The 121,896-nt window shown below is 49.9% G+C and overlaps 1 protein-coding gene across 1 annotated transcript; it reads right to left on the reverse strand.

Annotated features, from left to right (window-relative positions):
• Window positions 1-11,445: 11,445 nt before the first annotated feature.
• On the reverse strand, window positions 11,446-120,877 carry CUNH6orf118 (chromosome unknown C6orf118 homolog). The gene is made up of 12 exons (XM_036247791.1): window positions 120,841-120,877; window positions 106,301-106,968; window positions 105,402-105,524; window positions 104,338-104,397; window positions 102,237-102,361; window positions 98,269-98,327; window positions 93,860-94,038; window positions 93,111-93,164; window positions 92,540-92,601; window positions 12,387-12,560; window positions 11,833-12,076; window positions 11,446-11,655 (listed from the first exon to the last, which is right to left on the reverse strand). The coding sequence occupies exons 1-12, from the start codon at window positions 120,875-120,877 to the stop codon at window positions 11,446-11,448; spliced, it is 1,995 nt and encodes a 664-aa protein (XP_036103684.1).
• Between the last annotated feature and the right edge of the window lie 1,019 nt (window positions 120,878-121,896).

Raw genomic sequence — 121,896 nt, forward strand, 5'->3', positions numbered from 1 at the left:
AATGTGCGTCTCCTCCCCACCTCGTCACTGCACTGCCTGCGTGTCCCCACCCCACCCCCGCTCTCACACTTCCTTCCGTGTGACTGAGTGTGGCCAGAAAAATTACTCCGAAAGGCTCGTTTCTGTTCACCAGGTTTAGCTCAGGCTTGCGTTCTCTGTGCTCCTTCCTGCACTAGGAACCTTCAAGATTCCACTTACCACGAGGCATTTAAACTGCTCGTGTCCATCTCTGACTCAGTCACTGTACGTTTTCTAAGACCCGGGACTGGGTTTGGTGTACATTTTATCCCTGGCGACTGCCACTTTGCCAACCCATCGTGAACGTGAACTAGGAGGCCAATGCACAGGTGAACAAATGGGCGAAGGATTGCTTAGTGAAACTTGGAAGCGTTCTTTGATATTTTGGATGCAGTCCAGCCAGTGTGGATCCGTAGTTGAGCGGCGACCCATGCACCAATGCAGGTCAGGGCACATGCCCAGGTTGTGGGCCCGATCCCCAGTGGGGGGCATGCAGGAGGCGGCCAGTCGATGTTCTCTCTCATTGATGTTTCTGTCTCTCTCTCCTTACTTTCTCTCTCTCTAAAATCAATAAAGAAAAATAAATTTTTTTAATAAAAATAAAATAAAAATTTAGATGCCAGAACCATAGACCAGCAGGCATTCAGATAGCTTGACAAATGATCACCATGTCTCCGTAAGATCGATAACCCCCGAGCGCCCACAGCGTGGTCAGCCTCATGTAGGTTCTGTTTCGTAATAAAATTGTACACTTTCGTCTACTGAGCCCTGAGAAGTTGACTCTAAAATTAACTTTTTGGCTGACTCAACTCTGTGCAGGGAGGACAGCCTCTGGCATCAATTCCTTTAACACTAATTATCCACCCTGCTCCAGATTAAATTTAGAATAGAGTGGCCAGGTCAGGCAATCTCCTTAAACTTTAATAGAAGTTAATTGTTCATTTATCAAACTCATTTATACCTAATTAAAGTTTTCCTGCAGTAGGAAATACAAGGTAACACGGGTTATGGTCTTCTCCTCGGGGATGTATTTGATGTAAAAACAACTGAAAAAACAGTAACACTTATGTCTCATGAGTGCTCATCTGACAACTGACTTGTTGACTTCGGACATAATTCTTTCAGGTGAACTCAAATTTTGGTAATTGCTGTAGCAAGAAGAATAAATACACTGGCTGGAGGTCAGCAGTGTGAGTGTTCACTTGAACACAGTCACAGAGACTGAACTTTCTGTGGGTGATAGGACTGTTTGACAAGGTGTAACCAACGGTGTTTCACCATAAATACTTAGAACAAAAGTCACTAGACCTGAGGCTCGGTGTGGAGCTACTGTTTTACGACCAATGCCTATGCCAGCTCCCCAAAGCCTCTGAAATGGCAGGAGCATCAAAACTGGTGAGACCAACGCTTTGCCCTGGACAATAACGTGTGTTTAGACTAAAAGGAACCGTCTGCACGTTCCGTGGTCAACACACGCCAGTCCCCACGTGCTGCGGGAAAGGCTTGGCTTTCTCTTACAGCATGTCTTCTAAGGCTGAACGTATCTCAAAGTCGTACGTTTTTGCTAGGGGAATACTTTTTTCTCAAGGGGTCACTCTGGATGTGTTGCTCTGTTATCATGGCAGGATGGACGGTGTCACTTCCTGATACCACGCATCCTTAGCGAAAACCACTGTCTGACAACCGGCCATAAACAAGCCGTTATCAACAGATGTTGCACAAGGTCTGAGTTTCCGAGGCTAAATGTTCAATCTATTTCTAAATCTCTAAGGTGCTTGACAACTTGGTCATTCTTTTCACGTGTAGTAATAGTGGTGAACTATAATGCGAATCCAAGCCCTCGAGTCACAGCCGTCTTCACAATTGGGGCTCACGCCATGTCCCAAGCCCTAGATCTAAAAATACAGTAACTGAGACTGTCTTACAGGGATACTTCATTTTCCCCTGGGAGGACATAGTATCATCTCTATCTGTGTGTCTTTGGAAAGGCACGTTAAGGCCTACTCTTGTGCAAATAGAGTTGATTTGGGCACATCCCATAGTTTTCTAGAATTAAACTGCATTATAAGTGTTTGTTTCTGTGTTTGTCTCCCCAGTGAATTAAGACCAAGACACATGACTTCTTTCTCTTTGCATCCAGAAACTAACAAAAGTTATGTGCATAAAAGGCTTTCTTTTTCTGTTTGTTTGTACTTTTTTTTATTTTATATTTTGGTTTTGTTTTTTTTTGGTTTTTGGTTTTTTTTGGTTAATCCTTACCCAAAGATATTTTCCTACTGATCTTTAGAAAGAGTAGAAGGGAGGGAAGGAGAGAGAGAGAGAGAGAGAAACATCAATGTGGGAGAAACACAGCAATTCGTTGCCTCCTGCATGACCCCGTCCAGGGCCGGGGATCAAATGCAACCAGAATTGAACTCACAGTCCTTAGGTTGGGCCAATACTCTAACTGCAGAGCCAAACCAACCAGGGCCACAGAAATATTTCAATAAATACTTGTTGAATAGGTAAAATAACAGCTGAATTGATGGAAGGATGGAAGGATGGATGGATGGATGGATGGATGGATGGATGGATGGATGGATGGATGGAAGGATGGATGGATGGAAGGATGGATGGATGGAAGGATGGATGGATGGATGGATGGATGGATGGATGGATGGATGGATGGATGGAAGGATGGATGGATGGGTGGGTGGAAGGAAAAATGGATGAATGGAAGGATGGCTGGATGGATGGATGGATGGATGGATGGATGGATGGAAGGAAGGATGGATGGAAGGATGGATGGATGGATGGATGGATGGATGGATGGATGGATGGAAGGAAGGATGGATGGAAGGATGGATGGATGGATGGATGGATGGATGGATGGATGGATGATGGAAGGAAGGATGGATGGGTGGAAGGAAAAATGGATGAATGGAAGGATGGAAGAGGGGTGGATGAAATCACCACAATGTGCTGGCTGGTCAGTTGGAAGGTTGATTGTCACAGACACTGGGCAATCCAGCCCTATTTCTTCTTGGCTTAAAATAAACTTGTAAAACATGTGGTTTGATGTGCCGGTGAGATTTAAGAGATCCGTAGAAATCCTCTCTCCGTCATACAAACATGTTCACTGGAGAAGACAAAGGGTCATTGTTTCCCCTAAAAGAACTTTGATAATTTTGAAGATATTTAAATTTTAATATGAGCACAATTTTCAATGCCAGAGAGCCATCCGCCTTTTTTATATTGGTATCTAAATACTGGATTGGCTTGATGAGGTGAGCAAATACTTTAAGAAAATAGCATGTTGGAGTCTCTCAAAGGCGTATGACTCACACTAGAAATTTGCCCCCAGAAGCATTTGGAGAAAAACACACGTCAAATTAAACAGTTGCCGGGTCTGAAATAGCTCAGAGTACGGAGATGGACCGCATCGTCTTAATGCATTTCCTAGGCAATTCTTTTTTCTCCTCCGGCCTCCAGATAAAAAAGTTCCCAAATTGACATCAGTGAGTCACAACCTTGCCTTGTTGTATCCTCAGCTCCGTTTAAATCCCTTTTTATGAGGAAAATCAGAAAACAGCACAACTCGCGGCCCAGTCTTAGCTGCTTCCCTGGACAGGCGAGGCAGAAACGCGCGGTTCGTCTTCTCCTGAAAGACAACAAATGGTTTTGACATGGTTGCAACTTTCTGCAGACCGAGGTCGAGAACACATTTCATCCTCAGGCCTTTTCAAAATGATAATAGCATTAATTCTTATCTATCTGGTAAAGAAAAGGAACAGGACCTTCTTTCCCAGAGCAGGACGAGAGGGTTAGGTTTTAAGGAAAAGACACCGTTGGATAATGATGCTGAAGTACCACGCCACTTAGGGAACCTGCGGTCGGTGCCCAGTTTGGAGAGAAGGAAGGGGCACAATAAGTGGACGTAATTGCAGACGTTTTCCCTGCCAGCCAGCCTCTCCTATGCTCTTGTCCACGGCGCGGAGCCAGCTGCTGTGCGTCCTGGAACAGCTTGGTCGCACAGGGAGCACACTGACACTTGTGGAGGTTGCCCAGCGGAAAGAGGAGAGCCCACCCACAGGTAGGGAGTGGCATTCCCTTGTTACTGAAACCCACGGAGAGTTGCTCTCAGGAATTTCCACAGTTAAATATAAGCGGACATGTTCTAATACGAGGGTTGCTTCAAGCTGTGTGCAGGGGCGGGAGGTGGAGGGGTGAGCCTCCCGACCGCACGCTGCATCCAAGCAATGAATGAATGGGGGTTCCGCCACTGTCTCCCCACCGGTCTCCCACGTGTCTCTGAGGGCATTTCTGGCTCTTGCAGGACATCTGGTTACCCCTGAAACCATGAACCTCTGCAGCTCAGAGGGTGCAAGAGTTTAGATTGCATGTTCATTAATCCTGAAAACTTTTTCTGGGAATCTTTTTTTAATAAATCTTATTTAAAGCTTGTTTCCTGGTTTTGAATAAAAAGGTACTGTGTACATTCTCTGCGAAGTCCACACTCCCTGCAGTACTATCCCGACAGCAGAGCACCCTCTGAGAGACAGGTGCAGATCTTTGAAGCAGATCGTTGGGAGCACGATGTCACTGACCTGGTAGATCATGAGCGGAGGCCAATTGCCGGGTATTTTGCGGGCACAGGTGAGGGAGCCCCTTGAACAGCGGGACATCATCGCCCCTGGAAGGCTCTCCAGGTCCTCTCATTTCAGGTCAGCTCATGTCGTGAAGGGCAAGGAACCGAAGCAGAAAAGGGCCCCTTATGTCTATGACTGAACTGTCTCTTTAAAATGCAACATGGTTAGAAGCACCTACTTCATGGAAATGTCAGAAGTGTCATCGAGGAAATCATACCGTGGGTTCAACTGTCACTGCTGGTAAAGACCAAAAACAGTTTAAAATTGGTTCTCGCGCTATGCTCTCTCCTCCCATGCCACCCCACCCCCACCCCGCCCCGGCCATTGTCCCCTCGGTGACTCTCTCCTAAAGAGATGAATCCACCCCAACCCCCAACCCCCAGGTGCCAATCCCAACCCTTCAGTCCTTCAGGTCCCGTAACCAACAGGTTTTCTCTACAACATGCCCCACTGGGTCAGCTCTTCTCCCCCCGCCCAGCTCTGTTCCATGTCCTGGTCATCTGGCCTGGACTGTGGGTGGTCCCCACCCTCCTGACCGCCCTCGGTTTGGCGATGACTGAAGGCAGATCTGACATCATCCTCAGACGCCCATGGCTTCATCTGTATCGAAGTTATGAACGTTCTGGCCCCTGTCTCTCTCCTTCAGCTTCATTTCACGCCACGATCTGTGATGTTTTTAAGCCCTGACACGCTTGCCACAGCCTCTCCATCCACCTGCTTGTGAAATACCCTCCATCTCATGTCCAGCCGGCCAAGTTCTGCTCTTCCGTCACGTAGGAGCATCTGTGAAGGTGAGCTTGGCCCGGCCGGAGGGGACCGGCCCCCACTGCGCACTCGGGCGCCGCGTGCTTCCCTGCGAGCCCCCCGCCCCCTGGCACTGGCTGTACAATGACCAGCAGACTGCGAGCGACCGGGGTCACCTCCCCTCCTCCCCTCTCCCGCCCTCGTGCCCAGGCACACAACAGATCCTGAGATTCAGTGACTCGTGAGGGAATACGTGCACGTCTGGGGAGAGAACTGAGGAATAGCCAGGCCGCGGTGTCCGGTGTCCTCTCCGTGAGCAGAGGGTACGGCTGCAGTGCTCAGCACCAGCCCACGGGGACCGGAGCAGTACGAGCTGTGATGCTGTCACATGACCCACACTCGCATCCTTACTCCCAATAGAGCCTTGATGTCTTCCTGTGGAGGACACAGAAGCTAAAAGCCATGTGCTAGTTACTCTTGACATATATTTAAGGACTGTTCCTGCTATTTCTTCAGATATTGGGAAATAGACAAACTACCAGGTAAGGCTAATTACAAGGAAGAACTAACGGCTTCAGCTCTTACCTCTTTGTTTGCCTCTCATTCTGGACACACCGAGAAGGGCGAAAACTCTCCAAGATGAGGCCACCTGCAGGGAGCACTGTTGCCCTTTGGCGTGCATAGCTGAACCTTCATGTGTGTTAGTGATGAGGGAACAAATGAGGAAGGAAGACAGCACGATGCTGGGAACAGTCTCCCCTGGCTTAGGAATTCATGGGGCTAACCCTATTTAAGGGGGTTGGCGTCTTCCACCCAGGCGCAGTGGTAGACTGCGGCACCAAACCCCACGCAGCATGGCTCTTCACCCCAGGGATCGTCATTTGGGTCAACGCAGTAGACCAAGGAGCCTACCAGTGTGTCCGGAAGTGGGGACATGGACAGACCCTTCTGAGGTCAGCGTCGGTTGTACGAAGTGTGGATGGACCTCGACCGTCTGCAGATGACCCGGAATCCCATCAGCAAGGACTGCGTCAGCGTACGTACATCACTCCCCGCCTGCCCTCACAAACTAGTTCTTCAAACGAAAAGACTCCTCCCCTGGACTGACAGGTCCTGCTTTGATTCCCGGTCAGGGCACATGCCCGGGTTGTGGGTTCAATTCCCAGTAGGGGGCGTGCAGGAGGCAGCCGATGGATGTTTTTCACATCAATGTTTCTCTCTCTCTCCCCCTTCCTTTCTCTCTAAAAAAATCAATTAAAAAAAATTTTTTTTAAAAAAATGGAAGAAGAAAAAGCCTTTACACTATGGTTAATATTTTCAGTACCTGTTCAAACCCAGCTGGCTGCCGTCTGGGTCCGAGCGCATCTCTGCCATCCAGTGGCACAGCGTCGGTGACCACCATCAGTGACCGCTCCTTGACAGGTCCCGTAGACCACAGCTCTCAACGTATCAACGTCCTGGGCATGTGTAAGTGATCAGTCCATTCTTCTCCAAATTCTCTTCAAATTACATAAATTTCTGGCTCCATGTAACTGCTCGATTCTCAGTACATTTAAGAAACTCTCTTCTTGTGTTTTCCAAGGTCCGTCTGCTGTCCCTTGTCTTCCTCTCGGCACACCACCCAGACTGCCTTGGTGATTTCTGATGTTGAAACACCCCTACGAACGGAGATTTCAGAAAAGGATCCCTCTCGAGCCCACCTTCTGTCTTCCAGCCACATCGATAGGAGTGTCTATTACCTGCCAACATTTCTTCAGCTGAGGTTTCGTCTTTCTCCCCGAAGCCTCACTTCATTTGGTTCCCTATGCTAGGTAACGAAGCTACTGCACAGTGTGACCCCAGCTTTGCCTTGGGCAGCCTTTTTTATTATTATTATTATTATTGATTTTTTGGAGAAAGAGGAAGGGAAAGAGAGAGAGAAACATCAACCTGAGGGAGAACATTGCTTGGCTGCCTCCTGCACGCCCCCTACTGGGGATCGAGGCTGCAACTCAGGCCAGAGCTCTGACCAGGAATCGAACCCGGACCTCTCAGTCCATGGGACGATGCTCAATCTACTGAGCGACACCCTTCGGGCTGGGCAGCCTTCTTAAACCAGGGGTTCTTAACCAAGATTTACTTTAAATAAATTTGAAGATCGGGAAGAGTCTACTTGAGAGGAATGGAGATCATTAAAATAACCCTCAAACCTCTCGGCAAAACTTTGTGTTTGTATACTGATAACATTTTCCAAGTCAGCCTCTTATCTGATACTCAAAAGTCTGTGAACTCTAAAAATTCAAGAATGGTCCCCTCCCCTTCGACCTTCACTGACCATGTTACAAAGTTCTGTCCAGTGTGCTTCAGTGCCCACCTGAGCCATGCCTCCCCCTGCGGTCAGCGAGTCCTGTGTGACCGTCTTCCCGCCGTTGCTTCAGAAGAGTGTCTGTCTCCCATCTGACAGATTCTCCACGTGGCTGAACCACTCAGCTCTCCAAAGAACAGAAGTGATGACATGTCTTTCCTGCCCCTGGCCCTCCAAAGGCCCAGCATCACTTTCAGAACGACTCTTGGGTGTGGCGCACGAGGCCTTCATGACTGTTCCCCACCTGACTCCCTGACCAGCGCTCCCTGACCCTCAGCACCCTTCCGGACTGGTCACACGTCACTCCCTCCTTCTCTTTACAGTCCATGGACGACACTCTTCCCAGGCTGTCTCCCACCCCAGCCCACCCCAAGGTGCCTCCTATGGCCCACCCCTGCCAAGCCACCTGTAGTCAACCATCGATGTCCTTCCAAACCTCCAGGGTGATTGTGTCTGCGTGTTTGCACTGGGTTCACCTTCACCCTGTAGTCCCTGGCGAATGCCTTCTCTTCCCCAGGACTCCTTTCTGTGAACACCGTGTGACCATCAGCCTCTGGACCACAGACACCAGTGGGCCCTCCCTGCACACTGGACAGTCCTCTGGTGACTCCTGCCACACAGAGCTCTCAGTTCCTCGTCCAACAAATCGTGGTCGTGTTTCAGCTTCTGTGCCAGCACTCACGTTGCCTTGGACAGAGATTCAGTGGCCGAGAAGGTGCTCAGTAAGCACGCACAACCCGCCAGCAGACCGCTGGTGCTCAGGACGGGACCACGCGACAGGAGACGGTTTTACTCACATCGTCGTAAGCTGGTAGGGTCACAGACAGTAGACAGATAAGCACGCAAATAATTATTCAGTTGTTTTTGCGACAGGTACTAGGAAGGGAAAGAATTCATTTTGCGAGGGAAAATCATTTTTATCGGCAGCATTTTTTCCCTTTTCCTGGTATGAACAATAATGATGCGTCTGACCATTGACCTGGTATTAAACACAATGAAACGTTGCAAATGTCCAGACATTTTAAAGTATTATTACCCTGCTGCCCTGAATATTTCAGAACACTCTCTTATAAATAAGAATGTTCTCCCATGAAATTGGGGTATCGTTATCACACCTCAGAAAATTTAAAAAATACTCTTTAATGCCGTCTAAAATTCAACCCACATTCAGGCTTCTGATTATCTCAACAATGTCTCATGGAGTTGCTCCTTCCTTCACTAGAATTGAACCAAGGTCTGTGTGTTGCTTTTGGCTAAATGATGTTATTGTCAGCACTGTGTACTCAGTAGAAACAATATTTTTCTGATAAAACTCTGTTTTAGGAATTGTCTATTTTACTGTCATCTTATTTTTATTTGTGGTGCTTCTTTTTTTAACAACTTTATTGAAGTATATTTTACATATCATCAATTTCACCCATTTCAAATGTACAATTCAGTGATTTTTTAGTAACTTGCCTAAGTGATACAACCATCGCCATAAATCAGTTTCAGAACACGTTCATCCCCACAAGAAATATTTTCTTCTGTTTATGGTTAATCCCCATCCGCACCAGGCAGCCACTTTCTAGCTATCAAGTTGCCTTTTAAGGACATATCAGTGGAATCATGCAGTTGTGGTCACTCTTTTACTTAGCATAATATTTTTAGGGGGGTCTTGTTTTAAAACCTTCAAGGTACTGGCAACCCCACCATGTCTGTCCTATCCTCAGCATTGAAACCAGCTCACTGGGCTCCTGTGAACCCCCTAACTGCACCCCCATTGTCTGGCGTCAAAGCAGACAAAGCCCGGTTCCATTTTCTCTCTACCTTGACATCTTTTTCCTCCACCACATAGTGACATTTTGACCGTTCCTACAGCTTCTATTGTCATAATTTTGGAAGACTGTCTCTTCAACCCACTATCTACCTTCTGCTCCTCACCTGACATGAGAACATGCTGTATTCATTGGGGTTCTTTATTTTGGAAGGATCAAAATCCAACATAAAGTGGGGTCTAGATTTTTAGGGAGTCTAATACAGGTAGACTCCAGGTAGCAAGCCATATTATCAGGATTTGGTGGATAGATGATTGATAGATAGATGATAGATAGATAGATAGATAGATAGATAGATAGATAGATAGATGATTGATAGGTAGATGATCGATGATAGATAGATGATTGATAGGTAGATAGATGATAGATAGATAGATAGATAGATAGATAAATAGATATAGATAGATAGATAGATGATTGATAAGTAGATGATAGATAGATGATTGATAATAGGCAGATTGATAGGCAGGCATATAAAGATACAGATACAGTTCTATTGATGTCGTATCTCTTCCTTTTCAGTGTTTGACTCTGTTTTTCTTTGGTTAACTTTACTCTTAGATAGGTTTTCTTAAGATACCATTGCGTTATCTCCTAAAACTTAGCAAACCAAAAAGAAGAAAAGTTCTCTTGCCTAACAGAAAATACCTTTATCAAGGGTCCTAAATGGACCCAAGGTAGATAAGCCACCCACCCGGGAAATGATCGCCCTGATTTTGACTGCCCGAGGTTGGCCTGGAGCCCATTCCCGGAGCTGGGGCGGGATGCATCCCATCACAGAACATGGGTTGAGAGTGTCAGAATTTGGTTCCCAAAAGGAAAGCGTGAGCTGGTATCAGAAAGAGAGAAAATTGGGCACTAGACAGGAGTAAATAGCCTCTGTCTCCCAGTAGGCACACTTTCTGTACAGGGCCAGGGGGTAAAACTGTTGGCTGAGTGGGCCCTGCGTTATCTGCCGCAACCACTCAATCCCGCCGGTGCCAAAGGAGCCAGAGACGGCGTGTGCCCAGATGACCGTGACCATGGGCCAAGACAACTCTGCACAAAGTCAGCAGGAGGCTGGAGGTTGCTAGCCTGTGTTCTGCATCCAGCCCACGCCCAGGGACAACGGTTGTGCCCTGACCGGGAATCGAACCAGCGACCTCTTGGTGCATGGGTCGACGCTCAACCACTGAGCCACATCGGCCAGACAGAATGGCAAAAATATTAAAAGGTATTGAGGGAAATTAAAATTTTACCCCATATACTCATATGACCCTATTTCTAATTAAAATTTTAACCTTTGCTAAAATTTTCGAGCAGAATATTCCTTTACCTAGGGCAATTATATCCTTACTGCATGGCTATTTGAAAAACTAATAATCCTTAGAAAATAGGAACAATTTCATATCTCCAACCTAAAGTGTCAAAATATAGTAATAATTACTAATAATATTTCTAAGATTTTGACAATGAATTGTAAAAGTAGAAAAGGTGAGTTATTAGAGATTATAAAACTCTATATTCAAAATACCTATACTTACCATGATAAATACAAAATTTTTATAGTCTGTTACTTGCTTTTTACAGCCTAAATTCATTTATAAATATAATTCTTTATTACGAATTTGTGTACTGCCGCTACTTGATTATAATAATTACCATATTCATTTTGCCACCTCCTCCCATGGCCTGAATTTAATACTTATTGTATTTTTATTATCGTTTGTGAAATGCACATGAGTAGCCTCCCCGTCCACCGAGGTCACTTCATCCCCCTCCAACACCTGTGTCAGAATTGCCAGCATCTCTGACTTCTTTCCAGGACAGGAAAGGTGTTGCTTTTTGAGAATAGGGGTGCTCTTTATGTGGGTGCCTTGAAAAGGTGAAACATGGTGATTCTGGTAAACCGAGGTCACGCCAATGGGGACACAATGAACACCTTGATTTGCACACGGCTACTGGGTTCAGCCTGCTGCATGAAGGTCTCAGGTTTGGTAACATCACCCACGTCACACCTCACAGCTGGACAGGTCTGCTTGTCTGACTGCCCGCCACACCACCAGTCCTGTGGTGCCAGCCCTCTGCAGTCCCCGTGTTGGTGTCTCTGGGGCCTTCCTGGTCCCTGTGGGCAAGCACGGGCGGATCCTCCGCGGCTATGGAAAGTGTCCTGCGTGGGAAGCAGGCGAACTGGCATCCAGGGCCCCTTTGCGCCTGGTAAGCAAACAACGGCCACGTTGGCAAACCCTGCTGGAGCCCAGATTCCGCATCTGCTAAGTGGGGAGAAGAACATTAGTCCAACTTGACCAGAAGGTTGAAGAGCTCGGCTGAAACCCTTGATGTGCAGGTAGGGGGACACGGTGAAGGCCCTGTGTGGAAGGAGGGGGCGCCGCGGAGTCTTCCGCACGAGCGCGCACTGCGCCTGGCGGCTGGCACGGGCCCAGCTGCGGAAGGTCTCTGTGCGCTGTGAGCAGGGCACCTCGTGCGAGCGGACAGGGGACAGGGTGCTGCGCTTCCCCAGGCGCGAGGAACACCAGCAACGGTGCCTGAGAACAGGAAGGAGGCGCAGGAACAGCGGCGCGGACAGCGTGGTGGGTGAGCGCGCGGCCCTCTGCGTACTCGGGACACCGCCGTCCGGGCCGCGCTTTGCGGAGCACAGGCGCCACGTGTCGCCCGTGACGTGGGTCTGAACTCAGTGTGAATGTACAGCCTCACGCTGTGACCCAGGCTTCCAAACCACAGTAGGGCGTTCACGGCTCTGACAAGTCCTGTGATAAAGAAACCCAATTAACTTTGTTTACGTGAGAAACTCCCCAAGGTGTTTGACCAGGGATCCTGTGGAAATGGGGGAAATACCAACGTTCAAAGAAGTCAGTAGGGTTCTCCAGGCCGTGCTGAGGAGGCCGCTCCAGGTCCACGGTGAACAGGGCCTGAGAGGAGGAGCCGCCGAGGGCCACCCAGGCGGATGACGCACCGGTGACAGCCAGGGAAGGAGGGGAGAGGCCTGTCCAGGTCAGGGGCCGGTGAAGCCTGTGCGGACGGCAGAAGCAGCCACGGCCCATGTCGATCACATCCCCATCCTGGGTCCTCACTGGGGCAGACCTTCCATGAACCTTTGGAATTACCTTCCCAGAATCAGAAAACGGGTTGGGGTTTGGAGGGCAGTGGGGGGAACAGAGTGAGCGACACAGAGGAGGAGATGCTCAGGCGGGGCGGGTCCAGGGCGTCTCCCTCCTGGGGGAGTTGACACTCAAGGGAGAATCACCGGCGGGTGTTTCACACACTCGCACTTGCCGGAACCATGGTCCCGCGTGCACGCTGGAGAACCACGTACGTACCTGTACGTACGTAGGACGGAGTCCCGACCAGAGAGGAAAAAGCCCTGAGAAACGGAATCAAAGAAACGGGTGCAGGTGAGAAGGAACAGGGGTCACTGTGGGCGAAAGACCTCACCTCTCCAGGAAAGGACAGGGACCCTCTGCAAGAATCCTCACCCGCCTTTTGAAACCGGGGAATCTTATTTCTAATGGTGCCCAACCGACTCCGATTCCTGGGCTATTTTATCTCATTATTTTCTAAGAGGAAATGAACCGGAATGCAGCACTTAGGTAATTAGCTTGGCTATTGTCTCCTGTTAAGGATGTAACCTAGTGTCTGTTTCCAGATCTGCTGATACCTTCCCAGGTCTCTGTTTCTGTGCTCTGAAGATAATCTTTAGCAGTCAAATATGTTTCCTAGTTAATTCAGCTGTGGCCTCGCATGTAATGCCATCTGGAACCACTCGTTTTATTTTGTTTGAATTATCCAAGTGTGCTTTTTACCTGAATTTCGACAGCAGCTATTTTTACAAAGTCTTCATTATCTTCTCATTTTCTGGAACGTGTTTCTTCCTTTCTCCGGTATTTTTAAAGGAATGATTAAAGCGACTAAAAGAATTAAAGCTCTGTGAAATGTACTCCTTTGAAACGTCTCAATTTTTAACCACCAACGTCAATAAAATTTTGTGGAAACAATATTCACTTATTAATTCTCTTCCACATGCTTAATTATAAGCCTCTTCAAAGATTATTTTAAAAACCTTCATTTTCAAATCAGCAGGATATTGATTTAATGTGCTTTGAGTGATATTTAATAAAACCAAGTCACAAACAATTATTTCAATAACTCATACAAACAATTATTTCAATAACGCATGCGAACAATTATTTCAATAACTCATAAAGGCATAACTCATGCCTTCTTCCTTATGTCTAAATCCTCATGTAAGCCCACCTCCTGGGACACTCGGCCCTCTGGGGCTTTGAACATCTGCACCCACAGTTCTTCCCACATCTCCTGGTACCCACCTGTCCCTGCCCTGCCCTGCCTTGGAGCGCCAGTCCTTGAGGAATATCTTAATCGTCTGCCCATTGAACTTCTACCTGCCCCTCAGCTTTGTGCCCGCTGAGCACGCTGCCTGCAGTGGGCCCTCCGCCTCACCTGAGGCCACCACACTGGCTTTTGGCTGGATTTTCTCCAGTCACCTGTCAGATCCTTCTGTTGACAGGCTTTGGTTTTGGAGTGGATCTCCGCAGTCTCTCCAAGTGGTCATTGTAGAGAGCAAATTCCTTTTGGCCTTGATCTTTCTCAGTCTAGTTGGTCATAATAACAACCAGGCCAGGTTGGATGAAAGCTATGCTTCAGGTTTGTTTTTTTGTATCTGAATAAAATTCAACTATCAAACAGCAGCGCATTACAAGGAGTATATAATTAACCAGATTGCAATTGTGCTTTAAAAATTAATAGAAGGAGTAACAAGGTGTGTGCAGAGAAGTTTGTACACGGTGAGGGAGGTCTTCCGGGCCAAGGCAGTGGCAGATTCCAGGGCCTGGAGGCAGGAGGGTGCAGGGCGGTCTGAGGTCATGAGCAGCGTGGGTGGGATGGACTGGCCAGGCGCAGAACTTGGTCAAGGGCTCTCGCCATGGTAGGCAACCTGAATGTCCTCCTGGGAAACGTTCTCTATAAAAAATATTGAGGGCAGGAGTCACAGAATCAGATTATTCCATAAAAACCATCTTGCAGTCTTGTAGAAGAGATGAGACTGGAGGCAGGGAGACCAGTAAGGGGCTTTGGCTTTGTCAAAGGAAAACAAAAAGAAATACACGGGTTAGGAGTGTGGCTCAGACCAGAGGAATGGAAGTGAGAAATAATCCAGACAGGTCATGGCTAACAGGGAGTGGGGGCTTGTTTGGGGAAGACATGAAAGGGACAATGTCCAGGTTTCTGAGTTGGAAAGATTGGAAGAGACAATGAAGGCATGGCACAGAAATTCACAATTCATTCATTCATTCATTCATTCATTCATTCATTCATACTTCAGCAAACACACAGTCACTCCTAAGTGTCTACATTATGAAAGGAACACTTGGGACACTCGGTTCGATATATGACTCTGGAAGTCGGTCGGACAGTGGGCTGGGACTCATCCGCACGTGGGCAGGAAGTGAACGCCGTGGAAATGGACGGAAGGGGCGGGGACCGTTGGGGAGACTGGGAGAGAAGAGGGCCGGAGAAGGCAAACTGCAGGCCTCCTGAGAAAGCCTGGTTCAGGTTCCTCCAAAATGTTCTCAAAGAGTAAAACTTGGAAACAATATTGGGACAAGATTTAAAAGTTCAATCAGGTCCGTGAATTAGCAGGAGTATTGCGTCAATGTTAGGTACCCTGATATTAATACATGTACTACGAGTATTTAAGAGGATGACCTTCGTTTTCCTTGGGAGGTGCACTCCAAAGTGTTTAAGGGTAAAGAGGCATTATGTCTGCCACTTGCTGTCTAATGGTTTGGGAGAATATGATAGCGATCTATCCATACCCATATCTATATTTAGCCTAAAGTTATAATTTTTACAATTATATATAAAAATTACATACATATGTGTATGTGTGTGTGTGTGTGTGTGTGTGTGTGTGTGTATATATATAGAGAGAGAGAGAATGGGAAATGGAGTCAAATATAAACCATTAGTAAATGTGCATAAAGGATACACAGGTCTTAGTTATCTATTCTTACAATTTTTCTGTAGCTTTAAATTATTTAAAACTATGAGTGTATCTCAAAGTTAAAATTTTATATACATACTTGTGTAAATGGGGTCATTTTGGAAAGGTTAAATGGAAGAGTAGAAATTGTCATGAGAGAGAAAGTTTTAAGGAGACTGTGGAATATAAATAAAGTAAGAAAACATGCCTCGTACTAATAGGCATGTGGGATCTGACCCATTCTTTAATAACCACTCCTTGAGAAAAAAAAAAAAAGCAAAACTTACATAAGCAAAAGGATAGAGCTGGAATATTAACATTCTGGGCAAAGTCAGCAGGTGGAGAGGTTACCTAGGCGTCAGGGACTTCTGATCACTGAGAGTTCCATGTCTGTGATGAGTGTCGGCTCGGCCTGAAATATACTCACTGGCAGTTAGGGTCTCGGGGTCCCCGTCTGACAGGTGTGTTAGGGCTCCGTTTGCTCAGAGTCAGCCTTGATGAGCTCAGCAGAGACCTTTTCACCTTCACACTTGTTGGTGTATTGTACAGTCTGACCATTCTACCTTTGTGACATTCATGTGACTATACATACATATCATTCCAAGGACAGCAAGTACGTTAATTCGAGCATAGTCGTCTTGCTACCTTTTAATTTATTCTGGCTACAATAAAATTAATGATTGTCTTAAAGATTATACTCATTCGTTCTCTATAGAAGAAAATTCTATTAGTTGCAAGTTAAGCGGGAACTTACAAGTCCGAGGTATGACAAGGAGCTCTGTGCTGGGACACAGTACCACCTCCGGGGGACACGGCAAACAGAAATGGATGCGCCCCGAGCATTCTTAATCTCTTTTCACTGTGTGTGCGTGTTTGTTTTAATCTCCTCTCACAACAGAAAACTTCCTCTTCATGATTCATAATTACTCAGAGACCTAATTTTATAGAAAAGATAAATAAATCTCAGGCAGAACCTGGGTGTGTTAAAAATATACCATTACCCTGTTCATTAATGTCACATGGAATGTCGGGCCGATTCATGGAACAACTGCATTTTTACATCCAAAAGGATGAGGTTGGACCCCTTACCTCACACCATACACCATAATTAACACAAAATGTATCGGCAGCCTACGTGTATTAGCTGAAACCACGAAACTCCTGGAGAAAAGCACAGGAGGAAAGAAGTATGCCCCTGCGTTTGGCAGTGGATTTTTTAATATAAAACCAGAAGCATGAGCAACAAGAGAAAAAATAATTTGGACTTCATCAAAGTTGAAAACTTTTTATGCATCAAAAAACATTTTGAAGAAAATAAAAGACACTCTACAGAATGTGAGAAAATATTTGCAAAGCATATATTTGATAAGGGTCTATGTTCCAAAATACAACTAAAAAGACAGCTCAGCTGAAACATGAGCCAAGTACTTGACACCAAAGAAAACACACCAATGGCCAACATGCCAGGAGAAGATGCTCCACGTCGTAGTCGTGAAGGACACAGAAACCACAACCGCAGTGAAGTCCCACTTCACGTCCACGGGAATGGCAAGTGTTGGTGAGGACGTGCACAGTCGAACCCTGGTGTCTGACCGCTGGCAAGGTCAAACGCTTCGGCTAAATGGAAAATATTTGGGTGGATCCTCAAAAAGTTAAACATAGAATTGCCAGGAGCAATTCTACTCCTACGTTAATGTCCCTCAAAATTGAAAACAGGTACTTAAATAAATAGATATGATGCATGTGAGACATATATATATGTGTGTGTGTGTATATATATACACACATACATATGTATATGATTAAATAATAGCAATAAAAAGTAGGAAATTCTGATATATGCTACAATGTGGAAGAACGCTGATAACATTATGTTAAGTGATGAACGCTAGATGCAAAATGTCACCCATTTGAAATGTCTGGAATAGGTGACTCTCCAGACAGAAAGCAGAGGTGGTCAGCGGGGCTAGGGGGTGGAGGAACGGTCAGCAACTATTTGAATGGGCCCAAGGTCTCCTTCTGGGTTAATAAGTACGTTTGGGAACCAGATAGAGGTGGTGGGTGCGTGTCACTGTGGTTGTCCTGGATTTCACTGAACTGTTCACTTTAAAATGCCTATTTCACGTCAATAAAAAATATGCCATTTTCTTCCTTTCTATTACCGATCTGAGTCTTTATAGCCACTTGATAGAGAAAATATCAGGTACACTCAACAACCAGTTCTGGTTTAGAATTTAACACCTTTTTATTAGTCCTTTCAAGATTATCAAGTCAATTTTCATTTAAGCCATAATTTTTTCAACAGTTGACCGACTTCCACCTTCTTTGGGGTGACCCTCGCCCTATGCATGTGGCATGGCAGGGAGACGGGGTGACAGAGTTCTCATATTGGAAAACAGGGACATGGTTGCTTCTGCCCTGGTCTCTCCTGACACTGCTCACCGTTGGAATCATGAGCCTGTGTCCTGCCAGCGTGGACAATGTCTTGAGGTCACCCCGACGGGTAGTGAGGAGCCAGCTCTGTGTCCCCGTTGCCCACCTCTGTGGGCTTCCAGCAGCATCTCCATTCTCCACCACGGCTCTCGCTGGGAGGAGCCCCTACCTCACAGACTGGGTCCCAGTGGGCACAGGGACGGCGGGCTGTCGTACGTGCCTCTCTTGAGCCAGCAGAGAGAGTCAGAGGCTGGCTCCTCCCCATCCTGGAAGCACCAAGGCCTTTGCACCCTCTGCCCTCCCCTGCGGTCGAACAGGCGGTGTCAAGGCAGCAGGGTCCGGTGGTGGGTGAGCAAGTAGGAGATCGGCTCATGCAATCCTGGTGGCCGGCATGTCCAGCATTGGGGGTGCACGCCCGCAGTCTGGGGCGTCCACTGAGCGCTGATGCTGAGGTCTTCGGGCTGCAGAGGGGCGGAATTCCGATGCTGCTGTCTGGAAATAGAGTTGCCTCTTTACTGGCAAACCTCGGTTTTTGCTTTTAAAACCTTCATCATATCGGATGAGGCCCATGACATTATGGAGGTTCCTCTGCATAAAGTCAATTGATTGTAAATGTCCATTGTGTCTAAAAAACACCTTCACAGCCACATCTAGACTGGGGACCAAACAACCGGTCACTGTCGTCCGGCCACGTGGACACATGCAACTCATCATCACAGCGACACGGAGAAGCCGGGAGCCTGGCTCTGTGACCCGCCCTAACCAGCCGGGGCAGATCACCTCCAGATTTCTCGAGAAAACACACTTCTGCTCCACTGAACCCACGGTTTCTCCTATCACTTTTTGATCAACCTAATTCTGACTGATCTGTGTGCTGTCTTGTTCTTCTCACATCGATGGGCTGCTGTGTCCTGGGTCCCCTCCTCGGGGAAATACCTCGGGGGTGTGGCTAAGCGGAGCGAGTCCCATCCCCTCTCCTCTCTGAACCCGCCATCCAAGCTCCTTTCTCAGCTGGGAGTTTAGGCAAAGTTCAAGGCTCAGAATGAAAATCCTACTCCTCTGGTTGGTAAATGGTCCCCAAACTCCTAGTCTCGTATTGGTCAGGAATGTGACATGTCTCCTTGGTGACGTGAGAGCCGGTGGCTGAGGGGAGGGCGGATAACAGGCCAACACGGGTGTCCTGGGCCGTTTAATGCTCCATGCACCACTCGGCCACACTTAGAGACACAGCCGCTGTCCCTGGGTCATAGTTGTAAATCCCCCGAGAGGGAATGTGTGACCACGGAGCTGGTCTGCTCCCGGCCCACGCAGCCGAGACAAGGAAGGAGGGTCTGTGGGGCCCTCGCGCGGGGCGAGAAGGCGACCCTGGACCCCATACTCCGTGTGCAGTTACCTTAGCGTCTCTCCACGGCCGCCATCCTCGGATCAGGCAGGGGCGGGCGCGATGGGAAAGGTGAGCTGTGAGCAGATACGGGGCAGTGTCCAGAGGGCTTGGGGAACTTTCCGAGGATGAGGAAATTGGTGATGAAAACTGGTTGAAAATGAAACTAAAAAAGTGAACTGAGCCCAGCTGGTGTGGCTCAGGGGTTGAGCGTCGACCCTGCACCAAGAGGTCACTGGTTCGATTCCCGGTCAGGGCACAGGCCCAGGTTGTGGGCCCATCCCCAGTGGGGGGCGTGCAGGAGGCTGCCAGTCGATGTTCTTTCATCGATGTTTCTATCTCTCTCTCCCTCTCCCTCCTCTCTCTCTAAAATTAGTAAAGAAAAAAATATTTTTTAATTAAAATAAATAAATAAACCATCCTATCAAGAACAGTGAACTGCACACTCAGCTCATGGCAGCGACGTTCTGTACGGGGACCTTTGCACCCCTGTCCCCTGACTCTTAGCAGGTTCTTCCTGGACGACGGAAGTGTGGGCCGCGCTCCCTTCGTTCTGGGTGCTCTGTGTCCGGCTCCGCCACGTTGGCGCAGCGGCTCCTGCTTTGGGGATCGGCTGCCCGGCTGTCGCGCTCCCTGGGTCCACATGCCCAGCCAACAGCGGTTACGCAGGTGAGCAAAGACCAGACCACGGCCCGGTCCAGACACGCGGCGGCAGCGGCGGCGGCTCCCGTCCCTGGCCCCACACCAGCAGCTTCTGCCCAACCCCGTGGCTTTTCTCTCCGGCTCAGTCTTCTGCAGTCACGGTGACCAGGGAGCACTCAAAGCTCTTCTCTGTGGGAAGACTTGCTTCCGACTCTGGCCTGGCCCCCCATTGAATCCGTTCCACCATCCTTTCGGATTTCAGACTGGACATTTGAAGGCGCGTTCCGAGTTCCGCACTGACCGTGGGCGCTGGCCCTGCTCACGGTCCCGTGGCGCGATGCTAGCTCACCCCGGGCTCACTTGGCAGAGGGCCTCCAGCAAGCGCTCTCTTGAGTGGTGAGGACCCTACCACCATGAGTATTCTCCTCACTTTACAGTAGTGGATGATCAAGTAAACATCACCCTTTTCTAATGAACACAGAAATAAGACGGAGTGGTGCCCACATCCAGGCTCCCCCCAAGCCCCTGGAACCGCTAGAGGTCACAGAGGTCCCCTTGTGAGGCAGGCCGCATTTGGGGCTCTCCTCCTTCCTCTTCGGGTAGCTGCCGCATCGGGCGTGAGGGTCAGCGAAGGTCAGGAGGGACACAAAGGTGCCCTCCAACTGGACCACCTCATAGACTTCCAGAGTGAGCCACGTCTGACCTGTGTGTGGGGTCAGAGGGCATCAACAAGGGCCGGGGCATCCTGTATCTCACCCCATGGGGAGCCTTTGCCCCTGGGGAAGGATGAAATGGTCACCAAAGTCTAGAGCTGTAAGAGGTAGCTGTCCCCAGGCCGTGATGCCACCACCCCCCGTGACCCAGCAGGAGGGAGTCAGGGAAGTGAGCGCCGGGGCCTCGTGTTCCAGGCTCCTGCCGGACGCATCAGCCAGAGTGCCCACCGAGTGCCCACCGAGTGTCGCTGGCTCAGCTCTCGCAGGACCTGCTCAACAGGGTGGAGGAGGAGCAGAGAGCACCGCAGAGGAACAAACAACAGTCGTGGACATAGCCGGACAGCCATCGCTCGAAGGCCCGGGGTTCTCCTGCTCTGCCGAGCGGGAAGGTCCGCTGCTCATTGTGAGCTGCCCTGCCCGGTCCCGGCCTCCCCATCACAGTGGTCAAGCTCCCCTCCTCTTCAGGTGGAAGAACCTAGTGGAGACCAAAGGTCGAGGTCAGTGGGGTCTACTCATTCCTTTTCCTCTTTAAAGAGTCACTGTGAGCGCCTGAGTCAGGGACTGACTCTTGCTCAGGGCTCCGTCCCAACGTTCGTACTCGAGCGTTCGGTGACGGACGCACCGTCAGAAACAGCTGAGTCATTCCGTGAACGCATGAGCGCGTGCATGGTCTCTTCTGCAAATAGGCTTAGCCTCAGTGCCTGTGTTCCTAGAATTGCTAGAGCATTCCGACTTCCAGTACTCTCACTCAGCCCTTCTGAGCCCACGGACACGTGATGGACACGTGCCCGCATTAGCAGCTCTGAGCACCGCCGGCTCGGACACTGGGTTTGGCAGGCCCAGTGTGGGCACCGAGGAAAGGCCAGCAGAGAGCAGGCAGAGTTCACGTGCTTGCTTATGGACACCCTTGCTCCCTGGCACGGCATAGTACGCCGGCCCTGAAGCCAACTGTGTGGGCTCCGAGGACAGTACACAAATCAATCACCAAAGCAGGATCGTTGTTGTGTTGCAAGCTCTTGCCTTCCAGGGTAATTCAGAAACCATTGCGGACCAGCACACTCATGAAAACACACGCTTCCCCCTTCTCTGATAGATCTCCCCTTGCAGAAGAACATGACAGTCTGCTTATTGAGAGGTAAGAAATGTCTCTGTTTTACTGTTATTTCGGCGCAAACCTGCAGGGCTCGTCTATTTCAATCCTTACAAACTAAGTTGTCAAATTTAGTCCGTTTAAAAGACAAGTTAGGGAGAAGCCAGGACCCCCACGCGGCCTGTTAGAAAGCCATGTTTTTGTTTTATTGGTCACATTAGCATTTGTTTGCCCTTTAAATGCCACAAGTTCAAGAGCACAGCTGTGTGCATCCCAGAAATATTTCTTCTCGTTGTAATAAAACACGAGAATACAATTTCCCGAGACGTAGATAAGATGACAGAGAAACAACAAACAGGAAGGGAGACAAGTCGGGGAGCATTCCAGATAAGAGGCTGGGCTGTTTGTCACTCAGAGCCTCATCGTCGTTCTAGCTCTGAGCTAGGCAAGAAGTTTAATTTGTTTGCTGATATAAAGCTACTGGCGTTTTCTCTTTGATCATCTAAAGCATGGTTAGAAAAATGGAATTTGTTCGCTCCAGGATGTGCAGAAATACTAGAAGTGGCGTCTCTTACTGAAGGATGGAAAACCACCCCACGGTGTGGAGCACGCTCTTTCGAAAGCACGTGCCCCCCGCGGAGGAGCGGGGTGTCTTAGCTGTCCCGTGGCTGCTGTAACAGGTACGCGTGTGGTCACAGCCTTCCTGATCTCTCAGGACCTCTAGAGGTAAAGCAGTCATGGCTGCTGAATCAAAAATGAAAACAGTCCCCGGCCGGTTTGGTTCAGCAGTTAGAGCATGGGCCCTTGGACCAAAGAGTCATGGGTTCGATTATGGTCAAGGACATGTACCTCACTTGTGGTGTGGTCCTGGGCCCTGATGGGAGTCATGCAAGAGGCAGCCAATCGATGTGTCTTACATACATGTTTCTCTCTCTCTCTCTCTCTCTCTCTCTCTCTCTCTCTCTCTCTCTCTCTTTCTCTCCTTCCCTCCCACTCTATCTGAGGATAAATGGAAAAATTTATCATCAGGTGAGGATAAAAAAAAATGGGGAATAGGAAAAGAGCAAGGGATAAAGGAATTCTGATTTCCCAGATGTCTCAGTTCCACATACAGACCATGTAAGAATGAGGTGAAATGTGTTTTTCACCAATGTTTCCAGTCACTTATCCCCTAGAAAACACCACAGAGCCTTCCTTGACTCCACGCTCCTCATCACAACTCTTGGCAATTTTGTGAACATCTGAATTCTTCTTATTTCATTTTTCTTTTTCCTCTCTACTCAGGTCCTTTCAGCTCTCCTCCCAAAATATCTATTTAATAAGTGTTCTTCTATTTTTTTTCCTGTCTTGCACAACTGTCCGGGTGTTTTATTCATCTAATTGACCTTGAGCTTTTCAATTTCTCTCTCTGACTTCAGTTTCCTCCCTTTCTGTGTTATCCCCTGCAGCTGTGACCAAAATGAGCTTCTGAGACATCCAGGCACAAGTTTCTCTTAACAAACGCTGTGTTTCTCTCGCGCGCTCCTTCCGATGACTCACAGGCTGTGGGGAGAAGAGCAATGCAGGTGTAAATTTTCTAAATCAATATACGAACGCATCACAACAGCCACCATGTAGTCCACAGATCAAAGTCTCATTTCTTAGGACAAAAACATAAATATACCAACTAGTTTAAACGAGAAGGTGAACCTCCTGGTTTCATGCTACAGGAGCACGTGTCACGAGGGAAGAATAAGAAGCAGAGATTTTCACGACCGAAGGACTGTCCCTCGTGGTTTCTCTTCTCTGCACAACAAACTCATCTTTTCCTTTTCCAAGTCCCTTTTCCGCAGGGGAGGGGCCGGGGCCCTCTGGAGGCTCCTGACCTCCCACTTGTGAAGAGTTTCACAGGAGAGGAAAAGATTTTTCTCTCCAGCGACACATCTTCCAACCTAGGAAAGACTCTGATTGGCTGATGTGGGTCTGGAGGGCTATGATTGGCAGCTCCCCCTTAGTTCACAGGGTAGGAGTGGAAGTCCCAGGAGAGTCTGAAATATACATCGTCTCTACAAGGCAGAGAGACAGTGTGTTATTCTGTCCAAACACAGGAATCCACTCGAGGGGTTCTCGGGGTTAAAAGCAGTCATTATGTGAGGGTCTCAGTTTACAACAGGGAGCATCGGCTTGTTGCTATTCTTCTGAAGGAAAAGAAAAGATAAACTCTGGAAAAGTACAGAAAACAAGGCTTTCAAAAACTTTGTCGACTGACTGATACCGGCAAGAATTGAGAGGCTCTGGTCCTCAATGAAGGGGAGCCCAGTGGGGTTTGGGGTTGTCTCCACATTCCCCCCAGCACCGTTACTGAGAACATTTGCCATGGTTAACAGGGAAATAAAACATCAGAGGAAGGTTACCAAAAGGTGGAATTCAGGTCAAGGTCGACCAGTTTCAATAAGCACATCAGAAGGGTCGCCTCCTCAGCACAAAGGCAGAACTGAAGTAGACCTGCAAAACTGAAATAAACAAAACTTAAAAACAATCTTCAACAGAATTTGAGTGATTGCTTACACTCCATATTTGTTAACAAAAAGAAATTTTTAAGAAGGCAGTATAATTCAGAGACTCTAGTTTTAAAAAATTAAACATTTTTATTTAGATATTTCACAGATAAAAGTAACCTATTTAGCCCTGGCCAGTTTAGCTCAGCGGTTAGAGCTTTGGCCTGTGGTCCGGAGAGACCCGGGTTCGGTTCCCGCTAAGGGCACGTACCTTGGTTGCAGTTTGTCCCCAGCCCTGGTTGGGTCGTGTGGGTGGCAACCACTCGATGTGTCGCTCTCACGTCGATGTTTCTCTCTCTCTCTCTCCTTCTCACTCTATCTGAACAAAATATCGAAAAATGTCCTTGGGTGAGGATAAAAAAAAAAGAAAAAGTAACCTATTTAAAATGTACAGTCCAGTGGTTTTCAGTACATTCAGAGACTTGCACACCCACCAAACTATCTAAATTTCTAACATTTTTTTTTTCATTTCAGCCTCCAAAATACTGTCTGCCTTACCAGACACCCCTCCCCCACAAGTTCTCCGTCCTCAGTTCCTCAAAATCAAGAATCTACTATGTTTGCCCATGTATTTAACTTTACCAGTGTTATTTCTGCATGTGGATGTCAGTTATTGTCCAGTGTCCCTTAATTTCAGTTTAAATGACTCAGTTTAACATTTATTAGAGGACAGGTCTGCTAGTGACAAATTCTTTTAGTTTTTTTGTTTTGTTTTGTTTTGTTTTGTTTTAATCTGAGATTGGCTACATTTCTTATTTATTTTTGGGAAATAGTTTTATAGGCTATATAATTCTTGGTTGACAGTCTTTTTGGTTTAGCACTTTGAATATGTCATCCCACTGTTGTCTTCTAATACTTCTTATAAAAAGTGAGTTTTAACCTTATCAAAAATCCCTTGTTTATAATAAGTCATTTTTTCTCTTGCTGCTTTCAAGAATCTTTTGTTTTTATTTTTAACTTTTGTCAGCTTGACAATGATGTGTATATATCTGTCTCTTTGAGTTCGTTTTACTTAGAATTTGTTGAGGTTCCTAAATATGTAGATTAATATATTTTATCACATTTGAAAATTTTTGACATTATTTTTTCAAATATTCTTTCTGACACTTTTTCTCTCTCATCATTCTGGTATTCCTATTATTCGTATGTTGGTATCCTTGCTGGTGTCTCAAAGGTCTCTGAAGGTCTATTCATTTTTCTTACTATCCTTCAGACTGTATAATTCTACTGACAAATCTTCAAGTTCACTGGCCTTTCCTCTGCTAGCTCAAATTTGGTGTTGAGCCCATGTAGTACATTTTTTATTTTGCTTATTTACTTTTTGTACTCCAAAATTTCTATTTGATTCTTCATATATGAAATTTTGCTAAGGACTGAATGGTTGTTTCCCCTCAAATTTGTGTGTTGAAATATGAACCCTCAGTGTAACCTTTGGAATATAATCAGGTCATGAGTATAAATACTTCATAAGGGGGTTAGTGCCCTTGTAAGAAGAAACAGGAGAGCGCTCTCTCTCTCTCTCTCTCTCTCTCTCTCTCTCTCCTCCACCATGTGAGGATACAGTGAGAAGACAGCCATTTGTGAACCAGAAAAAGAGTCCTCACCAGAAACCTAATCTCCATCACCCTGATCTTGGACTTCTCAGCCTCCATGAGAATGAGGAACAAAATTGTGTTGTTTCAGCTCCCCTGTCAATAGGAATTTTGATAGAGCAGCCAAAACTGACTAAGTCAAATGTTTATCTTTTTATTGATATTTTTTATTGGTATGCCATTGTTACCATGTTTTCCTTTAATACTTTAAACATTCTTTGTTTACTAAGTACAAATATGAGTGCCCTTAGGGACATTTCCCATTGACTTTTTTTTTTTTTTTTTTTTTACCATGAATGTGGAGCACTTTTTTACTTCTTTGCATGCCTCATACTATTTGTTCAAACCTGACCTTTAAAAAAATAAATGTTCAATCCTCACCCAAGGATATGTTTATTGATTTTAGAGACAGAGAAAGGGAGAGGGACATATTGACTGGTTTTCTCTCATATGTGCCCTAACTGGGAACAGAACCTTCAGCCTAGGAATGTGCCCTGACTAGGAATAGAACCCATGACCTTACAGTGTGTGGGACAACACTCCAACTAACTGAGCCACACTGACCAGGGCAAACTCGACCATTTTGGATAATATATTTTAACCACTCCACTATAAAATTTCTTCACCCATTCCCCAACAAAGTTTGTTTACGTTGTTGGTTTTATTTTTTCTTGTCGCAGCTCATTTGTTTAGCTACTTTCCTGTACTAATTTGATAGATTCTATAGAGTGAAATTTGTGCCAGCTGACTTCAATTTAGTGGCCAACCAATGATCAGTTGGGAGATTTTTTATATGCATTTCCGGAAGTCCTTTGCCTGTAGTCAGATGGATCTGTGTGCGAACACTTGTCTTCATGCTGCAGGTGGCTTCTGAGATGGCCTTAATTTTTGCTTCCTGTGGTTCAGAGCCTCAGGGTCAGTCAGAGGTGAATGACTGGCACTTCTCCCTTCCCAGTGTCCTTCCTGTGGTTCAGAGCCTCAGGGTCAGTCAGAGGTGAATGACTGGCACTTCTCCCTTCCCAGTGTCCTTCCTGGCCCGCACACAGCTTTGCATGCAGTGTTTTAGATCCAAAGGCTGTGCCAGAGTTCTTCCAATTCCTTTCCATCATCTCGGTTTTCTTTAAAAGTCCACCCAGACTCGTGTTTGCCTCACGGAAACCGCAGCTTCAGGCAACTGAGACGGAGCCTGTAGTTCACTTTTATTTTAGTAGTGCCCAGCAAGTGTGAAAATTTAGACTCAATGAGCAAATGCCTAAGAAAGCAAAATTTTCAGCACCTACCCAATAAAAATCAAAAATCTGAATTGCACCATGTTGATGACAGTGTGTAAACTTGTAGGTAACTCTCCCAGAATGAAACCCCAGTCAGTCCCAGGCAACTTTATTACTAGATTCTTCCAATCATTAAGGCAGAAACCTTGACAATCCAATACAGACTCACCTAGAAAATAGTAAAACGAGCCAGAAACTTAATAGCAAAACATAATAACAACACAAGAAAGAAAGCCCCGGCCAATCCCTCAAACACATATGTACAAAAATCCTGAACCACCAGACAATTGAATCAAGCCGCAAATAAAAAGGATAATGTGCTGAGAAATACTGAATTGATTTCAAAAGCAAGGTGTTGGTAGTATCGAGAGGCATTGTAATTCTCAAAATCAATACAATAAGTTTAAAACCCCATATAATTAAATCAATAAATACAGAAAACATTTTTATAATATATCTATTAATAATAAAAATCTTTCAGCAAACTAGAAATAGAAGATAATAAATTAATCTGATAAAGTAGATCTATAAAATACATCAGCAAACACACTCGACAGTGAATGCGGACACGCTTCCCTCTGGAGTGGGGGGTGTAAAAGGACCCCTCAGTGTTACAGACAGGCCTACAATGAGGGAAGAATAAGAAGGAAGGTATCTGGATGGCAAGGAGGAATAAAATAAGAAATTATTTATGAGACACATAACTATGTACTAAAAATTTTAATAGAATCTATATATAATTTATTAGAATTAATAGGTGTGTTTAAATGCTCTATCCAGTAACCTTGCTACAAATACGTAGTAAAATAATAATAACGCCCAATTCAAACATTTTTTATATCCGCAGGAAACAGAAAACAAATGACAGGGAGGTAGCGGTTTCCTTTCCCTCCCTCTGTCCCCGGCTGGCGAGTCCCACAGCTCTGCGGGCCAGGCCCAGGTGTGCGCTTTGGGAAGCAGGGAAGTGGACAAAGGCAGCTTCGGGTGACCACAGCCTCCCAGTGCCTGTGACCCTAGCGGAGGGCAGGCCCGCTGTGCAGCGTCAGGAAACAAGCAGGTGAGGAGGTGTCCGAGAAGCGGGGTGACACAGCCAGGACCCAGAGCCTGAGCGAGGTGAGCAGGCCCCGCGGGAAACCAGGCAGGCGGGAGAGCTGACCTGCGGTGCATGAGCCAAATAGAGCAAGAGAGCGTCCGTGCAAAGGGACAGGGTGGTCGGGGACAAACAGGAGGTGAGGTGAATGAACGGACCGGTCCCAAAAGCGAATACATTTCAGAGAACGAGAGCAGGTATCTTAGGCCCGAAAATGGATTAGCAAGTTTGCAAAGGGAGAGAAATGCTAGAACGAGCCTGTGGGAGGGGTGATAATTAGCGCTGTCAGTGTGAGCCAACGTATTTCCCTGGATATAGACAGATGCAGGAGGAAGAGGGAGTGCACACACACACACACACACTCACGTACACGCACGTGTACATGTTTTATTCCCGCTGCAGCGCCGACGAGCCCACCCGTGATGCACGGAGTCTGCGCCCTGAGCACCGCCCTGCGTGAGAGGCGCCCGCGCTGCTGGGGACACGGCTGCTTCTCGGTCCGGAGCAGAGGACACAACACGTGTGTCTGAAACATCTTGTTATTCTTGAAAGTAAGAAACAGTGCTCAAGACATCGCAGACTTGTCAGAGGGACGTGGACATCATCTTGAAAGCACGCTCTCGTGACCAAGTTTGGCCCGTGGAGCGGCGAAGAAGGAATGGCATCTGCACAGAACCGCACTGGGTCGGCCGGATAGCACGTGGGGAAGCGTGAAATGACCTCTGTCGCCCACCACACTCGTGTTGCTGCTTCTGGACTGCAGTTCTCAATGCACCAGGTCCAACCACAGAGGCCGTGGACCCCACAGCGGTCTCTGCCGTGGAGGGAACCCTTCCTGTCTGCTGGGGGGGGAGGGAGGGCGGCCGCTTCCAGATCTGAGCACGTGAAATGTGACTCATGTAACAAAACTAGTTAATCCTTTATTTTTACTTTATTTTACTTCATTTAACTGTAAATGTCCTTGTGTGGTCTGTGGCTACTGTATCGGACATCACAATCCTAGACGGTGACATCAGAGGATGACTATTGACCTTGGGGTAGAGAGACGCTTCTGTAATAGAACACAAGCGTTCTCCATAAAGGAAAAGATGGATAAATGAGAATGAATATCAATTAAGAAAGTATAGTCATCACTGAGAGGGTAGAAGGTGAGCCCAGGGGTTGGAGAAGTTTGAACACATAGCTATGAAGTCCTCAGACCCGGAATCTGAAAACACCTCCCTTACATCAGTGAGAAAATGACAAGAAAAAGGAAAATAATAGACCAATGGCTTGAACAAATACTTCACAAAGAGAATATCCATAGAAATGGTTCTCTATGTCATGAGCCATCAAGGAACTTATGATAAAACCATAAGCTATCACTACACACCCACTGAAATGATTAAAATTAAAAAGACAAACAAACAGGATTAGGAGCAGGATTTGGAGCAGCCCAAGCATCCCCTCTCTGCAGGTGGAAGTGGAGACCACTTCAGAAAAGGAGCATTTCTTTTACATTTAAATAGATTCTTATATTAAAAACATTGATTTCTGCCCCGGTCGGTTTGGCTCAGCAGTTAGACCTCAGCCCACAGACCAGAGAATCCTGAGTTCGGTTCCTGCTAAGGGCATGTGCCTCAGTTGCAGTTTGTCCCCTGGTTGGAGTCGTGTGGATGGCAACCAGTTGATGTGTTTCTCTCACATCGATGTTTCTCTCTCTCTCTTCCCCCTCTCTCCCTCCCGCTCTATCTGAAGATAAATGCAAAAATGTCCTAGGGGGAGGATAAAAAAATAAAGAAACAAAAAACAACAACAACATTGATTCCACTCTGATGAATATACCAGACATAAATAGAGGTACTTGTGCACCAAAAGTCTTGGACAAGATGTCTAAAACATTCCTCAAGTTGGAATTACCTAATATTTTCTCATGATAAAAAAAAAAAAATGTGGTATTTGATAACAAATTGTAGAATAGAGTAGAATATTACAAAGTAGTGAAAATGAACAAACCCCCACTAAGTACAGCCTGGATGCAACTCACACAGTGAGAAAAGAGGACAAAAAATGTGTACATGGGGTGTCCCAAAACATGTTTGCACACTTTGATGATTATAAAGCGAGTGTTTATTAAAATATATTTTATTTTTAAAATGTAACAGAATCTGCAGACATTGTGTATACATATACATACACTCTGTATGTGATAACTTTTGTGTAAGACGCAAAACAAGCAGTACTGCTCCATCGCGTCAGACGTCGGCATCACGGTTCCCTATGGGGGTGGAGGAGGGGCAGCAGCCACTCCCAAAAACATACCAGGTTCTGAGGTGCACGTACCTGTCCCTTTCAGGCTCTGGATAATGAGTCATGGGCTTGTTCCCACGTGGTCAGGCATTCAGCCGTAAGCTTAGGATTTGTGACTTCATAAATATATTATATGACAGCACAAAATTATAACATCATTACTATGACTTTTGTATCCTAGAAATGTATAAAATCAGCTGTGTGTGTGATTTCTTCCCCTAGGCCTGTGATTCCAAGCCTGGTTCTATGACTTCGCTCCTCCTGCCAGTAGATGCAGGAGCATGCTTAGGTGTTTCGACATTAAATTCAGTTAATATCTTTGAAATTCAGGAAATAAATGATAGTATGGCTTTAAGAGACAATGAGGATATCACAAAATTCCACAGGAACAATGTGTTTCCCATCCCCCTGCACGGCTTGAAATGAATGGAGTCCTTGTTCCAACAATTTTTCTAGAGTCTAACATTCCAAGGTGAATTTTATCACGCTAACAACTTTTGTAAACGATTTCTGGGCTAAAATATTGAATTAGCATTATTACCCTTCAGTGTGTCATTAAAGGTTGTTTAATGAGTGTTTGTTGCATAGATAAGGAACATTGTTATCCTGGTAGACATATAAAAGAAACCATTATCTCACGCATTAATACCCTTCTTTGTTTAGTTCTCCTAAAATCCTTCCAGAAGAAAAATGCTTATACTTCTGTCCGTTCTTTATGCCTCTCCAGGGCTTACATTAGATGCTAATTGCACTATCCCATTTTATCTGCTTTGGTCCGCCGAGATCAAAGACCTTTTTGTGACTTCCTCTCCATAATACCAGACATAAATTGCTATTTATTATCAACATATACAACGTGGCAGCATTGTCAAGGGGACATTTCTCCTAGATGAGAAAATTTGCATAAAAATAGATGCTTGCATTTTAATTATGGGGGATATAGCTACTCTTACCTATTTCAGCCTTTAAAACAAATGAAACCAGCAAAGAAGAATGGTGGGGAAAGGCTAGCGCTCAGCTAGCACACTCACAGTAAACCCTCCGCGTCAGAAAGGAACGGTTCCGTGAAAATGCTTTTGTTCTGATATTGACAGGTCAGAGAGGGCTTCATGTGGAACCCAACAACTTGAGGGTGTTCTAAATTATAGAAAACTGCCTTAAATTTCATTTGGGGCATTTTGAGATATCTTTTGATTAAACCTGGGAAGACATATTTTCCACGTGTGTCTGTACCTTCCCAGTTGTCCTCACTCCCTCTCCCAGCACAAACCCCTTTTCATTGTGAGATGGAATATTCTCTTAAAAAAAAGAAAAAATTGGGGCCTCTTGTGTGTCAGGACAAGTGACAAAGAAACTGAAGGTATTCCCACCAAGCGGTGTATGACAAAGTGTCATCCCAAATGGGGTTATTTCTGTTGTACCTCAGTGACCCCACAGACGATCACCCATTCCTCTTAGAGAAACAAATTACACTCCTCTTCGTATCGTTTATTCCTGCAGAGAGTGACAAAACCCACCGTCACCAGCAGAGCTGTGCCCGTGTGTTCCACCTGATGCAGCCCTTTGATGCCATCCGAGACCTGTCCCAACCAGCACCATTGTGGCGACTTCTGTGGCACGTGTGTGTGTGTGTGCATGTATGTGTATTCACTTTTTAGAGCAGGAAAAGGAATCTCCCCTAATCTGGAAAATGCTTCGCTCTGTCACCGGAACCCGAATGAAGGAAGACATGCAGACGGTATCGAGTGGCGTTTTCCGAAGGGGCGGTGTCCCCCCTCCTGTGCCCACCGAGCTGTCGGGCACCACTTTCAACAGCAACTGTCCACTCCTGCTGCCCTCCTGCTGCCCGGTCTCTACCTGCGAACTTTCCAACATGGTACAAGTATGTTAGGAAAGGGGAATGGCCCCTGAAAACAGCTCACCTCTTCGCTGACTTTCTTTCGTTTTATTCCGCTGGTGTTTTGAGTGGGGATCCCCCACCATGTGAATGGCTCTCCATCTGCGTGAGCCCCGGGGCGTGAACAGTGGCGCCCTGCCCTTGATTTAATAGCGGAGCTTCGGTGTGGGGCTCGGATGGCTCGGTGCGTCCGAGGCCGTGACTAATGGGTTCTTTCTGTTTTCATTGTGGCTGTTTTGGAGCAACTGGACCCAAATAGAAAACGGGGCTCAGAAAGGAAAGGGCGAGTCAAAGGTGATTGAAGTTCGTTCTATGTGACGACGTATGTTTAAGCCTTTTCCCCAAGCTGGTGCTATTCTTCAGTGTTGGCCTGTCTGATAAAAGACGCTCAAATAGTCTGGCTGGTGTGGCTCAGCGGCTGAGCGTCGACCCATGGACCAAGAGGTCACCGGTTCGATTCCCGGGCAGGGCACATGCCCAGGTTGTGGGTCAAACCCCCAGTGGGGGGCGTGCAGGAGGCAGCCAGTCGATGTTCTCTCTCATTGATGTTTCTGTCTCTCTCTCCCTCTCCCTTCCTCTGTCTCGAAAATCAATAAAGGAAAAAATATTTTTAAAAGACACTCAATTGTTGAAATAACAAGAAGAAGATGGCATTGATTTACATTCTGGGCCCTTCAGCTGAAACTTCAGAAAGAGTCCCAAGACTATTTATTTACTAAAGATACAAAAAATCCAATATGTTGCCTATGAATACAAGTTATTTATGAATTAGTCTTTCTGGAAAATAACACTCCTTAGCCATGTCAGATTTTTAAGGCGACTACTAACTAAATAAAACAAGGAGCAGAACAGAGGAAGCAGAGAAACTGAAAATAATAAAACGCATCACCCCAAGGAATATACAAAAGCGGAGTGCCCGTTTTCCCGCTGGGACTTAGATCTGCGACGGGAATTTCAGCGGCCCACTCAGCAATCTCAGGCCAACCACGGAGATGCTCTGCGAGCAGAGGGAAACAAAGGCTGCAGGGGAGAACCCCGAACTCCAAAGTGACATCTGCAGCTATATCAAGACACCTTCTGCCTGGCCGTGTGGCTCACTGCTTGGTGTCGACCCTGCACCAAGAGGTCTTGGGTTCGATTCTCGCTCAGGGCACAGGCCCAGATTGTGGGCCAGATCCCCAGTGGAGGGCATGCAGGAGGTGGCCAGTGGATGTTCTCTCTCATCGATGTTTCTATCTCTCTCTCCCTCTCCCTTCCTCTCTCTCTAAAATTCAATAAAGAAAAAAATAATTTATTTTTAATTTAAAAAAAAGACACCTTCCATGCTGGGCTTGTTCTTTTGGGTCCAAGAAGGAGTCAAACAAGCAAGACCACACTTCTTCCCTGAAGTGGACGTGATCTCCAACACCAACTGCGGTCGGGGGTCACTGTGTGCCTTTTACTGGACGAGTGACAGTCACTGTCAGGAGGGAGGCTGTGTGTCATCTGGCTGGTGACTGGGATGAAAGTGTTGTTTCAGATTCAAAACCTGGAGCAATACGCCAACCCTCCAGTAGCTACACCTGCACCTGCTCCTTAGCTTCCAAGATCTGGGTCTGTGACCAGGCTTAAAGTAAGAGAGAGACAGAGAGAACAGAGACAGAAACAGAAAGAGACAGAGACAAGAGACCAGAAACTGGGAGAAAGAGACAGAGATAGAGAGATGATGAGAGACAGGGAGAGACCCAAGCTCTCACTGGCCGTTAGACCATAAGACAGTTAAGCTTTCAATGTTGCAGCATATGGAGTCACTGGGGAAGGCCCTTAAAAAGTACAGCTCTTGAGCAGGTATTACTTTCATCCATAAACGTTGCTTTTGAGCACTTCGGGATTGGCCGTTGATCAGTATGGTGATCACAGCTCTTTATAATAGAAATTTTTGAGAGTATTCAGAAAGAACAGTCCCTCACGGTGCCTCCTTCCTCTGCCTGTTAAATGTTGTGTGGCAGTTGTTATCTAGATCTTTCTCATCTCTTTACTGACACAAATGATACAATGTAAAAATTTACAAGTCAGAATGATTCAGAAAAATAATCCTGGGTAAAGTATCCACATTCATTGGGGTATATAAAACAATACATGCAAAAAAAAAATTTTTAATGTATGGCATTTAACAGGAACTAAAAAAGGATATAAACCTAACATTCTAACCTGTAGGCAATTCACATATTTATTGAGAATTTACTTTGGGCCGGACTCTGGGGGAAATGTAATAGATGTAACAAGAGCAAGAAAATGTATCCTCTGTCCTTAAGGAGCCCACAGTTTAGGAGGGAAGATGAAACAGACACATTAGTAACCTTAACCCATAATAGACTGCAGTAGCACAGGGTACGGTGAGCAGAGGTGAGTGGAAATCCATTCAGAACACCTTTCTTCTTGTTTCGTTAGCTATAGATTCCATCTCTCGACGTGCTTATGGGCCATGGGAAGTCAAGATAACTCTCAACTGACACGTGGAAGCTAAGAGACAGCAGCAACATGCGACGGTAGATGGAGTCCAGTAACATAGATCATGAAGAAACCTTGAGACACTAACTCCACTCAAAGTCTCACAAAAAACTCAATGTCTTAAAGTGAAAGAAATGATGCTGAATTTAAAGGCACAGTCTTAATTCACTGGGGAAAGTGGCTGTGTGTGTGTGTGTGTGTGTGTGTGTGTGGTCATAAGACCAAAATATCCTAAATGTACAAAAATACTTATATATACAACTAAATTTCTGTTACACAGAATGACCAAATGTTTTGTAGGAAAAACCTATTAAAGTGTGTTGTTGTTGTTGTTGTTTACTTTTATGATTAAGTTTATCGTTTTTGTGCTTACTTCAAGCTATGTTTCCTTAATGTTCATTTCCTAATCTGAGACACTGGGACATGCAAACAGCGTTTGAGTTTTACACATAGTATGACATGTAAAATATATAATGTATGTAGAAATCTATCATTTCTACTGATAGTTGCTCATGAGAGGAATCGGGACGACCTGTTGTTTGAGCAAATCATTTACATTAGGAAACGACCCTACTTGAATCAGATATTCTGAGTGAAAGACTGGAACAGAAACTGGAACGGTCACGTGGTCTTTATTACTTCTGGATTCATTGCTCTACTTTGAAATCTTAATGCTTCCTTTATTATAGCTTAAGCTCATTCATCAAAGGATGAGGACCTAGAATGTGCTTACCGTAGTAAGTGCTTTGGGGAAAACTCATATAAAAGCTGGGTCTCTTTCTTCAGGAAGATTTCTACAAAGTACTGTGATATCAGACACATGCACTATCGCTGTAGTGGAAACACCACAGCCACTAAGAGTGTAAATGCAGAGAGCTGTGTCTTAGCCATCCCGTGAGGACTGCTACAGGCAGAGTCTCCCTGGGGAAGGAACCTAGGAAGGCCTCCTGGAGGAGGTGACCTGTGAGTTAGGCCTCCAAGCTCAGGTAGGGTTGTAGAAAAGGACATTACACATCAAAAGTCAGAAAGAACAGAATCGTGGGTCACATGCAGAGGGATTGGCAGTGGTCCGGTGTGACAGGCGTGTTCTACTTTATCTAGTCTCTGTATGTTTTGTCATAAAACATTTTGCTTTCTGGAAGTGTTCAGAAACTAGGGTCTGTGAAAGAGGGCTTCTATAAGAAATTAAATGGCAAATACCAGATCATAAAAAAACAGTCAAGGAAACCCAGATAAGAGAATTGTATTATATCGTGTGAGAAGGTCGCATGGAAGGTTCTAGAAGACGGAGTACTAGGTCAAGTCTTCTCAGGCCTGAAGGAGAAGCTGGAGGGGGTACGAGGTTGAGATACCATCACGGGAGAGCCACTGGGCTGAAGCATGTGGAACCCTGAACCCGGCCAAGCACCCCCACCGGCCACCCTTCCGTCCTCGACAGTCCTCGGATGCCCTGATCTTCGTGTGAGAAAACAAACTCCGTGGAGGGTGCTGGGAGGCAGAGAGAGCTGCCGTGACCCTCACAGAGCGATAAGACGAGGATGCGCCACGGGTGCCCTCAAACGCCAAGCGATGGCTTCTGAGGGGACAGAATGGATGGCCCAGACGTATCCCTGGAGGGACGATCGACCCAAGGCCTTGACGTAGAATCTCGTGTTCCCGTCACCCCCACGTCCCGGTGTCCAGCAGCAGCTTCCCAACCTCCGGTGCGTCGTCGTTACAACGAAACAGATCTTGTCCCCTCGATACCGCTGTTCCCGCTCCGCACCTCCCAGGGGGAAGAGTCCTCGCCACGCCGCTGCCTGGGGGGCGGTCCCCCACACCCTGCCTGGGGCGCGGTCCTCCACCGCTGCTGCCTGGGGCGCAGTCCCCCACCCCGCTGCCTGGGGCGGGTCCTCCACACCACTGTCTGGGGCGCGGTCCCCCACACCCTGCCTGGGGCGCGGTCCCCCACACCGCTGTCTGGGGCGCGGTCCCCCACACCCTGCCTGGGGCGCGGTCCTCCACGCCGCTGCCTGGGGCGGGTCCCCCACACCACTGCCTGGGGCGCGGTCCCCGTCACACCACTGTCTGGGGCGGGTCCCCCACGCCGCTGTCTGGGGCGGGTCCCCCACGCCGCTGTCTGGGGCGGGTCCCCCACGCCGCTGTCTGGGGCGGGTCCCCCACGCCGCTGTCTGGGGCGGGTCCTCCACACCGCTGCCTGGGGCGGGTCCCCCACGCCGCTGTCTGGGCGCGGTCCCCCACACCACTGTCTGGGCGCGGTCCCCGTCACACCGCTGTCTGGGGCGCGGTCCCCGTCACACCGCTGCCTGGGGCGGGTCCCCCACGCCGCTGCCTGGGCGCGGTCCTCGTCTGCTGGTCTTCTTCCCCTGGCAGCCAGTGGCGGTGGCTGATCATGAGCCTCGATGCCGTCCAGCCATCACGCCACCGAGCTATTCACTCGGTACCAACGGAATGCTCCAAGCTGCACCTAAGTGTTTACAGAGAAAAATAGGTTGAGGCATAGTTAATAGTTTTGATCTGGTTAGAAAGATAAGAGTGATAGGCTCGTAAAATGAATGCAGGACGAGAGGCAAACGGACCTGAGTGTGCACCTTCATCCACATCTAAGTTTTACTGAGCTTCCGCCCCTCACCCCCCACATCCAGACGTCACTGGGGTGGGTGGCAGGCACACGTCTGCACTGGGAGTCCCCAGGTAGAAGACTGACCGTGGATAGAGCGGGTTCCAGGTAGCAGATTCCACCAAATCCTGGAGCCCAAATGCTGAGCGTGACGAGCCTGAGGCTGGCGGGCGGCAGATCCGAACTGTTTCCACAGGCGCTTGGACACGGAGTCATCCACCGGCTGCAGGAACCGAGAGGGGGTCCCACGCGTTCCTGACCCCGAAGAGGCGCTGAGAGCTGTCGTGGGCACTTTCCCTCCGCGAACCCGTCAGGATGCCCTGCTTGTTTTTAGCCAGCGAGTGTGAGCCTACACTGTAATCTCTCCCAACAGAGCTGCAAACATTTTGACTGAGGTTTAACGGCATTAAGGATGAGAACAAGTCTAAGCTTTGTATTTGTCTAACTAGCTTAATAACTCGAACCCCGGTCCCCCGGGGCAGGGCCGAACGACGGCTCCCACGGCGCAGGACACCCCAATCCTCACCCTCGGGGAAACAGAAATCTCGGGAAACTAACTGCCACGGCTGGATCTGTATTGGAAATGAAAACACTGTGGTCGTGGGATTGCAGTAGATTCCTAAGGTGATACCCAAGCAAACACAGAGCATAACAAACACTGAACACGGGAACTTAGTCACAACTTCAAATGCCGCTCCGTAGAGGCACTTGGACATGAACAAGGCAAAGCACTACTGGGAGCAAACGTTTTCAAAGGGCATCTCATTTAAAAGACTGGACCCAGAATGTATCGAGAACGCTAATGACTGAGTGATGAGAAGACCAAAAACAAAAAGCGAAAAACTCAACTGCAAACATGGGCGAGAGATTCAAATGGACATTTTCCCCAAGAAGAAATCCCCAAGGCTCCTAAGTACAGTAAAATACTATTTAAACGGTTAAGAACAAGAAGACCGGCTGTGTTACAACTGAGCAAAGATACAAAACAACGGAAGTCTCCCAGGTAACACACAGCCACTCTGGAAAAGCCCGGCAGACGCTTTCGCCACGGGACCCAGATACCTTGCTCCAATGTACTGAGAATAAATTTTGGAAATTATTTTCAAACTTTATGCATGATAGCAAAACAATACAAAGAATCCAAGTATCCGTCAACAGGCGACTGGACGAAGAACAGGTGGCGAGCCCCTGTGATGGGCTATCGCTCAGCAGTGAAGACAGCTCGCCACTGAGACACACAATGACGTGGGTGAGTCTCAGACGTGGTCCGGGCCGGTGTGGCTCAGCATTTAGAGCAGCGGCCCGCAGACCGAAGGGTCTCAGGTTCGACTCCCAGTCAAGGAGCACATACTGTGGTTGCAGGTTCAAACCCCAGCCCCAGTCAGGGTCATGAAGGAGGCAACCAACTGATGTGTCTCTTTCACATCAATGCTTCTCTCTCTCTCTCTCTCTCTCTCTCTCTCTCTCTCTCTCTTTCTCTCTCTCCCCCTCCCTCTCCTCCCCCAACCCCACCCTCGGATGATCATTAACAACAAATTTTTTTTTTTAAATCTCAGAAGTTCCACAGTGAGAAGCAATCGGTACCAAAAAGAAGAGTAAAGTCAGAACACAAGAAGATCGCTGGCTGTCTGGGCAGGGCTGAGGGACATGGATGACCATAAAGGTGTACAAGGAACCTCTCTAGAGTGATGGAAATGCTCTGTCACAACTGTGGTGGGGGCTACATGGCTGTAGACACTGATCAAAATGTAGTAAATTAAAACTGAAAATTGGTGTATTTATTATATGTAAATTAGCTCTCACTAAAGCTTAAACACACACACACAAACTCCATGATTTGAAAGCAGTTCACCTGGACATTTTTCCTAGAGCTCTTTATGTGAAGCTTAAAGAGAAGGGTCTATCCAAACATAAAATAGTGTTTTTCTCAGCATGCTAAGAAGAGTTCATGGGATTTGATCTACACACTGGGTTTACACGGAATCACACCGTCCAACCGAGCAGCCAACAAAACGTGGTTCTACATGGAAACTTAATTAACACGGAAAGTGTAGAAGTTCCCAGGGAGCACCGACCACCTGTCTGGCGTCCACGGCCACTGAGGAAAGTTCCACTGAACGGCATTGACCTAAAACCACAAGGAGAGCACCCGTTTTTCCGATTTAAATAGAAAAAACTATTAATTCTCCTTTCTGTCTAGACCTGTAGTGACTGCAATAGAACTACAGAGAAGTAGCATTTGTGGAGGCCAGGTGACGGAAACGAAATGCTTTGACCAGTTCCCCTCTTTAGTGAGAGAAGTCGTTTAGAAGGCTCTGGGTTAGAATACGAGGTAGGTGGTCATGCAAACAGGTGTGTCTGTCAGGTGCTCTGACTCACGCCGGCGGATGACGCTGAGGCTGTGAGCTGACGGCACGGGAGGGTGTCGTGTGAATGCAGATGCTGGGACAGGCTGGAGGGCAGTGTGCTCTGTCCTCGAACATCAGCCTACAGTCCCCACAGCCGAGAAATCAATTTCCACCGTCAACCTTTTCTTTTTTTTCCTCTTTTTTAAATTCTCTCACCAGTGGAAAAAAAAAAAGGGTGTCTTCACTGATTTTCAGTTTCAGTGAGTTGGTGGACAAGAATATTAATAACATGAAAATAACATATTTTATAAGGGCCTCCTTTGTATTAAACATAAAATTTAACTCTAATGAATTAGTCATTTCTGTCTGGGGAGCTTCTAATAGCTACTGCCGCATATAGCCCAAGTGAGCTTGCTGCGTAGTGATGGTTTACGTGCGGATGTCATCTCTTCACGAGATCTGTTTTCCACATTTCTCAGGATGGAAAGACGAGCCATTCCCATGTTTTCCATTTTTAAATGTTAGACCTTTTACAAATAAAAATAAATGTTAAGCACTTCTAAAGCGTTTGTTTTGCTTTAAAGAAACACGTGAGATGATGATTGTGGAGAAACCTATGAAGCAATAGTATGCAAGCGGGAAGCATTTACATGAAATCTTTTATGCATTTTACTTCCCATCAATTCAGACTGGTGGAGTGGCCCTTCTCATTAGGTCTCCCATCATTCATGAGATGAGGCTGTCCCTGGGAACACTGGCATTTCTCAAGAGGTATTTATCAAGCCACCGGATGAGTTTTTCATTTTTATTGCTGGTCATGCTCTGGTGTTTGGAGAAGAGATAGTGAAATTGAAATTGGACCGGTCCTATCTCTCCACACAGCTGAGAGCTGGCAGGCTGGAAAATTGTGGTGTGTGGTGCTCAGTCCTTTAAAGCAAATACCGAAGGTGTCTTTAAAGGAATCTTTCTTAACTTCTGGGAAAAGACAGGCTGCCCCACCTCTTCACATTTGTTAGAAGGGCTGAGCTCCTCCCCACACCACCCAAGGCCCTTTGACGTCTGACTTCAATGCAGCTTTGGCAGTTCAGCTGTCCCGTGCAGCCTGCCTTGCCCCGACACCCCCTTTTGCACCCCGCACTAGGCTGCCTCTTCTCCAGGCCCACGCTGCACCCCCGCACCCTCAACCCTTTTCCCCCTCCAGCTCAGCCCTGCCCACCGAGCTCCTCCAAGACTCTCCAAACAGCTTTATCTCCCATGAACCTATTCAACAAATTATCATAATGTGGATGACAATCAAAATGTGCTTTGAGATGCTCGGATACAGAGCAGTTGGTGGCCATCATTTCTACCTGCTTCCTGGTGCTCAGTAGACAGTCATCGGCTGGGCTGCTGGACTGTGAGGGACCTCCCAGTACTCCCAGGGGGTGAGGAGGAGACTGGCCGTGAACCCCGCATATCCCACTGCAGATCTGGCCTGGTGAACCCCCAGCCCGCCCGTGGCGGCAGCCACCAGGCTTCCCGCCAGCCGCTGCTCTATGTCTTACTCTTTCTGCAAAGGAGAGTTTTCAAAATAACCGACAGAGGTCAAACACGGGGAGTGGGAAGGGCGCTTCACCGTGTCAGCAACCAGCACACGAAAACGAGGGAACGGCCTACTGACATGTTGCCGACGCCGCTAATCTCGTGTCTCTGAGACCAGGGATATATGCAGGGGGCGGAGGTCGAGTAAGGCAGTTCATGAAAGAAATACAAATGTCTGACCAAAATATGGAGACATTTCTACCTTACTAGTCATTACAGAAATACAACTTGAAACTCACACATTGCATTCATCTCTAATCTTAGTAAAGTTTTTTATGCAGAGAAAAGATGTATTTTATAAATATGCATTATTTTTTTTTTATCCTCACCCGAGGACATTTTTCCATTTTTTGTTCAGATAGAATGGGGAGGGAGGGAGGGAGGGAGGGAGGGAGAGAGAGAGAGAGAGAGAGAGAATCATTGATGTGAAAGGGACACATTGACTGGCTGCCACCCTCACAACCAACCAGGGCCGGGGACAAACTGCAACCGAGGTACATGCCCTAAACAGGAACTGAACCCGGGTCTCTCCGGACCGCAGGCTGATGCTCTAACCGCTGAGCCAAACCGGCCAGGGCTAAATATGCATTATTGATGAGAGTATAAATCACTGCAGGTTTTTAAAAGATTTTGCACCCTTTAAATCAACAATTAGACTTCAAGACATTTATTTTAAAGAAGCTGTAATTATATATATATATATATACATATATATATAATTACAGCATTATTTATAACAGAAAACCAAAGTACCAATAATAAGAGAATGGTTAAGAATGCAAATATGTACTGAAAATTTATGCAATTCTCTTAGGTAATGTTTTTTCTTAAAATATTTAATAACATTTAAGGATGCCTATTATATCATGTTACTTACAAAAATGAATTGTAACTCTATCATACACAATAAATATGCCATGTACAGGGTTACTCCAGTTTTGTTCTCTATGTATGTATTTGTACAAACAATTTTTTCATTATATAAACATAAGTTTATGTGTATTTTCATAGGAACTACTAGAAATAAATACAAAAATGTATTAGTAATTCTTTTCATGTAATAATTTACCATCATTTTCTTAACTATTTTTAGTTATAATAGACTCTACCATGAGAGTAAGCTTTTAAAATTAAAATAGAAAATAGTAACAGCATAAAAGGTTTTTTTTTTGGTATGTACCCCTAGCAGGAACTGAACTCTGGACTCTCTGGTATGCAGGCTGATGCTCCAACACTGAGTCAAACCGACCAGGGCTAAAAGTATTTTTATTACTGAGAAAGAAACACGAGTTAATACCCTGACACAAATTGCTCTTTCGGCTCGCGTTTCGCTGTTGCTGAGACCTCAGAACGTGACTGAGCACATAACACAGAATTAGACATGTTACCACATTAACATAACAGCAGCCCAAATAATGACAGGAAACGGGGCACTCCAACAGCAAATGATACTTAGAAACTGCCCTAAGCCAACATACTCAGTATGACACAAATACACTTAACACAAGAGACCCAGGAACGGCTGACAGTACAGAAAGAAGTAATTTATCAAGCAGTCTCCAATGTGTGGATTAGAAATGCATATTGCTGCCCAACATTTGCTAAAATAAAAGCTAGGAGATAGATAGATAGATAGATAGATAGATAGATAGATAGATAGATAATAGAATATAAATATAAAAATAGCCCACCTAGAAAAGGAACAAAGCACAGTTCAAGGCAGAAGTCTTATTGTCTTATTTGCTCATCCAATTTGTTCACTTACCATCATTATTGTCTCTCCACTGGGAAGAGAACCCGGAATCAGAATATCTAGATATTCATTCTCCGTTAGTCTCTGTGGGCACATATCACAATAGACACCTCAGAAAAATGAACACATCATTGATTACTAGGAACCCAGCCTCGGATCCATGAACACAGCTGGTGTGGTAAAATGAGTCCGAACAAGAAGCCTGATTTTCCCTCCAGGTGACAACTCAGACAAAGGACGGCTTCAGCGGCCGTCCCCGCTGTCTCCCGGGCCCAGCAGGTCCACTCCCTGGCTTTATAATGGAGTTACTTGAAAAGGGGGATGGAGAAGCATTTTTCTCCCAGATTAGAGGAAATCCTAACCCACGTTTCATCACCACCCCTAATACAATAAAAGTAACAAAATCAAAAAGAGATGTGGAAAAGAACACTTCTAACCACTAGGGTTTTTTCCATCCAAAAGCTCTGCTTACTTTACATACAAAAGTATAAAGGATTTGCTTACATTAGGGCCAATTTCCCCCCCCCCCAAGTTTACTTACAGGGCTGCCCTTCGTGGGTGAAGGAGAGGGGGGACTTTGCTGTGGCTACCACTGTCCACTGCTCGGACCCCTCCTTACAAGTGAACGGAGTGGCCATGAGTGTGTACTTTGTTATATTCCCGGCTTACTGCTTTCCATTGTAACTAATCCTATCAAACTCTGTGCAAAATAAGTGCCATGGTCGCTACCCCTGTTTTAAGGATGGGAGGCTGAAATGCCAGGAGGGTCCCACTGCTGGAGAGAGCTGGAATCTACCCCAAATCTGTCTGAACTCCGAGGCATGGTTCACATCTCTACCACGCTGCCTGCTAAACTGATCAATTTCACTAAATACACTTGTTTTAAATCCAGAGTCAACACGGTTTGGGTGTGCGCACGCTTGACTTCATTCCACGTTTCAGTGCAGAAGTTAAGGTCAAAGATGCTCTGCGTAGGTGTAATTGGGTGTCATCTGCTCTCAAATTTACTGAGCAATCCCAATATTTAAACCCAACCTCTTTCTAAATGTACGTACACGCGCACACACACACATGCACACACTGACACATATACACGCACGTAATGTATGTAGTACATTTCTCTGAAGAGTTAAGTGGAGGGAGGAGAGATTTAAAGTACCAGAGGACAAACCCGACCCTGCATCCTTACAACTACCTCTGTCCTTGTTTAGTTCCATTTAGGATTTTTTGGTCTGCGAACTCTGTGGGTTCTCACCCCACTGTAATAGCTCCTTTACAATGTTGTTTTCGTTTTTCTGATAATTATTTCTTTAAAAAATGTTATTTCTGAATAATCAGTACATGTCAGAGACTGCTAGCTGACCATCAATCCTATTTTCTCATATTTTAAGCCACAGCCAGAAATGACTGGTATAGGTTCCAAGTCAGACCCGTAAAAGTACCCAATGCGGAACCCTCCACATTCTTCCCATCCCTGCTGGCTGAATCCTGGCAGCCACGTGAAGACAGAGACGCTTGGTCTCCTCAGCCTCTTAATAAAAGTAGGGACCGGAATCCCCTACATCCGCCCACTCGGAATGGGGCCCACGTGGCCTGGTTAGAGGTGCAGAAAGGCCCGTCTCCGGGGCTCCAGGCATTGGATTCAGACACGCACCAACCCGGTATGACCTCATTTTTGCTTGGTTACATCGTCAAACACCCTGTTTCCAAAAATGGCCCCATTTTCAGGTTCTAGCAGACAGAGACACACTTCAGCCCAGTAAGGACATGAACGCAAGAGCTAACTCCTCGGGGCCATCTGGGAGGCTCACTCCTGCAGGCACGGACTTTGGGGTTTTTTGGTTGTTGCTGACATTGTTGTTATAGCCACCCTCCCACCCCCTCTTGGTGTTGGCTCTCTCCTTCTCTCTGTCCACAGATGCTCCTTTGGCAACAGGTTCTAGTCTCGGGCTCCAGTAGCTCCAGAGATACGGCTGCAAACCCTGGCCTCTCCGGTCTGTCTGCGGAGCTTCGAACTCACACTCAGCTTTGCCTGGTTCAGTCTTGAGGAGAGATTTCCCAAACCCTGGAAAACAACATTTTCTAGAGAGTCGTTACCTAGAAGCCTGCAGACGCACAGCGCACACCCTACTCCGACGCACGCCGACGCCTGGCCGACTCTCCCTGCACAGCGCCTGGGTCCACGTCCTTGTCCCCGCTCACTGCTGCCCTGCCCGAGTGAAGACGGCGACGGGCCAGCCTCTCGCTCCCAAGTGTCTGCTGCTGGCGGCCCATGGGGTTGTGGACCTGAGCGCAGAGCCCAGCAGGGCGCTCCTTCGCCATGGACACGCAAGAGCTGCCCCTCTCAAACTTGCACCGGGTGTTGGGAAGCCCCACGATCAGAGGGCGTCCTCGTGCTTCGTCCCTTCGGGCTAGAGCTGGAGTCACCCTAGCGAGGCTCATCCTGCTCCGAAAGAGCACAGACACGCTTTTTATGTGCAGAAGGAACCTGACATTTATGTTGCCACGGAGACATCATCAGCCCGTTCTTCACCCTCTTTTTCCAGGACAGAACGTATAAAGCACAAATTCGCTCTAGGGAACAGGCCTCGAGAAATTCCAGGCGTTGGAAGAACGGCCGCCTCCGGAAACTTCCAGGGCTCCCCGGCCCGTCCACACAGCCCGGCCAGAGCTCGCCGAGGCTCGTTCCCACCTCGGTGCGGCCGCGCAGCCTGAGCACCGAGCGGCCGACCAGGCAGGAGGGCGGCTGTGCTCCTCTGACCTGGCCACCCGCCCCGGCGCCCGGACCCGCGCCCTGCCCCTCCTGTGACTCCACCACGTCCGCTTCTGCCGGCGGCTCCGTGCCCTGGACACTTCAGTCTCACGCAGCACTGCCCTTCCTCCACACGCACCCCGGCTTTGAGGGGTGTCGAGGCCGGAGGTGCTGTCCGACCACGTGACATCAGGTGTGATGCTAATGAGGGGAAGGGGCTCCCGTAATACACAGCGAGGGGGCGGGGTTCCCGTGATGCACAGCGAGGGGGCGGGGCTCCCGTGATGCACAGCAAAGGGGAGGGGCTCCCGTGATGCACAGCGAGGGGCGGGGTTCCCGTGATTTACAGTGAGGGGCGGGGTTCCCGTGATACACAGCTAGGGGGCGGGGTTCCCGTGATTTACAGTGAGGGGCGGGGCTCCCGTGACACACAGCAAGGGGCGGGGTTCCCGTGATACACAGCGAGGGGGCGGGGCTCCCGTGACTTACAGTGAGGGGCTGGGCTCCCGTGACACACAGCGAGAGGCGGGGTTCCCGTGATACACAGCGAGGGGTCGGGGCTCCCGTGATTTACAGCGAGGGGCGGGGTTCCTGTGACGCACAGCGAGGGGTGGGGTTCCCGTGATGCACAGCGAGGGGTGGGGTTCCTGTGACGCACATTGAGGGGTGGGGTTCCTGTGACGCACAGCGAGGGGGCGGGGCTCCCGTGACGCACAGCGAGGGGGCGGGGCTCCCGTGGCCGGGGTGACGCAGCAGCACCTCCACCGGCCTTAGTGCCCCGCCCACCTCAGCAGGTCCTGGCCCCGAGGGCGCCTGTGCAGAGACCCCGCCCCCGGCCTCTGCGGTGCTGGGGCGGCTGCAGACGTCCAAGGCCAGAGAGAAACAGAAGAAACCACTTCCCTCTGTGTGTTTCAGAAACAGAAAGATCTTTGATCCGACTGGTATGGAAACTGCTTTCGTATTTTTAAAGGACACCCACTAATTTCCACCAATAACGGGTCCAGAAGAGCTGCCGTCGGTGAATGGAAACCTGCTGTAAACTGCGAGGTCGCTTTTCCTCCTCCTCAGGGCGGTTCTGGGCGGCGGGGCGCGGCGGTCGTGCCCTTGTGACGGAGGAGGACCGTGCCTGCGGTGCTCTCCTCCTCCGGACACGTCACGAGAGGCCGGCTTCCCCCGGGCATTTTCCTCTTCCTCTTCAAGAAAAGATGAAGAAAATTTTACTTTTTAAAAAAATGTATGGAAAACAGTGTTGTGAGGACACCAGGGAGCGCTATTGTAAAGCTTGAATCCATCCGAAGATAGTTAATGAAATACATTGTCCACACTAAGTCAGCACTAGATAACCCAGGCCGTGGATTCTAAGGCAGCGCGGACACGCCGACCTCCCGGTGCGCGTGGTGAGACAGGGCCATGCCGACAAAACAGCATGGTGAGAAACTGTTTTTCTTTATCCACTTCTTGGCTGATGGAAACTTCCAGGGAAGAAGCTCGAGGAAAAAAATAATCGGGTCTCCGGTGTGCATGTGACCCCTGGCTGGACAGAAACCCTCCTGAATCCAAAGCAGCTCACACACCAGCTCAGCTGTCCGAGTCGCGCTGTGGGGTAAATCTCTGCAAACCATGCAGGCATTTTCTTTCTGTTCCTCCCCTCCCTCGCCTCCATCCTTTTGCTTCCTAATTTCAGAAGCACTGCTGCTGAAAACAATGTAAAGCTCTCCTCAGAAATCTTTTTCTTTATCTATCCGCATGTAAACTTAGCGCAGTGAACTGGAGTCGTCCGTCCAGGAAGACCGGCCCGGCAGCCTGTGCAGAACCACAGCGCATAGCTGTACACATTTGTCGCCTGCTCCGGACTGGCCCCCGGAGCCACAACTGTGTCCTTCGCTTTGCAATCTATTCTGTGCTCCTCGGGAACCCCCTTTGCTAAAATACAAGGGGAGACATCAAGGGACGATATGAGAAAACACTTGGAGCAGCAAGTCAATCAATCAGAGGGTAGGGAGTGTGTGACCCCCACAAAACGCCAAGCTGAGTACAACGTGGAAACACACAGACCATATGGCTCATCCACGGGGAAAAGGTATCTGTAAAGGAAACCAAAGAAAGATTGGAAAATGTAATTTACAATAAAGGACGTGGAGAAAACACCAGAAAAAAATGCAGAGAAGAAATAAAGGTACGTGCTGATGCTCTGTCCCTGGGTTGTCTTACCGGCTGCTGCGGTCCAGGCCAGGAGTGATGGACAGCCTCCAAGTCCATCCAAAGTGAGCGCCTCTGTGACCTCTGTCCACTCGGGCTTAATTACCAATGGGGACACCTTTGAGTAGTGTGCGTGGCTGGGACCTCCAGGGCAGGGCTCAGATTCCAGAAATGTTCCCTACCCTGGGGAAATCAGAGCAAGAGAATACGGAAGGTGTGGGTCCCCTGTTCACCCCGTATTGTAGGAGAGGGTCGCAGGTGATGTCTCTCTTTTCTTCGAGGGTTGAGGGGCGGCAGGTGGGAGCCGGTTACAAAGGATGTGTGTGATGTTAGCGATGGCTATAGTTTAGCTGCCAGAAACAGCACCTGACGCCATGGGAAATCAGCAACTGTTCGTTATTATCACCACATAAATGAAGTAGAGTTATTGTCGCAGTCACGCGAACCTTTCAGAGTGCTTGGCACACGTGTTTGTGTTTTTTGCTTGTAGAAAGAAGGTACCAGTGAACAGTCCCGCCAGCCTTCACGGAGAGTGAGCTCATGCAACCTGGCCAACGCTCAGTAGTGATACTGTTCACAGTCGTTTCCAGTTTGATAGTTGAAAATGCTGTTTTCATTTCTCACTTCTTTGAATACTAGCCAGGGTGACCTTTATTTTTACTGAAATGTACTAGTTCCTTGTACTTTTTGTTGTGAGTTATCTGTGCTTGTCCCTTGGCAATTCTTCCCTGGAGGTTTTCCTTTGAATTCCTTTCAACCCGGGGAACGCAAATTAGACTGATAAGCCAGAAAGGAATAGGAAATAAAAAAACAGCCCCTTCTGTAGAGAGTACTGGAAAGTTGGATTCCATGGCAGATAAGCTGAGGTCGTTGACAGTTACCGCTTATCCAGACCACTATGCCCTAGGTACCAGGCATCTTTTATTTGTTTTACAAAAGGAAAGCTGAGAACCTAAGTAACTCAAGTTATTTCAGGGTAACTGAAGGTCGCAGCTAATTAGCTAGGTCTTCCTTTCTGCCTTCAGAGCGAAAGCATGCAGACTCCCGGGCCAGATAGCCAGGATTTGATTTCTGGGTCTACTGCTTACTAGCTGTGTGCCCTTGGGCAAGTCACTTAACCACTCTGTGCTTCCAGTTTTCTCAACTGAAGATAAAAGTCCTATCCCATAAGATTATTGTAAGGGTTAAATGAGGATTTTGGTAAGAATTAGATGAGGCAGTGTGTGCAATGGGAAATGATCTTTCTGTCGGTTTATTAAAATCTCTGCTTTGAGAGGGAACGTGTCTGTGAGTTTTATAGTCCACCCTTTTTCTGTTGCTGTGAATAGTTTGAGGCCATGAGATTAAGTGAATAAGGGACATGATTTTCCTATCTTCTCGATGGATTTTTGCTTTTAAGAAATGTTCTTCTTTGTCTTTCTTAATGTTTTCCCCCTAACTTTTTTTTATAGCTAATCTGGCTTTTTTTGTAAAGACAATATATTTGTCATTCACCTTGTTTCTTTCTACAATTTGATGCTTCTGTGTGCTGGTGTTTTAGGTACATCGCTTCTGCACACGGCATAGAGATAGATCTTTCTAATCCACTTGGAGAATTTTTGTCTTTAGTAGATGAAGTTAATTCGCTTAAATTATAAATTTACTCCAAGTATGTTATCTTTCCTGTTAATGTTATAAATAGTGTTTTCTTCTCCATTATAGTCTAATTGGTTATTTTTTCTGTAATCGGAAAGCTATTGATTTTTGTATGTGAAGTGGGTATCCTATTACCCAGATGAATTATGGTTTGAGTTAGTTTTATTATTGCTTCGAGCTCCTGAGTTGGAGTTTGTCTCTTCCACATTTTCCCTGATTTCTGTTAACTCTGGTTAATGCACATACATGTGTTACACACAGAGATTATATGTGTTCAGTTTATATTTGTTTAAGTTATATACATCCAGATTTGATAGGTCTGTGTGTATATATTCAGATTTATTTATTTACATATTCAGACTATGTCTTTCTAATCAAGTCCTTTCTTTGCTCTCGCAGTTTTCCACCAACACACCCCAAGAGGCTCCACCCCTCACAGACGAGGCTCCACCCCTCACGGATGGTGCTCCACCCCTCACAGATGAGGCCCAACCCCTCACAAACGAGGCCCCACCCCTTACAGATGAGGCTCCACCCCTCACAGACGAGGCCCCACCCCTCACAGACGAGGTTCCACCCCTCACGGATGGTGCTCCACCCCTCACAGATGAGGCCCAACCCCTCACAGATGAGGCTCCACCCCTCACGGATGGTGCTCCACCCCTCACAGATGAGGCCCAACCCCTCACAGACGAGGCCCCACCCCTCGCACACGACGCCCCACCCCTCACAGACGACGCCCCACCCCTCACAGACGAGGCTCCACCCCTCACGGAAGGTGCTCCCAGGAAGCAGTGTGTCAGTGAAGCCAAGTCCAGCACTGCACACGCCGGCCCACCTGGATGCCAGACCCAGAGCGATGCCCAGCGGTTTGGACTCCTGGTGGGACTACTCTCTGAGAGCAAGTGCATCTATTCCAGCTTGTTTCCCACGCCCCTCTCCTGTGTCCCTCTGGTCTCTGGAGTCTCCTGCCTTCCACACCTCGTGGCTTTGCAATGGTGATGGAAGCGCTTTTGGATTTTGGTATTTACTCCTCCACTTGCAGGTCACTGCAAGCTTTGGAATGTCCTGTCTCCCAGTAATTAGAGTGGAGGGACTTCTGTGTGACTGTGATGCTCTTTTATGACTGTCTAGTTTTTCTGGGGAGGCGTGTGAAGAGACTGTGATTCAGGTCATCACCCCTACCCCTGAATGCAAAAGCTCCCTGACTCCATCATCTTATGACCTGCTCTCCTGAAGAGTGCATCTCCATGGCGTTGCTTTGTAGACATCCTGTCTTTTCTGTGTGGTAGATATGTGGGTATTCATCGTCCGATGCCATGGTCTGCAGTTTTCCGGTGACATGCCTCTGAGTACATGTTTATTTGTTATGGTGAGACCTATGCTTTTTTCATACAGATGTTTTGCATCTTTTTTCAGTTCCAGAAAATTTTCTCCCCATTCTTTTCTTTCTATAACCCTTATTTAATACATAGAGGCATAGCCCATGGACACAGACAACAGTGTGGTTAGGGCCAGAGGGAGGACGGGACAAAGGGGTAATGGGAGACATCTGTGATAATGTCAACAATAAAAATAGATAAATAAATTCAGTTTCTATCCCCAGGCCCACTTTCCTTTCTTGCTGGTAACAAAATCTGAATGTTTAGTTTTGTTCACTAGAGTTGTGGCCATGAGAGTAATTTCTGGCCACTGAGCAAGGAACTTGGAAAATCATTGACTTCTGTGACCAGTCACACCAGTTATTATGAGGCATTCACTGTGTGTGTGTGGGGGGGGTGCTAAATAATACTTATTTCCAACATGATCGTTCTGTATGAGGTCACCCCAAGTATCGCCAGTGGGCGTTCTGTCAGCATGTCTTCAAGCTGCACCCCACACTACGTCCATCTTAGGTGTGAAAGAACTCACGGTGATAACGTTAATTAACATTGTCACGATGTCGGTGACAATATCATGCAAAGCCCAAGAATTAGGGAAACAGCTTTGTCTCTGGAGACGGCAGATCTTCCATGGTACCCCAGCTCTGCCCTTCACTGCGTACTGACCCGAACAAGTGCAGCTAAATGCTCTCCCTCACTTTCTTCAGTTGTTAAATGAAGAGTTCGCGAAGAGACTAACTGCTGAAGGTACCCGCACACTTCCCGAAGAAGGCTGGTTTTTCTCCGAAGTAGTGCGAGGGGCGAAGACGAACAGTGATTCCTCTCCTCCGTTCATCAGATTTTCACATCCTGAAGGCTGGGGGTAGCTCCAGGCTCTGCCACACCAGGCAGCGTTAGAACCCGGAGAGTCTTGACATCCACGTACCTGATAACCCAATACGCGCGTTTCTCCCAGGAGGAAGATGGGGCTGTTGGTGGCAGGAAAAGCCACAGCGAGCCCAGGTCCCGGCTTCCTTTCCCGGTTTCTCCCGCTACCTGCACTCATGCTGGGCTCGCTGGCCGGCACAGGCCCTCGCCCTGAAGGCCTGGCACTTTGAACTAGTTTTTCTGTTTGCTATGGCTGAAATATCACACAGCTTTCGGTCTCCAGTAATTCTCCTTTGCTTCATGGAATTAATATAGGAAACTCCCCAATAATGAAATATGCATGAACAATCCTGCATATATACCATACATGTTCACACACCAAATTAAGGAGTTTCATTCACATTAGCAATAGATTCATATATAATTAGCTTCAAACAAAGAGGGAAGCCAACAGCTGTCCATTCACATTGACGATTGAATAATCTATTTTCTGTTTTATTATATTAAACTCAGGGCGCGGGGGGGGGGGGGGGAGCCTTGGAGCTAGACAGTGACTAGACAAGGGGCAAGTGGAAATAAACCAGAAGCCTCAGAAGGGTGACGCTGTTACATTGTTTCTCTTTCTATTTCAGAATCCCTTAGGCAGACCTCCCTGGCTGGTTCCAAAGTGGACACATTTCAAATGGAAAATGAGTGGGTAACTGATAAGTACGTGGTAATTATACCACCGCTAGGTGGTAAGATTCGGAACCTATAATTTCACACAATCACTGACGAAGTTTCTAATTCATGAAGGGCAGGAAAAGAGTGGATTTGTGCTGACAAACATCTTTCCAGTCCTCATTTGCTGTCATCCACAGACGATACTTTTTCTGTGGCAAATGTGCCTTGACTGTCAAAATATACACGCGTGGTCTTCGGCTGAGAATGAGTCATTAGTACAAAGCTAGAACACAGAGGGAAAAGCCAAACATTACCACGTCATACAATTATGACATCATCACCAAAGTTTCTGTGACTCTCAGATCTTTCCAACCAGGAGCGGTCCTGAAGGCTGTCTATCTCAACCTCCGTAGGCGCCGTGCCTGATTCTTTATGAAGCAGGGTTTGTGCCCTCTCCTGTGAGATGAGCCCTTTCTTCTCCATTTTAGAGGATAAAGGGCACTTAACAAAAGCTCCAGAAAACGAATTTAAACTAACGCAAACACAGAAGGCCAACATATTGGTCTATGGTGGTGAAAAAGTTGACAACATTCCAACAATAAGCATATAAATGCTCGGTCTCCAATGAGCCTCCTGCCCCAGAAGCAGGCTTGGCAGATAGAGCACCTTACTCCACGAACACAAAGGCTAATCAACAAATACTATTGAGATGAGAAATAAATTTGTATTTATATCTTATAGGGGATTTTTGAGCTTGCCTAGGAAAACCTTTCTGTATAAAAAGAAAAAAAAATACAAGAAAGACGGTGTTCAAGTAAATGATTAGACAAGTGTCTGGCTTGTATTTGAAAAGTATCTACTTAAAAACCAACTAAAAAGAAATCCCTTAGGTTTCATCGAGATCAAGTAAAAATGAAAATAAAACAAAAATATTGGGGTTTTCCTGGTTCGACTTCTCCATCATCTCCCCCACCGAAGCCATGTGGGATATTAGAGTTTTGAAAACTTGCCTGAGAGCTGCAATGACGTGTTCTCCCTTCAGTCGGTGTATCCTCAGCATCTCACTGCAGAATCACCACCAGAAGAGTCCCTGGGCCACCAAGATGTAAAAGTAAAGGTCACTTATGTCATAAAGCAGAAATGACTGCTGGAAAACAATCCTGCCTAGATCATTCCGAAGTATATTTTATTGAGTCGTTTACCCTTCTCTCGCTGATCTGCAGTAAAAATGTTAATGTGTAGTTCCTCCTCGGAGCTGGGCCTCGGCGGCCGACTGCTGAGAGTACTGTGCTTGATCGCCTTCTCGGGGGTGTGAGAGCGGGGTGATCTTGGGGCGGGGCGGGAAGTCCTGCGCATCCCTCTGGGGACACCTTAGGATAAGAGGGGTCGGCTCATGACTGATAACGTGCTGTTTTGGTTGGAACCTGCCCCGGAGACACGCGGTGTCACTTGCTGCCTGGCTCAGGGACATGTAGGCTGATGCTACGCACCTGGTTTAACTCGTTCACCCTAGCGCTCTAACTACATGGCTCACAGCACATAGAACATGCTGTCTGCATGCTTCTGCATGGTGCCCTCCCAGGCCGAGTTCCAACTCTCAGTGGTCGGCAAAACATATCCGGCGACAGTAACAAAGACCACAGCAGCGGCGGGTTTAACTACGCTGAGATCGTGATTATCGGACCTTTCCCCCGCTTTGTTCCTCCGTATCCTTACCTGTGTGGACACAGCGCAGAGAGCACGAGTCCTTTCAGTACCCACCGCAGTGAGCAATGCCATGTCCTACCCGGCAGAGCCCCTGCATTTATTTAAAAACCTTTATTCTCATGCACACCTACGTGCATAAACTTCAGAGAAAGTCTCATCCAGTTCCCAAAATATAAGCATTAAAATGGTTGAAATTTGGCTAAATAAGTAGTTTTTGCTACTCACTGAGTCAGAATCACAACTTGACACCATTTCCAACTCCTCTCGTCCCTTCAGTACAAGAGGGATGCGCACAGAGAAGATACGGATACAAGATAATAGGTACACGCACAGGTGAGCAGACAGGGAGGGAAACACTGGCCGTTGTAAAGGGGGTGATTCTGAGGGTGCCCCAAAATGACTTGGAAAGCCAACGTTTATTAAGCACTTACTATGTGCCAGGCTCTATTCTAGAACAGCATGCATACATGTCCTGTGTAATCCTCACAACAATCTATGTGGTATGATAGATGATAGATAGATAGATAGATAGATAGATAGATAGATAGATAGATAGATAGATAGATGATAGATAGATGGATGATAGATAGATAGATAGATAGATGATAGATAGATAGTAGATAGATGATAGATAGTAGATGGATGGATAGATAGAAGATAGATAGATAGATAGATAGATAGATAGATAGATAGATAGAGATAGATAGATAGATAGATAGATAGATGATAGATGGATGATAGATAGATAGATAGATAGATAGATAATAGACAGTAGATGGATGGATGGATGGATGGATGGATAGATAGATAGATAGATAGATAGATAGATAGATAGATAGACAATAGATAGATAGATGATAGATGGCCACTTTTCAGATGAAGAACCCACTCAAGGTGAAAACCTGAAGGAAGCAGCCTTCAGACACGGAGAGTGACCTGGAGCTGGAGATCTGACCACGGCTCTAGACTTCTAGGCGAAGGAGCTGGGAGCAGCCCAGGGCAGAACCACGTTAGCTGAAGCGCTAACCCTGTGTCTCCAGAGTGTGCCCAGCACACACACGTGCTTGCACTGGTTGGAGGGAAGAGGTGGATTTCTGGGCCCAAGTGTGTGATGTGGTCCCACAGGCAGTGTCACGGGGCTTTAAAGCAAGGGCGGATCTTCAGGACGCGGTCTCAGTGGGAATAACCTCTCCACACCTCGGCTAGCCCGGCAGAGGGGCCAGGGCAGCACTGAAGAAACTGTGCTCTGAGTCTGCGTGGAGCTGGCCTGGCAGCATGGCAGAGGGTGCACACCTGGACGCACAGGGCTCACCTGCACATGGAAGTGTGAGCATGAGCAAAGGCGGAGGATGCACACCTGGACAGCACAGGGCTCACCTGCACGTGGAAGTGTGAGTGTGAGCTTGAGCAAAGACGGAGGATGCACACCTGGACAGCACAGGGCTCACCTGCACATGGAAGTGTGAGCATGAGCATGAGCAAAGGCGGAGGATGCACACCTGGATAGCACAGGGCTCATCTGCACATGGAAGTGTGAGCATGAGCATGAGCAAAGGTAGAGGATGAACACCTGGACAGCACAGGGCTCACCTGCACGTGGAAGTGTGAGCATGAGCATGAGCAAAGGTAGAGGATGAACACCTGGACAGCACAGGGCTCACCCGCACGTGGAAGTGTGAGTGTGAGCCTGAGCAAAGGCGGAGGATGCACACCTGGACAGCACAGGGCTCACCTGCACGTGGAAGTGTGAGTGTGAGTGTGAGTGTGAGCTTGAGCAAAGGCGGAGGATGCACACCTGGACAGCACAGGGCTCACCTGCACGTGGAAGTGTGAGTGTGAGTGTGAGCTTGAGCAAAGGCGGAGGACGGGGTGAGTATGGGAGGCCCGCAAACACGCAGCCTTCGGAACTTGGGGGTAAAACCCAGATGGCAGGGTGACCTCCCGGAATCTGAGGGTGAGCGAACTGGACGAGGAGACGACTCCCTGATACTCGTCAGGCAGCAGCCTCAGGGCAGGTGGAAGCTGAAGACAAACAAGACGTTCACACCGTGGGTGCTCGGAGGCTTTCTCGTCCACCGAACAGCATCGTGCTCAGTCCACGTTCTCGTTCCGTGGGACTTCTCATCTGCAAGGGTCCTGGACCGGCGGACGCCTTCCAGCCGTTACAGTCTAATAGTCGAACCCTCGTGACCCCGTGGATGCGTCGGGTTTCCTGTAGACAGTGGCCGTGTGCCGGCCACTGACCATCCTCGGCTGACCCCTTCCTGCGTAGGGATTTGAACAAGCACCCGCCACGGCGAACGTAAGCTCTTTGTCATTCGGTAAACTGCTCCACGGGGTCTCGTGGCTGCTTCCGGAGTCCAGATTTCTCAGGTTCAGAGGGGCCCTAATTAGCTGCAGCTAATAACAGTTACGCAAATCTCCACCGCTGTGTAAGCCTCTTACCGCCCGAGGACGGAACATAATCTTACCTGGTCACTAATCTCATCCTACCATGGGTTATCCTCCGTCCCATGAGACCCAATCGCCCTGTGTGGGTGACACGGCAGAAGCCAGCATGGTGCCGATGTGCCAGCCAGCGCGGAAATTATTTAAGGTGGAGAAAAGGTGCTGGGGAAACCCACAGGGAAAAGGCTCCCATGATTTTCTCCCAGGCTCGCTCACGCAAGAAGTTGACTTACTGAGGGGCATGATTTGGGCACATTTTCTCCTTGACTCACTTATAAACCTTCTAGACGTTTCCACCCAAGATTCTTTCTGCTTGGCTTGGGCTCGGGCTCCCCCACCCTCGTTGGCGCCACCGTCTGCCTTGTCCAGGGCTTGAGGGCTCTCGACACATGGGAGTGCGGTCCGGCCATCAGCCGGATTCTGACTCCCGCACGGTCCCTGCACAGGAGCTCTGGCCCCAGCCTCCGGCTTATGGGAATAAAGCTGTGATCTTCCGAGCTTCAGCAGGTCATATTCTGTAGGCTATAAGACCATCGACAAAGAGGTCCGAATATATGAAAATGTTTGTTATCTCATATAAGTATTCCAAGGTATTGGAGGTGTCCACATTTATTACCAAAAAGAAGCGTATTAGAACCTTCTTACTTCCATTGAACGGGGCCGAAGAGGACAGCAGAATGAGCCTCATTTTCCAAACAAACATATACACCCGTCAGGACTGGCGCATCTCCAGTCCCGTTCAGTCCATTCGCAGTCATGCTGGCTCCGGAGTGGCCCAGGGACCCCACCCACACGGTGCTGCCGTTGGTCCAGGTGACCGGTAGAACGCGGTGACGGTGTGAATGACCCTTTGCTGCCATCTGGCCTCAGGGTTGTGTGTCTGCTCTTTGTGGCTGCTGCTGTGGACTGCGCCGGATGCATCCTGATGGCAGAACCCGCCAGGCCTGTACATGAGCCCCTCGCCCTCCAGGCTCACCGTCTTCACCTGTCACCAAAGAATGACCTGATGACCGTCTCAAGGTGTATTTCACAAAAGCTGCAAGACCTTTTCAGAGCCTTGTCCATTCCAAAGCGACGTTTGCGGACACAGTTCCACTTGTTTAGCACTGTGGATACGTGACATCGAGGACGACAAGAGGCGCGGCACGGACGGCGGCTCGGGCAGGGGCCGCCTGATCCCGGGCTTCTCGGTGTGAGCCTAGACTGGAAACAAGTCAGTACGGCATCGGAAGATGGGTTCTCGTCGGATGGGATGGCTTAGGGCACAGTCGTGTTCCTGAGCCGCATTTTGGCACGCAGGCGTGTGTTGTTTAGGGGAGCGATTGGGGGGGGGATAATCATCATTTTCCTAAGTTTGGAGCTGCCGAGTTTGAAAACCAACACTTTAAGAGGTGAATGCCCCCCCATGATGTGATGGAAGAAAATACATTTTTCTACATAGTCTGACCTTACCTAAATGTTTTGATACAGTGAGTGGAGAAAGACACGGGAGAGCAATGGTTTATGTTTTCAGACCAGCTGGCAAGGAACCGGGCCGTCTGCACCTGTTCACCTGGCCACTCCCCAGGCTCCTGGCAGCGCCCCCCACGCAGCCGCGTTCAAGGTCCCCGCCTCAGTGATTCCGTGAGCCCGTGACCTGGCCGGGGATGGAACCTTCTCCCTGCTCCAGTCCCACCCTCTCTGCCACTCTCGAGACCTTCACAACACTGCCTACACGGGCCAGCGGGAAGAGTCTCAGAAGAAACGGTGTTCTCCCTTAAACAATGTCCCAAAGGCCTTCCTCCCACCTGCCCCGGGGCGGTAACTTCCCTGCATCCCAGCTCATCTCTTAGGTGCACAATTGCTACTTGACCTGACACCACAACACAGAAACATCCCCTTCCCTCCGACTTATAATCAAGATCGACCCTGCATGGGAGACGGTGGCCAGCTTTACTCAGATTCCGCCCCAAGCCCAGAACCCCATTCCTTCTCCCATGAAGGGAAATCACAGGACGTGTGGGACAGACCCGGTAACAGGGTCTCTTTCACGGCAGCCTGTCCCGCCCGTTTAACCCCCTTGAGAGAAAACCAAACAAGAACGTGTGTTTTGGGCCCTCTGTGTTCTGTAGCGACTACTAATTGGGCCTCGAGAGGCTCCATCATTAATTATGAGTCTGTCTAACACGACGGAACCTCAGCATCCATCACGTGTTCTAACCCGGCTCGACCCTGTGCGGGCCGGTGGGCCAGGCCAGGGCCCGGTCGGTCTCAGGGTGCGTCTAGTCTGTTTCGGCTGACGCTCCCGACTTTGACCTGGACCACCCGGGATCCCTGCAGACATGCACATCTGAGTGACCCTGGGCAGTCTCTTCAGAAGACTCGTCTTGTCTTTGAATCCCTGGTGGTTCCACGTCAACCACATCCGCAGGCCGCATGTCTCCAGTCTTTGCTTCCGGAACCCACGGAGTCCGGGCATGAGTTTCGGATAAGCTGGTGGGAAACGGTGCCAGGAAGGGACTGCGACGCCTGCGTGAACAGGAAGCCATCGGGCGGTGCTGCTTGTGACAGCCGCCGGGAAGGACGCTCTCGCAGACGGCGGACGATCCCAAAGACGGTGTCCTCACCACGTAAACGATGCTCGAGCTTTGGATCTATGAAGAAGTGGCTGTGTTGTCCCGGAGAAACCACTCGCATCTCTGCACACCGTCCTGCTCATCTGTGCAGTGGGCGGATCTGACTAGATAAACTGCCCAGTCCACGTTCTCTCTCCACCGTGTGTGGTTTGAACACTACCGTGTGAACGGGTCTGAGAACGGACCACAATGACTGGTCATCGGGCTCATGTCCTTTTATAGACAGAAAACGAAGGCAGTGAGTCCCTGGGCTTGCCACTCAGTGCTTGTGCCCCGTGCCCGGCCAGGTCCCTGGCTCTGCCTCGAAGGCTCAGGGCCCAGCGTGGCCTCGGGGACATCATTCACACCGCAGGCCGACGCAGCACGCAGAGGGCCATGCCAAGGCGTCACAGCAACGATCCTCTGTATGCACATTTGCAAACTGCAGGCTGACACGTGCTTTGTCTCAGAGACTCCTCGTTTGCGTCCAGGAGCCGCCGACGGACAGGCGGCGGCGTCCGGGCTCCACGGCGGGGCCCCGTCTGCCCGGGGTGCTCGGCTTCCTTCACGAAGCGTCACGCACAGATGAGTGATGAGTGATCTGAGGAGGACCAAGTGGGCTCGTGTTCGCAGCCACCTGGATCTGTCAGCTCGCAGCTGAGACCACGGGAGGTGTGTCGTTCCCAGCACTGCGCGTGGACGGGGTCCTGGCCCTGCCCCATTGGCAGTCTTCAAATCACGGCTGATGCCACTCAGCTTGGAGAACCCTCGGCACAGAACAGACACGTGAAGAGGACGTGATCGGGGCGCAGTGGGCAGCCGCCAAGGGTGGGACCGAAACTGTCATCCGTCCATTGGGAAGTTCAGGGAGTCATGGACGCCCCGAGTGGAGAAGACCTTCGCTCCCCGAGCTGCTGATCAGGTTCAGATCCAGACAGTGCCCCCAAGACTCTCTGGCCCCGAATCTTTGGGGCACAGCCCAGGACGAGCAGCTGAGGAAGGGCGGGGATCTCGGGGGGGGGGGGGGGGACAGAGCCTTACAGAATTGAAGTGTGAGTTCCCAAATCTTATTTGAATTCCCTGATGTTACTCATCAAGACATAGAGGTAGAAGTGTAATGAAGGTCGTCCAGTCCCCACACACATGGCTCTTCCTAGTGCTTTGCAGCATCCAAGGCCATGCCGGTCACCCTCTGTCCTCGATGTTCTAAGACACACTTCTAGTCTGGACTGCCCAGCAAAATGCGATGGCAGCATGGAATCTCTGTGCTTCAGAATCACTCCAAACTACACTTTCTCTCCATGACATCAGCTTTCTTTGATTACCTTGGAAAGAAAAAAAACTCTGAAAATGATTGCGTTCTTGGAGGCCGGGAAGCACGCCCCTCTTCCCCGCTCCAGAGCTGAGGCGACCGAGAAATAAGCTTTAGACCCACAAACACGGTGAACGCGACCACGTTCACGTGGTGGAGCGCCGGCGTGGTCTCTCTGCATGTCAGACGGATGCTGCAGAATTTTCAGGCAGTGCTGCCGGTTTGGCTCAGCGGTTAGAGTGTCGGCCTGCGGTCCAGAGAGACCCGGGTTCGGTTCCCGCTGAGGGCACGTAACTCGGTTGCAGTTTGTCCCCGGTCCTGGTTGGTCGTGCAGGTGGCAGCCACTTGATGTGTCCCTTCACGTCGATGTTTCTCTCTCTCCCTCCCACTCTACCTGAACAAAAAATGGAAAAATGTCCTCGGGTGAGCATAAGAAGAAAAGAATTTTCGGGCAAAAGGGTTCCTTAGAGTAGTCCACGGAACCAGGAGGTAAGTCTCACAGGTGGGCCCTCACGGACTGGCATCCCGCCCACTTCCCTTATGGCACTGGAGGCTCCCACATCAGAGCGAGTCGTAGCCCAGGGAGCACAGAACAGGCCCCCGCAGGCCCCAGGCGGAGGGGCAGCAGCTGTCTCTCAGGCCAGGGTGTCCTTTCCGCCACCTCCTGCAGGAAACCGGAGGGGCCAGGACGAGTCTGTAACAAAGCACCCCCTCTTGGAAGGACACTTCAGGCGCGCGGGAAAAACGCATGTCCTCGGGGAAACTGACAGTAACGGTTGCTCCTGTGAGGTGATTATGGAGGCTCCATCTGGCGCCTCTCCCATGCAGAAAGTGACTCTTGTCAGCGTCTCTGAAGGAACTCACCTGATGTAGCCCCAGAGCAGACCCTGGTGTAGACCGTGTGCGACCCACGCGGGGCTGTGAGCGCACCTGGGCAGGTTCTCCGCAGCACGGTTCCCCCCCTCCGCTCCCCCTCCCCTCCCCCCCTCCTCCTCTGGCTCTGCCCTGCTTCACTCTCTCCTCCCTCCACCGCCGCCTCTTCTCCGCGGTCCGCTGCTGCCCTCGTCAGACCCCTGAACCACCCCACATCTTGTCCCCCCTTGAAAGCACCTGAAATGCCCTATAACAAGGTGAGACACCACATAAACATCAGGTCAGGGTCACCTCCTAAAGCAGATATTCCCCGAGCAGCAGCGTGTCAAGGCGCAGGTCCCACGGCCACAGTGCGTCTCGTCTGACGGCTCTGACCTCCGCTCACAATCAAAACGCAACACCCGGTTCCTCGGCACCGGAACCACCATCCGGCAGCACCCACCGCTCTTCTCCCGCCACGCCCAAGTGCACGAGTCAGGACGTGCCCAGCTCCGTGTCTCCTGGACAGTCCCCGGGCGTCCACAGGACTCTCAGAGGCAGCAGAGTTCAGCGCAGCAGGGCCTCCCTTCGGACCCTCCTGCCAGGGTTCCCTCCCCGGGAACACGTCCCTCCCCCCAGGAACACGTCCCTCCCCCGGGAACACGTCCCTCCCCCCAGGGAACACGTCCCTCCCCAGGGAACACATCCTTCCCAGGGAACACGTCCCTCCCCCCGGGAACACGTCCCTCCCCCGGGAACACGTCCCTCCCCAGGGAACACGTCCCTCCCCAGGGAACACGTCCCTCCCCCGGGAACAAAAGACAGAGGCACTGTCAGTCTGTCCAACACGACAAGATAGACACAGAAAAGAGTGCTTTCTGTTGTTTGTAAAGTTGAGGTTTAAAGTTATACGTGGAGCCCAGACCAGAGAGTCCTGGGTTTGGTTCCCGCCAAGGGCTTGTACCTCGGTTGCAGTTTGTCCCCAGGCCTGGTTGGGTTGTGTGGGTGGCAGCCAGGCGATGTGTCCCTTTCATGTCGATGTTTCTCTCTCTCTTCCCCCCTCTCTCCCTCCCACTCTATCTGAAGATAAATGAAAAAATGTCCTCAGGTGAGGATAAAAAATAAAGTTATACGCGGAGACCACCTCTGGGCAGTGATGTGAGCAGGGACCCATCCGCTCTCCAGCGAAAGAACTGGTGACAATCTCTTCCAATAAGTATTTCGTCTCTACACACTTAGTCACGAAAACCGATGAGCTCTCAGTAAGAACAAGAGTCTGGACCATGGGACATACAGGTTCCTTTCCTTCTCCCCTCTCGTCCTGCAGTGACGGAAGGTCTGCCTCAGGGGGTGCAGAAGAAAATGCACGGCTCCATCTCCCCTAGCCCCCCAGTGGCTGCAGCATCTCCCTAGGGGTGGAAAGTCCCCCCAAGGGCTGCAACATCTCTCCAGGGGTGGAAAGCCCCCCAGGGGCTGCAGCATCTCCCCAGGGGTGGAAAGCCATCAGAATTTCTCTCCAAAGGCCCAGGTCTATGACGTAGAGGCTCCGTTCCAGGTAAAGGCATCAGAGGTGTCTGGGCCCTTACCTCCTCCCCGTCCTCAGTCCTCGAGCAGAAGCTGACTCCTAAGCATGGCTAATGGAGAATATCTGGATGCCAATTCCCCTCTTTCCAGCCCAGCACCCTTCTTGTGAAGCGGGGTGTCCCAGAAAAGTGGTACTTTGGGCCCCAGCTCAAGAGCCGCGGTGCAGACACTTGGCCCAGTGGGAGGGCGAGGCCCTTGAAACAGGCGTTGCTAGGCGCCCGCGGGGCGCTAACTTGTTTGGAGGAGCATGGGAAGCTCAGTGCCACCGCCCTGACTGTGAACAGAAACCGGCGGTGGGCGAAGAAGAGGGGGCTGGGATTCCCTCAGAACCAGCCGAAGGCGCCGGCCGGAACCTGCTGCCAGACAGGAGAGAGAAGGCTAGGAAGGCTCTGGGTCAGAACAAGCCTCCAGGGCTGGGCCCAAGGAATGCACCGCACAGAGGCCGCGCTGCTGTGGGTCCGGTCACGGAACGACGTGCGCTGTGGAAAAGAGCAGGACGAATCGCACGGCCTCTAGCCCAGGCCAGCACGTGGACGTGGTGTGAGCAGAGGCGGGCAGACTGACAGACGGAGATCAGGGAGACGGTCAGAACTCTGCTCCGACCAGCATCCTCCGACTGCCCGAGGCCACACGCTCCGCACAGCAGCAGGCGAGGCCGCAGGGGAACCGACATCACAGACGCCATCCGGCCGAGTCCCTAAACAAGGACGCATGTGAGCAGCAACATTAACAGTTCTGGGGGAGAGACCCTCAGAATTCCAGCATCGGGCGCTACCGTGCAACAGGTAAAATGTCCAGTTTGCAACCAGCACGGAAGTTGTAAAATAAAGACTCTGGAAAGTGTGACCCATACTCAGGAACAAATAAATAGTAGGAAGCCCCCAAAACTGCTCTTGAAAGAGCACAGATGTCAGAGTTAGCAGACAAGTCTTCAGAGAAGCAATTAGAGTTTGTTCAAGGACCGAAGGAAATTACCCTTAGAGGGGTAGAGAACAGTGCAATTGAAAATGTCTAATCAAACAGAAAATAGACAAATTCGCGAGAAGGGCTAAACGGTAGATTTGACAGTAGAAATGAACACATAATCCTAGGCAGTAATTGAATTTCATTTTTTAAAGCACCTGTAAAGGTACTTATATAATTATCAAAGACAGTGTAATTGCATAGATTGTCTCCTTTTCCTCTCTTAACTGATTTAAAAAACAATCATACCATGAAAAGACAGGGAGGAACCTCTACACATGTAACTAAGTGAGAGAAGCCATTCCGAGAAGACTACAGACTCTATGACTCTAATTATATGACGTTTTATAAAAGGAAAAACTGTGCTGCCCGGCCGGTGTGGCTCAGTGGTTGAGTGTCATCCATGCACCAAGAGGTCACTGGTTCGATCCCCGGTCAGGGCACATGCCCAGGTTGTGGGCCTGATCCCCAGGGGGGGGCGTGCAGGAGGCGACCAACTGATGTTCCCTCTCATAGATGTTTCTATCTCTTTCTCCGTCTCTCTTTCTCTCTAAAATCAATAAAGAAAAAATATTTTAAAAAATAAAAGGCAAGCCCTGGCCAGTTTGGCTCAGCAGTTGTAGCATCGGCCTGCGGTCCTGAGAGACCCGGGTTCGGTTCCCGCTGGGGGCGCATACCTCGGTTGCAGTTTGTCCCCGGCCCTGATCGGTTGTGTGGGTGGCAGCCACTTGATGTGTCCCTTCACGTCGATGTTTCTCTCTCTGTTCCTCTCTCTCCCTCCCACTCTACCTGAACAAAAAATGGAAAAATGTCCTCAGGTGAGGATAAATAAATAAATAAATAAATATAAAAATAAAAGGCAAAACTGTGGAAACAATAGATCAGTGGTTGCCAGGGGCTGGGGGGAAGGTCAGGGGAATGCAGGTGGGGAAGATTTAGGAGCAGTACCGCGGTGATACGTACATGTCATGGCACATCTGTCCCTTGCACATCTGCAGAACACACAGCACCAGCAACAAACCATATGTAAATTCTGGACTTTTGGGTGACGGTGATGTGTTATTATAGGTTTATCACCTGTAACAAAGGTACCACTCTTGAGGGAGATGCTGGTAATGGGGGAGTCTACGCATGTGCGGGGGTAGGGGACATGTGGGAAATCTTTGTACCTTCCTTTTAATTCTGCTTTGAGCCAATACTGCTTTAAAATGTTTTTTTTTTTTTTAATAAGATACATTATATTCACAGTCGAGTGATTTTTGACCAGTTTTCCAACGCAGTTCAATAAGAAAAGAATGGTCTTTTCAAAAGTGGTGCCACGCTACCTGGATATGTACGTGCAAAAGCATGACCCTGGACCCCTTCCTCACGCCGAATAGATCACTGACCTAAAGGTAACCCTCACACACTGGGAGCAGAAAATGGTTTGGAGGTTCCCCAAAATGTTAAACATACAGTGACCACATCAGCCAGCAATGCACCCCTACATATACACCCAAGAGAAATAAACGTTTGTCCACACAAAGCAAAATTGTACATGAATATTCATAGCCGTACTATTCATACTCCCAAGAGTGGAGACAGTGTAGAAGTATATCCGTGGGTGACTAGGACAATCAGACACGGCACAGCCATACGCTGGGCTGGTAGTTGGCAGTTACAGCAATGAAGCACTGATGGAAGTCACCCCTGGATGAACCTTGGAAACTTCCCACCGGCCACAAGGAGGCTGTCACAACAGCCCACGTACGCGGTGAGTCCAAGTCCACGCCAGTCCACAAGGGAGAGCAGGTGATTGGTGGCTGCCGTGGCAACAGAGTGACTGCTAGTGCGACAGATTTGTGGGGAGGTGTGGAGACATTCTGAAACAAGATCGAGGTGAGAATCCCACAACTTTGAATATATTTTTTAATGTTGAGCTGTGTACTTTAAATGGGTAAATAGTGTGGTATGTGAATTATATCCCAATCAACTGTATTTGAAAAGTTCTCTGTCACTTATTTTTAAGCTTCTCCAAATTAAGATTATATGAAAATAAAAGAGGTGCCTTCTTTCTTCCCCTCAATACGATATGGTATTCCCAGCCTCCTTCCCAGGCAGGAACAGACACAGACAAAGAAATGGACACGGAGTTGCCGGCCTGTATTTGTACATATTTATATGCAGACATATATGGAAACAAACAATTTTGTGATTCTTCACTGTAAGCCGGCTGTCACCTGTCCCCAGAGCTGGGCATGGCTGCCCCATGAACGTGGTTCAGTTCCCCTGTTCCGACGTAGAACTCGGCGCAGCTTCTGATCCACCCACAAGCACGTACGTGGACCAAAGTGCGGGTGACACGAGCGTTTGGCCGCAGACGCTGGGAAAGAACGAAGGCCACGCTCACACGCACGGTGGCCACGCTCACACGCACGGGGGCCACGCTCACACGCACGGGGGCCACGCTCACGCACGGGGGCCACACTCACACACACGGGGGCCACGCTCACACACGAGGGCCACGCTCACACACACGGGGGCCATGCTCACACGCACGAGGGCCACGCTCACGCACGGGGGCCACGCTCACACACGGGGGCCACGCTGACACACGGGGGCCACTCTCACACACACGGGGGCCACGCTCACGTACGGGGGCCACGCTCATACCAGAACCACAGAACGCCTTAAACACGTCTTTGATCCAAAGTCTCTCTTTGTCCAGACTTCCGTGTGAGGAAAAGGGACGACATGAGGAAAAGGAGCAAAACTAGAGAAGTGATTTCTTTCTCAATCTTTCCTCGTGGAGGGCCCTCCAGCTTTCCCTTATTTTGGGGGTTTTGTCTTTTCTCAGAAACTTGCAGTGTATCACCCTTTCATCCTGCAATGCAGCTGCCCGCTCCTGCACCACCGAGAGGGCAGTGACGTCTCTGCCGCTGGTTCTCACCATGCGTGTCACGGTTGTTCTTCACGCGGCATCACTGATGCCCCCCCCGCCCCCGCAGGGTGGCCCGCCTTCTGAGTGACCAGGGAGGGGTCGGGGGAGGGGCCGAGGGAGGGGCCGAGGGAGGGGCCGCGTGGGCCTGGCCCCAACCGTCCTCCTCTCCAGCCTCCGTTAGCTTCGGACTCCAGGCTTCTAATCCTGTCGCCCTTCTCTGGAACCCTCCAGGACACTCTGCTTCCAAATGGTGGCGAACTTGCTGTTGGCGTGGAGGTGCCTTTGAGAAGGACGGTCGACCTGTCACACGTGTTCTGTGCTGACTCATTACGCAGCGGGGTCCCTCCAACCACACCCACGGCGGGAACAGTCTCAGGGGGCTCCAGTGTGGCCTCGGGCTGTCTGAGACCCCGCCGTCCTCTGCCCGTGGCTGGTGCAGGGGCAAAGGGGAAAGTCTGGAAATGAAAAGGGAGAAGGGCTCTGAGGCTGTCGGGGACAGTCTTCCTTAAGGCTCCATTTCTTCCTTTTCTTTAAGTCTCCCCCAAGGATAGTTTTCCATTTATTTCCAGAGTGGGAAGGAGAGAGGGAGGAAGGGAGGGAAAGAGAGAGACACATGGACTGGTTGCCTCCCGCACGACCCCAACCAGGGTTGGGGATGAACCACAACCAAATATGTGCCCTTGGCTGGAATTGAACCTGCTACTTATTGGTCCACGGACCGACGCTCTAACCGCTGAGCCAAACTGGCCAGGGCTAATGTTCTTTTGCTTTTTTTTTATCCTCATGGGAGGAAATATATATATATTGCATTTATCTTCAGATAGAACGAGAGGGAGAGAGGGAGAAAGAGAGAGAAACATTGACGCGAGAGAGACATATCAATTGGTTGCCACCCGCACGACCCCAACCGAGGCCGGGGACGAACTGCAACCGAGGTACGTGCCCTCAGCGGGAACCGAACCTAGGACTCCCCAGTTCACGGGCCGACGCTCCAACCGCTGAGCCCAATCAGTCAGGGCCAATGCTCTCTTTCAATGACAGTTGCCATTCAACACTGCTCTGTGTTAGTCTCAGGGGTCCACATAGTGGTTAGACAAGCGTGTTCTGGGACTGGTGATGCCCGCGGTACCCACCTGGCACCGCACAGAGCTATTACAGTCTCATTGAAGGGATTGAGCAGTACTGATGGGTAGCCACAGAATAGTCATGGGGACATAAACTACGGCCGAAGGAGCATAGTCAATGATATACTCTTCATTAATTCTTTTTACTCATTTATATTGTGCTAATCCTCACCCAAGGATATTATTCCATTGACTTTTAGAGTGGAAGGGAGAGAGAGACACCGCTGTGACAGACACACTGATTGGTTGCCTCCCGCACGACCCTGACAGGGGCCGGGGATCAAACCTGCAACCGAAGTACGTGCCCCCGACTGGGAATCGAACCTGGGACCCTTGGCCCGCTGGCTGGTGCTCTAACAGCTGAGCCACACCGGCCAGGGCCCTTCTTAGCCCTAGCAGCTGTCGGATTCTTGGCTGTTGTTGACAGTTGCTTCCTGGGGTGGTGGTTGTCGGAAACGTTTCACCACGGGTCTCGGACAATAGACAAAGAGAGGGAGTCAGAATTATTACTGCAGCGAACGGCTCGGGGCGCGGAGGCCGTGGGCGAGCCTGCAGCACGGGCCCGGGACGGACCGGCTCTGAGACCGAGGGACACTCTGTGCCACGCCGGGCGTCTCTTCCAGGGGCCGGGTCAGTCTGCCGTTCGAGTCATTACATTTTGTGGACCTAATGTTTGCGATGCATTTCGATTTCAGAATTTACCCTTGGCGTCTCCCCCTTGAGGAGAACTCAGAACGGACAGTGTCACCCCTCTGACACCAGCCGGCCCCTCTTCTCACCGGGACGTGGCGGAGCCCCGCCTCGGCCGCGGCCAACAGGAGCCGGCCAAGGTGCTTTTTCTGCACTTCGCAAAGTGGGAAACAGTCACTACTGCCCCTAAGAATTCAGTCCCGTCCTGTCCCCAGGCCAAGAGATCCCTGTGCCCTAATCGTCAGTGCGCGTCCGTGTGCGCAGTTGCGGCATCAGAGTGGATTAGACAGCAGCGGAGAAAACCCACGACTAATTGAGAGGGATTTCGACTTGGCTTCCGCTGAACCAAAATCCTAACTCACACAGACATTTCATTTTCCAAGCTGGACATTCAGCAGAGATAAATGGAGACAGATGGCAGTTATCTGGGGAAGGATCTCAGGGACTCGCAGCTGTGAGCAACGGTGACCTTTGACATCGGCTTTGGGGAGAGAGGGGGGCCACGTGTGGCGCAGCTGCCCCTCTGGTCGGAACGCTGACGGAGCGGCCGGAGCCATTGTTCCGTTCAGTTCTGCCTCCCGTTAGCCCTGAGCGCAGCTGGTCGTGCGACTGATGCGTCCACGTCCCTCTCACCGGGAAGAGCCCACACCGCTCCGTCCGAATGATCTACAGCCGAATCCCTTATCGCACCACGGTGCATGTTTTAAATGTGCCGTGTCAAGTGCATGTGATCAGCACGCAGTGGAAGTAATGAAAATGAGTGTATCTTAAAAAATAAGAGCGCGTGGGCGATGTGTCTGCCAGGCTCGTGTGCGCAGAGACGGACCGCCTGGGGTTGTTTCCTGACACGGGACCAACGTGCCAATGGGCAGTGATAAATTGGAAGGTATAAAAGAGTCTCTTATCGCTATGGAGACGGAAAGGTACCTCGCAGCCCTTAGGTTCCCCGTGTGGTTCAGAGAAGGGGCGCGTGGCCAGGTTCCCCCGGAATCTTACCCGGGGCGTTTTGCCTCCTTCTGAATGAAGAGGGGTGCAGGGTCCAGACCCCGGGGACTTACACTAAGAACACGTACAGAAGGGATGGGGGTGTCAACAAGGGTGAGGTCAGAGAAGGGTCTGAGAGGATCGGGAGGAAAATGTAGATGTTCTCTTGAACTACTATTGTTAATGGTCTAGTTGGTTTAAAAGAAAAAAAAAAGTGGTTAGATCAGAATGAAAATTAACTGGAGTGGTCAATTCCCATCAATACTGGGAAAAAAAAATGCATTCATCACATAGTGGATGAGATTTTAATATGAAATAAACCATGAAAACTAAAGCCACACGTGAGATGTTAAAGCTGGTCATCGTTCTACTCGTTAGAGTGGAGATAATGAAGACAGCAATGAAGTTAAAATTGTTTATCAAGCCGAATGCGGAAAATAAAAGACATTCGCTGGGTGGCATTTTCATCAATGTGCCCCATCAAAATGTTTGTTCCCTTTTGCCTAGGAAACAGAAAACGTAAACTTCTGCTCCTCCATCTGTAAATGAGGATCATGGTTGTGAAAGTCATACTGATTCTACCTACCCTGGGCACGTGCGAGGTGCCCGGGGGCCGGCTCGCTTTACCTAACCTCTGCCAGCGACACCGTCCTCCTCCGACCCCGAGAACCCAGGCTGGAACCCCTCCTCACCCTGGCAGGGTCAGGCCATTCTCTCAACCCCTCTTAACACCGGTTTGCTCAGAGATCAGATCGAAGCCACCTTTTAAGAAACTAAGTTGGTAAGCGTATCAAGTTAGGCTGTTCCCTCCAGAACTTGTGCTGAGCGCTATAGGTTATAAGCACCCCATGTCTAAGGAGGGATTCTGAGCCATACAAGCAGGTCACATGTAAGACTAGGAGGCTCTGTGGAAGGACAGTGGGCGGGAAGGAATGAGAGGAGGGTTTCTTGGGGAGAGTTTTCAAGAGTGCCGTGTCTCCTGCCCCCATCTAGGGAACAGCAGGCACACCCCCCCCAGATGATAGGTACAACCAACCGGTATTGCTGGCCAGAGGAACAGAAAGAAGCTGCTGTTGCTGTCCATCAAAACACCCCAACACCTTCATGTGTTAAGACAGCAACCTCTAGTCTGGCCCCCTTGCTGCGAGTCGGAGATTTGGTCTCAGCTGAACTCACTCCGGGTTGGAGGTCAGCAGCCGGGTCTGCTGGGGTCTTCTTGCTACTGGACGGCCTCTCTACCTTCTGGCTCCCCCTCCACCGGCCAGATCTCACGGCAGCTGGGCAACGACCCGGGAGGCCAGCAGGGCACTGGCCTCGGGACAGAGAGCTTCACCTCTGCTGCATTTCTCCAGACGGGCTGGTCGCAGGGCCCACCCAGATCCATGGCGCAGAGACATCAACATCTTTGATGGAGAAAATGCAAAGTCATATTGCACAGGGTCGTGGATCCACGAGAGGTGACCTTTGGGGCTGTTCTTGCCATTGATACCACCTTGGTGCAGGCGCTGCCGTGCGAGACTGGGCAGGGCCCGATGACTCGGGGAATGGGAGTCACGGTGAAGAGATGGGGTCTTTCCCTAAGCACAGTCCGCATCCCCGGAAGCGAGTGTGATGGGTGGTTTCTGAAATGTCGCTTAGGGAGCTGGTATAGGTGACAGGTTGCTTAGGGAAGGAGCAGAAGCAGAGGGACCACTTAGAAGTAACTGCAGTGATACAGGCAACCTTTGATGGTGTCTCAGATGAGCAGCTGGGGAGCTGGAGAAAACGCCATTAAATCAGGAAATATGAATAGAGCTGATAGGACTTGCTGATGTGTAAACTCGGGGGGCTCTGTGGAACGCGAGGGATCCAGCATGATACCCAGCACTTCAGTGTGACTAACTAGTGGTGCTCTGTCCTGAGGCAGAAAAGCAGAAAGAAACAAGTGTGGGGGAGCAATCCAAACGCTGTGTGGTACATACGTCGTTTGTGATGTCCGGAGTCCATTCGAACATCAATGTCAACGCGCAATTAGACATGTGGGTCCAGAGGCCATCGGGTGACCAGGGCTCCAGTCATCAGCATACTCATGGTTACTTTAAAACTTGGAGACATATTTGACCCCCCGTGGAGAGACTATAAATGGAGAGTGAGGTCCAGGACCAAATCTTGCCAACACCAAGTCTTCAGAGGTTATGTAGAAGATGAGGAGAGAGCAAATAGACAAGGGTACCCTGTAAAATGATCAAGTCATTACGAATGAAAGATAACCTCCACCTGGACACATTGGCATATCACAGCGACAGGTCAGGCTGCATAATCGTTGTTGCGGGGGGCTCGCTGGCCTCTATTCCCTGGATGTCTGTAAGACTCCTCCATTTGTGACAATAAAAAATGTCTCTAGACATTACCAAGTTACACCTGAGGAGCAAAAATGATCCCCAGTTGAGAAGCACTGTTCTAGAAGAGTAAAGGTGTCAACTGCATCAGAAAATGCTCAACAGCCCAAACACACTGTGAAAAGAGAGAGGCCACCGGGCTTGTCGATATTGAGGTCCCACTAATCCCCTTGGCATTGGTCTAGTCCAGAGACTGGCAGGCTTGAGTCCCAGAAGAACCAATGATTCCAGATGATAGTTGTAACATGAACAATGTCTCAAAGATACAAACATCTAGCCTGGCCAGTGTGGCTCAGTGGTTGAGCATCGACCCTGCACCAAGAGGTCACCGGTTCGACGCCTGGTCAGGGCACATGGCCAGGTTGTGGGCCAATCCTCAGTAAGAGGTATGCAGGGGGCAGCCAATCAAAGCTCTCTCTCACCAATGTTTCTATCTCTCTCCCTTCCTCTCTCTCTAAAATCAATAAAGAAGAAAAAAAATGTTTTAAAGATACAAACATCTAAAAGTACACCATCCAGGATACATCCGAGCAGGCAATAGAGGTCAACTCTACCTGTAGCTTCTATAATTAATTGTAGGGTCACAATCTGAGCATACACCTGCCTGGCCATCGCTCCCTGGTTCTGGGGTTGACCAGATTTCCCGTCTGTCCTCTGTTTCTCTTGCTGTCGTCACACCTGTGAGAGTCCTTGGCCCTCAATGTCCCATGGATCAAGCTCAGACTCACATTGCTTGACAATCTGTTTAGAAATCGTCCCCAAGTGTCTAATGTCAGCCCACAATAAGCTTAACTCAAAGTCAATGTCCCTCTGGGTCACAGATATAAGTCTGAGAGTCAAAGACATTCTTCCTACCCACGCAGGTCCGCTGAGACCTGTAACCACCCGATCAGCCCTGTAAGTCTTCCCGCTGGGCTGGGGAGGGGGACACAGAAAATCAATAATATACTTGTTTCCAGCTGAAGACAGTTTTCGCTTCTTCATCCACTCATTTTGCTCACTATCTTTTGTAATCAACCCATAGTTTCATTGGACGGATTTAGGCTACAGACTTTCTTCTCTCTGAGAGACGAACTGGCCCACGTTAGGCAGAGACTGCCCGTCAGGGTCATGTTAGTCCACGTTCTATCCCAAGGTAGTTGACACCCTGAGAAGGAAAAACAACGAGGAAAATGTATGAACTTCACCTGCACATTTTACTGAAATGTTCACAACAAAAACCTAGTCACGTGACTCTTCTCTTTTCCCCACACTCTGTTCTAATTTTTATGTATTTTTTATCTTAGTCCTCATCATCTTATAACTAATTACAACTCAAATACATCATGTTTTTATTACTTTCTGCCTTCGAACCTACACCAACTCCATTTGAACATAAGCTCCAGAGTGCAAGGACGTTGGTCTGTTTTGTTCCCCGATGAATCACACGGTACCCCATCACATGGTACCCCATCACAAGGCACCCCATTACACGGTACCCCATTACACAATACCCCTTCACAAGGTACCCTATCACAAGGTACCCCATCACAAGGTACCCAATCACACAGTACCCTATCACACGGTACCCCATCACATGTTTGTTGAGTGAATGAGTTGGATCCCTCCCAACAGGCAAACATTTTGGAGGAGAGCAAGGAAACAGACCAATTCAGATTGAATTCAAACCAACTCGGGGGGAAGGCTTGGCTCTGCCTTTTCCCTTCTTCTGACTCAACTTTCGCTTCCTACTCCAGTTTGATTACCTGGCTTCAACTCAACTTTGTCTCCCAAGAATCTGTGTGCTATTTATTCACACTTGAGTCACAATAGGTGCTGTTGCTTTTTTTGAAAATTATGGTGTGTATTCTTAGGCCTCAACTCCGAACTCATCGCAAGTGTGTCTCCAGACTGCCTTTCGATCCAGTTTGTGGCACTGGCTTCGATACCCTGCTCCAGGATGCTTCGGTTAGAAGAAACCCCACAGCCTTCTGAGCTCCATGTGGTGACAAGTGTTTGTATCCCTCTACCCTGTTGAATCACAGCCAAACCACAAAGTTGTTTTGATCCATTTCAGAACATTTTTCTCCAACAGTGGGCAGCACCGAACGGATTCTGAGCCTGCCTTGGCCGTGACCCCATCGTTGTATGACTGCAACATCATGAACTCACTTTTCACAGCTATCTCCACACAATCAAGCACCCCCCCATGTGTAGACTAGGCTATACTTTGCTGTAAGAATACTCATTGGAGAACATCTTATTTTTAATCCTCCCTGAGGACAATTTTTAATGTTTTGTTCAGATAGAGTGGGAGGGAGAGAGAGAAACATCGATGTGAAAGGGACACATCAAGTGGCTGCCTTCCGCACAACCCATCCAGGGCCAGGGACAACCGAGGTACGTGCCCTTAGCGGGAACTGAACCTGGGTCTGTCCGGACCGCAGGCCGATGCTCTAACCACTGAGCCAAACAGGCCAGGGCGGAGAACGTCTTTTGATCAAAAACGAACAATAGTCTGGTTCCCTACCTGACTCTGTCATTGGTGTTCTCCGGTAAGTAGCTTCCAACACTACCTGAGTGACGAAAAGAAAGGGGAGAACTTCTCCTCCAAAGGTGGAGGACTCAGGACTCATGACACTACGTCCTTATCTACCAAGTCCCCCGCAGCCGCCGTACCCACTGACGGGCATTGCCTATCATTTACTATTTTAAAATATTTTATTTTATTCATCACCAGTGCAAGTATATACAGGTTAGAAAAATCACAGATACTCTTATGTGACTTATTTTATCTCAACAGAAGTTTAGCGTGAAGTCTCTTTCAAAATCTTTCTTTTCGAAATCTATCCATCAGTCATCATAGTGCCAAAGAGCTACAGGAAGTTGAAAAGACATTAGACATAGTTTTTGTCGTCAGGGCCCACAATCCGATCAAGAGAATAATGCATGTTTTGTAAAGAGTTACCTTTTATGCCCTGGCCGGTTTGGCTCAGCGGTTGGAGCGTCGACCTGTGGTACAGAGAGACCCGGGTTCGGTTCCCGCTGAGGGCACGTACCTCGGTTGCAGTTTGTCCCCGGCCCTGGTTGGTCGTGTGGGTGGCAGCCACTCGATGTGTCCCTTTCACGTCGATGTTTCTCTCTCTCTTTCTTCCTCTCTCTCCCTCCCGCTCTATCTGAACAAAAAATGGAAAAATGTCCTCGGGTGAGGATTAAAAAAAAAAAAAAAAGTTACCTTTTATAAACAGTGCAAGGCCAGACACCGTAACTCAGATGAAAGGGGGAGACGAACTTAGTCCAAACGGATTAGCACTCAGGTCATTTGAATAGACGAGAAGGTGTCATCAGCCCCAGTAGGATCGATGGCGAGGGGTTGCGGGGGGCGGCACATAGAATAACAACAGAAGTAGCAGGGCTCCCTGGACATGCGTCCACACAGCAAATGACTCATTGAGGTCATAGGATTAATTAATCTACCCATTTATTTATTAATCCACTAGTTCAACTTACTGAATGTATTTAATACTCTAGACACCTAGTTGAGCGGGTGGAGGAAGTACTAGTGTGACGCAAACAGAGATGATCCCTGCCCTCATGGAGCTGACGTTTTACTGGAGACAGAAGAGAAACAAGTTTCCTAATGACTAGGCTACATGTTGTGCTACATGCCGGGAAGGAAAGGAGCCGGGTTCTGCATGGCCGATGGTGGGGACCAGCCTTCCAGGAGAGGGAGCAACGATGCAGAGGCTCTGCGGTGCCAAGAACTCAGTGGGACCTGATTAGAACAGCAGGTGGCCCTGGCCGGTTTGGCTCAGCGGTTAGAGCGTCGGCCTGCGGTCCGAAGAGACCCGGGTTTGGTTCCCGCTAAGGGCACGTACCTCGGTTGCAGTTTGTCCCCGGCCCTGGTAGGTCGTGCAGGTGGCAGCCAGTCGATGTGTCCCTTTCACGTCGATGTTTCTCTCTCTCTCTCTTCCACAGGTGGACAAGCACCCACTGGGATTGGATAATAACAGCAGGTGAGGTGACCACAGGAGGACAAGCACCCACTGGGATTGGATAACAGCAGGTGGGGGACCACAGGTGGACAAGCACCCACTGGGATTGGATAATAACATCAGGTGAGGTGACCACAGGAGGACAAGCACCCACTGGGATTGGATAACAGCAGGTGGGGGACCACAGGTGGACAAGCACCCACTGGGATTGGATAATAACAGCAGGTGAGGTGACCACAGGAGGACAAGCACCCACTGGGATTGGATAATAACAGCAGGTGAGGTGGACAAGCACCCGCCGGGATTGGATAATACAGCAGGTGGGGACCACGGGTGGACAAGCACCCGCCGGGATTGGATAATAACAGCAGGTGGGGGACCACGGGTGACAAGCACCCGCCGGGATTGGATAATAACAGCAGGTGGGGGACCACGGGTGGACAAGCACCCGCCGGGATTGGATAATAACAGCAGGTGGGGGGACCACGGGTGGACAAGCACCCGCCGGGATTGGATAATAACAGCAGGTGGGGGACCAAGGTGACAAGCACCCGCCGGGATTGGATAATAACAGCAGGTGGGGGACCACGGGTGGGACAGCACCCGCCGGATTGGATAATAACAGCAGGTGGGGGACCACGGGTGGACAAGCACCCGCCGGGATTGGATAATAACAGCAGGTGGGGGACCACGGGTGGACAAGCACCCGCCGGGATTGGATAATAACAGCAGGTGGGGGACCACGGGTGGACAAGCACCCGCCGGGATTGGATAATAACAGCAGGTGGGGGACCACTGGTGGACAAGCCCCGCCGGATTGGATAATAACAGCAGGTGGGGGACCACGGGTGGACAAGCACCCGCCGGGATTGGATAATAACAGCAGGTGGGGACCACGGGTGGACAAGCACCCGCCGGGATTGGATAATAACAGCAGGTGGGGGACCACGGGTGGACAAGCACCGCCGGATTGGATAATAACAGCAGGTGGGGACCACGGGTGGACAAGCACCCGCCGGATTGGATAATAACAGCAGGTGGGGACCACGGGTGGACAAGCACCCGCCGGGATTGGATAATAACAGCAGGTGGGGGACCACGGGTGGACAAGCACCCGCCGGGATTGGATAATAACAGCAGGTGGGGGACCACGGGTGGACAAGCACCCGCCGGGATTGGATAATAACAGCAGGTGGGGGACCACGGGTGGACAAGCACCCGCCGGGATTGGATAATAACAGCAGGTGGGGGACCACGGGTGGACAAGCACCCGCCGGGATTGGATAATAACAGCAGGGGGGGACCACGGTGGACAAGCACCCGCCGGGATTGGATAATAACAGCAGGTGGGGGACCACGGGTGGACAAGCACCCCGCGGATTGGATAATAACAGCAGGTGGGGGACACGGGTGGACAAGCACCCGCCGGATTGGATAATAACAGCAGGTGGGGGACCACGGGTGGACAAGCACCCGCCGGGATTGGATAATAACAGCAGGTGGGGGACCACGGGTGGACAAGCACCCGCCGGGATGGGATAATAACAGCAGGTGGGGGACCACGGGTGGACAAGCACCCGCCGGGATTGGATAATAACAGTAGGTGGGGGACCACAGGTGGACAAGCACCCGCCGGGATTGGATAATAACAGCAGGTGGGGGACCACAGGAGGACAGACAAGGATTAAAGGGGCACAAAGTGAGGTCTGCTCAGCAGACCCCCAACCATCTATGGGGGTGGATTTTGCACAACATGGTAAGGAGCTTGGTGTTTATTCTAAGAGTAATTTGAACCTATTGGAGTATTTTAAGCCAGAACTTGACATATGAATTCATGTCTAAAGGAGATTATTCGTGCTCACGCGTGAGGGGTCGAATGGAGGGACCGTACATGGGAGTCAAGAAACCAATTATGTGACTTCTGCCAAATTCCAGAGCAAAGCAACCGTCATTTTAAGGGGCTTTCCAGAGGAAAGGCCATTATTTTGGTGTCAGAAGGGAACCTTGACAACATTTCAGGGCAACGCTGAGCTGTTTACATTCTCACGGGAAGCGTCTGTGTCCACTGGCCCTCAGAGGAGCGTGGGAGGAAGGATGTCACGTGCAAGGGGGACAAAAGGAAAAATTCACAGAAGAAAACCTTGAGGGACATCAAGGGGCAGGTGGAAGGCTTGGCCTTGGAAATACGGGTGGGAGAGCAAGTTGTCTGAGGGGAGGAGGCATGAGCGGAGGCACATCCAGGAGCAAATGGCGTGACTGTCACGTTCCAGGACCCCCATGCCTGTTTCGTGCACGCCCAGCTGGCCCTGGGCGAGGCGGAGAGGTTCGCTGCTGCCCCCAACGGCGAGGGTGCCCAAACATGCTCCAGGTCTGTGGGCCAGGACCCTCGAAATCTGAAGAGGACAACACAACGAGATGGTGAGGGCTGAACGGATTTGTCGAGGAATCATGGTGGGGTACCTTCTAGAAGCCCAAGGCGAGCAGAGAACCTGACCATTCCTCTCCTCTCCCAGCGCATCCGAACATAGGGAGGCGCCCCGAGGGAGACGTCAGAAAGCGAAGGCAGCTGGCCTGGCCGGGCGGGCAGGGGGAGGGGCCCAGAACAGCCCTTGACAGCCCGAGATGACGTCAGAGCCTCTCACTCCACGTCGACGTTTTCCAGAAGGAGAAAGTCGGGGTATGGGTTCAAGTCCGGGGCAGCTGCATTCCCTGGGGCTGAGCGGATCAGAGATTTGCAGTGTCCGCGGGAGGGGTCCTCTGCCCAACGGGAGAATTTAGCTGCAGCAGGTGGGGAAATGGACCGGCCCTAGAGCCTGCGGGGACATTGCCCTGGTGGCCTCCGGGGGCCTCCACTGGGCTGCCGGGGGGCCCTCTGGCAGGGAAACGGAGCCAGACAGGAGGGGCTCCCCAGCCGCGCTCCCAGGCTGAGCTGTTCATCTTCCCCACTCAGGGGTGCTCCTGCACACACCTCTCCGCTATTCCCACGCCCGTTTCTCACCTTCCTGTGCCCACGCTCACTTTTCCCAACAAATGAGAACTCACACGTCCCTCCGGAGAGAAGCCAGATGCCCACGTTCTCATCGCTGGACCCTGTGCCAGACAAACGGCCCCTTTGGGACTTGACTACGCCTCACTGCCCTGAGACTCCCCGGAGCTGGGCAGAGGGGCTCACCGCAGCCGGAGCGGGTGAGCACCCTCAGCGAGGGGCCAGGAAATCGGCTCAGCGAAGATTTTTGAGCAAAAAACCTGGCAGGGACATTAAGGTGATAGCCGCTTAGTCCTGGCTGGGTGGCTCCCTTGATTGGAGTATCGTCCTCTGAACCGAACGGTTGTGGGTTCAGTTCCCGGTCAGGGCACATGCTTAGGTGGAGGGTTTGACCCCCAGTCGGGGTACAGCCAGAGGCAACCCACCGATGTTCTCGATGTTTCTCTCTCACGTCCATGTTTCTCCCTCTCTGACTCCCTCCCTCCCTCCCTCCTTCGATCTCTAAAATCAGTAAAAATATATCCTCGAGTGAGGGTTCAAGAAAAAATCACAGCTCCGGCCCAGAAGCCGCCGCTCAGACAGCCCGTCACTTCCTCCGGCACAGGCCTCACAGGGTCAGGGCGTCATCTAGTCGAGTTTACACGACACCGCGTGAACCTCCTGCGGTCTCTTTGGAATGTAGTCATTCTTCTGAGATTGCTGTTTAATCTTCATTCAGTCTGAAGATGGGCCTTTTCTGAAACGTTACGAGGGAGGAACAAGTCAGAATGCTGTGCAGGCCGGGGTAGGGCAAGGACTGCATCAGAGGCGTGTGGGCAGGAACCAAGCCCTCGGGCCCGGACCCACAGACGCCCTGACCTGAGCTGTCCTGCTCCAGGCCCTGCTGTTCGAGGGGGCGGGGAGGGGCCCGGTGGAGACTCGCAAGGTCTAAAACATGCATTATTCAGACTCTCTCATTCTTCGCGAAGATCAGCTATATAAAACCTGTGTTTGAATGGCTCTCTCTTTGTCAATGAGGCTCCAGTCGCCTACTCAACGTGACCACTTTATGGCCGCGATGAACAGACAAGATCTGCGTGTCTCTTTTCTCCCATGACATCAGGGTTATTCCCGTGAGGACACTGGGCAGCACCGTCCTCGAGACCTCGGGCCTGAGCTCTCTCGGAAGCGTCCGTCTTGGTTGCTGCTGACACGCAGCAATTTCAAAGCCTCCAAGTGTTCTTCATGACAACCCTGGGCTTCACCTTCTGTGCCAGCAGGACGTTCCCGAGGCTCTGGTCTCCCTCCCGGAGCTGCCCGACAGCCCGCCACACGGTCTGGCGCTGCCATCTGCTGGCCGCGTGTACCGGGCCCACTTCTCCTGTTATTTTCTCCTGTTCCAAAGCGTTTTCCCTAACCATGAAGAGTCAGCTTTCCTTAAAACCACAACACATGGGCTCTCAGTCCAGTGAAATGACCCCTCATCTCTGCTGGAGGAACTTGGGAGATTGTGCCACGCGGGCGAGACCCCGACGCAGAGTCTGAGCCTGTTTCCTGTCACGGGCTTGACTGTGGCCCCACCCGGGTGTGCGCAGGCCCGGCCCTGCCCAGACCCCCGGCAGCCAGACGTCCCCCTGCCCCGTGTCCTGGGCTTGCACCCCCCCAGCCGGAACGACACCGGCACTAAGCCTTTAATTCTCGAAGGGCCGCCGCACTCACAGGCAACCACATAAATAGATGGAAAACGACACTGTCGCTAAATATAACAAGTGTCCATGTACATTTCACTGGAGCCACAGGCTCAAATTAGCCTGTCAGAATGTCACTATCCCTGATGCCGGGTGTCAAGTGACATGATTAGCTCACGAGGATGAGGAAAGCTTGTCAGAGCCCACGCTCGTCTGCGGTCCCCTCTGCAGTCCCATCCCTTCGCAAGGTGCCTGACTGCATTCAGTTCTGTTCACGCCTGAGGAGTGTGCATGTGCGTGTGTGCACATGTGTGCGCATGTGTGTGCATGTGCATGTGCGCATGTGTGTGCATGCACGTGTGCGTTCATGTGTGTGCGCGTGCATGTGCATGGGTGTGTGTGCATGTGAGTTTTACCTTTCAAACTCCAAAATGATCACACAAGGAAGAGTTAGGGTAATATCAGTATTTTTTTTAAGGTCCAAATGTTTTTTCCCCCCCCTTTTACTTCCCTTCTGCAAAGGAGAATGTATCAAAGGCTGAATCCCGGCCCCTGGTAGGACAAACAAAATACATCGAAGAAAGGAATACAGACTTCACGTCGAACTGGAAAGATCAGAGGTCAAGGGGTACTGACCTGTGGGACGAACACCCAGCCGCCCGAGGGCTCCAGGACTCCCCAGAGTCGGCTCTTCTCTGCCACCAGGAAACAGAAGGAAGCTGCTGTTTCACACTGACCCAGCAGAAGGTCCCTTCGCTGCCCGGTCCTGCCTCCAGCAGGTTGAGTGTGGGGTTGATTCACTGGAGAAACATGGGCTCCAAAAGCATCTGCGAACAGACTAGCAGCGGGGTAGGGGCTGCTCCCAGAGATGCTGGCCCACCTACCACATGCATAGGTAGCAGCCCACTATTCTTATTCATTTCAAAGTCTCTCAAGGCTCATTTTATCAGAGTGTAAGAAAAATAAATAACCAAATTTCATTGGCTGAATATTTGACTATGTATATCCTATGTATACATGTGCTTGGGTGTGTAAGAGAAATGAAAAAAACAACAACAACAAGGTATTTTCTTTTAAAAAACATCATTATAAATATGTAAATCCAGTAGATGAGACTTTACACATTTGGAATTGACGACTGGTCCACTGTCCCCCCAAAAAACAAAAATCTCCAGCCATGTGGAAGGACAAGTAAACATTCATGTCTGCAGAACAGCTTAGTAACGCCGACAAGCCAGCAGCAATCAGTACATTTCTGTACATTTCTGGATACGCTTTTCGACTGCTCATTAATCTGTTCCAAATGCTCTGATTTAATCGTGTTGTTTATTTTATTTATTTATTTTTTCATCCTCCCCTGAGGACATTATTTTTGCATTTATCTTCAGATAGAGCAGAAGGGAGAGAGAAACATCAAAGTGAGAGAGACACATAGAGTGGCTGTCACCCACACAACCCCAACCAGGGCCGGGGACAAACTGCAACAGAGGTGCATGCCCTTAGTGGGAACCGAACCCAGGTCTCTCCGGTCTGCAGGCCGTCACTCTAACCACTGAGCCAAACTGGCCAGGGCAATCGTGTTGTTCAAAAGTATGTCTATTGAGAAGTGTTTAAGGTGTTCATTTACTGTGGCAAAATAGTTCATCGTAGTAATGCAACCTTTTCTGGCAAAGTGGAGACACGAACTTTCACAAAGAAATGAATCTTCACAGGAGACCATGCAGGTCAGGGCCAGCCCAAAAAGGAGAATCAGAGAGCATGCTGGGAAGCGACCCAGGGGTCGGAGACTGAAGACAGAGTTTAGGTGAAAATGAATCTGTGGGAAGAGAAACATGAGATGAAAAGTGTCCAAATATATTTTGAAGATTAAAGAGAATTCCCATCACCCCATTCCTAAGTTAGAGGACCCGCCGGCCCAGGACCCTCTCAGCATCATTGCACAGGGGTCTACCAGCAGTCAGTTGTCATGTGTGGTTTGTCTTCAAGGCCCCCTGGGGTCCTTGGAGGAGGGGGAGCAACCTGTGAACCAGTGTTTTCTGTAGAAATGACCAAAGGTATGTGATGACACGTCAGTTCCCCCAAACCTAAGAAAATAAAATGCACAAAGAATGCGTCATCAACCAAATACCAACGACAAGTAAATGAAACGCGGAAGTACTCAGTAAGGGCTTGAGGCTCTGTGAGTACGCACCGTCAGACGTGCAGATGGCTCCGTGGGCCGTTACGCCCTGTCTCTCTGAAGACATAAAATGCTTTTTTGCCATCAGGTTAAACAGTTCAAAGACATAATTAATGTTTTGATAGAACAAATTTAAAAATCCTTCAAAACAAAGAATCTATGACGCTCATCAAAGAAGGAAACCTATTGTTTTTAAACTCTTATCTTTGAATACTTCCATCTGATTTTATGGGCCATGTTATTTCATCACGTTTTATCTTTTGGCCTCAACTCAGAAATGCAAAATGCTCAAGTCCTGATTTCTTGACCTTGTAAGAGAAAAGATCAAACTTTGTCGCACTCTGGTTGAGATGTTTGCCAAAGTCCTGTGTTAAAATGGCAGCCAATTTGCAAAATTAAAAAAAAAAAAATTGTAAGCTCGCCTATGAGCCATCACTCAGACATGAGCCTTACATTTCCAATTATTACATATTCTTCTAAAACATGATTTAAATTGCTGATTTAAACTACTGAGCCACACTGACTGGACAACCTTTGTGTTATTTTAATATCCTCCTATGTAGTCTGGCTGGTGTGGCTCAGTGGTTGAGCATCGACCCTGCACCAAGAGGTTGCTGGTTCAATTCCTGGTCAGGGCACATACCCAGGTTGTGGGCCCGATCCCCAGTGGGGGGCATGCAGGAGGCGGCCAGTCGATGTTCTCTCTCATCCATGTTTCTGTCTCTCTCTCCCTCTCCCTTCCTCTCTCTCTAAAATCAATAAAGGAAAATAATATATATACACACACATATCTCCTCCTATGTAGACTTGCGCACCCTTTTTTGCAGACGTGACCTGGCAGAGCTGAACCCGCACACTGCGGAAGCTCTGAGTGTGTGCGGATGTCTCTGCAGAACACTTGCACTAATTGACATGCTTCCCAGCGGCATCTGGGCATGCTCTTTCTAAGCACCTTGCTAGTGTGCTTAATATAGTACCTTTTATACTTGTATCTGCTATAGCTCCGAGCTAAATATATTTATATCCCTGCTTGGAACGGCAAATTCGTCCTGCGTGCATGCCGGTCTCCATCACACTCCCGAAGGACGGAAGGCCTTTCTGATCCAGCACAAGTGAAATACTCGGCAGCTGAGGCAGGACTGGCCTGCAGACCCCTTCTCAAGTCACTTCTGCAGCGGACACGCCCAGCGAGGCCGAGCGGGGGCTCCGGACCCAGCACCTGGGCTGGTCCTTCCCCAGCACTTCATGCGCCGTCACCATTCCTGACCGACGGAGCTGGGCAGTGTCTGCAGCACGAACTTCCTGCCATTCACCTTGCCTCTGAGCACACCTTCCCCTCCGCTCCCCATTCCTGCAGCCGAAAACGTACACCCCTGTGATTTCAGGGGTTTCATTAGGGTGCCCACCACAGACCTGACCTCCTCGGCAGGCATCCCAGGCTTCGGAGATGTCTGTTTAGCTGAAATAATTTCCCCTGATTAGATTACAATCTCCAGAGGTACTGTGCTTTCTCGTGGCAATTACTCCTCCTCGTTCACATTAGATAGTACCCGGGACTCAGAGCCTGATGCATTTATGTTTTAACAGAGGATCCGAGAAGTCCTAGAATCCTAGCAATTGCCAGTCCTCGAATATTTAGCCCCTTCATGTGTGGACGCACATTGGGCCAGGCCAGGAGATAGGAGCGCAGACCCTGGGCGTCCATCTGTCTGACCGAAGGCCTGTCCTCCACAGGCCTGCTGTCCACCTGGTCTGTCCTCTGCGCCCCTTGACCAGAAGAGCCGTCTGTGTTTCCTGTTGCAGGTACGTCGCCTGGTTGAGAGACGCCGACGACAGACAGACGACGGGTGAGCAGACCGCACTGCCTGCCTGTAAGTGTGCACAGGTCGCTGCATCTCTGCTTGTGCTGGGAAGTGTGCACGCCGAGGTGTGCAGAGGTTCTGTTGTGAGGCACCGTCCTCCCTAACTGCGTGGAGTGTGTAGGGGCCACGTCAGCCCCAGCTCTCTGACTTGCCCCGGAACCCCGAAATCTCAGGCCAGTGGGGTTGCGGAGAAGGGCCGGGGGACAGAGGGTACGGGGTCTTCCTGCACAGGGAGGGCTTGGACCAGTCCCTGCAGATCCCGCCGCTTCCTGCTGCTCCGGCCAGACCAGGCCCACAGCGCTCGGGGTCCATGGTGCCCCTGCTCCGCCGAGTGCTTTCTCGGGGGTGAAGGCCCATCCTTTGAGACTCCTACCCTCAGACCTTGCCAGCTGAACCCAAGATCACGGCTCTGGCATAGATGCTTCTGGTTACGTTCCAGGAATTTCTCAGCGAAGCCAGCCCTGGGGAACAGGTGCAGCGATGTCCGTCACCTCACAGGGTCCAACAGCCTCCTGTTCTCTCTCCAGACTGTCCTCCAGGGGGCAGAATCTTCTCCTTTGAACCCTCGAGAAACAAAGTAGCTGGATGCGCGCCTCCCCCCGGACACGAGGCCGCTTGCCTCCCTCTCCCCTTCCCAGCAAATGCTGCCCTAATTCACAGCGGGGTCACGGGCTGCACCTCCAGGACCTGCTGTCTCAGTAAAGAGGAGAAACGTAAAGTTAAATTCTAGAAAGACACCCTGAGTCAGGCCCCCACTCCACTGGCATCCTTGAAGCTTAGTCTTTCAGATACAAATGCAATTGTTTTTCCATTTCTGTCGTTTTAGTTGACTCACTTGTCATTTGTTGCTCCAAAGGTGTCACCTCGGGTACTTGATGAGGTCGGCAAAGATTTCCGGAGGGAACACTGCAGAATTGCTCTGCAAATCGCTGAGGTGCTGTTCCGAGAAGTCTCGTCGCTGTTGCTGTTGTTTCAGCCTCTGTGACGGAGGTGACATGACTAGACGAGTTGTTCTTCCTGTTTCTCAGTGCCCACTGCCAAGCATCCCCCTCTGGCAGCAGCAGCTCGGCTGGTCTGGGCTCTCGGTCTCGGTCATGTCTTGTTGCTGTTGTTTTCTGTTTGAACAATTCACTCCCTCTTCCACACGGGCTGGGGATGACTGACCACGCAAAACAGTGTCTGGGGTGGGACAGAAGAGCCGGCAGAGAGGAGACAGAGCCTGGCCGGGGTCTGATGAGCGATGAGGCTGCCGGAGCCGGGAGCCCCTCGGCTGCCCCCTCCCCACGGTGGCCGGGAGGCAGAGCGCCCACGCATCTGGGACAGGTTCCCCTGCAACACAGTTCCTTGGCCAGGCTGCTGAAGACCTGGGGGGACAGAGCTCAGTGTGAATGGCGTCTAATTGTTACTGCACCTCCACAACGTTGACGCTCTACTCAAGCCAAGTCCCCGTAAGCGCGGCCTGTCTCTCCACTGGCGCCCCGAGTCGGCTGCTTAGGCTCTGAGCTGAGTGAGCACGTCAGTGCACCCGGTCCCTGGGCACAGGTGCTCACTCGGCCAAGGCGTGGCTGCGAGGCCCTGGTGGCGCGGACAGCCCGCTCCGCAGCCTGGGCCTCACGGTCAAGTCTGCCTCCCAGCTCCACAAAGTCACTGTCCGAAACAACAATGCTCTAAATGCATCCAAATCTAGGGTTTAGCGTTTCCTAGTATGTGTCAGGCTGCCCTGCCACCGTGTGGCTGTGACGATGAACAACACCCTGTTCAAGGGGACACCCAGCACCTGCTGGAGGTGGGGGCCCGTCCACGTTTCAAGTGGAACATTCCAGGAAACCAGATATGGGAGAGAAGGTGGTGAGCCCTTTCCCTTGGCCCGACGTTGACCACCCCGTGGTGCTCACTGAACACGTATTTGAAACTCGACACAAATGCATGAGGAGCATTTTGCTGATCAAAATTATTGATTCACATATTTTGAGTTTACAGTTCCATGAGTTTTGACAAATGTGAACAAAATGTTGCTATCGCCACCACATATAGAATGTCCACCAGGCCCAAAATGTCCCTCGTGGCTTTTTGCCAAATCACTGTACCCTACCAGCCCCAAGCACCGATCTGTTTTCTTTCAGGTTATGTCTGCTCTCGAATTTTCAATAAATTGAATCATAGTGTTTTTTCTTTGCTTCCTGACTTCTTTGACTGTAGGTAATAATTTTGAGATTCATTCATGTCACATGTACAAATTATCTAATCCTCTTTATCGCTGAGTTGTATCCCATTGTGTAGCTATACCCCTTGTGGATGCCTGGTGGTTTCAGCTTGGGGCAATTATAGATAGCTCAGTCTGAACGTTCGCATATGAGTCTTTGTGTAGACACCTTTTTCATTCTGCTGATGAAAGTCTAGGAGAAAATCTGTGTGGTCATGTTGTAAGTGTGTGATAACGTGATAAGAAGCTGCCATATCTTTTTCCAGAGATTAGATCACTTATATTCCAACCACGATGTAGGTACTGTGGCCCTGCCAACAATGAGGATGTCTGTCAGTCGCATTTTAGCTGATCTAAGGTGAACTGCGAGGTCGCATTGTGGTTTCGATACTCAGGGGTCAGGTTGCTCATGATAAGCATACTTTCTTTTGTGTATTGGATATATGTGTGTGCTGTGTGTGTATAAAATATGTATATAGACAGTCTTATTAAAATCCGTTGACCATTATTTAACTTGGTAAATTTCTTATAACTATTCGGTGGTTGTTGGAGTTTGTTATAGTTATACATTCTGGACATTAGTCCTTTGTTGGATACATGTTGAAAGTATGCAGTATTTTTATTCCACTCTACAGATTGATGTTTTGTTTTAAAGATTTAGGAATGTTATGTCCTCTTGATGAATTAACTCCTGCATTATTATGAAATGCTCGTCATTACCTAGTAATAACCTTTGTTTGAATAACTCTCGTTTTCTTTTAAAATTGACTTTGATATTAATATGACCATGCCAAGTTTCTTCTGATAGTGTGTTCATGGAATACTTTCTTTTGTGTATTGGATATATGTATGTTCATATATTTAAAAAGGGCTTCTGATAGACTCGAATTGCATCTTATCTCTATAAATGTCTCTTTTATTTGAAATGTCTTGGTCATTTGTTTTTATTACTATTTATTTCTCTACTCGGTGTACATTTACAATCTTGCCATTTGTTCTATAATTGTTTCATATGTCACTTGTCCCTGTTTTACCCTTTTGCATGCTTTCTCTTGGATTCATACTTTTACCTTTGTGTTTTACATTTTTAGTGGTTGCTCTAGAGTTTATAATATACATCTTTATATAATCGTGGTCTACCCTCAAAACGCTATCATACGATTCACTCTCCGTGTGAAAACACTGAAATAAATACTTCCATTTCCCCCCAATGCTTTCTGCTTTTGTTTTACTGAACTTTGCATATGCTATAAACTCCACAGTATAATTACTTACACTTTAAAGATCAATAATCTTTAAATAAACAAAAATTTAAAAAGCAAAGCTCTTTCTACTTCCACAAACTTTTGCCATTTCCATCGTTCTTAATTCTTCTGTATAGATCCAACTTTTAATTTAGTGGCTGTCTCTGTTTTTGGCCCAAAAAATTTCCTTCAAAATTTCTTGTAGTTCAGCTCATCAGAGAACTAGTATTCTCCACTGTTTTTGTATTAAGAAGGATTTTTCTGAAAATATTCTTAATTTATATAGATACTAGATTGGCAAGGTTTTTATTTTTCCCTAACATCTTGAGACTCCCCATTGTCTTCTGGATTGCATGGTTTCTACTGATAAGTCTGTAATAATACTTGGTTTGGTGGCTATACATGTCTTTTTTTCCCTCCAACTTCTTATTAGATTTTCTTTTCATAACTTAGGTTAAATAATTTGATTATTAGGTGCGTTTTTAAATCCTTCTTGAGACTTTTTTTACCTTCTTAAATATGTATATTTGTAGTTTCATCAAATTTGATCATTTTCAACCATTACATCCTCAATAAATATCTTTTCTTCCCTTATCTCTTCTGGTCCTCCAATACCATGTAAGTTAGAAATTACTTGAATGTTCTCATGTCACTGAGGTTCTATTACATCTTTCAACCTTTTTCTTTCTGTGCTGTAGTTTGGATATTTCTATTTCTATGTCTTCAAGTTTACTAGTAAAGCTTCTTTTTTTAAACCTCACCCAAGGATACTTCTCCATTAATCTTCAAATAGAGTGGGAGGGAGAAAGAGAAAGAAAGATTCATGTGAGAGAGACACATTGTTTGGCTGCCTCCTGCATAACCCCAACCAGGTCCAGGGACTGAACTGCGAGCCAAACCAGCCAGGGCTACTAGTGCTTTCTTTTTTGTGCTATGCTGTCATTCCATCCAGCAAGATGGCATTTTTAAAATTTAGAAGTAACAGCGGGTCCTTTATGTGTTTTATTTCTTTCCTCAATGTTTTTGTGTTCTCTTCAATTCTGTGAGCATATTTACAATATTGATTGTAGCTGAACTGCAAGAAATTCTGAAGGAAATTTTTTGGGCCAAAGACAATAATGTTAAATTTTAAAAAGTTGGATCTACACATTATAATTAAGAACACTGGAAATGGCAAATATTTGTGTAAATAGAAAAAGCTTGATTTTTTAACAAATCTTTATTGTCGTTTCTGGATCTATTTGTAAGATCGAATTCATGCTGCGATGGATACCCTTCTTCTCGTAAGTGTGACCTCTAGCAAGCTGCCAACATAGAAGGTACTGGCCAGGCTTGAGGGGGTTTTGCACCTATAAATTCACCTGGGAATGAGAAAATCCTAGAATACAAGTTCTCTAGGACTCTTCTAGTGCAAATTCCCACCTTTAGGCTAATTTATTTTTTTCTAAAAGTCAACACATTCCTCATTCTTTACTGAGGACAAGTATAATATTACCCCCAAAATATATTCTGACCAGGGAGTTCACAACAAACATTTTCAGATATTCTAATGGCTTTAAAGATGGAACACAGATGAAATGCACAATGTACTTAATTTAATAACTTCTTTTTAAATTTATTTTATTATTTCATGAATCAATAAGAAATAGAGAAAAAAAATTACTATATTGGAAGAGTTTACAGTGGGAGAAAACAGAAAGGAACCAAGTGGATTTGAGACTTCTGTACTCTCGGGCACATCTCATTGAAGGTCATTTTTTTGTGTGTTTGTTTTTGTTTTTGTTTTTTTGGTACGTGCCCCTAGTGGGAACCAAACCTGGGACTCTCTGGTCCACAGGCCAACGCTCCAACCACTGAGCCAAATTGGCAAGGCGAAGGTCATGTTTTTTACAGAAACAGGACACCAATGGACTTGGGGTCACCTCCTCCAAGGACCCAGTGTTCTCTTGTCCATGTTGTCACAATGTCATCAGGAAGATCTCAGTCAGCTTAGACATGTGCTGTGCCATCTGCGTGCTGGTGGGATCACATTTGTGGAGCACCGCATCACTTACAATCAGCAAAGAGTATTTAACTAAATGGATATTAATTAGATGACTTGTTTATTAAATGCCTGTAGAGAAGCTTGCACTGGCAAATAGGGAACCAGTCTGATCTATATTGCAGCTGTCTAAATGTCTTATTCCCCCCAAATAACTGAAAGTATTTTTCCCTGAAGAAAGTGATTAAATGAATGCAAAAAAAAAAAAATTATCTAAGAATTATTGCTATAAATATGCATACAAAAGCAAAACTAATCACATGCATACATGTATTTATTTCAATATCTTGTGTAAGATACATATACCACATCGATTTTGTTGGAAATTAAAGTGACAAAGTGAGATGCATCTCCACTCATTTATACCTCTGCAGACATTCTTACTATGTACATGATGCTTCTGAATTTTCATTGGTCATTTTTCCAGCCACTTGAGAATTATTATCTGGTTCTTTTAGTGTTACATATTCTTTAATAAAGTCCCAAAGGTTCCTTAAATACATAAGAAATAAGTATAATAGATTAGAAAAAGGACAATTAGCATAAAAGAAATTTCAACATAAATATCTATTTTAGGACACATTTACTCAAAAACACAAGTAAGTCTTTGCAATCGTCCACTCTCATCTTAGAGGATACTTTCAGCAGAGCTTTGGCCTTGGATGGAGCAGAGATTCTCTCTATTGATGGGAAAATCCCTGCAGCATCTTCCAGACCAAGGATAGTGTGGTGGCCGAAGTAGATGCACCTTGAACATGACATTGATTTACTTTTTTCCTATTGAATTTATTGGGGTGACACTGGTTAACACAATTATACAGGTTTCAGGTGCACACTTCTACAGCACATCATCTGTACACTGTACTATATGTTCACCACCCAAGTCAAGTCTCTGTCTTCACCGTTTATCCCCCGCACTCTCTTCCACATACCCTTGCCCTTCCCCCGGCAATCACCGTACTGTCGTCTGTGTTCATATGCTTTTCTCTTATATTTAAATTTTAGATCCATTTGTTCTCTTCGTCAAGGCTATGGAAGGACCTTTCCCAACTTCGTATTTATAAGTCTATGCTTTTTCCATTGAGGACACCTAACATGATATAAGGCAACATGGGTCCACCTGAATGGCTCACCCAGCACCGTCCTAACACCTTCCCCCATGACGTTCTCTACCACGTCTGCTGGAGTGAAATGTTCTGTTTTCTGGACTCATTTTCAGCCAACAATGTCCTTGGGACATGGTGCTGGCCAATGAGACACGAGTGGAAGTCCCTGGGAAGGGCTTTTCTCCCTAAAAACAGAAAAGCCCCATAATCAGAAGCTTTTGGCCATGTCTTTCTCTTTCCGCTTTGTTCCTCCACGGGACACGGACCCGATGCCCGAGGATAACCATACTGAGGGTCTGAGGAAAACTGGACTCAAGAAAACCGGAGAAGAAAGACAGAGGGGCTCTGGTTGTTCGATGAGATCGTTGAACCTATACCACCTACAACTAGATGTCTTTTTACTGTTGGTACAAATACGCCTTTTCCATATTTAGGTCATCAGCGGTTTTCTGTTGCTCCCAGCCTCCCCAGAGTGTAAGACTGGAACTGTAGTACAAACTCTAAGAAACTTAACATATAAAGTCTCAACATATGTAATAGATCATATAAACCCGCCATTGTGTTTTTAAATTAAAAGTTTTACAGTAAGACATGTATAGGGTTTTTCAAAGATTTGATATCAGTGAACGCCACATGATCTGAGAAAGTCACCCACAGACACAAGCCTCCCCACCTCCCCGACCCTTGCCCATGAGAATTAACCCTTGACTTTTCAGCTTTTTCCAAAGAATTTACTTCTATGTTGCTAATATACATACACGGATTGAGGTTTAAATCTTGGGCTCAGCATTTTTAAGCACAGGAAGGGGTGCAACATGTATACTTAAAGTTAAGTCTCATGGATGTAAACACTTCAGATGCACTGTCCAGTCTGATCTAATTTCAAATGCGTGGTGTTGAGAACAGCGTGAGATGACGCCAGTTCTTTTCACAGCGTCAACACTTACCGCCGCTCCTCCCCGCTCATCTTACTCTTCCCCATGAACTGCTTCACCTGCTTTTCAATATTCTACCAAGAATTAAAAACCATCTGGTCACATGTAATGGCAATAATATGAAGTCCAAATAGATTACCACTTCTAGAATCAGGCATGACATTCTAATTCATACTATGTATAATATAGAGAGATATACACACGAGAGAAACATTATTATCATCTATTAAGCAGCAGACTGTTAGCAGGTATTTTGGAGGGGTATCCTGACAGTTGTTAGAGGGGCCAGTCTATTACATCCCTTGCAACCAAATCAACTCACTAAAATTGTTATGTGTGGAAGGCTTAAAGAAATAGCTAATTCTGCTAAGCACATTCAACTATTTAGAGAGATTTTTTTTAATACATTAGCTTACATCTCTCCAATTCTGAGCTAATATCTGCATAACCAGCTATTTTCAGCATTACGAAAAGTGATCGTTTAGAAAGTCAATTCATATATTCTTATTTGATTTATAACACAGTACAAGAAGGCACTGGAGAAAATATTTCTATTGAAAGGCATTGATTCTCAAAAACTTACATTTATTTTTCTCTTTAAAATAGTATTATCTCTTTCCAATTTTAAAGCTTCAGTCTGAAGGAAAAATAATTTTCAGAGAAAGACACTTGGTTAAGAATATTTATCAAAGAGTTTCTCTATTTATAGAACAAAATATATTATGTGAATGATGTTATTCTGATTTCAAAAGTACCCAGTTGCACCCCATTTAGCACAGATGAATGAACAAAGAATGACTCAAAGAACACGAAGTAAAACAGACAGACCCTGGTCCTCTGGGTCAAAACCTACAGGAGGTGGGGCTTGATGTTGTAAAAATCTAGAGAATTTTAAGAAAATTCTCAAGTACAAGATTTCCTCACTTTTCAGAATTAATAGAATTTGTTGAGGTGACTGGATATAATATAAAAATACAAATATCATCAAGTCCTGTATAGAACAGTAATAACTTATTATAAACTATAATGTGAAGTATTTTAAGTAATCATTCACAATAGTAACAGATGCCATCTAGTCCCAGAATAAACATGACAAAAAATTTAAAAGCAATGCATAAAAATAAATATAAAATGATCCTTGATGAGAATGTTAATATTGTAAAGCTGTTACTTCTTCCCAAAGGAATCTGTAAGCTCATTGTGAGCACAATCAAAATGCCAAATTTTATATAATTTTTTTACCCTATTGCAAAATCAACTTGCTTCATGTGTTTGCCAAGGTCATCAAGTGAAAAAAAACAAGGTAAACATTCAAATAAATAAATTGCATACCTCTATACTTGTAATGCTGTTCTCAGTGATACGTAAAATTCCAGTATGAACCAAAGCTGTTTTAATTTCTCTTTCAAGAGCTTGAATTTCATCCAATTTTATCAGTATTTCACACCTCTTCCTTTCAATATTGTCAGTAAGAGTAAGGTTCTCCTCCTTTACACATTTCTCAGATGATTCTGGAATATTTTTAAAAGCAAAGGATTACTGTGCTTAATATCATAGCCCTTAGTAATAATATTACGTATTATTAACATTGTGTTATATATAACTATATATTTTATATAGCTATAAAATGTAATATAACACAAACTCCAAGCACATCTATAAAAATTATGTGATTGAATAATGGGGCTTATTCTTCCTTTAATTCATTCATGTAATCACTAAGTGTTTACTGAATGACTAATCTGAGCAGCTGACACCAGGAGGGGAAGACTCAAGGGTGACTTAGCCAGAGAGCTGCGACTACACCGAGACTTGACAGATAAATAGGAGTTAAACAAGTAACAGGGGTGGGGAAGGTGGAGGAGCAGAATTTGGCACATTCACTAAAAAATGGTTATCCAGGAGTGTGGGGGCACTGGGCACCAGATGGGCAACATCAAGAGATGATGCTAGAAAAGAAACCGGGGCACGGGGGCGGGGGCAGGGGGACGATCTGTAAAAGTCTTATAACCTGTGCTAAGAAATCAATCTACGTTGTTGAAGGATTTTCGGCTGGGGAGAAACAGACAATGATCCCTCTGTGCTCAGCAAGACCGAAATCAGGAAGGCCGGCCAGAAAGCAATGCATCGTTCAAACAGGATCGGATCAGGATCGCACCCGCGGCGTGCAGGGAAGCGGAGAGATACGAGAGGGATTCGGCAAATAGAAAACAAGCAGGACTTGGTCATTGACCAGATGCGGATGCGATGAAGAGGCAGATATCCAGGTGACCTCTAGGTTGCAGCTTGGTGGCAGCTAGGAACAGATTTAGTGGGAGGGAAATGAGTTCAACGCAGCAGAGAGGTAAGAAAGACCTGGGTTGGCCACGTACTGAGAGCTGTGCTCACGTGGTTCAGGGGAGAAAAGTGGAGGGTGCCTGCCACGGGCTTTCTGACTCGAGGCCTATGTGCTTGGTGATGCCATTCATGGTAGTAGCCAGTGACAGAGGGGGAGAGAGAGAGACAGGAGACCCGAGAGGAACAGAGAGAGAGAGGAGGAGACCGGAGGAGAGAGAGGAGATGTGAGCGAGGAGAAGACACAGAGAGGAGAAGAGAGAGGAGACGGGAGAGAGACGAGAGGAGCAGGAGAGACAGAGGAGGAGGAGAAGGAGAGGAGGAGAGAGACAGAGAGAGCAGAGACAGAGAGACAGGAGCAGAGCGAGAGAGAAGACAAGAGAGACAGTAGAGAGAGAGACAGAGAAGAACAGATGAGATGAAGAGAGAGAGAGAGAGAGAGGAGATTGATCTTGGACATGTTGAATTGACACTCAAATGACTGTGTCCACTAGCAGTTGGATGTACTGACCTCAAGCCTAAAAAACAGATTCTAGAAAGAAAGAGATTCTAAGCCAAAGGCATGTGGATTGAATGAAAGGCATGCTGGGCTCCATGAATCTCAATATTTACGGAGTCGAGAAAGCAGATGGAGACGTTGAGAGCAACTCCATGCTCAGGGTATTTTGTGATCAAACAGCTCAGATAGATTCTTGTCAGATTGATAAGATTTAATTTTTTGAGAAAGAACAACTATTTCTTTTTGATGGAAAAAGGCAATTGGAAAGATCTCACTCTTACCTGTACATAGTACAGAAGGCCGAAGTGATGGCTGTCATTCAACTCGGCCAAATTTGAAGGAAGGGAAAACGCTGGAGTTCAGTTTTGAAATTTGGGGAAGTTCGTTAAGCAGGGGGGACGTGATGAACTAACTGTCTTCCCAACAATTCGTGAGGAAATGACGAAGGCAAGTCTTTGCTCTCGTCCCTGAGCTTAGCTGAAGGTCTCAACCTGAAACTATTAACAGGTAGCAGAGAAGCCAAAAGGAGGTAAGGCCATTGTCCTGACCACTGCCACACCTCTGCCACCTGCTGAGGAAGACGGAGGCACCAAGGGGGGAGGCACCGGTGCCGGAAACAGTCAGCCAGGAGCCAGCGTTGAGGCGTTGACTAGAGTTCTAGAAAATTAGCGACTTCCTGTTGAGTCCCCGCCGTGGTCCTCTGGTAGCAGTCACCAATAAAGCTCTTAACGTAAGACAAATGTTTAAACATGGCCCTGGTCATGCAGCTCGGTCGGGTACAGCGTCGTGTCGTCCTGACATGCTGGCTCCATCCCTGGGCAGGGCACGTACAGGACTCAGCCAATGATCGCATCAACAGTGGGACAGCAGGTGGATATGTCCCTCTCTCCTCTCTCTACAAATCAATCGAACAATGGAATTGTTTTCAACGGTGACCTGTTTCAAGTGACAGCCAGGCAGCCTTCCAAGACCCATCTCTGAGAGGAGGGCTGACCAAGGCTGAGCTCCAAGGGTGCAAGAGGAGCAGGGACCCCACAACTTCAGAGCCCGGAGGTGAGATTGGAAGGCAAGCCCAGAGCCAGCCCAGAGAAGGGGCTCGGGGGACAAGAAGCCCCTGGAAGACAGACAGCAGATGAAGAGCACATTTCTCCCGGGAAGGAGAGAACCACCTGCAAGAGAGAAACAAACGGCTGACAAGCCCCGTGGAGGCCCGTTCTGCCGGCGTCTCATCCGGTGTCTGCCAGCGTCTCATCCCGGTAGCCCGGTGCGTGCTCCCCGGCGCAGGCCAGAGACACCCAGCGACACCCGCTGAGCTCTCCAGCAGCAGGTTACAGACTCGGAGGGAAGACAACGTTTGACTGAATCATGTAAATAGTAAAGATTAACGAGCAAGGTATTTAATTGAACGTGTTTTGATTATTTAATTGTATTTTAAATTGTGCATCTAATTTTATGGTGATTTTTAATAACCATCGAGTGCATAAATATTTACAAAATGAGCCTCATTTGCCATGAGCCGTGTGTGCCCTCACAGGAAGCCATGACACGGAGAAGAACCAATGGGCAGAGTGGTCGCACAGTGCCACTCTGTTCGCTCTCCCGTGGACTGTCACGTGGAATCCTCACGATAAACCTGAGAGGGGAGCATGACCGTCATCCCGACGTGGCTGGGCAGCGCAGACTCCTGAGGTTGAGATCCCAAAGCCCAGAACCTGGGTGACCCACCGGCCACGGCGCCAGCCACGCCTCCACGGGCCAGCACCTCAGAGGGCGTCGAGAACGTGGACAGCCTTAGAAAGCCGTGGCCGCCTGCAAACGCTGACTGCTTCGAGCTAGAAATTACGATGAAAAGGTTCCGGAAGCCAGGATGGACTGTCTTCATGGCCATGGCCCCGAAAACCCCAGGAGACCACGGCCCCACGGCCAGTTCGCCCCCTGCAGAGGCTCCGACAGGAGCCCCCGGGCTGACCTAACGTGTCGCAGACTTTCAGACTCTCTCTGGGATAGACGACGTGGCTCCTTCAGCTCCTGCTCGTGGGGTCTGATCCCATGTTTATGTCACTGGTCAATCTCTAGGACCAAATGTCTTGGGCAAAACCTGACCTAACTCCCTGTGCACAGGTCCTGACGTAGTTCAGTGGCCCCCTGGCACCCCCAGACCTGAGATGAACCAGCGAAGCTGCCCGAGCACGGGAACCAGGACGGCCACCCTCACCCCGACGGGAGCGCTCAGGTCAACCTTCCTGTGTCTAAAACACTTCAGCTAAAGTCTTCATGTTATATAAAACTGTGTTTCTAAAGAACATGATCAGAAAAACGAATAAACTGTAATCACTTCTCTGAAAAAAAGACCCTTTGAAATAACTAACGGCAGGAGGCCATGGACAGCGGACGGTGTTGGACCATCTCTCGCCCAAAGCGCTCAGCATGGGCGTCAGCGGGAGAACATCAGGCCTGGACGGCCTGGCTCAGGTCGCTGGGGACCGTCCAGGGCCCTGAGTTCATGGATAAGGTTGGGGCACGAGCCTGGCTCCATCCCCAGGAGGGTGCAGGAGGCTGCGATCGATGTTTCTCTCCCTTTCCCTTTCATTCTCTCTAAAATATCAATAAAATACTTTTTTTTATCCTCACCCAAGGACATTTTTGCATTTATTTTCAGAAAGAGCAGGAGGGAGAGAGGGAGGAAAAGAGAGAGAGAAACATTAATGTGAGAGAGACACATCGACTGGCCGCCACCCACACTACCCCAACCAGGGCCGGGGACAAACCACAACCGAGGTACGTGCCCCCTTAGCAGGAACCGAACCCGGGACTCTCTGGTCTGTGGGCCGACGCTCCAACCGCTGAGCCAAACCGGCCGGGGCCAATAAAATGCCTTTTAAAAGGAGAACATCACGTGTGGACTTGCCTGACTTCTCCTGCGCACACCGCAGCAGCTCCTGCTCCTCCTCCAAGTCACCTCTGAGTCTGTGGTTCGATAACACAAACGGAGAGATTAGAGCCCCATTCACACCTTGTCCTGCTGTTTATTTTATGTGTTTTTTTAAACTGAGAAATAAAGCCCGGCCAGTGTGGCTGGGTGGCTGAGCGTCCCCATGCACAAAGAGGTCGCCGGTTCGATTCCCAGTCAGGGCACGTGCCCAGGCTGTGGGCCTGATCCCCAGTGGCTGGTCAATCGATGTTCTCTCTCATCGATGTTTCTCTCTCTCCCTCTCCCTCTCTCTCTAAAATAAATTTAAAAGTGTAAAAAAATAGAGAAATAAAAACGAATCTTCCTGGTGTGTAACCAAAAAGCTAATAAGAAAATGTATATAAAGTGAGAGTTAGTCAGTCAAGTGGAACAAAGCAAAGGAAACTTCCTCTCTGAGACCGCATAAGCCGCTGGTTCAAGGAGCTGGTTACTCTAAAATAAATGATCTCGCCCTGGCCGGTTTGGCTCAGCAGTTAGAGCGTTGGCCTGAGGCCCAGAGAGACCCGGGTTCGGTTCCCGCTAAGGGCACATACTTCGGTTGCAGTTTGTCCCCAGCCCTGGTTGGTCGTGCGGGTGGCAGCCACTCGATGTGTCCCTTTCACGCTGATGTTTCTCTCTCTCTCTCCCCCTCCCACTCTATCTGAACAAAAAATGGAAAAAAAAAAAAAAATGTCCTCGGGTGAGGATAAAAAAAATAAAATAAATGATCTCCCACAGTGTTGATTGATACTACTTTGCGACTTGAGTCCCTAGAAAACAAGGAGGTAAAACCTAGCACTTATACCCTGGGGTAGACACGAAGCATGACCAATGGACTCAGTGAAGTGGACTAAGGTTCCGTCTTCCCTCTGCCTCATGTTCCTCCCACAGAGACAACCGACAAATTCCACTACTTTAAAACTAAAAATAAAATGCAAAAAAAAACAAATGTTTTACATAAAAAATTAAAAATTGTTGTAATCTCTTTGTATCCTCTTCCTGGTTCAAAATAAACTAAATTGAGTATCTCATTTCCAAGCGGTTTAGAGAGAGAGGAAAAGGAATCTAATAAGCGTCGCACATCTGAGGCAAACCCTGTGAAATGCTTCAGCATCAACGCCACGCGTGTCCTAATTCCACGTGTCCACGAGGGGCCCAGGAGTCTAAGGAGACTTTCACATGTGTTAGCTCATTTTAATTGTAAGCAATTGAGGTTAAATGGATTGATACTAATGGTAAGAGCCTTCTCAGTATATACATTCAGAGAGTTTCATTTCTATCCATTTTTTAACTTACCTTTATTGTTGAATATATTACAGATGTCCCTCCTTTTTCCCCCCTTGACCCCCTCCTTCCTAATCCCACCCCCTCCTGCTTCCCCCACACTATTGTCTGTGTCTGTTGGTTATGCACATATGTATATACGTCCTTGGGTTTATCTCTTCCCGCCCCACCTCCCCCCTTCCCTTTGAGGTTCATCGGTCTAACAACCAATTTGAACTTTCTAATCCTTTCATCTTTTCACCCAACTCTCCTCCCATCTGGCGACCGACAAAAAGTTGTCTGTATCTATGAGTCTGTTTCTGTTCTGCTTGCTCATTGTGTTTGTGGATTTAATTGTTGATAGATACGTATTTATTGCCATTTTAGTGTTGATATTTTTTTATCTTCTTCAAGAAGACTCGTTAACATTTCATATAATACTGGTTTGTTAGTGATGAACGCCTTTAGCTTTTTCTTGTCTGGGAAACTCTTTCTATGTCCATCGATTCTAAGTGACAGCTTTGCAGGATAGAGTAATCTTGGTTGTAGGTCCTTGCTTTTCATCACCTTGAATATCTTTTGCCACTCCCTCCTGGCCTGCAAAGTTTCTTTTGAGAAATCAACTGACCACCTTATGGGAGCTCCATTGTAGGTAACTAACTGCTTTTCTCTTCCTGCTTTTAAGATTCTCTCTTTATCTTTAACCTTTTGCATTTTGATGATGATGTGTCATGGTGTAGACCTCTTTGGGTTCATCTTGTTTTCTATCCATTTTTAATGTGGTTTTAAATATTATGTATGTTTCTTTTCATTGCTTTTCCTCCCTCGGGAACTTTAATGACATGTAATGGATTTTCTGTGCCTGTCTTCCATGTCAACCACTTTTTCTCTTTCTTTCTTTCTTTATCTCATTTCCATTCTCTATTTTCCTGCTTCTCTCTAATGCCCCAAATTACATTTTTGTTCAACACTCTTCCTCACTGGGTCTGTCATAATTTAGTCCCAATCTATATAGCCTTGGCTTTTTTTTTGTTCTTTATCCTCATTCGAGGACATTTTTCCATTTTTTGTACAGACAGAGTGGGAGGGAGAGAGAGGAAGAGAGAGAGAGGGAAACATCGATGTGAAAGGGACACATCGAGTGGCTGCCACCCACACGACCAACCAGGGCCGGGGACAAACCGCAACCGAGGTACATGCCCTTAGCGGGAACCGAACCCGGGTCTCTCCAGACCGCAGGCGGACGCTCTAACCGCTGAGCCAAACCGGCCAGGGCTAGCCTTGGCTTTTTTAACGTCTCTCTCCTCAGTCATCAAACTGTGTTTGTTCTGTGTCTTCTTTATTTGTTGTCGATATCTGTGCTTGGGTTGAAATTTCTGACTCCAGGTGGTTTTCATGTCCTGAAACGCTCACAGGTGGCGTCGTGTGGACTCCACGGCTGCTTCCTTCCACCTCTTACTTGCTGTCCCGTGGCCGGGATCTCCATCAACTGAATCGGCTGGTTTTCTCTTGACAGCAAACTTTGTAGACAACATCCTTTACGCCTCTGCCTGTTGTGGGCAGGGCTAGTGGTTTGAGGTCGTGTGTAGGGTTCCTAACTCAAAAGGACCTCATCTCTCAGAGCAGCAAATATCCATGTGCTGTCGTTTGGGGTTTTATTTTGTTTCAGTCTTCGCCAGGATAGCATTGTTTTGGACGGAAAGACATCTAGGTGGTGGGAGGGGTTGGGTGCCCTTGGATTCTCTTCTCCTGTGGGATTCTGAATTCCCCTTCCCTGCTGCTTCCTTCTGCCATGCAGTTTGAAAGGATGCTGATTGCCCCTTCAACCCTCTTTCCACCTGCATTATCATCATTTCGGAATTGTTTCTGGCTTCCACACTCGCCTCTCCAGCCTTTCCTTCTTCGTTGGTGCTCTGAAGGTCTACCAGGAGCCTCTGTCCCTGCTCATGTAGGCACGTCCCCTCTCTCCCTGGTCCTGGTTTGAGAACATTTTCGGGCTTCTACGGCTCCGTTCTCCTCTCTACCCCAGAAGGACCTTGCTCTCAAAAAGGTGCAGAGAAGGCGACGACATCTCAGAACTAGATGCTCATTTTGCATTTTCGGGTATTTTGAATGGTCAAGGCTCTCTGTCTTCTGGTCACTGAAGTCGCGGGTTCAATTGAGTTCGTTTTTACTTTGTTTGCTTTTGTTTCTCGGTTTTGTTTTCTTGAAGATATTTTGGGTGTGTTGGGTTTGCTGCCATCTTTTTTAATCCTTTGCAAATCATTTCATCCCGAAAGACTAGTCTACAGAGAAGTTAAATGGATTTTAGGTGAAAAACAAACCAATCAAATCATTTCATCCTGAAAGACTAGTCTACAGAGAAGTTAAATGGATTTTAGGTGAAAAACAAACCAATCAGGGCATTCATAAAAGGTGTCTTTGCGGCTCTCTCGCCTATCAAATTAAGTCCTCAGGGGCCACCAGAGAAATGACCCCTCCCCTGCCCACCCATAGAAGGACCAGGCTTCTGGAAGAGGACAGAAGGTGACGGGCATGGTGTGGGGACAGCCGCACCTCACTCGGTGGTGCAGAAAGAATGCAAACTACGCTTGGCCCCGGGTTTTAAAATATCGTCGAACAGTATAAGCCCAAGGTGCATACATCAGATCCTAGCCCCTCACCTGTCATTGTGCTCCAGGGCTGCTCGGGTGGCCTTCACGAGCGCCCTCAGCTCCTCCCGGGCCTGCTGGACGTCGGCTGTCTTCACGGAGCTCCTCTCCAGCCCAGTGACGTGAGCCAGCAAAGTCTAGGAGGACACGGCCGCACGGGCCAGACACACAACGACGGTGAGACTTTTCCTTTCATTGCTTAGCACGTGTTCCCAAGCCACCCTGAGTCAAAATATAAATTCAAGGAAAAACAGGCAAATAGGGAGGGCTGGGGGTGGGGACAAATATTGGAGGAGGTGACCGGCAGTCACCTAAAGATCTGGGTCACATATTTTTCAACCGTTTAAGGTTTTACTTTCCTAAGACATTTAAAAATGGTGGGGTTACTGTTGGTGTGTGTGTTGGAAGGACGTGAGGGTCACGTGTGTCCAGCACGTAGTCATGGGCACCACAGTTACTCCTTCGAAATTACGGTGCAACAGCTCAATGCGGTCGCTGTGCGTGGACCCAAAGCAACGCCACACTCGGATGAGGGGGACAGAGCTCTCTGCCTCCCCAGGGGAGGGGCTGCCAAGCTGGCAGAACAGAGAGTAGGCACCCTGAGGCCTGGGGATCCTTTCATTCTGGTGGCTGGCTGAGATGTGGGCATGTTGGTGCCCTCTGGACACCAGGTAGACCCCCGCTGGAGCCTCCGATTGATCCTGAACAACATAAGCTTACTTCTCTGCAGCATAAGATCCTAAAGCGAAGAGCACAATGCACTCATGTCATTTTGGGCACGTCCATCCGTCGATGGACCCTCCCATCTCTACTTCCAACTTCTAGGTGTCCACACATCCCTCTTCTTAAAAAGACACCAGTCATAGTTAGGACCTACCCTGATGACCTCGTCTCGATTTGGCCACATCGGCACAGACGGGTTGCCCCACAATGTCCCACTCACAGCGTCCAGGCAGACACAAACTTTGGAAGACACTAGTAAGCTCAGCAGAGGTGCCTGGTTGGGGCATGCAGAAAATAGCGTATGAAGGAAGCTCTGTAAGGTGTCAGTGGGACAGTGGCCACCCTCACACTCAACCACACTCCGTGGCAGCTGACAGTCACTAGAAGACAGCTTAAAAGTAGCTTGGGAAACTTTGTTTTGAGATATTTGTGGAACGTTTTCTTATTCTCATATTGGTGGCACAACAAATTACTGAAAACTCAGTGGCTTCACACAAATGTGTCACCTCAGTTCTGCAGGGCAGATGCCCCAGTGAGCTCCGTGGGCCCTGCCAGGGTCTCACTGGGCTGAAATGAAGGTGCTGAGGGCTGCCTTCCGGAGGCTCTGGGGGAGGCTCCTTCAGATATTCAGGCTGTGGGCAGAACAGGTCCTTGCGGTTGTAGGACTGAGGTTCTCTGCCTTGCCGGCCGTCAGCCCCTGGCCCCTCTGTGGTCCCTGCACTTGGCCCTCGTCTCAGAGCCCCCAGGAGGTAGGCCTCCTCCTCAGGCTCCTAACCGCTGACGGCTCGTCCTCTGCTTCCTTCTGACTCCAGCCAGGAGAGAGTCTCTGTTGTTGGGGCTCTTGTGATTAGATTGGGCGCACCCAGATAACCCAGGACAATCTCCCTTTATTAAGGTCTGTGACCTGCCTACGCCAGACACCGCAGTATCAGCCTCTGCCGGGACGCTGGACAGTTATGGTGTGGACCCCCGAGAGAGAGCTGGTGACATATGTGTCAGGGAAGCTACGCAGACGGCTCTCGGCAGCCAGCGAGGGCGAGAGGGAGAGGGGCCAGTTCTGAGCAAACCGAGATAGGCAGGGTGCGCCCAGTAACATGCGGGGTCTGTGTTCCAAAAGGACAAGCCCGCAGGAGAGGTCACTAGAAATCGGTGGCCAGAGATACTGGCAAACACTGCAAGTGGGTGAGCCCACCCCCACCCCGACCCTCACCATGAGCGGAAGGTAAAAGGTACCGTAATGTCCTAACTAGCACACAGTACGGCCCTTTAATAACAACCTCGACTATTCTAGGTACAGGGCGGAAATGGGGCTCCCCAGATTCCAGGCGCCTCCTGCGGTCATGAGTTGGAAGGGGACGGGCTCCGGCCAGGTGCTGCACGCGGCGGTTACCTTGTACTGCTCCGTGGGCTGGGAGTTCAGGAGGATGGCCATGTAGAACTCGTATTCATCCTACACAAAGAGAGGGGCCGCTGGACGTGTGTTCCGAGCTCACACTACAATGGCAGGGCTTTTGCACGTATCAATCCCATGAAAGTTAAGGGTGCCAGTTCCGATCATTTAAAAAAATACAAAATATTTTAGCAGTGTATTGACCAATATACCCACTGAAATGCGATCTTACCGTCTCTGAAGCACACTTGAGTACTAACTCTTGATCACCTCAGGACAGTGACATACAATGCCGGGACACACGCACGCGACCTCCTGCTACGGGGAAGCTCCGTGGATTTGGGTCTGCTGCCCTGCAGGGACCAGCTCCTCGGGGCTGGGGACATTCTCTGCACATCAGGTCCCTGTATGGCTGCTGCTGGGTATTCCTTGTCATTCAGAACTTGGAGACTAGCAGACTGTGTAAGCGACCTACTTCCAACTCAGCTTCCGCACAAAGATCACCCTCATGAAACCACAACAAATGTGTAATTGCATAAGGATTCGTAAAAATTACATATGCATAATTATGTACTATGTATGTACAGTTGTCTAAATTCATATGGAAACTAGGGGGCTTTGATGGGAATGATGGTTTCAGGAGCGCACTAGCTGGGTGCTTCTTCCACGTGACCCGTTTACGGCGGAGGTGAGTCCCTCCGAGGCCGCGGGTGAGTTTCCTCGTCTGAGGAACGGAGACCATGACCCGTGGCAGAATCTCGGTGAGCCCGGCCGGTGTGGCTCTGCGGTTGAGCGTCCACCCTGCACTAAGAGGTCGCTGGTCCGATTCCTGATCAGGGCACATGCCCAGGTTGTGGGCCCGATCTCCAGTGGGGGGCGTGCAGGAGGCGGCCAGTCGATGTTCTCTCTCATCGATGTTCTATCCCACTCTCCCTCTCCCTTCCTCTCTCTCTAAGATCAATAAAGGAAAAAATAAAATAAAGGAACCCTGGTGAGGCTTGAGATCCTATGTGCAGACATCAGGCCTGGCTCTCAGCTGTTAGGTGGGAAAGTATGTTTCTTACCTTAATTTCTTTCAGGATATCGCCAAATATCAAAGAGCTGTTGCAAATGTCTCCGAAGATCTGGCTGAAGACCTGCAGCCTGCTGAGCTCGCGGGGGTCGCACACACACACTTTCTGGAGCTCCTGGGGGGAACACAGCCAGCCCATCTCGGGGTGTCTGCTTTTCCTTCCGAATCAGTTCTCAGGCTGACGAACCAGAACCCCAGGGGGTGTCATCAGAGGGTGCAGGCCCCCGCCGCCCAAGGCTCAGCCAGGAGACAAGCCCAGGTGTGCCGGGTGCCCTCTGACCAGTGCTGAGAACCTTCGATCACCCGCTCACCCCACGTCTGCTTTGTGGGCTTTTTGTTTCTTCATTCCCTCCCTTGCACCCTGTCTCCAAGGATTCACTCCTGCCTGCGCATTGTCCCCAAGGTCTTTCTCTCCCCTCCTTTTCGCTCCTGCACCCCAACCCTTCAGACCCAGCCCCCCTCACTGCACGCGGCTGCAGCCCTGGGCAGCTCTCGGGGCCCCTCCCTGACACTGTCCGCCTTCTGCAGACACGGGGGCTCCTGGGCCGACGTCAGCAACTTGAGGTGACTCCATCCCTCTGCTCACTCTCCTCGGGTTCGGCAGTGAGTCGGGGCATCTTTCCCGGGTGCTCCTGCTGGCCGGGGACGCCCCCTTTCTGGGAGCCCTGCGCTGTGGAGCCGTAGCCCCCACACTGCCTCCAGCTCCCCGCGCCAGGCCCAGCCCAGTGTTGGCCCCTGACTGTCACCCTCGGCATCTGCGCGGTTGTCAGGAGCACAGCCGTCACCTACCTGGCCATGCCAGCGAGGCCCCTGCGTCTCCGCCCACGACACTGAGGACACTTGCGCCCCAGCAGCTACAGCAGTGACCCCCGCGGCGCCCCGCGCCCTCACCTGCTCCAGCTTCCGCTGGTGGCGTGCGGCGGCCTTGGCCCCCGTGAAGTCATTCTCCAGGAGGTCCTGCGTCCCAAGCACTTCTCTCTGGAAACACAGGAACGTCCTGTACTTGTCGGCTTTGGTGACGCCGCCCAGGTGGGAGCGGACGCGGCGGTACTGGTCGGGGCCCGGGGGCCACCGCGCGCACTGGCGGCTGGAGTGCACGGGCCTGCGTTTCAGCACCGTCAGCTCCGGCCACCGGAGCTCTTCCCTCCTGGGCAGAGGGCCCTCGGGCCCCCGTCTCAGCTGGGGAAGGACGTCCTCCTCCGACGTGCGGGAAGCGCTGGCCGCCGGGTTCAGGTACCGGAACAGCTGGGTGCTCCCGGAGTCCCGGGGACGCAGCGCCGTGCCGATGGTGAAGTCGGCCAGGGCGTCCTTCATCTTGGCGACCCTCTGACCAGCCGGGTCCCCCACTCGCGGGGCTCTCTCCGGCTTCGGCCTGCTGGCGTTGCGCCAGTGGTGCAAGATCGTCTCGGGGGGCCTGTAGAGCTTGCTGGGGTTCAGGTGTCCGGAGGTGTAGAGGAAGACATCCTGCCGATGGCTTTCCTGGAGTTTGTCCAGGAGGTCCGAGAGGTTGCCCAGCCCCCGCACGCCCGGGGTCCGGCAATGTCTCCTCCTGAGGGGCCCTGGACGGAGAGACAGCGGCTGTTACACGTCCCCCGGTCCGCGCAGGACAAGGAGGCCCGTGCACGTCCGCTGAGCTGCGGAAGCCGTTCGGGGAGCGGACAGGGACGGTCAGGAAACAGACCCTGCGGTCAGGTGGTTCTGCCAGCCGCCAGTATCAGGACCCTGTTTCTCCTAAGAACAGGAGCGGGGCCCAGGGCAGCGAGGCGGTAAGGGCACCTATGCTGTCTGAGCACGTGCCCCACACCCCAGCCTCACACCCCCATCCGCCCGCGGTTCTGTGGGTGGAACCAGCCTGGGGGCTGAGCTCCACTCCGCAGAGTCTCAGATGGGAAGGTGGGGCCCTGGCTGGGTCCCAGGAAGCATCGGGGGACTTCGCTCCCAGGCTCACTCCTGTTGTCGACATAACCCCGCCCCCTTGTGGGGTGACTGATCCCTCAGAGCCACCTGGACGCATGGCCCCCCATCTCTGAGCCAGGAAGGGCACCTCACAGACTCCCCTGCCCTGACCCCTGCCTCATGGATTAGGTCCCCGTCCCTGTCTGAGGTCACCAGTGCCATGGGACACAGCACAATCACGGACATTCGCTCGTGTCCACAGGCCTGGGGGCTGTGCCAGGCGCACCCACCGTGGGGCAGGGAAACCCCAGAGCGGGGTCCCCTCAGGGACGTCACCAAGCCCAGAGCCCAGGCCCCCTGACACTGTCCCACATGGAGGCGAGTCTTCCCTCCCTCCCGCGCGGCCAAGAATTAGGGGAAATGCTTCTGGGACTGTGATTCCTTGAGAATCCCCCCTACTGGTTAGCACATTACATCAAAGAAGCCACTTATGAAATGTCGGAATAGTCATAGAATGATTCTTTAAGACAGATAATCATTATACCTGAGCAAAGGCATCAGCACTTACAGAACACCCTAAAATCACATTGCTTTTGCCGGCTTCCCCAGAAGACAGACAGACAGACAGACAGATGGACAGATTTATTATAAGGAATGGGCGCATACGAGTATGCGGTCCGGGAAGCCCAAGACCTGAAGGTAGGCCAGCAGGTGGAGACCCAGGTCGCTCTGAGGCCTTTTGCTGAACCTGAACCCCCTCCTCGGGCGGCCCGTCTTTGCTCTGCTAAAGCCTTCCACGAGCCAGCGGATGGGGCCCCGCCAGGTCGCTTTCCTCAGAGTCTCCTGACTTAAATGTTAATCTCATCCGACAAACATCCTCCATGGAAACACCCAGAATGACATGTGACCAAACACCTGGGCGCGGTGGCCCAGCTTAGTGTCCTGGGAACTTCGCCGTCACACACAGCGGCCCAGCCCTTCGGGGACACGGGAGAAAGGCAACTCCATGGACGTGTGGTCCGTTGTTAGTGTTATTGCCAACCAGCAATTCCGCGAAATGGGTTCCTCCTTTGCCCTTGACCTCGGTGGACCTGAGAGGCGCGGATTCCGCTTTGCTCTCCCAAGTCCTCATGCTCCCGGCCCTGGGTCCCGCCTGAAAACCAACACCTACGTTCCCAGCCGAAAACACCGGGACTTGCATATTTTGTGATCTCAATCTGATGGCAAAAAAAAAAAAAAGAAAAGATTGACATAATTTATTGGAAAATATGGTTCTTTATCAAATGATCGGGAAACATTTGTTTTAAGTAAAACCACACCTATTTTGAATCGTATCGATAAGACACAGTAACAAATATGCTGGACTAGGTTTGAATTAAATAGTTCAAACGCTGTTTGTATTTGACATTTGTAAAACACGAGGTGTTGTTTTTGAGTAATTTATCCTTTTCAGGTTAGAAGCTACAGGTCCTTTCATGTCAAAATTGTTACGAATCCTTCCCCGTGTACTCTCGTCTCTGGGAACCCGGTGTCCCACGGGAACCTCACCGGTCTGTCTCCCCACCTGCACGGTGAAGTCAGCAAGCCCCTGGGGAATGTGCTAGTGACAATTCAGAGCAAAGAGCCGGCAGGTGCCTGGCCCACGGACCTGCTCTGTGCACCGGGCAGACACGGCCACGGAGAGCCGAGAGCCTCCACGAACAGGCTGGCGGGCGGGGTACAGCAGAGGGCAACCATGCCCCCCAGAACAGAATCTCCACAGGGTGCCCCTCCCTCTGTGCAGACCCCTTCCCTCTGGCTGTTTTCCTTCCCCACCTGAACCCTGCGGAGAACATTTACAGCTCTTCCCAAGGTTATAATCACCCCTCCTGAACCCCGCGGTGGCGTTGGGACCTCTCCCTGCCACGCGTCACCATCATCGTCACCTAGAAGACTCTCTGCCCGGGTCTTACATTTCCTCAGGGAAGGAACTGTTTTACTCACATCAGCATCTTCAGGAAAAAAAAAAAAACAAAAAAACAGAACTTTTGGTCACTGGATAACTGGAAAAGAAGTACTATTTTTAGAATTTTAAGCAGTAATATAACACGTTACTCTGTCCCACACCTGTGGTGTCTCCCTCAGGGATGAAGGACGTGCCCCACCCGGAACCTTCCAGGGAAGGAGATGTGAGCCCCTGAAATGAGGGAAGACACAGAAGCCTTGGGGGAACCAGGTGTGAGCCCCTGAAATGAGGGAAGACACAGAAGCCTTGGGGGAACCAGGTGTGAGCCCCTGAAATGAGGGAAGACACAGAAGCCTTGGGGGAACCAGGTGTGAGCCCCTGAAATGAGGGAAGACACAGAAGCCTTGCGGGGAACCAGGTGTGAGCCCCTGAAATGAGGGAAGACACGGAAGCCTTGCGGGGAACCAGGTGTGAGCCCCTGAAATGAGGGAAGACACAGAAGCTTTGGGGGAACCAGGTGTGAGCCCCTGAAATGAGGGAAGACACAGAAGCCTTGGGGGAACCAGGTGTGAGCCCCTGAAATGAGGGAAGACACGGAAGCCTTGGGGGAACCAGGTGTGAGCCCCTGAAATGAGGGAAGACACAGAAGCCTCGGGGGAACCAGGTGTGAGCCCCTGAAATGAGGGAAGACACGGAAGCCTTGCGGGGACCAGGTGTGAGCCCCTGAAATGAGGGAAGACACAGAAGCCTCGGGGGAACCAGGTGTGAGCCCCTGAAATGAGGGAAGACACAGAAGCCTTGGGGGAACCAGGTGTGAGCCCCTGAAATGAGGGAAGACACAGAAGCCTCGGGGGAACCAGGTGTGAGCCCCTGAAATGAGGGAAGACACAGAAGCCTCGGGGGACCAGGGTGTGAGCCCTGAAATGAGGGAAGACACCGAAGCCTCGGGGGAACCAGGTGTGAGCCCCTGAAATGAGGGAAGACACGGAAGCCTTGCGGGGACCAGGTGTGAGCCCCTGAAATGAGGGAAGACACAGAAGCCTCGGGGGAACCAGGTGTGAGCCCCTGAAATGAGGGAAGACACAGAAGCCTTGCGGGGACCAGGTGTCTGTGGGCTGTAGGTGAAGAAGGAAATGTAGACTTTACACTAACTCTTCTTCTTGGTGTGGATGGGTGTGGAAGGCAGATATCCACCTCCTAACCATGTTTCTAGCAAAAGTAATTTGCAGGTTTAGTTTTTACAACCTTAAAATAGAGAGATAGTTCTGAATTATCTGGGTGGGCCCAATCTAATCACAAGAGCCCCAACAACAGAGACTCTCTCCTGGCTGGAGTCAGGAGGAAGCAGAGGACGAGCCGTCAGCGGTTAGGAGCCTGAGGGGGAGGCCTACCTCCTGGGGGCTCTGAGACGAGGGCCAAGTGCAGGGACCGCAGAGGGGCCAGGGGCTGACGGCCGGCAAGGCAGAGAACCTCAGTCCTACAACCGCGAGGAACTGTTCTGCCCACAGCCTGAATATCTGAAGGAGTCTCCCCCAGAGCCTCCGGAAGGCAGCCCTCAGCACCTTCATTTCAGCCCAGTGAGACCCTGGCAGGGCCCACGGAGCTCACTGGGGCATCTGCCCTGCAGAACTGAGGTGACACGTGTTGCTTTGAGTCACTAAATCTGTGGTCGTCTGTGTAGCAGGAGCTGCAGCCAGCACGCGGAACTGGTCTCCGCTCTATCCGTGATCTGAGCGCTGGGACTGTGATGACAGGGTGGGGGACACTAGTGGCAAAAGGGGTCACTTCAAGAGAGCAGGTACTGCAGTGAGGGGTGCCCTCCCAGAGCCTCCCCTCATCACCAGCTCCCCCAGGAGGCCAAGTGGAAGAACCGTGATGCCTCCCTGCCGTCCGGGGCCCAGAGGCCTCGGTTCCTTCACTGCGTGTTCAGGAAGGAAGGGTCTCCCCAGGCGGACGACAACGCACCTGCTGTGCAGCTGGTGTGCCCGGCGCGTCCGCCCCGCTCACCCCGACTTCACCCACTCACTGCCTTGTCCTGCATAGAGCATGTGCTTATCAGGGACCATGACGTCAGACGAGACTCCTCTGTTCCCACCCCTGGGCTTGGGGAACGCAGTCCCTCCCGCGTGCGTCCTGGGGTGACTCCTGCCCGGCCAGTGCTGCTGGTGCAAAGGCTGTGAGGAAACCCAGCTCAGGTTTCCAAACCCCGGACCCTCTCCTCCCTCCATCCACAGGGACGACGAAACGCCCACGGTACACGCAGGAAACAGCTGTGCAAATGTGTCTGTGAGACGGGCCCCGCGGAGCCCAGCAGACCTCCCGGAGGGGCAGTGGGGAGCCAGCGGGCCTGCGCGCAGAAGCCACTAAAAGCAAAACGCTGAACTCTCACCCCTAGAAATGCTTCTCGCTCCCGGGACTGCGAGGCCTGGCCCAGGGACCAGACCGACGTCATTGCTTACAGTCTTCGTAACGAAGAGGGTTTCAGCCCGGCTGGTGTGGCTCAGGGGCTGAGCATCGACCCTGCACCAAGAGGTCATCAGTTCGATTCTCGGTCAGGACACAAGCCCAGGTGGTGGGCCGGATCCCCATGGGGGGCGTGCAGGAGGCGGCCAGTCGATGTTCTCTCTCATCCATGTTTCTCTCTCCCTCTCCCTTCCTCTCTCTCTCAAATCAACAAAGAAGAAAAAAGTTTTTTTTAAAAAGAAGAGGGTTGTATTAATGCAGTTTTATTAGCATGCTGAGCAAGTACACGAGGAACAGAAGAGTCAAAGAGCTGACGGGGGACTGTGCTGTTGGTGGCCTCACGTTCCCGCTGAGGACACGGAGCCAGAGCTGCAGGTCAGGGGGCCGGTGCTACGGCCGTGCCCTCCGCTGCCCGCGCGCCGAGCCCACGGAAGGTTCTCCACGCGCTGGCGCGTCGTACGACGAACATCTGAGAACTGTGCTGTAATTCAGACTGTTCCTGCTCAACCCAACAAGCTTCCTCTCAACCCGGGATGCCCCCGAGTCACGGGTTCAAGCCCACGGTGCGGTGTGGGGCAGGGGCCTCGGGGCAGAGACCGGGGTGCCATTGCCCTGCCTCCCACCCACACAGTCACAAACTGCAGCCTCAATAAAGACAGAGGAAGAGTGAGGTACGAGGGCACCGGGTCCTGGCCGTTCGGTGAGAACTGGGGAGCCGCTGTGTGCCCCGCAGTGTCCTGCCCTGGGGCTTTTTGTTTTTAATCCTCATCTGAGGACATTTTTCTCTTTATCTTCAGATAGAGCGGGAGGGAGAGAGGAGAAACATCGATGTGAGAGAGACACATCGACTGGTTGCCTCCCACATGACCTCGACCAGGGCTGGGGACGAACTGCAACCAAGGTCCGTGCCCTTGGCCGGAATCGAACCCAGGACTCATTGGTCTGTGAGCCGATGCTCTAACCGTTGAGTAAACCGGCCAGGCCTGGTGTATGTCTTATGAAAAATACAGGGACAGCACCTGAAAATCTCCCCTTCACCCCTCCTCCTCCCAAGGACAAGGGTGCACACACACACACACACACACACACACACACACCTCTGATCTGTTTCCTTTGTGTGTTGTTATTAGATTTTCTGTCTTGGCAACTCATCCGCAAATCTAACCCTAAACCCTGGGACCAGGAGCTGAGCTGCGGTCTCCAGAAAGGTCTTCATTTTCCACGTGGGGCTCAGAGGCACTGGGGTCCCCCGGCAACCCAACACCAGATGAGCAGCTAACAGCAAACAGAACCCTCGGCGTCCACTTACACTCAGCCTGCGGGTCCTCAGCCATTGCTCCTGGCCACGGGCTCAGGGCTCGGGCTGGGCTGGAGTTACTGAGGAGACCCACAAACATTCCGGGCCCCTCCCCGAGCTCCTCTGCTGCTGGGCAACCAGGACGCAGCCCCCACGGAACCTCGCCCGGGCCCCGCCCTCTATGCCCACCGCCCTCTTCCTTCGCAGGAGGACTAGGTTTGCCTTCTTGCTTTCCCTTTCAAAATAAAACACTTTCTGTCACTTGAAGAAACACCCAAATAACCTTGCACTTGCTAATTCCTCTCCAAAGTCTGGGGAGCAATAAAGGTAGGTGGTCTTTGGTGGGGCACCCTGTACAGGGAGGGGCAGCCTGCAGGGCACAGCCCCCCAGGTGAACTGGGGCTCCAGCACGGGGTCCCTGCGGTCACCGAGCTATCGTGGTTGCTCAGGCCAACGCTGACCCCCAATTTCCCAGCAGGGAACTGAGATGATCCCAGGAGGAGTAGCCCGCCAGACCCGTTGGAGGGGGAGCAGGGATATGTGTGTGCCCAGGTTTGCCCCCCGAGCCTTTTCCTGAGTCACGGGAGGAAGGTGAAAAATCTCCTGTTTCCTATCTTTGAAGAAGAATCCATTTCCACTTCCTCCAGCCGGAGAGCATCCGCGTGGGTGACTGCTGTTCTCGGGGGCAGCCCCTGGCAGCCCCACCGCTCGGGCTCAGGCTGAGCGAGGTGACTGGCCCCTGACAGAGCGGTGGTGACCAAGTTAGCCGGTGCCCGAGAAGGCTTCGCACACGCACATTTTCTTTTATTTTTGTGGGTGCTGGTCAGACACATAAAAGTGGGTGTGAGGCTTAGAAGCCAGGCGGTGGCCCTGAGCCCTGCGTGCTCAGTCGGCTCCATAGTCAGGTGTGTCTCCTGGAGAAATTCAGGTAAAAAACGTGTTGACCGATTTCTCTCTCCGGTGCTGACAGTGTTGAGGGTCCAGCCACAACCAGAAATTTTGACATGAAAATGCCCACATGGCATAAGGGAGCTAAGTCCTGATCCAAGATGAAAAATGCTTTGTCTCCAACCTCCTATTAATTTATAAATTAGGATCAAATGTGTAGCAACCCAGGTTTTTTGGGACCAACTACTGGGCGAAAACCAGGGAGCCTTTCTGCTCAGAACCGCTCAGCACTGGTGGTGGTTTCACAGACTGTAGACTACCCCATGGTCTCCTCCTCGCGCAGGGGGTGACAGGGTCCTCTCCGCTGTCCTTCCGCAGACAGGCTAGAGGGACAGGCTCCCGGACCTTGGCAGAGACAGTGCTGGGAAGTGCGGGCCCCAGGTCTGGTGGGTCCCCTCCGGCGTCCAGCCGCGCTGCCCTCACTCGGCTTATCAGCACAAGAATGAGTGGATTTAGCTCATTTCACATGAAGTTGTGGAGTCTTAGTTTAGCTCAGGAAGAAAAGAATTTATTTCTTCCCAACACCTGCATTTCTCCCGAGTCAGCCCCCAGGGTAGGGCACATCCAACGTTAAATTAACCCCCACACACATGCCAAAGGGCAGGAAGTGGGTGGCCTTGGATATGGGCAACTCTCCCATTTCTAAATGTGTCCACAAAGTGTCTGAGGCAGAAACATACTGACTCGTCATATTATGCATGCAATAAATATATCTGCCCCAAACAGTCTCTTCCCCGAGGCCAGACTTCAATGCGGGAATCACCAAGGGCAGCTCCCCATTCAAATCACGGTGCAGGTGTTTTCCTTCGTGTTACGCTATTTTGCCTCCCGCCTCTAGATGGCGCTAGAAGACACGAGAAAAGACTTGCGCGAAGGCGGGTTACCAGCAGCTGAGACAGCATCCCAGCTCCTTCCTTCTCCCCACATCCGTTCACCCTCCCCTGCGCCCAACAAGGGAAAACGCACGTTGTCGGTTCTGGTCACTGCTAAGGACGCAGGGACGCACCATGTCCCAGCCGTAACGGCGCTCAGGGGGCCGGAGATGACCTAGGAGCGGTCTGGGTGATGTGAGGGCAATGGAGTCGGGGCAAACCTGTCCCAGGACCCAGTGGGTGGGGCCTCAGGGACCCAACGCAGGTGTGCAGGGCAGGCGACCACAGGAGTTCCTTGTCCTTGAAGCGGGGAGGGGTCTCGGATGCTGTCACAGAAGCCAACAGGTCAAAACATAAACACGTTCAGTTCCTGCTTTTTTGCTATTTGGACTTGAGCCCAATGGACCACATCGAAGGGACCCTGTAAACCTCTGTGGGGTCCGAGCTCTGGAGGTGTGAGACAGGAGGGCGCGGCCGAGGGGCTCCAGGTGGCCTGGACTTGGACAGCAGCCGGACGGGACAGGTGAAGGTGTGGGGCCAGAGCTGCAGGAGAGACAGGCCGGGGTCCGGGGGGTGGTCCAGGTGGGTCCTGCGGACAGCAAGAACTGATGGAAAGACTGCAGATGGAGGGCATGCACAGGATTACACCAGAAAGAGAACTCCCTGCCAGGAGGTGTGCAGGGCGCCGGGCGCTGGGCACGCAGGTAAGTGGGGCCCGCACCCCCACCTGGCCCAGCGGGAGGCAAGTCCTCCACGCCCCTCCAGGCCAGACTGCCTTTTTAGGGTCCCCAGCAGTCAGTTCCCCTCCCTGCCTCGTCCGCTCTGTGTTTTACCAACTGTGGAAACTGCTGTCTCGCGTCAGGATGCAGGACTTTGCGACGCCTCCTTAAAAATAACACAAGCATTGACAGCCTTTCACCTCACACCGTGTTTTCCAGAAGAATTTAACGACAAGCGTGCGATGGGAGGTAAAGAGAACCCCCTGCAACAGTTCGGAGTCTGACAAGGTCTCACTGGGCCAACTCGAGGTGTTGGCAGGGTTCTTCCTTCTGGGGCTACCGGGGGCTCCCTGGCCTTGTCTACTCCAGAGGTGCCAGTGTTCCTCAGTTCTGGCTTCTTTGTCCATCTTCAACGTGATGAGCAGCAGCTGGTGGACATTTCTCTCAGCACAGCGGCTCCTCTGCCTCCGTGTCCCCGGCGTGAGGACCCTCGTGGCTGCACCGGCCACCTGGACGTGCAGGTCCCTCCCTCTCCATCCACAGGTCGGCCGACCAGGGCTGCCTTCCACCTGCCACCGCATCCCGTCCATCACGGGACCTGGCCTCCTCACCGGCTCGGGCCTGAGGCCGTGGGCGTCCTTGGGGACCTCCTTGGGGACGTCCTTGGGGACCTCCCAGGGGAGCTGCGCGAGGGAGACCCGAGCGCCAGGGCAGAGCTGGTGGCGGCGCAGGGACTGGAAGGCGAAGGCACCACCGCAGACAACCTGACCTTCCCCAGACTCCTCTCCCACGCGAGCCTGTGGAGCCTGCTGGCTTGGGGTTTGGGGGGCTCCTCTGGTTAATTTTCTATGATTGGACGCATCTGAGCAGGTTCAAGGACCTGGGCTGTGGAGGAAGGAACACTGAAAACCTACGAATTGGGGACATTCGATTCCAGACCCGGTGCCCATCCAAAAGGTCCGGGAGTCTCCGAGGGAAACTGGCAGGCAGGGAGACATGTGCTGTCGCTGCAGAACAGGACACAAAACCAGGCACGTCCGGTCAGCCCACGGTCAGTGCGCGTCTCGGGAAAGGTCCAGTGACAGTGAGCCCTGGACGTGAGCGTAGGAGAAGGAGGAGTGAGGACCCTCCGTGCTGCTGGGATCTGGGGGCCTCAGCCTGTCCCAAGCCAGCCTATTCTTCTCTGGGTTGGTGTCCCTGAGGCAGAGTGACCCCATTTGTCCCCCAGCCGTGTGCTGCCTCCAAAGCTGCCTCCCCATGTCATACCCATGAGTTCCCGCTGGGTGGCTGGTGTGGGTCGGCCACCTGGTCACCTGGGCTCTCTCCCTGCCTCCCTGCCCTGACAGATCGGGTCTGAGACTCAACTGAGACGCGCCCGCTCCAAGCTCTGGGGAAAAGTGGACACTAGGACCCTTCTGATCAGATTCCCCAAAACTGGTCCGGAGCGAATCCCCCTTCTTCCTCCGCTGGTCCCCGCAGCCCTAGTCCTGGGCAGGGAAGTCCGGAGATTTCTGTTCCAGCTAGTGTCAGCTTATTAACTCCCCAAAAGCTCCTCGCGCAAGATCTCACTGTTGTGAATTTCCAGGTCTTATTTTGAAAGGAAAAGGCTGAGGTTCCTCCCTCTGGTTCCTACAGGACTGTTTCCGGTCCCCGCCCCCCGCTGAAGGGAGCAGGGAGCCAGACCCTGAGTGATGCCTCCAGGGGTTCGGTGCCCGCCTGTGTCCAGAGCCCCTTGAAGGCAGCAGGGGCGGGTGGGGCCACAGGGCGTGGCGCAGCCCTCTGGTCTCCGCTCACTAGCTGCCTGAGCGCGGATTCCTTGCTCACGTTCACTGGGCAGCAACACGGGTGACTCAGAACTGCTGTGAGGATGGAGCTGATCCAAGTGGCAGGGTGCCCGGCAAACACGTGTGTCACTTCCTGTGACCTCCACTGTCTGGTCTGGCGCGGGGCCCACTGCAGGGCGGGGCCCAGAACATGCAGGAGGGATCTGCACCCACCGGGCCGTGGAGCGTCTCAGACAGACCAGGGAGGACCTGACTCCCAGCCGGGCGCTGACGAGGCGGGAGGCAGCGGGCGAGGTTTCTCCTGTGGGAGCACAGCGCGTGGATGTCGTGGAAGGACGTGGACAGCTCAGGGAGCCCACGCGCGTCCTGTGGCTGAGCCATAGGGGCCAGGAGGGGGCCCAGATCCCCGAGGGCCGCCAGTGGACTGCAATTCACTCTGTAGCAAGTCAGGGCCCAGCAGGGGGCCACAGGCAAACTTTGGGAGGGGGAGTGGCTACTGTCAAGCATAGCACAGGTCCTAAATCAATTTATATTTTAAAAATTAAAGAAGACCCGCTGAGCATAAGGAGGCTTCCTTCAGATGATTAGTTGAGGGTTGTCCGCAGGAGAGGATGCACTGATCCATGTGGTGCTACCACAGAACCAGGACCTGGGAACAGGGGTCATAGAGCCACAGATGTCAGGACGTTAGACAGGCGTCCTGGCAACCAGAGCTGCCACTCGATGGCCTGGTTTACGTCACGGCAGCATGTCCCCAACCCCTGGAGCGGTATGAAGTCGAATGACACCCCCCCAAATCTCACCCCTAAGTCATGGTTTCATATGGACAAAATTCAGTTCTCCACAAGGCTCAGGAAATGGGGCGTTTGAATGCATGGCCTTTTACTTAATGCAAGGTTAGGTATTTTATTAGCATATTTTCTGTGTTTTTTTTTTTTTTTAGTCCTCACCCGAGAACATTTTTCCATTTTTTGTTCAGGTAGAGTGGGAGGGGGAGAGAGAGAGAGAAAAAAACATTGACGTGAAAGGGACACATGGAGTGGCTGCCACCTGCGCCACCAACCAGGGCCGGGGACAAACTGCAACCGAGGTACATGCCCTTAGCGGGAACCGAACCTGGATCTCTCTGGACCGCAGGCCGATGCTCCAACCGCTGAGCCAAACCGGCCAGGGCTCTTAGCATATTCTCTTAACATGTATTCGTTATGTGCGTCTTAGTCATTCCGTAGGTTCCAGTGCTGGTCTCGTCCTGACGACAGAGCAGTCAGCAAGCCCTAAGGACAGTTCCACCCAGTTACCGACACACGTCCAAAGGGCTGGACACGGTCTGAACACATACATTTTACAGGTAAAAGTCAGGAGCTGATGTTTCAAATAAATTCTGACTTTATTTTCTAGTCACTCTCTCTGCTCGACAGCAGTCAGGGATGGGCGGGAGGTTTCTGTTCTCTTTGGAAGGGGGACAAGGGGACAGACAGACGGAGGACAGCGCTTGTCACGCTGCTTCTTTGGGCTCGTGCACAGCAGCAACCGTGGATTTAGAAAACTTACAAACGGTCCCAGGTGTGGTTTTCAGGGCTGTAAGTGTGTCGGGCCCCCCTCTCCCGGCCCCGTGACCACGAAGACTGGATGCAGACAGAACGGCAGCGGGAGGCAACAGGACGAACACCTCGGCCTGGCCCGACGCCGGGAACCCTGCCGCCTGCCTGGCGCTCCCGTTTCTCCGCCCGCACCCTCGTGTGCGCGCAGGGAACGGCGGCCGGACAAGGTGCCGCCTTGCGGGCGGGCGCCTCCTGCCTTGGGAAGCAGCTGGGGAGGACCTGACTCTCAGCCCGGGAGGGGCGGTGAGGCCCAGGGACAGTCCAACAGGCACACTGTCGTCGGCTCTTCCCGATCCGCCAGACAGAACCACTCTGCACCTTGAATTACCAAGTCCGATCATGGACGCACCAGCTGGTGACGTTCACCTTGACGCAGCGACATTTGTGCAGGTCACAGGAAGTCGGTACTGCACAGCGGTCCGTCTGCAGAGCAGCGCGGTGCCCAGGCCGCGGCGGGAGGAGCTGGGTGTCCGCAGAATTCTCCCTCAGGCACCACGGACACTGCCTGTCCGAGCCACAGGCTGTGGACACCTGGGACAACCTGCTGGTCCCGCTGCCAGGAACAGACGCTGGTTTTCTTCACTGAAGGTGGCTCCGGTTTGTCCCCCTGCACCGTGGGCTCAGCCCAGAGCGTCCCCCGGCAGGAAGAAGCAGCCCTTCCGGACACGCACGCGGCACCCCCAGGCCGTGGCAGCTGGACTGTCCCTGCGCCGACGGCTGGAAGCTGCTTCAGGAGTGGGGCTCGGCACGCAAGGCCGTCAGCTCTGTGACCCGAGCTGCCCGTCCCGAGGGCCCCGCTTCCCCAGGGTCGTCACCCTCTGAACTCACGCAGCGGGGTTCGTAAGGCACCCAACGAGATGGCACGCTCTGCCCCATCCTTGGGGCGGGAGCGACGCCCACACATCACTGCAGTGACGGTGTCCCCTGCGCCAGGCCGACGCGAGCCGGCAGCCCCTCAGCACGCCAGCCCCCGCGCCTCCCACAAACGACAGCACGCGATCCACATGGAGATGTTTTAAAAACTCTGTATTCAATTATTCACACCGAAGGGTACCCATTAAAATTATGAACATCTCTACATGTATTTCAGGTATCGTACATATATATACTTTGTACGTGTAATTACATATCCACAGAAGAGCTCCTGGCTCCCGGGGGCAGCCCTCTGGGCGGCTGCGCCACGCTTATTTACAACTCGCCCGAGGCTGTAAGAAGTGATGCCCGCGCTATGGTACAAACATGGAAGGTCTCGTAAATACAAAGACTGCAAATGAACACATGAAAAAAGTACACACATGTACAGTATGTATAATTCATAAATGCAAAGTGAAGACCCCTTCAGGTGACCGCACTTGCGCATTGTACAGAGATTCCTGTTACACATATAAAATAATTTTTTGAAATTTACTCACTCATCAACTACAATGCAGTTGGATATTGTTAACCAGAAACTCCTCCTCCTTCCCAGAGGGCAGTGGGGCGACAGCCCTGACCGGGGACCCGTGTGGGGAGCGCTGCGGCCTGGGCGTGTGACCACCCGGGTTGCCCTCCAGTGGTCTGGGGTCAGCAGGGAGACAGACGGTCGCCAGCGGACTTCTAGGTGTCTAAGCTAGGGAAGGAGAGAGGGTCTCTTGTTCCTATGGACCTGTAAAGAAAGTCACCTTTTCTTGTCAGAAATTTTCAAAATGCTGCATGTCTCCCTATCTTGGTAACGGTTTCACAGTGTTTGGGGCGAGCACATTACTTCAGTGGGTCCCTGGGCTGGATCCTGTGAACAGGTAGGGGCACTGTTTACCATGCCTCTATAGGTCAATCTCTCGTACCTTCCATCTGCACAGGAAGTGCACACACAGAATACACACCGTGAAAGGGGTCGCACAGGAAGCGGCATTCCCACGTCACTCACACAGGCTGAGAGGTGGCACACGGACCGCCATGCCCATCGCGTAGTCGTCCTTTAGGTGGGCCAGGGCACTGAGTCATACACCTTTAAAAGTGAGTTTACAACAGCAATAAAACCCGTCCATTTACGCTTCTGTGAATGTACTGGACCTGACCCACACCAGCTGAAACCACCTGTGTGAGCCGACCTCCGCTCTGCAAGCTGGATCTGGCTGTAAGTTTCTGTCTGAGGGCCGCCAGTGACCTGACCTGTCCCCGAAGAGTGGCCGGGCCTGCGGGCTGGGCTGTTGGTCACACCCCCCCGGCTGCAAGACCGGCGACAGCGCAGCCGCGCACCGTTGGCGGGGCAGAGAGCGAGTGTCCGAGTGAAGGGAGCAACGCTTTTCGTTTCCAAACGTGTTTCCTGGGACACGTGAGTGTCTCTTTGCTCATCTAATGATTCAGAACCAGAACACCACTGAAACTTTTCTGCTATTTTTATCACAGAAATGCATCTAATGCTTCACACAACCAAAATGTCCAGCGATAAAAAGACAAAAGAAAAAGTGTACTGGATGGAGTATCACTGATTTAAACCTAGGATAAGTCTTCAAAGAAATCGGCAAAATGAGTATCGGGATAAATGCTTCGGCCCTGGTGACAATGTGACAGCCGTGGGCACTGGCCCGCACGGGGGAGGGGCCGGCTCCTCTGCATCCTGCCGATTTCAAGTAGACACACTTGCAAGAGAAGGTTACGCTAATGGGACGAAACTGATGTCTTGAAAGAATCGAACCCTAAATCAGCAAAGCATAGAAAGCATGTTGGAAATACGTAAAGACAGAAGTGATTTCCAAAATCTAAATCATGCGCATGTACCCGAAACTCAACAAAATCACAGCATAATCAGCGCCACCGTTCTTGGAAGCTGTAAAAAAGACTGAACAGTGGCAGCCACAAGGGTACAGGAGAATAAAACCAAATCAAAGGTAGAAATCAGGAAGGAGAGAATGGTCCTATTCATTCAACTTGACAACATTAAGCATGGATGTGCCCCTGAAATGTCTTCTATTACTATTAA

Source organism: Molossus molossus, unplaced genomic scaffold (genome assembly GCF_014108415.1).
Source record: "Molossus molossus isolate mMolMol1 unplaced genomic scaffold, mMolMol1.p scaffold_m16_p_8, whole genome shotgun sequence".
NCBI lineage: Eukaryota > Metazoa > Chordata > Mammalia > Chiroptera > Molossidae > Molossus > Molossus molossus.

Bases quoted from the DNA above. Each gene is read 5' to 3' on its own strand.
- CUNH6orf118 (XM_036247791.1), bottom strand. From the start codon at position 120,877: ATGGGCATGGCGGTCCGTGTGCCACCTCTCAGCCTGT. The intron at 92,602-93,110 runs GTAAGTTTTTGA...AATTCTTGGTAG, and splicing joins TTTTAAAGAGAAAAATAAAT to AATATTGAAAAGCAGGTGAA. The intron at 11,656-11,832 runs GTTGGACTAATG...GCTTGCCCACAG, and splicing joins CTCTTCAACCTTCTGGTCAA to GGACCAGGAAGGCCCCAGAG.